Source organism: Trachurus trachurus (genome assembly GCF_905171665.1).
Source record: "Trachurus trachurus genome assembly, chromosome: 22".
Taxonomy (NCBI): domain Eukaryota; kingdom Metazoa; phylum Chordata; class Actinopteri; order Carangiformes; family Carangidae; genus Trachurus; species Trachurus trachurus.
This window is the reverse complement of record NC_139907.1, coordinates 28,872,719-28,979,290: the sequence shown is the minus strand read 5'-3', so window position 1 is coordinate 28,979,290 and position 106,572 is coordinate 28,872,719. Positions and strand designations below refer to the sequence as shown.

The 106,572-nt window shown below is 43.0% G+C and overlaps 1 protein-coding gene across 1 annotated transcript; it reads left to right on the top strand.

The window, feature by feature from the left end:
* Window positions 1-6,676: 6,676 nt before the first annotated feature.
* On the top strand, window positions 6,677-90,219 carry pxdn (peroxidasin; the record flags this gene model as incomplete). Its single annotated transcript, XM_083998670.1, has 23 exons — window positions 6,677-6,861; window positions 30,129-30,200; window positions 34,324-34,395; window positions 39,582-39,653; window positions 43,122-43,193; window positions 45,341-45,412; window positions 47,261-47,430; window positions 50,783-50,900; window positions 52,200-52,369; window positions 53,350-53,622; window positions 56,265-56,540; window positions 59,557-59,669; window positions 60,998-61,154; window positions 63,403-63,511; window positions 66,277-66,434; window positions 72,514-73,520; window positions 75,314-75,810; window positions 77,208-77,342; window positions 79,175-79,383; window positions 84,442-84,553; window positions 85,129-85,261; window positions 86,848-86,961; window positions 89,294-90,219. 23 exons carry the CDS (start codon window positions 6,677-6,679, stop codon window positions 89,435-89,437), a joined length of 4,440 nt encoding a protein of 1,479 aa, XP_083854796.1. The 3' UTR covers window positions 89,438-90,219.
* Window positions 90,220-106,572: the final 16,353 nt, after the last annotated feature.

The following is a 106,572-nucleotide window of genomic DNA, read 5'->3' as shown; positions in this document are numbered from 1 at the left end:
TGAAAAAACTACAAGCAAGGAGAGAGCTAGATGGTTTTCTCCTCACTGGGTGATTTTGGACTTGATGATTTTAAATGTTTTCTTCTTCTTCCTCTCCTTCTTCTTCTTTTTCTTCTTCTTCTTTTTCTACTTCTTCTTCTCCTTCTTCTTACATGTAGATTGTTCAAGAGCAAGTACTGGTTTGCCAATTGCTTTATTTTCTGACAATGCTTGAGAAACCTTTGTGTTTTGTTTTGATGAAAAAAGATACGTAGCTGTAGGTGGGGGCATTTCTAATTGGTGCGCTAAATGAATCCGGAGAGGAAACTGACCTGATGTATGTATGAATGTATGTATGAACAGTTATATTGTAAACATCATTACACGGAAACCCGATGGTGGAAATCCCATTATCTAGGAGAACCAGTTAATTCCTAGAGGAACACATCTGTGCGGTGCATGCATGTTCACATGCTCATCCTTAATCTCAAATAGAAATGATGTGTAAAGACAATGACCTAGACCACATTCTAGCCTTTCTAGTATCAAATCTGCTCAATCTCGAGACCTGTGTTCCTAGGATCAAGAAACGTCTCAGCAATATAAGAATTAAATCATTTGTTTATAGTAGGTACAGGATGCAATCTGCAAAGAAAAAAAAAGGTTGGGTATATGCAATTTCTTGTTTATAAGCATAGTGGGGTAACATGAATCTTTTTAATATAGCCTATGTAAAATATTGATTTTTATACAAATCTTTTAATACAAAAGTGTTTTTAAAAAAGAGGAGGGAACCTGGACATTGAGATTTAGAAGGGAAAGTATATGAGTTCCACTTTTTTTCTGTACAATTTTGCACAGGGACACCTTCGTTTCCATGTTTTGATGTTCTTACAGGAACTAAAAGCAGTACTTGGACACCTAAAAGGAGGGTTTCAGAGGGTTTTGTAAAGAGTATTTATAGAGTATGACAGCGGGACTTACAGGGTCACTGTCCCCACTTATGTGCCAGTAGACTATTTGCACTTGTCCTTGAAGATATTATCCTTACGTACGGCGGCGTGCAATTTTCCAGGTGACCTCTTTGGCACACGATTGGAGTAACCAACTGCTTGGAGCCACTGTAGGCGTGGATGTAGTACCACTGAGAGAGGAAGAACAGGGACTTGAAATCAGAGAAGAGGATGATTATAACCATAGCAGTTATACTGTAGGCTATTATCAAGTGTAAAAACATTAACAATGTTCTTTCATTTTTGCTATGTTTTAGGAAGATGAAGTTATCCCCCAGCAGCACTTTATATCTAATCACTGTACAAAGGATTAAATAGTCAATCAATTCAAGGTTTTAAAAAAAGCAGAAGAAAACGAAGGTCTGGTGGAATGAGACCTTTGAGGGGTGATACAATCCAGCGTGACACCCATATGCCTGACTGTATGCACCCCTCCATTCTGTTGTTCTAGTTGTTAGCGATCATGTTCAGAATTTGCCTTTTTGAGAGCTAATGCAAAAGGTGCTTGTTGTTCACCTTATTAAATCTCATCTATTGTACTTTACTGTCCTCTTTCAGGACTCTACTACCCATCATCCATGACTGCATACGCCTTTTTCCACAGCATCGTGTCTGCAGCTTTTTGCCAATATAGTAATGCTTCAGTAGAGTAATAGCTAGTTCCAGTTTTTGAATTAATTCTCATTATCAGTAAAAATGGAAAAGGGGTCTTAAAGCACAAACTGGCTGCTCATCTGATGTTGGTACATAAATAACAAATCTGAAAAGAGTTATCTGTGACTATCTATAGGGAACACAAAAAGGTTGTCAAGTATTTAGAATGCTGACTTTTCATATAAATTATTGTGAATTCATCAGAGTTTATTATTTTATTTGAGCCGATTCATTTTGAGATTGATTTCAGTGACCATTAACAAAGACAGGATTTTGTATAAACTATTGTGCTCTCTGTGGAACTGAAGTTTGATTTATTTTTGTACTACACAGCATGGATTTGTTGACATTTTAATTTTGCTATAAATGTGTGAGATCACAAGTTGCTGTGATATTTAATTTATAAATTGTGAACTTTGTACAATTTTTGTCATGCTGGATGTTGACACATCTTACTCTGAATAAAGAAAAAAATGTGTTGCCAGAGGCCTGTAAAATGCTTTATTTTGTGTTCTTGCACATTGACGTCTCTACCAGCAGGTGTCAGCAAACGCCAAGCTGCACGCTCCACAAGGATTCCTCAGGTGCACCACATGCAGAGCAACTGCCACAGATGATTCATGGCAGTAACTCCGTGATGAACAGGAAAATCTTCCAAAATGAAATAAAGTTAAAAACAATCATTGATCTGCAGGCTATTTATCCTCAAATGATCCTTTTACAGACACAAGAGAAAACCTAAATTTTATTTTAGAAAATGCATTGAAGAAGGCTACCACAGTGTGACCAACTCTTTAATTAATATCCCAATCCCAGTTATAGGAGGCTATAAGACCCTTTCTGTATAAATCTCTCTTGTCACACCAGTGAATGTCTCATTTTGAAACAGGCAAGTAAGTGGATGGGTAAAAACAGTTCATCCAGAAATCTACATTTTGGTTTTTTGTAGGTACAAAGTGATGAGCTACTTTCTTAGCTCTCACCTGAGTCATCACACTGAACTAATAATAATAGAAGAGTAGAAATAACAAACACCTTGATAAATAAAAGATACTTTGTTAAGTAAGTTGATGACCAGAAGATGGTTTTGAAATAAAGAAATGTCCTGCAGATCAAGGCGGTGGGGTCACCGACAGCTCCATTAACCAGGATAGAGTGATGTGGATTTAGTATAACAGATTCTTTAGACCATATGGAGAGTTATAACAGCCTATGAGAACATTTCAGCAATGTATGGGACTGATTAGTTGAACTTACAGAGGGTAGATGTTGATATGTAGTTCACGCAGGCCTACAGTCAGTCCTTGTTGTGTGATTGGTGTGCTGCACACACCTGCCACTGATCAAATCCTAATTAGCCCAGAACTCATGGATGAGCCTTCTTTACTCTGATCATGGAGAGAACGATGAGTGAATTTAATATTTCAGTTTGAACATGAAGAGCTGGCAGAGAATAGTACAGATGCTTTGCTTCACAACTGAAATGTGACCTTGTTGAGCTGATGTTAGCTGGAGCATTTACTCCTCTGAACACATCAGCTGCTTTGATGCAGTTCTCACATCAGAAATGTATTCTCACAACTCTTAAAGGAGACATATTCTGCCCCTTTTCCACAAATTCATAATTAATTAATAATAGTTCCCAGGTGTCTTAAAGACATGTCTGTGACATTCTTTGGTCAAATATCTCAAGGATCAAACATCACAGCTCTTTTTATCCTCAGAACGGCTGGTTTCAGTGTCTGTCCCTTTAAATGCAAATCAGTCACTGCTTGCCCCACCACACTCCTTCTTTACTAGGTAGGGGTGGGATTATGCAAATTAGAGAACTAGTTACATCATTGGAAGACATCTGAGGGAACAGCTCATAAAACCACATGGATTTAAACCTAGGGAGCCAGAAAATTACAGATTTTTTTGTCAATTCTCGCATTTTGGGGTCGGGAAGGCAAACACCCAGATATATGTTACTTAACGAGCCTTCAAAAAGTGATATTTCCATAATATGTCCCCTTTAATGCAGTCCTCAGAACAGGCATTCCTCTGCATATTTATAAAAAACCTCAGGATTTGTTTCATTGTGTTGATTCACTTGGATGTAGGCTATGTTATATGTACTTTATACATTTCTAGTGTTCTTTACTTCTATTTGAGGAGAAACTCTTGACTAATTACAGTAAGGTACTGACCAGCACTGTGAGGATCACTGCAGGAAACAGTCAAAAGTTTTTTTTTTAATATAATTTTTTATCTTCATCTAAAATTGCTTGTTTCCTGGAGTGATCCTCACAGTGCTGGTCAGTGTACCTTCAGTCTTTCTTGATATTTAGTACTTGATATGAAGTTGTGTTTACTATCTGTGTGATTGCTGTGAATGGGAGTAGGCTTGCAGCCACTTCCTACAGACCCAACTTGCCTGAGACAAATGCCCATGCAAGTACAGTAGAACAATGTGTGGGAGTCTTCTTCACACATGTGCATCTGTCAAAATAGATGTGCAAAGTATTGTTTCTCTTTGTATTCCATACTGACAGTGCAGTAGAATCTCCTGAGGCCTTCACACCACAGAAAACCCCAGGAAGATTAGTTGTCACCAAGACATCAACTAATGGAAATCCAGATTAAACAATAAACACTAATATAGTGTTGAAACAGAATAGTTGTTTTTATTCTGATCATTGTACTCTACTGTATACCTACAGTATGCAATTACCTTTTTGTAAGTCAGTCAGGTTTTTACCAAAATATCAAAACATTTTGTGTCTGAAATAATTTAATTTGCTGGGAACAATGAGTAACAATAAGTTAGACCCATGTGAACAGGGTTTTTGAGGCTTTTGCTCAGGTGATTTGGTGTTATGAGGAATGAATTAGATGTTCTCGGAGCCCTGGAATAGCGAGGGCTCTGGCTGCTCTGAGAACTGCATTAAAAGTTGTGAGAATCACATTTCTGATGTGTCAATTGCATCAAAGTGATTGAGAAACACTGTGAGTGCTTTTGGGACAAAATGAGAAGACATTATATAGGCAGGCCTTGCAGCAGCCACCAGGGGCCACCAGGGGCCTTCCACAAATATGAGCTTTCTTTACATTCCTTTGTTCATTTCTGACATATTTCTCTATTTAAAGAAACCCTCCCGAAAGGTCTTTTTCAAGGCTACAGCATCAGCGTCTCAGAACAAGTACAGGCAAAAGTCATATTATTATTAATGGCTCTATTTCATTTAGGTATGCCTTACAGGTATGAGTTTGATGGATGAATACTTTAGATGCCGTTTCCTTTCTTGGAGAGGAGGTGGGAGCAGTGGAGGGATTCAGATCTCATGGATTCCAGCAGATTGAACTGGACTGGAAATGCAACACAGACGCTGTCTGCAGGAAGACACAGAGCTTCTTTTGCAGGCTTAGGTCTTCTAATGTGTGCAGAAAGATGTTGCATTTAACCAATCCATTGTGGGCAGTGCAGTATTTTTTGCTGCAGTGCTTGGGCTAACTGTGTCAGACAGAGCTAAAGCAAACTGATCAGACAGGAGCTGGTTGGAGCTGTTGAACATCACATCTGAGGGAGCTGGGACAAAAAGAACACTGCAGGAAGTTATTCCATCAGGCTGTAAAATGATTGTCCACTGTCAGGCTCCTCTGACTGAATAGCCTTCGAGGACAGACCCCTCACCTTGACCTATCCATGTGGCTGCAGGAATGTTCTGCAAATGTGCATGCATGCAGTCAAATCTTGTGGAATCTTCCCTGTACTAGATTAGACAGGTTTATCTGTTTCATATGATATGGCATGCAAAGGTTTGGGCGCTCCTGCTAAAAAAAAAAATCAAAAGTTTTCTACAAATTTAGAGTGAAAATGGAAACAATGCAGCACCCTGCAGAAGAATGAGAAACAGGAGACTTGAGCAAATCTGCAAAAATTCAAAATCTTACCAAGAATATTTGTCTTATTTCTAGTCAAAATGTCATTTCTAGTCAAAATAAATCTAATTATACTTAAAATAAGACTCATCACATTAAAAAAGTAGCTTGTTTTTAGACACTTTTTACTTTTTTCAAGCAAATTTTCCACTTTAAATAAGTAGAAAAATCTGACAGTGGAGCAAGTTTTTCTTTCTTATTACAAGCATAAAAAACTTGCTTTCACTGGCAGATTTTTCTACTTATTTTAATTGAAAATTAGTTTGAAACAAGTGAAAACTGTCTAAAAACAAGTTAATTTTGTAGGTGATGAGTCTTATTTTAAGTGGAAAGAGATTAGTTTTGACTAAAATTGAGACATTTTGACAAGAAATAAGACAAATATTCTTGGAAAGATTTTGAGTTTTTGCAGTGTAAAAGATGAAAATAAAAATATTTATATCAAAATGCAGGCTAAAGGGAATGTGTCATCTGTAACTTTATGCCTTATGGAGATCATTTCATCTTCCACTTGCTGAACATCTTGGTTTCAGTGTATAGCTGCACCACCACACCCTCTGACTCAAAGAACCATTGACTTTTAGGCTAGCCTACTAAAAATGTGCTTGTTGTCAACTAGCGCAATAAATCGGCAACACATTGGGACACACATTGAGATCCCAATAAGAGATTTTTTTTGGAGGGGGGGCGCTATACTGTAACAGAACTAGGAATGTTCTACTTTACCTCAGCTCACTAATAGGTGAAAGCCGAATATCGTGACAACAAATTGTGTCTGTAGTGTTAGTAGCCTATGTATGAGGCATTCAGGTGACGTCACCGAGGTCAATACTGAAGAAGTGAGAGCATTCCTGCTGGACTTCCCCTGTGTATGTAGGACTGTAACACTGGCCCACTTCTCTCTCTCTCTTTGTCGGTGGGGCTTGCTCTCTCTCTCTCTCCCTCTCCCTCTCTCTCTCTCTCTCTCTCTCTCTCTCTCTCTCTCTCTCTCTCTCTCTCTCTCTCTCTCTCTCTCTCCCTCCCTCTCTCTCTGTGTGAGTGTGTGAGTGTGTGTGAGGGGCAGCTGGCGGTCTGTGCTGTGCTGTGCTCGGCTCGGCTCTCTGCTAGCAATGGCGCTGCGGGCTGGCCAGCTCTTTTCTCCGTGTCTCGTCGCGGTGGCTTTGTTATCGCTCTGCAGCGGACCACAGTTTGGACTTTGCTGCCCGAGTCGCTGTCTATGTTTCCGAACCACCGTGAGATGCATGCACCTAAACCTGGAGACCGTACCAGCAGTTTCTCCTCAGACCACCATCCTGTAAGTAGTTTCTGAACCCCCCTACCCCCTCCTCCTCCTCCTCCTCCCTCTGTAACTTTTTGACGGGACAGAACCTGAAGGCACCGCGGACTGTCTGGAACGAATACTTAGTGCAGTGTGGCTTTTCCAGCTGTAATGGTTCACATTATGTGCGTTCATTAGTGGCATTGATTTAAAAAAAAAAAAAAAAAAAAACCCAGTGAACTCAGTGGAACTTTTATTTTGAAAGTTTAAAGAGGTGTTTGTGGGAATCATTAAAACCCCAGTGATAGGGTTCTCCAGAGTTATTCCAGTGTCTGGGGGAGTTGTGACACCTGCCGGTGGGTTCAGCTGTTGGCTGCAGAGGTTAATGAAAAAGGGGTTTTAGGGTCACACAGCTGGTGGAGTCAGCCAAGCGATGTGTCGGTACAGTGGTGTTAACATCTCCCTCTCTCTGCAGTCACACTCCAGTCAGATCTTGTTGGACCCACAGCCTCTCCTCCTCCACCTGGTCACTTATCATGTTTGGAGGAAATGTGCAGTCACTTGATTTCCAGGGAAAGATTTCTCTTGTGCAGGCTTGACCAAAGTGGACTATATGGATCTTCTTTAGAGCAGAGCAAGTTTCTTAAACTTCCCTATCACGCAGCTTGGAGAGGTTTTTTTGTTTGTTGCACAGGTTAAACTCCATGTTTGACTTTCCTTCAGACATGAAAGGGAGGAAATAGCCTAGTTGTTTTATTTGACAAGCACTTGTGGATGTGTGGTGGTTGTCAGGTCAGTCAGTCACACAGCCGAGCCAGCAGCTTCCTCTAAGACACAATCAGAGAACACAAAGCTCCAGATCTGTCCATTCCCCCTCCCTCCTCCCACCTCTTTGTCTAGAATTGTCCACTGCCATCTTGTTGTGCATTTCAGTCCATAATGCATGTGTCTATAAATAGCTTCATTCAGGCTGTAAGCAGGGGTACCACTCAGAATTAGCCTAGTCCTTCTCCATCGTGGGTCAGCAGCACCCGGCCTGGAAGGGCCCCCACGGTGCAGATCCCCTCAGAGGAGACACAGCCGTGAAGACGTTGTTTAGGCTGTGTGTTGGATGAGTCTAAATCTGATCAGAGCGGCTGAACATGCTGTGGTTTTCCCAAAGAAATTCATGCTGGTGAGCTTTGAAGTCTCAGCCACTTGTCGCTTCTCCCCCTCCTTCTTCATCTGCTCATGTCAGGACATGAACACACAGTGTACTACTGGCCTTCCCTCATTCTTCTCTATAAAACACCCCACTTCATTAGAAATATGTCTTGTTGTGACACAGATGTTGTTCAAAGTTCAGAATCTGATTGTTCTCTCTAAGGATTGCTTGAGTGGTTATTGGGAAGTGATCTTGTGATAACTGGGGTCTTTAGGGTCTGAGTGATATTTTCAGGATTATGTAACAGTATTTTTTTTGTATAGACACTTGACCTGGAGCTATGTGCTGCATAGGTCTAGGAGCTGCATTCCTCCCTCCACCTGGTAGCAGGCTGTTGGAGGAATTTAAAACAATATCATAAGAGTGATATGATCCAGCATCTAAGCCCATAGTGTGCAGGTAGCTGCATCGTGCAAAGGGAAAGCATTAGTTCCCTATCTATTCAATACATTATGCTTTTTAGTATATATTTTTTTTACAGATGTGCTCTTGTTGGAATGCATTTTCCTCTTTATCACCTCAGTCCTTACAGTAAAGGTCCCATATTATATAAAGTGGGATCTCTATGTCTTTGATTATAAAGCAGGTGAAGGTTCTGTATGTGAACGTATCAGACCATCAGTCCACAGAGAAATACACACAGCATGTATTCAGAAACAATAAGGATGAGCAGTCTGGAATTGTGTAACTTAGTGAAGTCACAACAACATGCCCAAGCCCCGCCCACCTGGACCCACCATCCAATCTGTCAGGATTAGGTTTCTCTGAGTGTTTTATCTGAAATCGGCCAATCAGAGGAGAGGCTCAGTATAAAATAAGTGAACCTGATCTTCATTGTGACTGTTGAATTAAGCAACAAGAGCATTTTTACAGACACGAGTGGTGTATTTTGTTAAAAAAATATACAAATGGAATATTATGTCCATCCATAGGTATTCTTATGAGTAGGAAATGCCGTCCAGATATTAAAGATGAGAAGCTGACAGTTGTTTTTGAGCAGTTTTCAAACGGTGAATATTATTGTCTTGAATTTCTTGAAACTCAAAACATCTCTTTCTGTTTCCTCTGGGCCACTGTAGAGGAGAATAAAAAGTTTTGGCGTAGACCTACTACTGCACATGGGCTCCATGCCAAGATCTTTTCTACATGACATTTGGACCAAGAAACATGGATGTTTTTTTTTTCTTTCTTTCTTTCTTTTTTTTTTTTTTTTGCTCTTCTGGCCTACATTTGTTTTTCAGCTGTTTTCTCGGAGGACTTTCTGTTAGAGGCATGACAGTAAATTACGTTTCCTCTGTAATGACTCCGCCGCATCTCTTCTCGGGGATTTGCCGGAGTTTGAGGAATGATTGCTTTTACATCACCGCTGTTTTGCCAACATCAAATATAAACTGTTTGTTTTACTGGTATTACCTTAGCAGCTCAAGAGAAAGACTCAACATGACAAGTATTACTTCTTTGTATGAATCAAAGCTTGTCAGTGGAGTGGAGGAGTTTCAGTAGCCCTCTCCTTCATATTTGAACATCTTGGCTTTTTGTGTATTGTTATTGAGAAGTAAATGTAGCACTACACATGTAGCAGACTAATACTCTGGTTCAGGCTGGACTAATGGTTGGATTCAGGCATTGTGGTGCTACATTCAGACTCCTCTGTCTGCTTTCTGCTGCATTGTGCTGAATGAGGCTCTCTGACACGGGATCATCCCTATGTTCCCCACTTTGTATGGGACAGGGGAACATAGAACCCTTTTTTAGAAAAACAATTAGCCTACACTTCTCACTCAAAGTCACAACTCAACTTCTCACTCAAAAATGGGCAAAAATATGCCAAGTCACTCACAACTCCACTTCCAGGTATGCCTACAAAAATTGCATGTTCCCCAGGTCCTTTTGGGGAAAAGCGGGGAACATGCAATTTTTGAGTGAGAAGTTGAGTTGTGACTTTGAGTGAGAAGTGTAGGCTAATTGTCCCATTGGTTGGGTTTAGGCAATGAAGAAAGGAGTTGGTTAAAGCAGAAGTAAGCGATCCGGTCGTTTTGGCTAACTTAGTTAGTTAGCAGCCCCCGCCCTCGTCGTGGATCTATTGGTCCTCGTCCCTACGTCACCACATTCACGCGCATCCCTTGGCTGCACACACAGCCCATCATGCCGTTCTCTCTCCTCATTGGATAAAACTTGTAGGATACAAGGAAGTATACAAGAAGTTTTCTCCTCGGCTCAGAGCAGAGCAGAATGACTGACAGACCCATGTTTCGGACCAAACACTCTATGTAAGTGATTGCTGTCGGAAGATATAACTATTTAAGACTTATATTAAAGCAGAAGTAAGTGATATATTTGTGTTAATATAAGTCTTAAATAGTTATATCTTCCGACAGCAATCACTTACATAGAGTGTTTGGACCGAAACACGGGTCTGTCAGTCACTCTGCTCTGCTCTGAGCCGAGGAGAAAACTTTTATCGTATCCTACAGTTTTTATCCAATGAGGAGAGAGAACGGCATGCAGGGCTGTGTGTGCAGCCAAGGGATGCGCCTGAATGTGGTGACGTAGGGACGAGGACTGTTATGGTGCGTTCAAGGAAACTCGTAACTCGTGTTTTTCTGACCTGTGAAGTCATACCAGTTCTATCTGGTACGAGTTCACGGGTTGGAAGTTACGAGTGGCCGTTATAGTGACTTTCACAGGTAAAACAGGTTGGAAAAACACGAGTGGGTTGCCTGGAACGCTACAAAATCGTAAGTTGTGACTTGAAGCTGTAATTTACGGTTTCAAAAGCCTGCCTGGAACGCAGCATTAGCCAAAACGACCGGATCGCTTACTTCTGCTTTAACACAAATATTCCGCTTACTTCTGCTTTAAGTTTAGTAAAAAGACCAGGTAGAGGCTAGACAGGCCAGATAGAGAGAGAGAGTCCAGATAAGTAGAGAGAGTCCATCGACCAGCAACAGTGGGGAACATAGGACCTTTTTTCAGGAAAAAGGGTCCTATGTTCCCCAGTATGTATTGCGACCGGGGAACATAGGACCCTTTTTTGTAAAAACGGGGAACATAGGACCCATTTTCAAAAAGAGGGTTCTATATTCCCCTATAGGGGAACATAGAACCCGGGGAACATAGGTACGCTCCCGTGACACACATGTGGTTAGTCAGTGTGGGTCGGGCTGTCAGATGTGTGTTTGGTCACCAGCAGATTGGAGGAGAACGAGTGTCCAGATGATGAGTGGAATCCAGTGTTGGTGGGTGCAGGGCAGCTGGTGACTCCTTCCAGTGGGGGTTTGTGCCACAGTGTCACCAGGCTGTGGATGTGTTTGCACAGGATGGTTGTGGTTTTATAGGGAAGAGACACATCTCCTATACAACCATCTCTTTCTTTGTCTAAATGTCTTAATGTGTTTTACCGCTCGTCCTGGTCACCAACCCCCCGAAACAGTGGCTTGATTCGACTGAGTGACACTGCTGGTGAGTCAGAGGGAGAAAGTGGAGTTCCATTGTGTGGAATTTGCTGCAGTCAGGCTTTGTGAGGCACTCAGTCTCTGCAGCATTATGGAATGCAAAGCCAGAAATCCCCAAAGCTTTGCTCATTTGCACAGGGAGATTGGGCCCAAGATAGTTGTTGAAAGGAGCTCTGCTGGCCCCTTCCTGTGCCCATCCACTGCAGGACAGCTGCTGAATTTGGGGGTAACACTGTTTCAGATTCCTCCTAAATCACCTCCTGATCTTGAATAAAAAGGAAGAAACTAGACCTTAGTTTCAGCAGTTTTTATTTTTGACAATATTTAGTAAAGGATGGATAGGCTACATAATATGGTCCACAGAAATAAAAAGCAAAACAAGCAAACAAACAGAACAAAACAAATAAACAAATAAAAACAACAACAAGCTCAGATCCATAGGGTTGCAGTAAAAATGTGCGATACGAGCAGTCCAGAAAATCCCTGCAGCATGATATTAGAGACACCGTTTCAGCAGTTGTTAATAAACTGTGATTTCATTTTAAAGGAGACATATTCTGCCCCCATTCCACAAATTCAAATAGTTCCCAGGTGTCTTAAAGACATGTCTGTGACATGCTTTGGTCAAAATCCCCCAAGGATCAAACATCACAGCTCTTTTCATCCTCTCTAAACAGCCCTGTTCACAACGGCTGCTTTCAGTGTCTGTCCCTTTAAATGCTAATGACCACTGCTTGCCCCGCCCCTTCTACTGCTACCAGGTAGGGGTGGGATTATGCAAGTTAGAAAACTAGTGACATCACTGGAGGCAATTGAGGGAAGAGCTCATAAAACCACATGGATTTCAACCTAGAGAGCCTGAACATTACTGATTATTTTCTCAGTTCTCACATTTTGGGGACAGGAAGACAAACACCTCAATATATGTTAAAGAGCCTTCAAAAAGTGATATTTCCTTAAAATGTCCCCTTTAAAGTGTACTGCTCTGCACATATGTTGTAGATATTCTCCTCTTTTTGTCGTACGTGCCAATGCACCTGCCGGTATATAGTCAATATGTGTTATATTTATATTTCTGTGTGTAAATATATGTAGACCTTGGGATCCACAGGACATGGTTGTCCTGTCTCTCCAGCTCCAAAGTAACAGTGCTTTTATGGATCTGGTCCTTAGACCTCCTACATTTTTGTTATTTTGTGGGAAAAACTAATAATAATGGTGCAACAACAGAGGAGCAAAGAGCTCTCCTGGTGTTAGGGACAGACCTTCACTGGATGTGTCCACAGGTCACAGTGATTCTGTGTGTGTGTGTGTGTGTGTGTGTGTGTGTGTTGCCATAACCTGGTCCTAACCAGTCTCTTGCACTTTCATTTGTGCAAAGAAACTGGCCACTCTCCATTAAGAAAAGTTTATTTCCTGCTATGCGTTGAATTAAAACTGTCGGTCTGCCTTTAACTAATTGCTATTGTTTGGTTGTAATGAGCTGGAACCAGCTGGAACTGAATGAAGCTGCTGAACTGGCTCATCAGTAAAACCTGCTAAACAATGCTCTCGCTCTGGCTTTAATTCTTGGATGTTCGGCAGCGTCGCCACAAGGGCACGGATGGCTTCTCAAACATCAATCTCTGCCTTTAAACTTAGCGCATGACCTCAACATCATTGTCCTCAGCCCCTCACTCTGTTCGCTGATTGGCCGGTAGATCTTTCTGCAGGAGAAAAGCCGCGAAAGCATTTCAATCCTAGGTGGAGTACTGAAGAGAAATGAAGATGGAGCGGAAGTACGAAGGTGGGCGGAGAGCTGCTAATGTGCGTTAGTTGGAGAATGAAATTAGAAAAAAAGGTGCATCCCTGGGACATATGGATAGTGACCACAGTTACTGAAAACCCACCATAAGAAGTGTGGTGATGTGTTATAATGATGCAATAGCCCGTGGAGAGCTCTGCTGCAACGTGTAATGTACATTATGAAGCCAAATGCAAGTGAATGACAGAATAATGAACTCAGTCAACTTCTGTGAAAGGACAAACCATCACTGCTGCTACAGATGGTCTCTGTAGTTCTTTATCAGCATAAATGTTAATGGACTCAACATCTCCAGCTGAACATACAGTGTTTCTGAGCAGACATGGATGAGCCACAGCTGAGTGGGAAGTCAGTGGTGTATCAAACTCAGTAGCCAAAAATGTTACTCAAGTAAGAGTATAGTTACTTTAGAATAATATTACTCAAGTAAAAGTAAAAAGTAGCCATCCAAATATTTACTTGAGTGAGAGTAAGAAAGTACTTGGTGAATAGGCCTGTAACGATACACCAAAACCACGATTCGATTCCTATCTCGATTTCTGACCCACGGTTCGATACACGATTCAATTCAATTCAAATTTTTTAAGGTTAAAAAAAGAAGAGATTTTGGTAGCAAAATAGACGACCAAGCACTGGACTCGACGGAGCGTTGGAATGGGTGTGTCACGGTTCTGCCATTTCATTGGTGACACAGGTTTGTGTCTTAGAGTGTTGTGGTTTTGGTTTCGACACGTGTATCATTACAGGCCCCCAAAAACTACTGAAGTACTGAGTAACTGCTGAGTAACCTCTGATGTATTCATTTTATTGATCAGCGCATGAATGTAATCAAATACACAAAAATAGAAAATAGGCAAGGCAAGGCAATTTTATTTGTATAGCCTGTTTTTTTACAAACAGTTTGTCTCAAAGGGCTTTACATGGCATCGTAACAACATCCTCTGTCCTTAGACCCTCACATCCACTGAGGAAAAACTCCATGGAAAACCCTTTTAACAGGGAAAAATCAGAGAAAACTCAGGGTGAGAGACAGAGGAGGGATCCCTCACCCAGGACAGACAGACGTGCAATAGATGCTGTTACAGACAAGACAGTTTACAGTTTATGACACAAATAGCAATGAACAAATTCAGATATTGCCAAATAATAAGACTTAAAGCAGAAGTAAGCGATCCGGTGGTTTTGGCTAACTTCTTGTCAGCCGATGGAGTTAGCAGTCCCCAACATCGATAATTCACCAACTTTCTAGGAGTTCCAGGGGGGGTCCGGCTGGCAACGGGTTTCCATATAATAGCGGCTGATAGAGCTCACTTTTGAATAATCCAAAACACACACTATGAAACATCCAGATACCTCCATACTGCTCGTCTGTACATCCAATGGTTTACAACGACGAACAAACATCTCGCACATTGAATGTTTCATAGTGTGTGTTTGGACAATTCAAAAGTGAACTCTATCCACCGCCATTATATGGAAATCTGTTGCCAGCCAGACCCCCACTGGAACTCCTAAAGCGTTTTGATAACTCTGAAAGTTCTCCAAACCCTTCCTTGGCATGACGGTGAGTAGAAAATTGGTGAATTATTGATTTTGGGTGAAGTATCCCTTTAAAACTACTCTTACAAGTACAGTTTATCCAAAAGGTTACTCAAGCAAATGTAACAGAGTTACTGTAGCGTGTTACTACCCACCTCTGATCAAACCAGAGGAAAAGAAATCCATTGATGGTTCCCATAGTTGTGTATGTGCTCAACCTCTTCAGGTCGTCTTGCTCTGCTCACAGTGACTCATGCTCTGATGACCTTAAGCTGTATTTATCTGTATTCCACATCCTGCAGGCTCTGAGAGTTTGGTCAGACTTGTTGTGTACCAACACAAAGCCCTGACAACACACACACACACACACACACACACACACACACATAGCCTTGTCATTCTCTTTACTGGATGTATTTTGCTAGAGAAGCTACCACAGCCATGTTTGGAGATCCTGGTTCACTGCTGCTCTCAACCAAGTGAGGAGCCAGCCATGTTCTTGTTTAACTAAGAATGACTCACACACGCCTGAGAGTCCTTGGCAAGCCCGGTTGGGCATGTGTCAAAAAGCCAAATGACTTCCCCGACTGGGGAGGGAGAGAATGAGAGAGGAGAGGTCCACACATGGCATTCAGATGCTGGTGGAAATGGGCAGCAGCCAGGTTCGCTCGTCATCGTGGCTCAGACAAGAATTCACAGACACCTCTGCTGAAATTTTCCTCGCAGCTGTTTGTCCCCATTTTGTTTGCCATGTGAACGCACACAAGTATTCAAAACTTAACAAATGGGAAATGCCACATTTGCAGAGAAGCACGTCAGCCACAGAGCCAGACATTTTCAGTCAGTAATTCGCTGAACAGTAAGTCAGTTTATACATCAGGACAACAGTTTGACAGGTTGGCTACAGACTGTTGCATCACAACAGTTAGCACCTGCAACCGTCTGCCAGCAGTGCACCAAGTCACCAACCTGTCTTTGTCTGTAAAACCAAACCAGCACAAATTAAATGTGTCATGTTTATTGGACGACCTTCTGTTTTTGATATTGGTACTAGATATATTGGACTGTGAGGTGGTTTGCTCTCTGGTATCACCTAAAATCTGATGCAGTCTGACTAAAAACTATACATATAAGGGGAATTATGCAGGATTTTTAGCTTTCTAAACTACATTTTTACCTTAAAGGGATAGTTCAGCTTTTTTTGAAGTGGGGTTGTATGAGCTACAAATGCCCATTAACTCATTGAGTGCCGCGCTCCTTTCCAAAGTTTTAGTCAAGTGTACCGGCAATTTAGACCATTTTTGACTTTTTATGTAGAGCCATAGTGTATTCTATATTATTGCCACCAACACATACTGTAGCTCAATTGAAAGGTGAAACTTTATGCTTCAAATGGCCACAAACCGTTTGTTTCTACGTGCCTCTGTTCCTGAGAAAAGTCAAGCTAAACATGGCTGGGTTTCACCAAAAAAAAAATGAAGACCGGGCGGGACTGTCGGCTGAGAGCTTCCTGTTTCTGCTCCGAGCTGCTGGAGCAGCAGCGTGGGTGAGAGCAGAGCAGCTGCTGCATCTGCATGCAGAACTCCGTTTGCAGAAGCCCAGTTATGATAAAAACTTCCAGATCATGAGCTGTCATGAGACTTTGATCGTCATCTATTTCAGTTCTCCTCGTCGTAGAGTCCCCAAATTTACATATAATGTGTATTAAAGTGTCTATTTTCATCATTTTAAAAAAAAAGCAAAAAACGTAAAATCTTGTTTTTGGCACTCAACGCATGGGAACGAAAAACGAGAAATTACGTGGTTGGCACTCAATGAGTTAAGTACACTAGATGCAGTAGAAAGGTCTCTGCCCCCCCCCCCCCCCCCCCCCCCCCCCCCCCCCCCCCCCCCCACTGAGAAACACCGGCGCATCGCACTACACCGAAGCAGTACACTGTTGTCGATGGAGGACAATTATTCTGTATTTTCACCACCTACGAGAAATCTAAATAATACACCAGTTCAACAGTACGATATACAGTAGAAAAAAAAGTAAAACTCACTCAGTATTCCTCAGTACTCCTCCACACAGGCAGGCTCCATGACGTGCTGTATCACGTGATACAGAGTGATAGAGCATGACCAGCTGATGCGTTGTAAATGTTTTCTTTAGATCGTCCTCTTGAACTGATGTATTATTTTGAGACGGGACTTCTTGTAGGCGGTGAAAATACTCTAATTAATTGTCCTCCGTTGACAACAGTGTACTGCCTGTGTCTCGGTGCAGCGCGATGCACCGGTGTTTCTCAGTGGGGGGGAGCAGAGACCTCAAAAAAGCTGAACTATCCCTTTAAAAGGAAATTAATGAGAACAACAGTTCTGTTGTTGAACTACTTGAAGGATGCAGTAATGGCTACATGACTTCCTGTTTGTGTTGAGCCCTATTTACCATTTCAACACTGTTCTTTACTTCATGTAGCTGCTGCTCTGATCAGGTTGAGAAGTTGTTGAAACACAGTGGAGCTTCCATACAAGAAAGTCTGATGTGAAACAGTTTTTTAGTGAACTTATGTCCATGGTTCTGTTTTTTTCTTCTATCGTGGTATCAAATGAGTATTGAGAATCATGGAATGTCACTGGTATTGGTATCGACTACTGAATGATACCAATATATTATTGGCTGGAGAGGTAGGGAGCAGGTCACCCACCTATTGTGTCTTTAACTCACTGAGAGGAAGCTCGCTCACTGATTCTCAAGCTGCAGTGGCTGCTGGGTAAACCAAATGTAACACAAAAGGTCTCATTTTCCCTCCGTGCAGTTTATTATTAAGGCCTTTCTTTGCTGAGTATTTTTTCCTGTTCCCTCAGCCCAGGCGCTGTGCCTAAGTCTTCTAAAGTTTGGGAAAACCCTGTTAAAATCTGTACAAAGCGCTGACTAATAACAGCTCTCATTTAGAATTACCAGTGGTATCTTGGCCTCTAACACTGTGTATTGATTAAATCCTGTTGTACAAAGTCAAAATTATTTGTAAATGAAGTCAGTGGACATATAAAGGACCTTAGTGAATAGCTCTCCAAGTGGAATAATTGAAACTGGATGTTAGAACAGAACGCCGTCTTAAGTCAAGTCCCACTGTTGTGATTGACATGTGGTTGTGTCATTGTGTATGACACAACCACGTGCCAAACCTCCGAGGTGTCTAGCTGTCGGGGGCCCATGGTTGTATGACAGCCTACTTAAGCATCGATCTGACAGCGTTGCTAAGGTTACCGCACAATGTTGCTAATCATGGCTTGAAACAAAAATTAACAGAGTTAAAAAAGGAGTGAACACACAAAGAGCTCCCTGGATGCTTTTGGCAGGTGAAGCCTTACATTGAAACAAGGTCTATGATTTCCCAGCATGCTCTGATTGATCGGCATTTTATCATGAATAGCCGTTTTCTTGTAAAAAGAAAATAGGGATGCACGAACATTATAGCTTTGCTTGTGACCTAAAATTTATTTTTTCACTACTGATGTATTCACAACAAAAACAAGAACAACATTTATTATTGTTTCAAATTAGTTCAGAGGGCAAATGGACTGAAAATGAGCAAGGCAATGTTGGCTGATTATTATTGGCTCTAGTAATCGGCAAAAAAAGTCATCATCAGATTTATGTGTATCAGACTTATGTGTATTTTGGCCGATAATTATTGGCCAATATCGGGACGATAATTACCGATTGTGCATCCCTAAAAAAAAAAGTAATCTATATCAGCATCAATACTAGTCTTTGATCAAATCAAATCAATCCCCTGTGGTTAATTCTGAAGCAGAAAGAAGCGCTGCACTCCACCAAAGTGTGTGAAACTGATGCAAAACCATAGACTGTAAAAAGAATGGACGTAGCATCCGTGACGTCACCCATTGGTTTTGGGGAGTCTGTTTTGTGCCGCTACTACGGGGGTTTGAGCTGCGCCATGTTGGATTCTACTTGCCATATTTGGAGCGGTGCGGCCGTTGGCCGGCCGAGGGCCCGCCCACTGGCCTCGTAGCAGCGGTCTCCGGACCTGTCACTCAACGGTTCTGCGCCCTAATTGGCCAGAACTTTAAACCTAATAATAGTAAAACGGTAGAGTTTAAAAAAAATTCACCCCCCTCAGAGTGTGTGCGGGGGTAGAAACTATCGGTTGAGACCAAAAAAATAAAATGTACCAGGCTGTAAATATGTTTTTTTAAAGCAGAAGTAAGTGGTCCGGTCGTTTTCGCTAATGCTGCGTTCCAGGCAGGCTTTTGAAATCTTAAATTACAGCTTCAAGTCACAACTTACGACTTTGTAGCGTTCCAGGCAACCCACTCGTGTTTTTCCGACCTGTTTTACCGGTGAAAGTCACTATAACGGCCACTCGTAACTTCCGACCGGTGAACTCGTACCAGATCGAACTGGTACGACTCCACGGTCGGAAAAATATGAGTTTCCTTGAACACACCATAACAGTCCTCGTCCCTACGTCGCCACATTCACGGCGTCCCTTGGCTGCACACACAGCCCTGCATGCCGTTCTCTCTCCTCATTGGATAAAAACTGTAGGATACGATAAATGTTTTCTCCTTGGCTCAGAGCAGAGCAGAGTGACTGACAGACCCGTGTTTCAGACCAAACACTCTATGTAAGTGATTGCTGTCGGAAGATATAACTATTTAAGACTTATATTAACACAAATATATCACTTACTTCTGCTTTAAGCTGTAAAATCGGCTATTTTAACATGGGGCTCAATTGGAGTTGCTCCCTTCTGGAGCCAGCCCCCAGCGACAGCCGAGGGGATTGCAGTTTTTTGAACGCGGAAGTGAGCTTCACTTCTCAGACCGACAACTGCCCCGTTGTGCAAAACGCGGTGGGTGTGTCCGTCGATAGTGGATCTGACGTTGGAACCAACCACACATCAAGAGAAGTGAAAGCCACCATCTTATTTACATGTTGTTCAAGTGGACCATGTGCATTTGTTTACAATAAAGGCGGTGATAAATCAATCCATGGAGCGGTGGATAACGTTATTTATCACATACGATGTTGCAGTGTGTATGTAGTCTTACATGTCATAAACAAGAGATTACGGGTTAGCCTACAGGGCGTTTGTGTGGCGGTGCCGCAGAGACCTGAGCTGGGACACCGGGTCAGAGGCTCTGATGCGCTAGGTGGAAGGCAGAGAGCCTCCATTCTCCCTGGAACTAGTTACAAGTCATTATTTAACCAGCACTAGGACTCTGAAGCTGTTTAATTAAGGTAAAAATGTAGCATAGTAAAAATCCTGCAAAGTTCCTCTTTAAAGGGGATATATAATTGAAATATCACTTTTTGAAGACTCTTTAAAGCTTGAGTCTGGAGGTTTTTGCTCAAAAATAAACGCTAGACTTACACAAATGAAATCCGTCTTAATCATCTACTATGGGCTTCTAGTCCTGTGTGGTGGTGGCTGTGTCTGCAGCCCCCTCTCCACCTGCCTGGATTTTGGTCTAAGTGCAGCAGAGTAGGAGTGCTGCTAGCCCAGCTAGCTGTCCCGGATGCTAGCAGGTGTTAGCAGTGGCGGATAGCATCTGCCACTGCTAACACCTGCTAGCTTCCTAGCGGTAGCGGTTATCCTCCACGGGATCATCCCTATGTTCCCCAGGTCCTATGTTCCCCACTTTGTACCCTTTTGGGGAAAAACGGGGAACATAGGACCGTTTTCTAAAATAGGGTCCGACCCTTTTGGGCGCATGACGTCTGTCCGACTACCCATTTCTCCGACCATACATTTCTTTATTTTTGCGTCCATTAGTCCGACCTCCCACTTCTCCGACTTAAGTAGCCCTAACCCTTAACCTTACCCTAAACCTAACCTTAAAGTCCCTGAAAAGTGACACTGGATTCGTTTTCTGAGTTAATCACATCCCAGACATATGTCCTATTAACCACCCTGCCAATTTTGGATGCTAGAAAAATTCGTTTAGTAGGTGAAATTAGGTTTTAAAATCATGACTAAATGAGGCAGTTCTCGCAGCTCTGGATGTCTGCTGCAGGCACATAAGCCCCGCCCACTTGCTGAGCTTCGTCAAGTTTCAACTGTCAATCAAATGGCCTACTGCTAACTGTCACATCGTACCCGAGCAGCTACGGGCTTGAGCTATACGCTTGAGCCTGAGTCTGAGTCCAGCTCTTATCTGAATGTCTCGGATACACACTGAGCAGTGTGAGCAGTGAGGGAAATATGCTGGGGGCACACGAATCTCCGCTACCCTGATAGCGTTAGCTCGGCGGCTAATAGCCCGGCGCTAACGTGTTAGCTCGACTAGCCCGGCGCTAACCATTAGCTCGGCGGCTAGCCCCGTTCGTCCCGTTCACCCCGAGCCTCCATGGTCCCGAGCCACTGCAGCATCGGACCCACGGCTCACCGCCACAGCAACAGGAGCCTTGAAGGCTACACCGCAACAACAATGAGGGCCGCCACCGTCAGCACAGGACGACGGGCCTAGCGCTAGCCGCCGAGCTAATGCTATCAGGGCAAGCAGAGATTCATCTGCTGACGGCGGCGGCCCTCAGTTTTGTTGCCGGTGTAGCCGTTGCTGTGGAGGTGAGCTGTGGGACGGACGCTGCAGAGGCAGTCGGACTGACGTATGCTCCCCGACCCTTTTTGGGAAAAACGGGGAACATCCACTGCTAGCACCCTTTTCCCAGCTCACCACAATGACCCTTCGACTCGTTACAGCATACACTGGAGGCTCCCGTTGTTGGTGACAGTCAGGTTTTGGCCCACGGACTGTATTTCCTTTTCTTCACAATCCTGACAACTGCTGCTGCTGTCAGGGGCAGGAGGCTGCACAGTTGAGCCTGAGAGGAGGGGCCCAGTTTGAATGTTTTGTTTACAAACTGCAACCAACAAACCTTCAGACTCTACCTTTAACATATTTGATATTTGGGTGATTGCCATCTGGCCCCCAAAATGTGAGAATTGACAAAAAAAATCTGTAATTTTCAGGCTCCCTCGGTTGAAATCAACGTGGTTTTATGAGCTGTTCCCTCAGTTGTCATCCACTGATGTCATTACATGTAGCTTTCGACTTTTTGACATGGGGCATAATATGTCTCCTTCCAATCAGTCGTACACATGCTGTCCGACATCTACTGCACACGCTGCTGCTGCTGCTGTTTGTACAGAACACAGCATAATACAGCATAACCATTGACCAGGCTGTTGTTGGGCGCCGTACTGGAGCACACGCAACTCGGGTGTGACATCATTCCCAGCGCTGACATTTGGCATCTGAGGTAAATGGGACATAGTGTAGCTCCTGTGTGTGTGTGTGTGTGTGTGTGTGTGTGTGTAGGGGGAGTTCCTCTGTCCCTAAATCACCTCTGTGCACTCACTGGACCTGCAGCTTCATCTCAGACACACTGTGCCCAAAACACTGCAGCAGATATAGTCTGCATTGTCTGGTCTAAATAGGTCATCCTAATTATCTTGTGAGACTTGTAAGGCTTGGGCTCGGGTTATGCCAGAAACCAGCAGTACCAACCAAGTAGATATAAAGTACCAAAACGTTCTCTAGGTGTAAATCAGAAACATTGGATCCGTACCTGTTGACTGGGTCCACATGAACACAGCGTGCTCCGATGCAGGCCTGCCATCCTTGTGTGGGCAAATGACAAATGCCTTCGTTTTCCAAAAAAAAAAGAAATGAAATGATCCTTTGTTCCACTCTCACTGTATTAGTCTTATTGTTGTCAAGTTCCCATGGCTCCTTCATTACTGAGCCGGGGAGGCTGTTCACTTCCAGGCTTTCTGCTCAGCCCCAGAATAGTCTGTCAGCTCCTGCGGGTCTGTTAGACTCACTGTTTTATAGCTCCAACTGGCCAGGTGCCATCACACACACACACAGAAAGATTAACAGGAGTTAACAGACTCATTTAATAACTCGTGTAATAAATATAATCAAATGCTCTCCCATTTGCACTCATTTTTAGTTATAACTACATGAAGTGTTTGCTGAAGAATGTCTTGTTTACTAAATGTTCTCCTCTTGCTTCTTCCTGTATTTTCCCCCTGGGGAATGACTCATTCTTGTCCCCTGCGCTTCTCGTGTACAATAAACTCACAAAATCACAAAGCAGCTTCACAGACTGTCTCTCTCCTCTGATACAATGTAGCCATCACTTCCTGTTTCACTGAAATGAAATGCAGATTCTTGCTTTCATTCTTTACAGTAGAACAGTGGCTGTCAATCATGCCAATCAGTGTCAGCTTTTAATGCTCGGAGCGGGGGATGACGTGTGGTCAGAGGGAGACACATGGCTGTCTCCGGGTTACGATGGACTGGTGATGATGTCATTAGCTCCCGTCGACACCCCGCTGCCACAGACGGCACCCTCATCTGCTCGGCTTACTTAACCTCCTCTGCAAACAAAGTCATCTCAGCTGTGTCAATGAGACACACACACACACACACACACACAACCAAAACAGTTAACAAACTCATTTGAGAGAGCACATCCTGTATGGGCTCTGGACCAGATTGATGGTTCGACTCCCGACTGGGGCGATCAGTTTCTGCGTACGTCTATTCCCTCAGGCTCTCTCCTTGTTTTCTGTCAAATCTCTGCTGTCCTATCCAGTAAAGGGAAAAATGTCTGAAAAAAAATTAAACTTCACTTAATCAATATTGCAAATGATTATTTATTTTCATATCGTAGGGGAGCGCCGGGTCGATTGATACACGGGACGATTGATACACAGCGATTTCCTCGAAAACCACACAAGCTTGAGCCGTCAGATTTTGTCACTACGTTCAGCACTCAACACCGACCAATCCTGGGAAAGCTCGTGAAATGACGTCACGCCATTCAAAAGTTATTAGCGCAAACCGTTTTTTGACTACGGAAAGTAAAATGTTATGTGCGGTAGTTTTTTTGTGATCAAAGGTTGTATTGTGTGTTTCATGCAATAATAATAATTCGTACATAAACAGGTCCTAATGTATGCAATGTCATAGTTTTGAAGTTTAGAGGCAAAACAGGTTGAAGTGTCAGTAGTTGCAGGGACGATTGATACAGCTGTTTCAACTGTCCCTCACGCCACCGTGCGTAGTATAATTGTGGTCACATTGCGCGATCAATATCTGTATAAATCACCGAATTAATAGCCTATTCTGCAATGAACAACAACCGATTTGAATGAACAACATGTATTTTTAATAAACACCACATATTTTTAATGAACAAAACGTGTTTATGACATGAATCAACAGATATTCAGCAAAGTGAGGGGAAAATACAGAGGGAAAAATGACAATATGTTTAACTGTGTATCCATAAACATGACTTAGGACAGGGAAATAAGTAAATGAAATGAAAATGCAGTTGTCCAACAACTCGTACAAAAGAAGAAAGGCGAGTTTAATCGAAATGCGAATCTTGACAATTACGCATGGGACAAAAATATTTGTTTGACCTATTTATATTGTGAGAAATTATGTGAAATTTTGGCAATGATGAGTACACTAGTATGTTGTCCGATATGCTGCATAAAAACGAGAGTAAGGTCAGTAGTTTCTGTTTAAAACATGCTGTTTCAACCGTCCCTCCTCTGTGTCTCAAACGACCCGCATAGGTGGGGCGTTTGAGACAAATGTCAACTTACGTTCAAAGTTATAAAATACACATGTGAGTTGTTGATCACATGATAAAAATGTTTGTGTACATAACGTCATCTTTGAAAAAGACCTTTAACTGAAAAGTGTATCAATCGACCCGGTGCTCCTCTATCTTTTAATTGGTTTTTAATGTTATTGTCGTGTGTGATGATATAAGAGGAGGCAAAATACATGAACCATCAACACTTCCATAGGAGGCTCAGGAGGTAGACGGTCAGTGGTTCGATTCCGGGCTCCTCCAGTCTGCAGGTCAACGTGTCCTTGGGCAAGACACCGAACCCACACTTTCCCCTGATGTAGCCAGATTTCTGACTAAGATGACGCAGCATCATGGTATCCAAGGTGACCCCTTATAGTATGTTCTTGAAATGACAAGAAAGGAAAACAAGGCCATGGACTCATACTTGCAGTTGATGGATGAACATCGACAGTGACCGCAAAGACATGATTGTGAAAATACACTCTAATGAGGGAACAAGATACAGAACCAACCAAGTCATCAGCCCAGACATGTCTATCCACCCCCTTTACTCCAACACTGCCCCATGCATTGAGGACCACCGACCGAGTGACTTTCAGACAGTTCCAGTTGTCCTCTCACAGTCTGCATGTACAAGTATCAAGGTGGAGCCCTACACCTATGTGTGTCACTGTAATATGGGCGTACAAAATGAGGAACATTTGCTCTTGTGCCGTCACACAGAGCAGAGGACATCTGTGCAAAATTCGGACATGACTTCACAGAGCTCCAACAACTCCAAAACATGTGCTATAAAATAATAATGGAACGTTATGAGACAGAGTTGTTTTCGAGGCAAATGCGTAGCTGGAACTACATTCCAGAAGTAATTCCGAGTCTTTGCGGCATGTGTTGTATAGTTACACAATTATAAGTTATTATCTCACAGCGTGGTGATGTGCAGGTCACAACTTCTCCACAAGAGCGTTTTGGAGTTGTTGGATTGTGTATTTGATGGGGGAAACGTGGAAATACCATACCTCCTGTAGCGTTAGCTGAGCAGCTTGCGTCTCTGCCCCGCCGATCGAAAAACAGCTTGCGCTGACAATTAAAGGTAACGAACCTACTGCTATGACTATAGGGATTATAGCAATGGTCAAATTTGCCAGAATTTGACATATCCCTTTAACTAACTTACTAACTACCATCGGCGTGTGAATGGTTAGACACTATGTACAAGATGCTACAAAAAGCGCAGTTTGAATGTGTGCTGTGAATGTGTTCAACATGTAGAAAAACTGTATGCACAAGTCCATTACCATATGAGGTATGTGTGTGTGTGTGATGTGGTCGTTTCTGGCTGCATTGATATTTGGTTCAAATTTGAATCTGCATCCACCTGTTGGCTGTGTGGGTGAGGGGGTGTCCCGCCCCTAAACACTTCTTATTGGTTGAAAAGTACACGCTGCTTTCTGTTGACAAGCAAATTATCAGAGAGAGGAGAATATGAGAGGAAAAAACACTCAAAGATGTGACAAACGGCAACCAGGAAATGCCAGGAATCTCAGAATAGTGCCGCAAGTTTGTTTAAGTCCCTCGATAATTTGATTGGTTTGGATTCTGAACCAATAGACTATACTCGCAACAAAATCGTCACGCTGCATATCAGGACGCCTTCGCGCGAGTTTTCGATGGCGCTTCGCTTGCTCGTTGTATGTCAGGACAAGGTGGGATCCTGCTGGAGCCACTTGAAGCTTTGAAACACAATCCTCAGCAGGAATCAGTACCACTGCCCTCACACACAGGTGCTGCCTGAACCAGCACGTAGCCCTGCTCCCCTGCTCCTCCCAGTTTGCCTTCATCCTCCAGAGCTGGAGGCAGCATGCAGCAGGCAGCAGGCAGCAGCAGGCGGAGGAGCCGTGCTGCAGGCTGCAGCATGTCTGGACAGTGTGCTCTGCAGCGTGGGTCTGCTGCCTGGAGAGACATGTTTTCCAGCCTCTTCACCCAGCAGTGATCCCTGTGAAGACAGTGCACTTTCTTAGTCTTCCAAATACAACAATCACATCGATGCTCAGCTCTGTTGTTTATACTTCCTAATTTCTGAGGTATTGTTGTTGGGTCCACGCTAACAGTTAATTCCAAACTGTGAATAGCAGTCCGGTGTTCCAGTCTTTTAGCTCGGGCTCCTCCCATTCACCGTCTTTGATTAAATTATTCACCCTCATGCTTTGCACTGGTTTTGAAGAGGGCTATGCAAATACAGATTTACTTACCCATTTGACTTGATGAAGTTTCTCAAATATTTAGGAGGTGCCAGAAACAACAGTATCACCACAGCTGAAGGATGTCGCTCACAAAGCACATGACTTTCAGAAACACTCTCTGAGTGGATTCTTGCACGAGCTCTCCTCAGCCTATACAAAAGGAAGTCAGCATATGAAAAGGCTGGACTCTGATTGGATCCATATGTAAAGGCTTTTGCTGAGTGAATGACCCATAAACATTTCACTGGCTATGAAATCAATGTATTTTTTTTTATATATATATTTGGCTAACATTTCACAGAGAATCTTAGGAAAGTATAGCTTTATGGTTCTTTGCCTGGTGTGACAAGATGATTGCTAAGTTAATAGTTTAACAGAGAGAGAGAGAGAGAGAGAGAGAGAACACAACGGCCGCTCTGCTTTTCCCTCAAGAAAAAACAACAACAACTGATCTCTAAATTCTCATCACTTTGGTGCGTAATCAGTGAGGTCTGTTAAAGGGGACATGTTATGGAAATATCACTTTTTGAGGCCTCTTTAAGATATATTTGGTTGTTTGCCTTCTGGCCCCTAAAATGTGAGAATGTGAGCTGATCGCTCTGTTGTCTGCCAATGATGAACTAGTTTTCGAATTTGCATACCACCCCTACCTGGTACCAGTAGAAGGGGCGGGGCAAGCAGTGGTTCATTTGCATTTAAAGGGACAGATGCTGAAAGCAGCCGTTCTGAACAGGGCTGTTTAGAGAGAATGAAAAGAGCTGTGATGTTTGATCCTTGGGGGATTTTGACCAAAGAAGGGTTAACCCAATCTCACAGTGTTTGCTTTGTAAGGTAATGGCTAAGAAGAATGCTGGTGGACCGTCCAGGCTGTTGCTGTAGGAGTCTGTCTGGAGGAGGTGCTGTCAGTCATCTCTTCTCTTCTTTAGTTGCTATGGATCAAATAACTCATAAAGACAATCATTTGTTAGAGGGTGTGTAAGTACTTACAGAACTTGTTGTACTAAAATACACTAATCAAACTGCTCAGCTGATGGTCGGATGACTGAGAGCTGAAGTTCCACAAACATAACATCACTGTTCAGATGAGATGCTCTGATTTCAGATTACACATCGCGGCCGGTGACGCACAAGGTTAATTGCAGCCTTAGAGTCTTGAGCTTGTCACTTTCTGCCTCTTTCGGGGCTTTGCTAAAACCAAAGAGTGATTAGCGTCTCTCAGTTTATATAATCGTCACACAGGAGACGCACTGCGACCTGCTGAGTCCTGCAACTTAGCCCTGTGGTTGTTATCTCTGAGGCAAACGTTATATAAATCTGCTCTCATGATTAAAGCTCCACAAAGACATTCTTGTGAAGTGACTAATGTGTCCAATCATCCTTCAGGTTTTTGTTGTTGTTGTTGTTGGCTTTGTTGTGGCCTGTTTGCTTCATATTAAAGGTCCCATGCTTCACAATCCTCAGATCTTTTATTAGAATATTTGATATCCTTAAAAAGAGATATTTGTGGTTTCAAGAACAAGAAAACATTTCAGTGTAGTGTTACATTCCCTCTCTGGGGCTTAACTCTGGAGCTCAAGTAACAACTTGTCAGTCAGCCAATCAGAAGAGAGGAGGCTGAGCTTCTCATTTGAATGATCTATTAAAGGTATATTGTGTAAGAATTCCTCCCATATAGCGGTGCGGTTGTAGATCACAAGCAACTCAGTCGTATTTTTCATGCTGCATTCACGTGAAATCGGTTAGATGGCAGACGGACAACAGCCGCTGCACGTAACGGCATAAACAAGCCTCTATATAAACAAGTGGCCAGTCAGCACGAGGCAAAACAATACACGCGACAATATGTTGTCATGGCAATGTGGTATTGTTTACCTGACCCACGTTTTACCGGCTTTCTCTGGACTTCTGTGACTAAAATGACATCTGGTTTGTTACCGACGGCCGTCTGCCCGACTGCAGGTGAATGCAGCATCAGTGTAACACTCCATTCCTCCTCACTGCGTTACCGCGGTGACTTTTCACAGACGCCACCTCGACCTGAGCCGACAGCTCCGGTGTCTCCGCTGAGTTTCCGTGGTTTCCTACCGTCACGCTGCCACTGAACGTAAAAACATGGAGACACCACATGGCAGCAGCACCGAGCTTACCCGCTCCATGGAGATATGAATGATATGAACGGCTCATTCAGAGCTGAAAGGAACACTTCACTTTGTTGATGGGGGGGATTACTGATTAATGAAAAACAGACTCTTGAACGTAATAATCGATTTTCATGAATAGATAACAGGAGAAGTTACACAATGTCCCTTTAAGACTATAGTAGAATTCAGTGGGTTCTGGTGATGCTTTTCTGCGACATCATGAAGTCACAGAAGTCCTGTCAGCTGGTTTTAAAGGGGACATATTATGGAAACATCACTTTTTGAAGATTAACATAACATTAAAGGGGAATTCCGTTTTTTTGACACCTGGACCTTATTTACAGGTATAATTATGCTCATATACTCACACAGACACTTGTAGTGCAGCTTGGAGGCCTTCGGACGTTATTTAGATCCAACCGATCATGACCGCAGGGCACGGGGGCCACGGCAATGCAGCCTCTACATAGGACATTATCTGCCGCGAAACTCGCTCATTTCACCTACATTTTGTCATGAATGGCCAGTGTGATCATCATGTCAGCTCAGCCACCTTGTTGTTGTCACCTGGGGATGACGTCATAGACATGCGCCGCAAAAACTCAGCTGTTTTACTTTGTTTTGGTCGGCTATCGGCATAATTACACCTAAAAATAAGGTCCAGGTGTCAAAAAACGTAATTCCCCTTTAACATGTATTTGGGTGTTTGTCTTGCTTTCTGGGGTTAGGGTTAGGGCTGTACCCCTGGGTGTCTTCCAATGATGTAACTAGTTTTCAAATTTGCATAACCCCACCCCTACCTGGTACCAGTAGAAGGGGCGGGGCAAGCAGTGGTTCATTTGCATTTAAAGGGACAGGCACTGAAAGCAGCCGTTCTGAACAGGGCTGTTTAGAGAGGATGAAAAGAGCTGTGATGTTTGATCCTTGGGGGATTTTGACCAAAGCATGTCACAGACATGTCTTTAAGACACCTGGGAACTATTTTAATTTGTGGAAAAGGGGCATCACATGTCTCCTTTAAGGCTCAGTTTCTGAATCCAGGCTGTGTGCATTTCTCTGTGGACTGAGGCTGTGATACTTACACAGTATTAATGTAAAAGCTAGAGCTGCTGTACGATCAAAAAAAGACATGGATATCGGCCTTTACATAATATGAGACCATTAAGAAATCCTCCAAGTAGAACTAATGACCCTATCCATAACTTTTCTCTGTGGTTTTCTGAGTTACATAATCTCTTGAATCTGACCCTACTGTATTTTCTTCTTCTCCTCCTCTGCAGAGACCTGAGGTTCAACAAAATCAAGGACATACAGCCGGGTTCCTTCAGACGATTAAAGAACCTCAACACACTGTAAGTTTCCTTAATGCGCAATTGTGAACTTGTGTTGACGTACACTATAACGTTGTTTTCCGCTTGCACAACGTTCAGGTAAAAGCTGCTGGCAGAGTAATGACATTTCAGTGCCTCTAGAAGAGCCCTATTGAAAATTAATCAAGCCCATTTCCTTGAAACAGCGCTCTGCAGAGTGATTGTCACTTCCTCACTAGGTCCTGTTTGCATTACACACACTCACGCACGCACGCGCACACACACATACAGGCAAATTCTTGCTCTGTTCTGCTGTGGTTTCACACATGTAGGTCAGCTCGTAATCTGTGAGGAATTTATTTTTCCACTTCCACCCACAGGGCTATTTATCATATGTCCAGCCTGTTAGATGGTACATTGCTAAGCTAATAAAGCCAAAATGTTCCAAGTTTAGTATTTTTTCATGGTCAGTACATTAGTCTAGCAGCCGTCTTGAAAATGTTGGAGGAATGCGTGTTTCTCGAGACGGTCACAGTTTACACCGCTCTGCTGAGCACTGGAATAAATCAAACATACCTCACCTTATTCACATTCTTGCAAACACTAATTGGATCATTTCTCTTTCTCCTTTCATACTGCAGTGTGTAGTGTAGATCCGTTAATATGCATGAGAGTATATGCAGGGCCAGGACGAGGTGGCTTGGATTGGATTCAGTTTGAAAATGAAGAGAGGTGCTTTAAGGTGGGAGAGAAGCCGTGCTCTTCCTATCAGCCAGGCAGCCAGCCATTTGGACTGAGCAGAGCTCTGTATCCGGAACAGGAACAGCCCTCCGTGATCTCAGGCTGCTGCTCCACAGACTGATCAGTCCCAAAGTCTGCGTCCAGTGTGACTGTTAAAGGACAATTCTGGGCAAATTCAACTCTGTGGTGTATTTTCCTATAACATTTTAGGTCTAAAAGAAGGAATCTGAAGATTTTCAGTTTAATTGCTCCTGTTTTGCGGTAGTTGTGTTTGTCCCCGCATCGCCACAGCAGCGATGAATGGGAGCGGATGCAAGTTCCGCTGCTTAGGCTGTTTACATCCCTCAAAGCCACAGACAGCGTCAGCTGGCGACTCAAACATGCACCCAGAAGTTTATTTACTTCAAGCAAGCCGACATGTTTGTAAAACTCGATCTAATTCAAAGTCTCCCAGAGTCTCGCGCGAGACCCAAGTTGACGCTTGGTGTGTTCAGGTGCAGTTGGAGCTACCGTTTGTGTCATAAACACAGAAATATCAACTCTTGACTTGCTTCAAGTAAACATTTTTTTCCCACCGTCAGCGTCAGGTGGCGACTCAAACATGCGCAGAGAAGTTTTTTTTACTTGAAGCAAGTCAAGAGTTGATATTTCTGTGTTTATGACACAAACGGTAGCTCCAACTGCACCTGAACACACCGAGCGTCAACTTGGGTCTCGCGCGAGACTCTGGGAGACTTTGAATTAGATCTAGTTTTACAAACATGTCGGCTTGCTTGAAGTAAATAAACTTCTGGGTGCATGTTTGAGTCGCCATCTGACGCTGTCTGTGGAAAAACATTACAGCTCTGAGGGATGTAAACAGCCTAAGCAGCAGAACTTGCATCCGCTCCCATTCATTGCTGCCGTGGCAATGCGGGGACAGACACAACTACCACAAAACAGGAGCAATTAAACTGAAAACCTTCAGATTCCTTCTTTTAGACCTAAAATGTTAGGAAAATACAGCCCAAGTTGAATTTGCCCGGAATTGTCCTTTAACAGACAGAGATACGTCTGTAGTTGAAGGGGAGTGGCTTTTGTGCTGACACAATGATCTGACAAAGTGCTGCACTGACTACATTGTTTTGATAGAAAGAAATCTTTATAATAGGGATTGTCCAATATGTTTTTTTCAGGGACGATACTGATTACTAGTAATCAAGGAAACCAATAACCAGTATTTAGAACTGATATTCTTTGCAGTAAAAATGTTGGTGTCATCTGGGATTAGACTGAATGTGTGACAATGTGAAAATCTTTGATAAAAGACCTGAAATTATTGTAGAGTAACACAAACTCCAACACAAATCTTGGCTGTGGGCGGGAAAGTGTTACACAGCCAAGAGTGGTGACTTCATTGTATTAGAGCCAAAGGAGCTTGTTTGAAAATACATTTGTTTTAATCAGTGATAAAAACACATGGGTTGGGTTCACATCAAGGTGAAGGCGAAGGTGTCGCCCTCGTGGAGCGACCCAGTGTAATCCCAATGTGAGCGACGCAGCTTTCCGCGATATTGTCGCGTGTCTCTGCGCAGCATCGCTCCAGCTTTTTCTCATGGCTCATTCACGTGAAAGAAAACACCTGTCATCATAATAAACCAATCAGCATCCAGCTCAGAGCTGCATCACCACCTACCAGACTTCAGTGTGGTACATTGGGTCACTGGCGTTGTCTTTTCCGCGTCGTAACATGTGAAGACTCTGATCATGCATGAGATTAGTGCACGAAGAGCAGTACGACAGAGACAGCAGTTTGATTGATACATCACGATCCAATCATCTTGAACGTTGCATTCAAGGTGACTGGATGCTGGTCCCACAGGAGTATGACTTTTTTCATTTTTGTGAAAAAGCATTTAATAAATTGGTTGCAATTGGAGTGTGAAGATTTGTAAAAAAAAAAAAAAAAAATGCTCCAGAATAGAATCTCCAACCCTACCTTTAATAATAATAATAATAATAATGGTTTACATTTATATTGCACTTTTTTGTTGATACCCTATACAGAAACCATTATTCATTTACACCAGACATGGCATACTGTGCTTAGAATGAGCCGGATGTAAGCCACCTTACAAAACCAACTAAGACACACTAATATCTGAAGATGGCTGTGAAGGAAAAGGCTTCAGTCGTTCAGCTCTGGGTCACATGACTCAGCAGTGGAGGGAGGTATATCTCATCTGCATTGATGTAAACACACCCAGATGAAGCCATGTTCATCCCATTTCCTGCTGTAACATCGATCACATCACAAAGACACTTCTACAGACCTACAACAGTGCTGTTACAGCAGAAACACAATGGCTAGCCTATACAGTGCACTTATCAAAACATCATCTCATACTTCATAAGCAATATCAACCCAGGGGTGAGACGTGACAGATCTTTTTTTGTTTTTTTTGTTTGCAGTGCACATATAAAAAACGTGCAGGTGAGGTGGGAAACCTGAGGAGGGCTCATGCACTGACCCCACCCTGACTTTGGAATTTAATTAGTTAAAGGTACATTGTGTAAGAATTACTCCCATCTAGCGGTGCGGTTGTAGATCGCAAGCAACTCAGTCGTATTTTTCATGCTGCATTCACGTGAAATCGGTTAGATGGCAGACGGACGACAGCCGCTGCACGTAACAGCTTAAACAAGCCTCTATGTCAACAAGTGGTCCGTCAGCACGAGGCAAAACAATACATGTGACAATATGTTGTCATGGCGATGTGGTATTGTTTACCTCACCCACTTTTTACCGTCTTTCTCTGGACTTCTGTGACTAAAATGACATCTGGTTCGTTACAGACGGCCGTTTTTCCGACTGCACCTGAATGCAGCACTCACGTGAAATTCAGAGCTTACCGGAACACTTCAGTTTGTTGATGGGGGTAATTATTGATGAATGAAAAACAGACTTTTGAACCAAATAATTGATTTTCGTGAATAGATAACAGGAGAACTTACACAATGTACCTTTAAAGAAAATAGAATAATGAACATTATTCACAGAAAATGAGGGGGACAATAATAAATAGATGAGATAATTAAAATAATGGAAAAGAAGAAGAGACAGGATGAAAAATCCATTTCTCCAGTCTGTACAATGGCCAGCAGCTCACTGTCCACTGCTTCTCTGTGTGTGTGTGTGTGTGTGTGTGTGTGTGTGTGTGTGTGTGTGTGTGTGTGTGTGTGTGTGTGTGTGTGTGTGTGTGTGTGTGTGTGTGTGTGTGTGTGTGTGTGTGTGTGTGTGTGTGTGTGTGTGTGTGTGTGCTCTGTGTCCTCAGTGCAAAACAGAGGTAAACAGTTGGCTTTAAGTAGCAGGTTCACCCTCGCTTCAAAAATGAATAAAAGTGTTACTGTTACTGCAGAATCAAATGTTTTCTGTTCTTCACAGCCTCCTCAACAACAACCATATACGAAGGATCCCCAGGGGGGCATTTGAAGACCTGGAAAACCTCAAATATCTGTGAGTGTATTTCTGTTCTTTGAGTTTTAGCAGGGACATGGTCAGTGTTTTATTTAGTCAGCATGAAGCATGATGAAACATGCCTCAAAAATAAATCATGACTGTATGAGACTGTAATATGTGGTGGTGGGGGGGGGAGTCAGCTGATTTAGCCGGTGATCTATCAGGGCAGTTTAATGAGAAGTCTCCCTTTTGTCTGATCCTGTCTGGGAGTCCTGGCCTGCAGGCAGAGCTGAGGACAGAGGGAGGAGGTTTCTGCAGCGTTGCTGTTTAACTCACTTTGTTAGTCACTTACATTATCATCCCACCGGCCTCCGCTGTGGTGACAGCACTGTCTGTGCTCACACTGAGTTATGGTCTATGGTTTCTTGGATGTCAGAGGACCGACTCACCAGGACTGCACCTCTAACCCCATGCTTCAGACTCTGCTTTTAAAAAGTGCCTTCATCATCTGGGATGTGAATAATTTTACCATCTGAGTCACGGAGCCCCCTGCACATCGTGGTGTCCGTCCTGCCAGACTGCTGTCAGCGCAGTCAGCTGGACGTCCTATCAAAGTGTCCAGCTGCTGTCCAGCATCACACTGGGCCTTCCACTACATTCAGCCTGGCCATGTGAAGACAAAGCCTGGTTTGTTTAGTTAGTTTATTTGCCCCGTGTGTTCTGAGGATGAAAAAAGAAAAGTGCTCTGAGTCGACACATGAAGCCCAAGTCAGCTCATCTGCTTTTAGAGGACGGCTCCACTACAGGACAGTAGAGGACAGTCCAGTGCTCTAACACTGGGATATAAAACATATAGCTGGTATAATACAGCCGTATTTATCAAGCTTCTTAGAGCACCATTTTAATTTTAAGTGCTGAGAATTTGCAGAATTTAGTCCTACTCGAAAACTTAAAGGGATAGTTCACCCAAAATTGAAATTACAAACACAAACTGGACAAACTGATTAATCCAGGTGTGTCTGACCATTGTGACTACTCAGACACACCTGGATTAATCAGTTTGTCCAATAATGTAAGACAGGAAACAAAGGAGCATCATTAAGTTCAGGAAGTAGTGGAGCTGTGCAAAGAGCCCATTAGGAAGATTAGGAAACATTTATTTTTGATTCATTCAAAAATTTAGTATGATAATTGTCAAAATACCGATGAATATACATAACATAACACTCCCATTGGCCATTTAACTATTCACCGAGATATTTCTAAGATATTTCTGTAAGGATTCCATTCAGCGATTGGTCATTCCGATGGTCTTGGAAGTCTAAAATTCTGTTTTCCGTTCCGTTTGTTAGGAGTGAGAATGGAGGCTCTCTGCCTTCCACCTGCCGTCTTACAGCTGAAAACCAACCTTGTAACATCAGTGTAGTTACTCGGTCGCCGCCCCGGTGTCTCAGCTCTCGTCTCTGCACACCGCAACACAAACGCGCTCCGTGAACCGCAATCTTTTGTTTATTGGAAGACTACACAAATACACACGTCGTAACATCATATTTGTTGTATAACGTTATCCACCGCTCCATGGATTGATTTCTCACTGGCTTCGTTGTAAACAGATGCACATGGCCAGGAGGAGGGTTAGTAAAACAGAGGAAAAGCGACTGGACTTACATACACGTAGTTCCTCTATAAGATTCAGTCCTACACTTCACTAACGCTGACGCTTGATAACTGTGCAGCTTAGAGCAAATTATTTTTTTTTACTTTTTACATAAGTCAGCTCTTAGCAATGTTGTTAGGAGTAGTTCTAAGAAGCTTGATAAATACGGACCCTGGTCTCTGATTGGCCAGAGCTAGGTATCATTGTCACAGTGACATGCAGCTTTTCTTCAGGTTAAATAGGGGGGAGAAGACAGGGCATGCCCCCCCCCCCCCCCCCCCCCCCCTCCCCAACACACACACACACACACACACACACACACACACACACACTCTTTATGTTGTAATTACTCACAGCTATTCAGTAAGTCTAATGACAGACCCCCTCTCACTTTAAAGCAGGCCTGATCTAAAGCTTGCACCACCGCCCCAACCTTTGTGATTAGGTATAGGTGTCTCCATCCCCTCCCCTCCACCTCCCCCCCCCCCCCCCCCCCCCCCCCCCCCCTTCCACTACAGTAGATTGTATCTCCCTCCTCACCGCTCCCCACTCCCTGTCGTCTTTCATGTCCTCCAAAGCTAACGGCCGGGCGGCTGTCTACACAGCGGCCCCTCTCTCCCACGGCCACCTCCATAAACAAGTCAACCAGAGGTCAATACGCCTCTTTGTGGGAACCCTGCACTGTTAGTCTTTTTCCTTCTCCAGTGTTTCAGTTGCACGACACCCATCTGTACTTGTCTGTCAGGGTGTTTATTACAGGAAAGGTCTTTATTGGGGGGGTCTGCCCCTGCATCAAATTCTATTAATGTAGATTTCCTGTGGTCACAAAGTTGAAGACAGTTAGTGATTTTTGAATGAGCACTCTCAACAAGACTGTGTTAAGTGCACACTGTCTCCTTCTGGATGAGTAATACCGCTATCTAGGGACATGTGGTCAAGTCAGGCCTCTTGAGATTTGAAACCACAACTTCCAAATCCTGTTTTTCCCATGTAAACCTCACACGCGAAGCTTGCGTGCACACACACACACACATACACACACACACACCCACACACCAGAGGCTGCAGTCAGCTGTCTTTCACATTCATTCACAAAGTCGTCAGGCTCATGCAGGGGAGTTGTTGCAATAATCCTGGTTACTGTAGTGTTATTAAAGTAAACAGATTACACCCAATGATCCAAGTTTTCATCACCGTCATTAATCTGCATGGAAATGTAATAATAAAAGTCTTTTTCTAGGAGCATGTGGGAAGGCAGCAGCATTTTTCTTGTAGCTCACTACATCTTCATTGAATCCTTATAGTACATACAGTATATGACATACATACATTCAGTTTTTTTTCTATGGTAAGACGCCTGGAAGTATTGACATAGGTAGGCATGCAGTGACAAAAAGAGGGTTTATTTTTCCAAACATTAACTTAGCGGCGTTGAGATCTGTATCTCCCATCATGCCTCATCATGAGTGCAGTGGAGGAGGTGGGAGATGAAAAGGCAGACAGCTGGAGGCCTGGGATCACATTTCTACAACAGGAACGGCGGAGTTAAGACATGCTCGTCTGTCAGTGAGCTCAGACACTGTGTTGATCCAATGCAAGTGGAACAGAACACTTCCATTAGGTTGAAAAGTGGAAGTCACTGCAAAAAGTGGAGACATAGAGAAAAGATTTAACACAAAGAGTTTATTGTTTGTTCACTTCTAATAACTCATTTTAATTGAACTGTGTGATTATTAGATACTTTCACACCCTGAGGAAGAAATGAAGAAAGCTGTTCTTCCTAAGGAAGTGAAAGTATCTAATCTTTGATTCTCTGATGTATTAGTAGTCTGTTTTTTCTTAATGTTTTGTTTTAAATTGTGTTGATTTTATTCATGAGTGATGTTTTCCACAGTTTTCCTATGATTGAACGATCTGTGAAGTGCTGCATCACACACTGGAGTCTTTTTGGGACCACAGTCCATGTCGAATTTTTATTTAGTCAAGCACATCTGTAGCTGAGGAGAGAATGCACTGTGAAAATTTATTGTAGATGTGGCAATAACAATATTGTTGCCAGGGCTCAACATTAAGCTCACTACAAGGAAGTTTAATTGTGCAGTGGGACTGATGCTCTGTTCTAAATGTTTGCTAGCGTAAATAAAGTTAGCCTCCTCTGTCTATGCGTAGCTACATACCTGCAGTCAACATACTGTGCAGGTCAGACAGAAACATTCAACGCATCATTTGTTAACCAAACAGTCAGTGGTGTTTGATTAGATCCTCTGTCTCTGTCTCTCTCATAATAACCAGGCAGAAATTCAGATGATCCTGTGTGTAATGGTGCGTTCCAGTTGTACTCGGAAGTCAGAATTTCCGACCTCCAAGTCGGAATTTTAATCAACCTCCAACTCGGAAAGTCGAACAAATCCCATCAGCAGTGGTGAACACTCTGATGTTTTACTGTTTATTTTATTCATCTCATAATTGTCTCACATTAAAGGAGACATATTCTGCCCCTTTTCCACAAATTATTCTAATAAAAATTCTATTATTTGTCATGCACCAAAGATGTTTGATTTTCCCTGATATATGAGAATTGAGTCTTCGGGGCTGCTTAAGTCTCACTAGGATCCAGCCAAGAGATAGTGAAGAAAAATCAGTGGTTTGGCCATGAGCTTTTAGTGCTTTGTTAGATCTCCAGCCAAATTGCAAAAAAAACAGAGAGAAACCTGCAGCAGAGTCACTGCATAGATAAATGATCCCTTAGGCCTTGAACATTTTATTGTGTCTTCAAATTAAAGGAGACATATTCTGCCCCTTTTCCACAAATTAAAATAGTTCCCAGGTGTCTTAAAGACATGTCTGTGACATGCTTTGGTCAAAATCCCTCAAGGATCAAACATCACAGCTCTTTTCATCCTCTCTAAACAGCCCTGTTCAGAACGGCTGCTTTCAGTGCCTGTCCCTTTAAATGCAAATGAACTACTGCTTGCCCCGCCCCTTCTACTGGTACCACGTTATGCAAATTCGAAAACTAGTTACATCATTGCCAGACAACCAAGGGAACAGTTCATAAAACCACATGGATTTCAACCTATAGGGAGTCTGCACATTAAAGATTTTTTTGTCTATTCTCACATTTAGAAAGAGAAAGAGCCTTCGAAAAGTGATATTTCCATAATATGTCCCCTTTAAAGTCAGCCATGTGCACAGCACTGTTCAGTTCTTATCCCTGGACATTCTTCTACACTATGTGTAAAAACAACACAGTATTGCGAACAATGGCCAGCAGAGGCTAATGGCTCGTTACATGTTTTTCTTGTAAGTTTGAAAGGCTTTTTTTTTTAAATGTTATAAATTGTTAGCTTTGAACTATCTATAAATCTACAAATACGAAATCGTCCTGTTTTCATTTTGTTTTATTAATCGTCCATTTTCCCGACTTCTGTGTTAGTTTTTCAACTGGAAAACTGTTCTGAGCTGAGTAAAATGAGTTTAGCTCTGGCTTCTGAGTTCCGACTTCCAATGTAAATGGTACGCACCATATGAGTGTGTGTGTGTGTGTGTGTGTGTTACTAATGTTACCGATTATCTCTCCTTCCAGCTATTTGTACAAGAATGAAATCCAATCAATTGACAGACAAGCATTTAAGGGGCTTGTCTCTCTTGAGCAACTGTAAGTGACCAACTTCCTCGTCCACCTTCTCCCTCTGCTCGCCCTGCTGCCCCCCCCCCCCCCCCCCCCCCCCACTGTCTCTCTGTCTGTAAACCCCACCCCCACCCCACTTACTGAAAGTAAACAGCTCATGAAGCCTGCTAAGGTCTGCATGGTTTGCCGCGATTTATAAACTAAGTCATGTGATGTGATGTGATCATGTGATCTGCATAGCACAGATGTCCCAGATGTGGGCATCATTTGTTAAGAATCCAGTGGTAGCAGACTGTGAAGGCTTTACACAGGCATCATGACGGCTCCTGTTCAGTTAGTTCACACTGCAGTGACACTGTCCTCCCCCATGTGCAGCCCCCTTCCCTCCCGCCACCATGCATGACGTGTGTGCACCCATTTACCTGTACCCTTTTTTATTTTGCATGAGTCGCATGTGTCGTGGTCAGAGCGACAGATATGCGACAAAGCTTGAAAAGCATGACACATCGCCCCCCGCCCCCCCTCCCCTCCCCCCCTCCCTGTGCTGCCACTGTTGTGCTGGAGTCAGAGCTTGTGCTTCAGAGCGAAGCGCGGCTTGTTTCTCTGTCCTGTCGCTGCAGGACCTTTGCTCTTCTGCTCCAGTTTGTTGTGATCCCTGTTCCTTTGTGACCAACCGTCAGTGTTACCATGTGTGTGATAAAATTCAACTGCCTCCTGAAGCTTCTGTTTTGTGCTGCTTTTTCCCAAAAAAAAAGAAGAACTACTCTTTTGTATCTTGACTAGGGTTGCAAAAGTCTGTGATTTTCAAAGTTGAAAACCTTTCATGGGAATTACTGGGAATAAACAGGACATTTACAAAAGTGAAAGTGCCCATTAATCAACCTTGCACACTGCTATTCCTCAATCATATTCACACAGCACAGCACAGCCACGCCCCCTACGTGCACTGTGCATTCCTCCATCACATGCACAGATGAGTTGTAGAACCCTGGAGTATTGAGGCCAAAGCACAAAACTATTGAAGCCACATTTGAGCTGGCAGACTATCTAGTTCCGATGGGGTAAATATATTTGATCTATGGTGTAAATGTTTGATTTACAAATTTAGAAAATGTATTCAAGCTGTACTGAGCTGGGAGGTTAGCTGCTAAACGTGAGCTCCTTTCATTCAACATTTTGAATAGGCCTTTTTTGGGGGTGGGGGGGTCATTTTACTTTTTGATTGGGTGGGGGAGGGGTGGAATGAGTAATATTTTGCTCAATGAAAGTGTGAGTTTTTAATTGTTTTATTGTCTGCTTATGACAATACAAAATGTTTATTTTTATGTTAAGATATCGTACAGTGTGTTAAAATTACGCCCAATTTCCAGTTAATTCCCAATAATTCCCATTAGTTAGTTAGAATTCTCCATCTTAACTTTCTATGGAAAGTTTTGCAACCTTAAAGGGATAGTTCACCCAAAATTGAAATTTCACTCATTATCCACTCACCCTCATGTGGACTAAGGGCTGGGAGAAGTTTCAGAGTCCTCCGTGGCTTCTCTGAGTTACAGGGGGTCTCGGCGTAGCAGTGCATGTCCATATAACGGTTGCAAATGGATACCAACTGTCTTCGTAACAAAAAGACACACCAAAAAACATCCAAATACCTCCATGCTGCTCGTATGTAATGTCCGTCTTGTATTGAAGCCCCAAAATTAAATAAGCCTATATTTCAAGCTTGTTTGTAGCGGAAGCTCCTCTTCCTGGTTCGTCAAATTTGGACGAACCAGGGTCTGTTCTCTTCCCAGTTCGTCCAAATTTGACGAACCGGGAAGAGGAGCTTCGAGAAGCTTCCACTACAAAACAAGCTTGAAATATAGACTTATTTAATTTTTTCGGGACAATTTCGCATTTCGGGGCTTCAATACAAGACGGACATTACATACGAGCAGCATGGAGGTATTTGGATGTTTATTGGTGTGTCTTTTTGTTACGAAGACAGTTGCTATCCATTTGCAACCGTTATATGGACATGCACTGCTACGCCGAGACCCCCTGTAACTCAGAGAAGCCACTCTGGACTCTGAAACTTCTCCAAGCCCTTAGTCCACATGAGGATGATAAATTTCAATTTTGGGTGAACTATCCCTTTAATCTTGATACACTGGAATGTTTTACACAGTAGCACATTGTGTCTTGATGATGGTATACGTCTGTATTTGTTGTTTTCCTGATAGTCATCATCAAACAGAAGTATGTGCATCAGACAGTAGGTTCTTATCTGTAACAACTGTCCAGCTCAGCCACAGTGCTGCAGCAGCCTGTGACTTGTACCTCACTCTGACCGCATTAACACAGAACAAATGGCTAATTCATTGAGTAAAAGCAATTCCAACAGCAGGCTCTGTGCCTGGCAGCTGTTTTGAATTTTGCCTCAATAATGAAGGGTTTCAACTGTGGGTGACAGGTTGTGAGTTCTCCTGAACATAGGCTACAGCCTGGGCAACGCACATCAACGCCTGATTCACAGGCTTCTTGTGGGGAATTAATAAGTGCAAACACCTATATCACCCATAACCAGTCAACTGTTGATTTCATCAGCAGGTCATTGGGTTTATCAGTGATCATAAGAGCATCACACAGAAAGAGGAATCATCTTTAGTAGTCTAATAATCTTGCAACAGCTAGGCTGGATCCTGCAGAGTTTGACAGTGTGATGACATAACTGGTGTGGGATGCTCATATACTCTAGAGGAGGGGATTAAGTGGCCTCTAACATGAGTTTAGCTCTGGCTTCATTAAGCTTTTTTTTTGTCTGGACTGTGTGGTGTTTTTCTGCTCTGGCCTCCCTTCAACACATACTAAGGCAACACCCAAAGACATAATGTTGGACGTTCAGCACTGCTGGTAAAAACACAGTTGGGATGAAACTTGAATGATTTTTTTTTTTCTTATGTGGAGGAATGTTGCATTTTATTTTACAGTCTGTGCTGCTTCAGTGTGTCTGTGTCTGTCTGTGTCTGCGTCGCTGCTCCAGCTGAGCTTTCCCTGCCTAAACCAGCAGATACCCAACTGAACCCTTACAGTTACTGTACCACACACATCAGTTGGATTTCATTTCCCTAACATTTGATTTGAAAGCATATGGTTTGATGTATGTTTTCTCAGCTTAAAGCCTTTGGGATGTTGTGTTTTGCACTCAATGAAATAATGGTTGTACTTGCTTCTCGCCTGGGGCGCTCTCATTTCAAAGCCATAGATGTGTCCTCTGTCTTCTGTCTGAGATGAATGCCTGATGTGCATCTCCTCCAGTCTGTTTGCATTCATCCAGAGCTTCATACCAGCTTTTGTGAATGTGTTATTTCAGTAAGCTGAAGGACCAGGAATGGACAGTCAGATGGACACTCCAGTGGTGTCATGGTCCCACCTCTTAGTGTTACATAGTGCATGTAGTCAGACAGGAAGCCTGAATCCAGTTTTACTCTGCCTCCTCTACACTTTGTTCTTCTCCAGGTACCTGCACTTCAACAACATTGAGTCTTTGGAGCCAGAATCATTCACCCACCTACCCAAGCTGGAAAGACTGTGAGTTTATCCTCAGTAAACTGGCATCTCTTATTTATTTTATTTTTTTGTAGTTTTTAATCAAGATCAACCTTGTAGGTGATTTAACATTCATGCTGACAAGTCGGAGGCAGCAGGCCCACCGTGGCAGGCTGTTGTTGGGTTTGTGTAGTACTCAAAGGTTATTTATGAGGTGAAACAGGCATCACTCTGTAACACCACGGTAAGTTAGCTTTGCTGTGGGCCAACAACTCAGAGCTGATAGAGCGTCTCTCTGACAGACGGCGTCATGTCAGCTCTGACCGTGCAGCCAGTTCAACTTTTATCCACATCATGAGAATAATTTAAGATCATCAGGTTAATAGTTTTTAATGGATTCATCCAGTATTTTAAAGGAACTAAATTTAAGGTTGCAAAATTCTGGGAAAGTTGGTAACTTTCCATGGGAATTAATGGGAATATATGGGAATAAACTGCAGAAATTTCCAAAATTGAGTGCATCCCTTGGCTGCACACACAGAGAGGACCGCCCCTTTATGCCGTTCTCTCTCCTCATTGGATAAAGGTTGTAGGATACAAGGAAAGTTTTCTCCTCGGTTTACAGCAGAGCAGAGTGACTGACAGACCCGTGTTTCAGACCAAACACTCTATAGAAGTGATTGCTGTCGGAAGATACAACTATTTAAGACTTATATTAACACAAACATTCACCTTACTTCTGCTTTAACAGGGAACTTAAATATAGTTGGGAATAATATACTGTAGCGTAATCTAGGCTAAAATAACCAGATTGAATGCAAGCACGCTCTATGTCACTCAGCTTTTGTTGTTCAATAAAATAAATGTTTTTTTTAAGTTCTATTATATTTGCATGGATGTCTGCTGATGACAAAACAACATGTTTATATTTATGTCTGGTTATGAGACAGCTTGTTTAAATTACCCCCAATTTCAAAATAATTCCCAAAAATTCCCAATAAATCCCATAAATTCCGACAACTCCCATGGAAAGTTTCCAATTTGGTATGTTTTCAAAATTCCTCAGATTAATTTCTCATGCAAAGTTTGTAGAAATTCACCATTCCGGCACCTGTGAAACCCGGATCAATGGCAAAAAAAGTTGATGGTCACATAGCTTGGTGTAGTTCACCTCCCATTAACTCTTTCTGTACATGTGCTTTGTGAAACTTGTATGTTGTCTTAACGCGTTGATGTAGGTCTGTGAAACTAGGTCTATGAAATAGTTCCCATAATGTGTCCCAGTTAACACGTCTTTATCCTTTGTCAATAAATAATCAATCACATGTGTATGTCTAGTGATTTAAAGCTGTGGTTCTCCTGCAGACTGATAGCCATGATGTTTCCGATCCACACATGGCCTGTGAGAGCTCTGCATATGAAGTTAACTGTCAACATGCAGATGTGATGTAGTCAGTGCTGCTAAAACTCTCCACCAGATGTCAAAGGGTCCTGTTAAATTCCCCTTTCATTGTCCCCGTTTATGGGCCAGTTGCTGCCCAGTATATCCATACTTCCCAGTCTCTGGAGAAGCTGAGGAGGTGGAGGGACACCTGCAAAAAAAAAAAAAGAGAGAGAGAAGGGGGGGCAACAGGGAATGAAGAAATTCCCAGGTGCAACTGAGTGGCTTGTTGTGGGAATGTTTCCATGGTCACAGCCAAAGCAGTCATTTTGGCAATGTTTCCAGAAGGCATAGAGCATAGCATAGAGCTTCCTACAGGCTGGGATAGAAGATCAACAACTGCATCAGAATGATCCTGATTTATAGTTATCTATCTCTCTCAGTAGTTTCAGGGGAATGTTTTGGGTGGAACCTTACATAAAAAGAAACGTTTGTGATGTTTTTCCTTTTAGCCAAGAAATACAAGTCTCAGGGGTTGAGTCACCATAGCATGTCTGGGAAGATGATCATATTTCTGGTCCCATTTGGAGAATGGAATATGATATTAACAAAGGGAACATACAATATTTGTACAAAGATATCCGTTAGTATTTTGGGAAACTCATTTTGAAAACGTCATTTCTTTCTATTAAAAGTTGCCATTTTTATATATAAAGGAGCCGGAGCTTTGTGTTGCATCAGTGTAGCTGGCTGCACAGATATGACACAGATGAGTCTATGATAAATAGTTTTTCTCTCTTTTCCTCAGGTTTTTGCACAACAACAGAATTACACAACTTGTCCCGGGAACCTTCTCTCATCTTCAGGCCATGAAGCGATTGTAAGTGGAAAAGCCTTCAATCAACCTCTGGAACAGCTGTGTGAGAATGCATGTCTGCATCAATTTCTGTAGTTTACCCCCATGACACCCAGTCTCAAGGGGGGGCTTTTGTGTTGGTTTAATGCCATGGAACCACACTGCACTGTTCTCACGCTTCCTTGGCCGCAACACGGTTTTCTAACACAAGGCTCACAGTCCTCCTAGCAGGCGGCTCTCGTCGAGTCAGCTGCAGCGGAGATTGGAAGGGACTGAGCAGGGTGGGGATAAGCAAAGAAAATTCTATTATTTGTCATGCACCAAAGATGTTTGATTTTCCCTGATATATGAGAATTGAGTCTTCGGGGCTGCTTAAGTCTCACTAGGATCCAGCCAAGAGATAGTGAAGAACAATCAGCGGTTTGGCCATGAGCTTTTAGTGCTTTGTTAGATCTCCAGCCAAATTGCAAAAAAAAAAAACGTAGAGAAACCTGCAGCAGAGTCACTGCATAGATAAATGATCCCTTAGGCCTTGAACATTTTATTGTGTCTTCAAATTAAAGGAGACATATTCTGCCCCTTTTCCACAAATTAAAATAGTTCCCAGGTGTCTTAACCCTCCCGTTGTCCTCCTGGGTCAAAGAAGGAAGGACGAAGGGAAAGAAGTAAGGAAGGAAGGACAAAAGGAAAGATGGGAGGAAAGAAAGAAGGGGGAAAGGAAGGAAAGATAGAAGGAGGGAGGGAACAGATTGGGTCAAAAAGGAAGGAAGGAAGGGGGAAAGGATTGTGGAAAGAAGGAAGGGAAAAAGGAAGGAAAGAAGATGGAGGGAGGAAACAGATTCGTTCAAGAAAGGAAGAAGAAGGAAGGAAGGGAGGGATTGTGGAAAGAAGGAAGGGAAAAGGGAAGGAAAGAAAGATGGAGGGAGGGAACAGATCAGGTCAATTGGATCAAAAGAGGAAGGAAGAAGAAGTAAGGATGAAGGAGGGGAACAGATTGGGTCAATTTGACCCAGAAGGACAACAGGTGTCTTAAAGACTTTGGTCAAAATCCCCCAAGGATCAAACATCACAGCTCTTTTCATCCTCTCTAAACAGCCCTGTTCACAACGGCTGCTTTCAGTGTCTGTCCCTTTAAATGCTAATGAACCACTGCTTGCCCCGCCCCTTCTACTGCTACCAGGTAGGGGTGGGATTATGCAAATTAGAAAACTAGTTACATCATTGGAAGACAACTGAGGGAACAGCTCATAAAACCACATGGATTTCAACCTAGGGAACCTGAACATTACTGGGGTTTTTGACAATTCTCAAATTTTGGGGACAGGAAGGCAAGACAAACACCTAAAAGAGACTTCAAAAAGTGATATTTCCATAATATGTCCCCTTTAAAATCGGTTCCTAACACGCTTTCCTCTCAACTAGCTTGTCACAAACAGCTTCAGAAAACGCCCCCTCCAGTGTAAATCACTGCCAGTTAAATTTTCTGAACGGCATGTCATGGATAATGGACACATTGTGGTAGAATGGAGAGCTGAATCAGTTACCAGAAGATGAAGCCAGGCAGGACATAGTTTCCCACGGCAGGAAGAGAGTATCTTCCAGTCGGGTCCTGCTGAGCCCCACTGTTTGGACTGAGCCGGGGCCCGTCAGGCCATGCCAGACCAATTTTGGTTCATAAACTGCCAGAGTGGATTTGCTTAACACTGCTGCACACACACACACACAGACACAACTACAACTCATGCTGTTACATGTGATATACTGTAGGCTTTATGTACGGCCTCCATGCCCATTCTGCATCTGATCTGTGTGTGTGTGTGTGTGTGTGTGTGTGTGTGTGTGTGTGTGTGTGTGTGTACATGTGGTGCTCAGGCGACTGGATTCCAATGCATTAAACTGTGACTGTGAGCTGCTGTGGCTGGCTGACCTGCTGAAGCAGTACGCCGAGTCGGGGAACGCTCAGGCTGCTGCTACCTGCGACTACCCCAGCCGGCTGCAGGGCAGGTCGGTGGCAACGCTCACTGCCGAGGAACTCAACTGTGGTAAGGAGAAAAGAACATAACAAGTCTTCCCACTGAACATGTTGTTTCTGGAATATAATGGGATGTTTTGTTGGAACATTCAAAACAGGGACAGTGATGTATTAAGATTAATGGGGGGGGAGGGTTTTTCATAACTGGATCAGTTCTGATTTATACTCTGCAATATTAAAATACTTGATTGTTTTTGAGAGCTGTTGCACTGTGTTGCCAACTGTAGAGGAGACCGGGTTAAAGGAATAGTTCACTCAAAATTGAAATTTCACTCATTATCTACTCCCCCTCATGTGGACTAAGGGCTGGGAGAAGTTTCAGAGTCCTCCGTGCCTTCTCTGAGTTACAGGGGGTCTCGGCGTAGCAGTGCATGTCCATATAACGGTTGCAAATGGATACCAACTGTCTTCATAACAAAAAGACACACCAAAAAACATCCAAATACCTCCATGCTGCTCGTATGTAATGTCCGTCTTGTATAGAAGCCCCGAAATGTGAAATTGTTCCGAAAAAAATTAAATAAGTCTATATTTCAAGCTTGTTTGTAGCGGAAGCTCCTCTTCCTGGTCCGTCCAAATCTCGCGAGATTTGCGCCGGCGTCAGTGCGATTACTGCAAATCGTGCAAGGTATTTGGATGTTTTTTGGTGTGTCTTTTTGTTACGAAGACAGTTGGTATCCATTTGCAACCGTTATATGGACATGTACTGCTACGCCGAGACCCCCTGTAACTCAGAGAAGGCCACGTGAGGGTGAGTAGATAATGAGTGCAATTTCAATTTTGAGTGAACTATTCCTTTAACAGCGAGTAAAACCTCACTGAAGTGGAGCTGAATGTAAACCAGGCAGGGACATATGAAGTCATGTACACAACTCCATGGTCTGTGCAGAAGAAAAGCCCTGTGTGTCCGGCCTGCAGACAGCAGGTTCGCTTAGTCAGCCCTGCCTCATGTGTACACTCATACACCCAGACACAAACACACACACACACACACACACACACACAGGTGTATCCTCCTTTTGTGTCTGCGCTCTGCAGGCACCAGCTGTTTGGGTCTTCACACATCACCAGCTGTGTCTCTGCTCTGGGTGAAATATGAGTCAGGAGCCCCTGAGTTTGGCCTCTGGTCTCTGCAGCATCAGATCACCAGTGTGTGTGTGTGTGTGTGTGTAGCCTTTGTGCATTTGGATACTGTTAGCTGGTATTAAGACTTGATGTAATATTTGCTCTTACATCATGATTCAGTAATATTACTTCTTGTTTTACAATAGAAATATTCAGGATATGAGAGGAAGAAGCCCATGCAGTGAAGAGAGTGAAGGGTAATTTTGCTGTCTTAGGAAAAATAGCTGTGGTCACAAGTGGTTTGAGATGTTTCAGTGAAATGGATCCGTTCCTTCTGCCATGAAAACTTGTCACAGCTAAAATCCACTCTGACCAATATTGATTTAAATGGACCGCAGGCTCTATGTATATAAACAAGGCGAGCACAAACACTTTATTGTCATGATTTTAACATTTTCCGAGCACTGGATGTTTTATATTCAAAACATTCTGCTGGGAAGCATTAACACTATTTACTTATTATTTTGCCATGTTCACCAAATACCTACAGTGTGTTGATTCTTTTCAACACTGTGAGCAGAGGAAGAAAAAAAAAAAGTTCCCAACTTCAGCGTGAGTTTGCTTGGTTCATATCCAGTCAGGTTCTATAACAGGCGGTTAGTTTCTATAGCGATAAATCCAACTGTCTTAACTCTGTGTTTCATTCAGCTGCCACTGAATGCTGCAGTCTGGCAGCGCGCTCCAACTCCACCACATTTAAATCTCTGCAGCTAATTTGACGGCCTCAACGTGCCCACTCTTGCTCAACACCCCCCCCCCCCCCCCCCCCACCACCACCACCACCATTACCCTCTTTCACCCCATGTGTCTGCAGAGCAAGCTAGCAGGAGAAGAATGCCTGCTTAGAAACCCCCCGCCTTCTTATTTTCAGTGTGCAACATGTGGCACAGTTGTGAAAACAGCTGCCCTCTTTAAAGGGATAGTTCACCCAAAATTGAAATGTCACTCATTATCTACTCACCCTCATGTCAACTAAGAGCTGTGAGAATTTTCAGAGTCCTCCATGCCTTCTCTGAGTTACGGGGGGGGGGGGGTCCGCGCAGCAGTATTTGTCCATATAATGGTTGTCAATGGATACCAACTTTCTTCGTCCAAAAAGACACACCAAAAAACATCCAAATACCTCCATGCTGCTCGTCTGTAATGTCCCTCTTGTATTGAAGCCGATTTGCACTGACACAGGAAGAGCAGTGAACTGAGACACTGGGAGCTTCCGCTACAAACAAGCTAAAATACCAGAGGGACATTACAGACGAGCAGTATGGAGGTATTTGGATGTTTTTTGGTGTGTCTTTTTGGACGAAGAAAGTTGGTATCCATTCACAACCATTATATGGACAAATACTGCTGCACGGACCCCCCCGTAACTCAGAGAAGGAACGGAGGACTCTGAAAATTCTCACAGCTTTTAGTTGACATGAGGGTGAGTAGATAATGAGTGAAATTTGAATTTTGGGTGAACTATCCTTTTAACGTGACGTGAGGTGCCACCTCCCTTACCACTTGTGATGATCCTCCTCATCGGGTCTTGATGGGTTACCACAAACAGGATCTCCAAGCCACTGCAATTACCCAGAGCCGGTGTTAATGTGGAGTCATTTGGTGGAGAGGTGGGGGTGGGGGTGGGGTGGGCTCAGTCTGACTTACTGTAGTTTGTTATGGGTTTAGCTCTGGTTTACCTATGGATTCCTCTCTGTGTTCCAACTGTGCTTCTAAACTGTGCCTACCTTATGTACACTGTGGGGGAGGGGCTGCTTGGTGCAGCTACAGTGGCAAGAAAACGTATGTGAATCCTTTGGAATGTCTTAGTTTTCTGCATTAACTGGCCATTTAATGTGATCCGATCTACATCTAAGTCATAAGTATAAACAAACACAATGTGCTTAACCTAATACCACCAGTATAATATTTCATGTCTTTATTGAACATACAGTATATCCATTAAACATTCGCAGTGCAGGTGGAAAAAGGATTTAATAAGTGGTTGAAGCTCCTCTGGCAGCAACAACCTCAACCAAATGTTTCCTGGAGCTGCAGATCACAACTGATCAACACTCAGGATGAATTCTGGACACTGGTCCTGACAGAACCAGCCATGCCATACACAACATACTTCAGGCCTGCAATGGAAAGCAAAGCAATTCATGCAGAAAACTAGGAAATTCCAAAGGGTTCACATACTTTATCTTGCAACTGTATATGAAACATGTATTTACCCCTTTGACCTCCGTCTCCAGAGGTACCCAGGATCACCTCAGAGCCCCAGGATGTGGACGTTACATCAGGGAACACTGTCTACTTCACCTGCAGAGCTGAAGGCAACCCCAAACCACAGATCATCTGGCTCAGGAACAAGTGAGACACTTTCTGTCGTGGCCTTATCAAAACACAAAGCATCTACCCTCTGCCTCTATTCGACACTCAGTCAAAACAATAACAAAAGACACCATTGGGCGATGTGATGAAAGATCTTTCAAGGGAGATGTTGTCTTCACTACCATGACTGTAAGGAATCCAGTTTGGATTCCTTCAGTGTCGGTGGTTGGGGGGGGTTCACCACAGGGATCCTCCTCTCCCGAACAAACACACCAGGCCATTAAAACCAGTAAATTATAAAAGCAGTTTCTATTTTAAAAGTCAGAGATATACTGATGCTGGGATCTAAGATGCTTTGAAACCACCAGGGTGTGAAAAGTGAATATTAAAAATGTGGTTTAAAACCAGATTAGATTCCACTTCTAGGGATTAATAAAGTATTTTCTATTTCTATTTCTACTTTGACAACCACAACCACCCAAACCCAAAAATATATATCATGCACATTTCACAGCCTTCATTATCAGTGTAATATGGAATTGACCTCTGGCTAAGCCCCGCCCCCTCCACTCACTGGGACAAACAGTCAACATCCGGTGACAGTTGCTATGGCAGCTGTCACTAGGAGACATTTCACAGGAGGCAACTGATGATTTTTGGAGACAGAAAGATTAAATATTATCTCCAAGTCACCAAAACTTCACTTAGCTTTACTGCTATGGCTGTCGGTTGCCGCGAAACGCCGATAGCGACGGGCTAATTTCTGTTAGCCTGTCTATGGAGTTTTACATTATACGTTAGCATTAAGCTAGCGGACTTTATGCTTAGTTGTGATACTGGCTAACATGTAAACATCTCTGACAATATGTTGCCTCAAATACGTTGTTGACTTCACTTAGAACAGATGTAGACATCCTTGTTAAGTTTATCCACGTTTAGTTGGTGTTGTGGTCTACTGCATAACTTTATCCAGAGCAGACACTTCTCTCGGTTGAGATGTGGCTTGGGAAAAGGTAAAAAAAAATCCACCCCGTGGCCCAGCCTCTGGGGATACCTAGTGTCAGAGTTGCATGTACCCCATGCACACCGTGACCATTTTAAACTTAAAATGTCAAGAAAAAACATATAAAAACGAATGAAAACTGACTAACTGCAATGCATTTCAATGGACGTGGAAGCAGAGAATGTCCGAGTGTATGGGCTAGCTATGCGCACTGTGATTGGCTCATCGCGATTGGGGGCGTGGCTCAGCCATAGGTCAATTAGAAAAGTAGAGCATGTGAGTAGATGGATGTGTTGGTTGATGTCTCATCATCGTGGTGTGTGTCCTTCCTGCAGCAACGCTCTGAACATGCGCGATGACAGTCGTCTGAACCTCCTGGAGGATGGAACGCTGATGATCCAGGACACCAGGGAGACGGACCAGGGAGTCTACCAGTGCATGGCCAAAAACGTGGCCGGGGAGGTCAAGACCTCACAGGTCACGCTGCGATATTTTGGAGCTCCTTGTAAGTGGCTGCTTTAACCTCAACCTCTTAACTGCCGACGAGGGAATTAGGTAATATTTCATGGAGACGAGTCAGGAACAGCTTTGTCCAGCAAGTGATCTAAATGACAGATGAAAGCCTCAGTCAGGGTTGCTAGGCTCCTGGTCCTGGACCATCATGTTCATGTTTATGTTTAGCAGGAAGTAGGAAGACAAAACAGATTCATATTCATGCTATAACATGATTTATTTCTGTTTGTTTGGGTCAGAGAGGATATTTCCAGGTGGATTAAAGCTTTGTGAGTAATAGTAGTTAAAGTCTGGTGCTTCAGTATGAGACGACGGAGGGACAGAGGTCACCTTCAAAGCCCAGCAGGTCAAATAGCTGGGATGTCCCACTGAGCCGTCAGCAAAGCTCCCCGGCTTTCATGTCCGAGTTTCCCTTCACACACACAACAAGTACATTCTGTCCTCTCCGTCTCTGTTGCTTTGTCCTCCACGCTCACACATCAATCAGTCCCAGTGTCGATGGTTATCACTGTGAGAGATTAGCAGGGCCGTCTCCAGATGACCAGAAGGTCACGGCCGGGGTGACGGACGACCCCGCCGACAGCCCCTTGTTAAGGAACACTTTCTGAGCAGATGTTGTGCGTTTCCTGTTTCTCTTGTGATTGTAAACGCCTGGCCCCCTCGCTGTGTACATATTTCCTCCCGAGTCCACTGTAATCACTGACCAAATACGGAGCGGACGCAGCCACACTCCGTCACACATGAAGGGAGTTACTTAAGCGGCAGTCAAAGCGGCGTTGACCGACGGAGAGACACGGCGGTGATCTTTGTGCATGAGCTGATCTCTGTCGTGTTCTCCCAACAGCTTTCTTTCTGTTCCTGTCAAGTTATTCAGGTCATCACTGTTACCTAATGACCGCCAAATGAAAAATGGAATTACTTCTCATCTAATTAACCCGACCTAACCCCCGTTCCCATGTCCCGCTCCTCCAGCGCGGCCCAGTTTTGTGATCCAGCCCCAGAACACGGAGGTCCTGGTGGGAGAGAGCGTCACGCTGGAGTGCAGCGCCACCGGCCAGCCGCAGCCCCGGGTCTCCTGGACCAAGGGCGACCGGACGCCCCTGCCCAACGACGCCCGGATCAACACCACCCCCTCTGGAGGCCTGTTCATCCAGAACGTGGCCCAGGCTGATGGGGGGCAGTACACCTGCTTCGCCTCCAACAACGTTGACACCATACACGCCACAGCCTTTATCATTGTGCAAGGTAGGGATCAATCAATCAATCAATCAATCAATCAATCAATCAACCAATCAATCAACCAATCAATCAATCAATCAATCAATCAATCAATCAATCAATCAATCAATCAATCAATCAATCAATCAATCAATCAATCAATCAATCAATCAATCAGTTGATATTATGTAAATTATTGATTAATATAACAATGCATTTCAACTAATAGACAGATCCGCTCACGCTATGAATGAATGAATTTATTTATTTATTTATTTTGAACATAAAAAAATAAAATTTAAAAACAAAAAACAGAATACAAACAAAAAGAAGTGTCCGAAATGGAGCAGGTAGAAGTAAAACTTATATGACCCTACCCATTTCTTACTTATCTATTAATAAATAAACAACTTCATAAATCAATTTACAACCAAATATAAACATACAAACAACTATCCCCAATTTATTTAAAACCCAAATTAATTATATACACATTAATCAAATTATTTACAATCCTAAATATGAATTATATAATTATTAATTAAATAATAATTATTATAATAATTGATAATTTAACAAACAAAATCATCCCTTGACACAACTCCTCCTCAACCATATAACTCCACACTAGACACTAAACACTATAATGCTCAATCAGCAAAATGAAAGGTCTGGTCCAGCAGGGTGGCCCACATCTGGACAGATTCCAGCTGTTGCACTCCACTATTTACTGACAGCCGGAAGACTGCGTGTGCAGCAGAATTAGTCCAGATGTGGAAGAAGGATCTGATGTGATGTTGTGTATATGGGCCAGACTTGTGTGACGGAACCAGGCGTCGACTTGGTCATAAGAAAACAAGCGTGTGGCTCAGTGGGCTGGATTTATTGTCATCAGACATCACAGGATGTTATACAACGTTAATTCAGTCACAACAACATGAATGTGAATCACCTCTGGCTCTGGGTCAGGACAGCACTCACATTTATCTGATCCACTCAACACTAAATTCATTTTCCTCTCATTACTGATAAGGGAGTTCATTCCACAGTTTGCAGATATCAGATCTCAAATTCCAAAGATGTTTGAATCTGTCTCTAAACACGATGTTTAGATCTCTCATACCAGTTCAGCTCAAGTCAAATACAAGTACATTCTCTATTATTTTATCTCTTTTTTCCAATTCATGGTTCACATGTTCATTCACATAACAATTCACCACTAAATCACACAGCAATACACCCACAACTCCACAAACAATACAGATAAGGATGATTGGTCCTCCCTCAACAATACCAAAGATGAAATTTATAAAATACAAAATTGAGAACTAAACTCCCTAGAACAGGAATTCTGGGGTGCACCTTAGTGATACTTAAAAAACACAGATACAGAAGGGTTGAAAAGTGGAAAAAAGGGGGAAATGGACATAAGACATAGCATTAGACACACAGTGGTTGAACCGGTGTGACATACCTAATCCATCTTTTCAAAAACAGACCCCGCTCTAGTCTTATGGCAGAAGTCATTCTTTCCATCTTAAAAATGTCATAAACGATGTCAAACCACTGTAGGTTTTTCTAGTTTTAGCCACTTCCTTGTTACGGCTTTTCCTCTTAAAATCTGAAATTAGTATTTGTCATTAGAGGAGACATGTTCTGATGGTGGAACTCCTAAACATAATGATACAAACTGAAAAGGAGTGTCTGTCTAGAATACCTTTTGTAAAATTTTATAGACCTCCTGCCAGAAAGGGAACAGTATTGAATTTGACCAGAATATGTGAAAATGATTTGCCTCGAGGCCTCAACACTGTCTCCAACTTACAGATGAATTGGTATAGTGTCTTTTTGAGCTGGAGTGATGAAAAATCTAATAAGGTTTTTACAGCAAAACTCTTCATAGTGTTGAATTTGGAGTTTTCCGTTGTATCTCACATAAATGTTCCCAATCTTCTTCATTTAGGACTAGATTTCCTTCCCTCTCCCATTTCTGTTTTACATGCAGTGAGCTACCTACCCTAGAGTCTTGGGATGGTTTTTTGGCCTGGGCCTGAAGCAAATGCATCCATAAATACTTTTAATAAAATGTCATCCCATCGCTCTTGTTTGATCTCTTTCCTAATTTGCTCAAAATAGTGAGGAACCTGTAGAAATCTATAGAAGTCATCATTATTTAGTAGGGCTGGGACGATATGCTTTTCTCCCGATTCGATTTTTTGGATGGCGATTCAATTTAAATTGCGATTCTACGATATTGCCGATTCTCTCGATTTTTAATCTGCATTTTTAACATTTATCTGCACACGAATACTGTAGGAGCCTAGAAATGAACATACTCCATTATAAAGTGAACCTAAACCCTTTTCAAAACCTGTACTCTCTGTATGTAAAAAAGGCGAACGAATGCACATTGCACAATATTTAAAAAATATATATATATTTTTTTTTTTTCAAAAAAAAAAAATCGATTTAAAAATCGTCAAAAAAGATATCGCAATATTTATGTGAATCGATTTTTTCTCCTACCCCTATTATTTAGACCAAATTGTCTCTTTAGGTTTTGAAAATTGTTCATTGACCCTTTACACAAAGACTTTTCCATCCCTTACATCTTGCATCCTCTCTATTATTTTCTATTCTCTGTAACATGATTTTGCTTCTGGCTGCAGCGATCCCGCAGTTCACCGTCACACCGCAGGACCAGTCGGTCCTGGAGGGTCACACCGTGGACTTCCCGTGCGAGGCGAGCGGTTACCCACAGCCGGTGATGGCCTGGACGAGGGGGGGCAGCCCGTTGCCCCTGGACCGCCGCCACGCGGTCCTGTCCACCGGAACACTGCGCATCACCCGGGTGGCGGCCCACGACGAGGGCCAGTACGAGTGCCAGGCGGTCAGCCCCGTGGGGACGGTGCACACGGCCGTCCAGCTCAGCATCCAGCAGAGAGGTGAGGGGGGGTGGGGGGGGGCTTTCACACAGACAGACAGAATGTAGCAGAGAGAGTCCCAGGCTGCAGGACATAATGCTGTGTTACACCAGGCCGCCTCAGCATACAGCTGCACAGCAAAAACTCAAATATCTTACCAAGAATATTTGTCAGATTTCTAGTCAAAACAAATCTCATTCTACTTAAAATAAGACTCATCACTCATTTTACTTCTTTCAAGCATATTTTCCCTTGAAATAAGTAGAAAAATCTGATAGTGGAGCAAGTCTTTCTTTTCTCATTACAAGCACAAAAAGCTTGCTTTCACTGGCAGATTTTTCTACTTATTTCAAGTAAGAAGTTGTTTGAAACAAGTGAAAATTATCTAAAACAAGTAGATTTTTAGGCGTTGATTCTTATTTTAAGTGGAAAGAGATTAGTAAGAAAGAAGACAAAATATTCTTGGAAAGATTTAGAGTTTTGCAGTGTGGGGACCTGGCCGCCGTACACAGGCTGTCATTGTGTCTGCCTCTTCAAACACTGTGTGTTTGTGGAGGAGGAGGAGGGGGAGGAGGAGGAGGAGGAGGAGGAGGAGGAGGAGGAGGAGGAGGAGGAGGAGGAGGAGGAGGAGGAGGAGGAGGAGGAGGAGGGGAGGGGGGGGGTGCTAGGTGGTAAAATGTTAAGAGGAGGGGAGTGGTGCAGACCCCGTCATTCACAGCTAATTTGTCGTTTACACATGCAAGTCAGCTATTACTGCTCAAATGCATGTAAACACTGAAAGACAGATAGGTCTGAGAGAAGGATGGGTGTGTGTGTGTGTGTGTGTTCAATTGAGTGGACAAGTTTTGCAACTGCACATGTGTGTGTGCTTTGTGTGTGTGTGTGCTGTGTGTGTGTGTGTGTGTGTGTGTGTGTGTGTGTGTGTGTGTGTGTGTGTGTGTGTGTGTGTGTGTGTGTGTGTGTGTGTGTGTGTGTGTGTGTGTTATCAAATATTTTCCTGTGTATTTCATTTTGTGAGTGCATGTGTTTGCATGTTGATAGGTATGTAGAGGTTGGTGTGTTGCGCTGTTGTGTGGTTATGTGTGAAATTACAGGCTTGGTTTAGCACAGGAAAGCATGGCAGTCTGTAATCCTAAAATGACACCATGTTTTTCCATGTAGTAATGGCTGTTAACATGGCTCAAAGTACACGTTGCATAATGGCCCCACACTGTTAAAGCCCTGTACAAGCCCCCACCGTGCTGCAGGGTGGGACGGGGCGGCTGCCATATGCTAAAGAGAGCAGACAAAGCATTGCAGAAAGTGAAAGTAGAGATTAGCAGGATGTGGTTTTTATTGGATGTGAATCATGTCACCGTTTGACCAGAACTGTAACGTTATCAACCATTTTACATCCATGTGATTTATCCTGAATGCCTGCAGCTGTACTGTACAGCCACTACAGTCAGCCCTGTGTTTTACAAAGTTCAGCTTTGATTTAAAGGCAGTTAATTAGTGTCAGACGACTATGAAACTGCCTCCCACTCAGCTCTGTGTTCTCAAACTCATGGGGTTTTCCCATGGCCAGGTGGCTCACTGCTGCCTGCTGCATGGGAACCATGTAGGCAACTAAACATGGTGAGCAGGGGGCAAACAGCCCACCCCCACCCCCACCCCCACACACTCCTGAGAAACACCTCGGCTGCAGAGTGGTTCAATCATGACGCTCAGACACAAAGATAGAACACAGGGTATGTGTGTGAGAGAGCCTCAGTGTGTGTGTGTGTGTGTGTGTGTGTGTGTGTGGGAGGTGAGGGCAGAGGATAAGACACATGTACATGTGCTCATGTGATTATTTACTTTCAGTCCCACAGGTGTGTGTATATACAGTATGTATGTGTGTGTGTGTGTGTGTGTGTATGGTTAGCAGAGTTCAGCCAAGCAGACAGACACGTGACTTTTTATCTAGATGAAGATTCAGATAAAGTTGATTCGTCCTATATACACTGTCCTGTATACATACTGTCAGACGGTGCAGAGTGCATCTCTTTTGGCTCATGACCCCATTTTAACATCACATTCTGGTGCATTTTATTTGAACTCGATTTATATTAAAGAAAGTGAAAGTATAGAATACAGTTATAATATAATTATGATTTTAAAAAGAATAATAATTAGTTAAAAAAATGTTTATTGTTATTATTATTTTTTTTTTTTGAATTTAAGGTGACCCAGCATGGGGTCCCAACCCAAAGGTTGAAAAACACTGACCTAGACTGTAGATTGCACATGCCTCAAATTGAACATTTGAAAAGAAGTTAAGAATCATAATGAATTTAATAGTTTAAAAGAGATTGTAACTGCAGACCCAGCTGCATCTTCAAGTCAAATACAATAAATTAAAATGAAATGAAATGACCAAACCAGTAAAAAAAAAAAGGTTAAAATTGGTTAAAACCTAAGTCAAAACATGGACATTGACAGTTGTACATACATACATACATTCATAAAGATGACACACGTGTATCTCGTTCTTTGTGTCTGTCTGTCTGTCTGTCTGTGTGCTGGTTGACCAGTTCAGTCCCTCTACACAAATAGAAAACATCTGGTTTCACGTGTTAAACATCTGTGAGGTGCAGTTGATCAAAAAGAAAATGGTTGACACAGCTAGAGAAAACATACTGAGGGTAAAAACTGAAAACCATTGTGAATATCGACAGAAATTTGCTCCACAATTAGTTTTTCTCAGCATTATTTCCCTTTGAACTACAGAATGCCCTCACCTCCTTCAAAGCCCTCGCTGACTTGAAGTTGTTAAATGTTTTGCGGCGCTGTAATAAAGGAAAGAAAAATAGCGAGTGCAGTGTAACACAAACACTGGGAGTGTGTGTATGTTCCATGAGTACATGTAGGACAGTAAAACACTATGATGAGTCAAGAGTTTGAATGTCTGCTGTGATTGATTGCAAAAGTCATTTTTACATGTACACTACTTGAAACACTGGTGCATAATCATTAACATATGCGCATGTGTGTGTGTATGTTTTAACTCATTCAGTAACGCCTGTTTTCACAAATGCTCCAAGGGACGTGACGGTTGAGTCTGGCCAGGACGTCCAGATTCCCTGCAGCGCTCAGGGCCAGCCGCAGCCTGTCCTCACCTGGAACAAGGTTAGACTCCACCAGCTCCTATTGGCTGAGAGAGGCGCCGTCACCGCGCCACCACACAGGCCCCGGGGTTAGACACAGAGCTGCTCAAGTGGTTGACAGAGAAGAGGAAATCACTGCAGTGATGGGAATAACGGCTTTATAAAATAACGGCGTTACTTTTTTCAATAACGAGTTATCAAAAAAAGTTACTGTTTCCCCCGTTATAACGCCGTTACCGTTACTGACAATAAAATGTGCCGTTACTTGGCTCAGGAAACAAAATAACACACCCGTTTAAGTGTACGTTATATACACATTCTTCTTCCAACTAAAGGAAAAAAGACATTTATCTGGAACTAACAAAATCAGTATTCTTAAAGGGATAGTTCACCCAAAATTGAAATTGCACTCATTATCTCCTCACCCTCATGTGGAGGGCTGGGAGAAGTTTCAGAGTCCTCCGTGGCTTCTCTGAGTTACAGGGGGTCTCGGTGTAGCAGTGCATGTCCATATAACGGTTGCAAATGGATAGCAACTGTCTTCATAACAAAAAGACACACCAAAAAACATCCAAATACCTCCATACTGCTCGTATGTAATGTCCTTCTTGTATTGAAGCCCCGAAATGCGAAATTGTCCCGAAAAAAATTTAATAAGTCTATATTTCAAGCTCGTTTGTAGCGGAAGCTTCTCGAAGCTCCTCTTCCTGGTTCGTCAAATTTGGACGAACTGGGAAGAGGACGGACCCTGGTTCGTCCAAATTTTTCGGGGCTTCAATACAAGACGGACATTAGGTTAGGTTAGGTGCCTTTCTGAAGAGCGTGGTATTTTATTATAATGATTATTTATTCATCTATTTTTTTTCTTCTGTTTTTTTTTTCTTCAATTGTCAGAGATGGAAAGCATGTACAGACTTGCTACTTGCTACGCTTGATTACTAATGTTATCTAATGTTTGTGCTCCACCATGTAGTGGTTGTGACTTAAATTTTAAAAAAATGAAGTGAAGGTAATAGTCACTGGGTTGGGTGGGCGAGTCCAAGTAATTTGACATATTTGAGCATTTTCTTTTCTTTTAAGTAATGCTGTAGTTACTTTTCCTGGTAATTAGTTACTTTTATAATGTAGTAATTCAGTTACTTACTCAGTTACCTTTTGGGGAAAGTTACTTGTAAGTGTTTATTTACTAGTCATTGTAGTATATCGAGGTAAATAGTGCTTCTGCAGTAACTGAGTGGTTAAAATGCTCCAGCTCTTTGCGGTCTGATCAGCCTGTCAGTTGACCCACTCCTTTAGTCCATAGGGTCCTGACCTTTCCCCTCTGCCTCCCCCTCCACCCTGCCCCCCCAGGATGGAGTGCAGGTGACAGAAAGTGGCAAGTTCCACATCAGCCCTGAGGGTTACCTGGAGGTGAAGGACGTGGGCACGGCCGACGGTGGACGCTACGAATGCGTCGCTCGCAACCCCATCGGCTACCAGGTGGCCAGCATGGTGCTCACCGTCACAGGTAAGAAACAGCTGATCGCCACTACATGACCTGACGGACCCGGTGTTCACTGCTGGTTCCTTTTCTGGCTGACGTAGCTTAAAGGTTCATATTTACTAATACACACGTCTCCAGAGAGTTATTAAAGATAGTTATTAAAGAAAACCATCTTAGTGTAGTTTTGTCTCTCTTGGCCTTTCAGCCAATCAGAGGATAGACTCAGACTGTTTTGGGAACGGTCAAATAGAAATTAAGATGGTATCAGGTAAACACAGGCTGTTTATTTTAAAACATTTTCCTAAATGAAACAATTAGGTCCTGAACTATTATCTTTGTCTCGATTAATCTACTGTATCAACTCTTGTTTTGATTAGGCTGTTAATGAAAGGATTACATTTTCAACTAATTAGTTTAGTTTAATAAGTTTATTTGTATCAGGGACAACGTACAAAATAACATTAGTCTCAAAATGAGCAGAGATGCCTTGTACCGGATTTAGCTTACTAGCTACTTTCCATCCATAGTCCCTGGGCAGGTGAATAATCTGGCGATTATTTTTTGTTTCGTCTTTTTATAATAATTTACGAACAAATAATCACTTTTCTTCTTTAAATTCTTCATTTATTTATTCATATTTTCAATCCTACCATGAAGTTTTGCACTCAAAGATTCAAGTATTGAAAAGCAGCAACTTGTTACAAACAGTTCATCTTGACTCTCACCACTCCAGTGACCAGCCCAAGTAAAGAATTCAACTAACAAGAATAAATAACCCCTAAATGAGAGAAAAAAAAAGAAAAGAAATCAAATGTGGAAGACATTAACTCACATGAGTGCAAGTGAATACAAACAGAACTTGATTAAATAAACACAATCTCACTTCTCTATCTCTCTTCCTTCAGTTCTTATCTCCCTCACTTTCACTTTCCAGGCTTGACCAGGTGCCGCCATTGTTCCCCTTCACTCTGTTTATGATTTTTTTCCCCCTCTGTTTATTATATAATCGGGAATATCGGGGGGGGCCTGAACAAGAAATATCCTATGATTCTTCAGAATAAATATTTAGCAGCCACCAAGAAGAGAAGAGAAGGGGAAAGAGGAAATGAGGCAGAGCGGTGCGAGGTGTGAGCCGTGTGAAACATAACAGGAAAGAGACATTAAGTATGTTCAGTATATCATTGTCACCTTAGAGGAAAGCGTTCTGCTGATCCTCCCTGTCCAAGTCAGTCAGTAATTTAGTCACACTCTGCTGCAACGCTATTAGATTCCTATCAGCTCCTCCCTGTGTGAGTTGGTGTTTCCTGCAGAGATTTCTCAGGTCAGACCACAGCACTCTGCTGGTGAACCATAAACTGTATCACTGTGCTCAGTTGTTGTTGGACCCTCTCAGTCCTCACGTCACAATCTCACTGTTTTCAATGGCACACTAAGATAACGGAGCGCGCCAGAAATGTGTTCACTCCACCTCCAGGAGGGAAGCTGGAGTCACTTACAGCATGCAGCTGGAGAGAAGGAGCACTAGCTGGCCCAGCTTCTTCCTGACAAACCATTACTTTACCAGAACAATGGTTCTCAAAGTGGGGTGCGGGGACCCCCAGGGGTCCTTGAGAGGGTTCAAGGGGGTCCCCCCAGGGGTCCTTGAGAGGCTTCAAGGGGGTCCCCAACTTTTTCTTGAAATTTTGAAACTTTTTTTCTAGAATTTAACTTTTTTTTTTTTTTGAGAATTTTTTTTTTTTTTTTGAAAATTTGAAACTTTTTCTAGATTTCTTTTTAAACTTTTTTCTAGAGTTGTTTTTTTTTTTTTTTAGAAATCTTACCACTTCTTTCCAGAAATGTCTCTACAATATTTCCAAAAATGTATGCCATTGGCCCTAATTTGAATGTACATTGACTAAAAACTTAATGTAGTCTCAGAACAAATATTTGTGTATTTCTGGTGTTTGCTTCAAAATTTTGTCCAATGGGGATTCGTGGTCTAATTTGTGTCAATTTAGGGGTCCTTGATGTAAAAAGGTTTGGGAATGACTACCTTAGAGCACTGAGAACCTCATGTATGTGAAAAACAGAATATAATGACACTGGGTTGTGCAAATGGCATAGACGCCTTTATATAAATATTTGTGTAGCACTTAATTGGCATTTGATTGAAAAATGACTAAACCACACCCATGACTATTTTTTTTATTGCACCAGCAGAGAAACAGCTGACCCAAACATGTTGAAGTTGAAGGCTCTGTGTCTGTGTGTGTCTGTCTCTGTGTGACCACAGTTCCTGCCGTCAGCAGAGAGGGAGACACCTTTGTGAGCACCTCCATAGAGCAGGCCATCCGTAACGTGGACAGCGCTATCGAGTCCACCAGGAGACGTCTCTTTGATGGGTAAGATGTGAGAAACTCACACAACAAACACACATACAGTACAGTACACACACGTGCACACAAAATACAGTGCAACAAACAGTGTGACACAGCGATTTGTTTGCCTTCTTTGGAGCTGAAATACATGCACATACACAATTAATACAGAGTATTGTAATAAATCAACATATGAATAGAGACACAGTGACCCTCACGTCTTCACCAAGAGTATTTTCAGTGACTGAATCAGCATTTCACAGCACATGTCCACATTAGCCCATATCAGCATATAGTATTACAGAGATTCTGCTTTATGGTCTGTTATAGGGGTGTAACGGTTCGGTACGTACCTCAGTTCAGGGGTCACGGTTCGGTACGGTTTCGGTACAGCAGACACTAACTGAATGTAAAACTAAAATCTGTCTTGTGTTATAAAAGTAAAAAAAAAAAAAAGAATATAAAATAAAACGAGTGCATTAGGAGTGTTATAATACCATTCATTAATTCTAGAGGAAAAACACTTGCACTTGAGAACTAACTATTATAAAAAAAACAAGAAACTAACATCAGTGTTGGTCACAGTTAATTTACATGCCAGTTGCTTTGGTGATGTTTCTGGTGTCTGTGTTCATGTCAGGAGGCTTAAAAGCAGCGGGATAAGTTGTTGCACACAACTTGTCTTTCTCCTCGCACCAGTGATTGACATATCACGGTGATGCCGTCTCATATGTGTTAACGTGTTTGATGCGTTTCTAGCGACACAGGGCGCATCCGTAAAATAGCGCCGACGGAGAGCCACACGGTGACATAAATGAGGCAGCAGCTCCTCTAACTTCACTCTCTCATCACTTCTCTTCTTCGTCTGTTATGACGGTTGTGGCAGCTTCGAGGCTCATTACCACCACCTAGGTTGGAGTGAGGACTGGACTTTTAAAAAAAATTTTTTTATATTCACTCAGACGTATTCGTCGTGTGACTGTGTGCACCGAACCGTGACCCCCGTACCGTGACGGCACGGGACGAATACATATACCGTTACACCCCTAGTCTGTTATTATATAAATTGGTAGTTTCTGTGTGAGAACATGTGGAGGCTGATGTTTACACATTAGGCTTGTATTTACTGGCACTAAGTCTACATCTTAATGTAGCTCCAGTCTGCATCTGCATTATGTCCTCACTCCTTTTACATTTAGACCCATTGAAATATTCTTTATAGCCTCAGTAAATGACTCAGTGCAGATCTCCATGCTCATGGGGCCTACGTTAGAATACTAATAGCTTGTCATCTTGGTGAATGACTTGCATGTTCTAAGTTTGAGTCAGAGCCCTCGGGGAAAGAGTGTGGCCATTTAAATTGAAGGCTAAAGTTGCTGCAAGTCTCAGAGATTATGGTCTGTACCCTGCGGCTTCAGTGGACGAGGGTTTCAATGGTTTTAAGTCAGACTGCTTCAATCAGAGCACTGACACAGGCTGCTGCATCAACGGCCATTTATGGCTGTTACAATGAAGGTCACTGCCAGGTCACTGGAAATTTCACTCATTATCTACTCCCCCTCATGTGGACTAAGGGCTGGGAGAAGTTTCAGAGTCCTCCGTGGCTTCTCTGAGTTACAGGGGGTCTCGGCGTAGCAGTGCATGTCCATATAACGGTTGCAAATGGATACCAACTGTCTTCGTAACAAAAAGACACACCAAAAAACATCCAAATACCTCCATGCTGCTCGTATGTAATGTCCGTCTTGTATTGAAGCCCCGACATGAGAAATTGTCCCGAAAAAAATTAAATAAGTCTATATTTCAAGCTTGTTTGTAGCGGAAGCTCCTCTTTCCAGTTCGTCCAGATTTGACGAACTGGAAAGAGGAGCTTCCGCTTCCTTTCACTCACTCACTCACTCACTCACTCACTCACTCACTCACTCACTCACTCACTCACTCACTCACTCACTCACTCACTCACTCACTCACTCACTCACTCACTCACTCACATGTATGCTGTGTGATATGGACTAAAAAAAAATCCACAAAAAAAAAAAGCCCAGACCTTTTTTTTTATTAACACATTAAGATGTCAAACAACGTGTTCGTGTTTAAATAGTAACTTACGAAGATGATGTCATACTGCACATGTAAGCTATTACATGTGCAGTATGACATCATCTAAATGTGCAAAGTAAGACCATTTTAAAAATGTTGTTTTTTTTACCTTGGATATACCACCTGTGGATCTGGCATGTGTGGTAATAGAAGGCCACACCCCCCGGTACAAGTCTGCACGTCTAGAGCTGAGCATGTGTTTAAAGAATGACCTGAGGTGATAGTAAAGCAGTGCAGTGGTCCTCAGAGGAGAGTGCAAGCAGTGAACAACACAGAGACATGCGCACAGACTCAGCGGTAGGCTCATGATGGAGGAGATCCAACTCATGAGTGAAATGATTAAGATGTTTGTGCATGTTTTTGGGCTTCTCCTCGTTTGAACTCTCTGACCCACTGTGGCTGAAGCAAAAACTTTTTTTCTGGAAAACATCAGGGAAAGCTCGGCCTGCTTGTGCAGCCCTCAAGGAAAACAAAACGAACATTTGTGGTTTGAACATGAAAAGTTTTTTTTTTTTCTAATTTGTCTTTCTCTCACCACTCTTTACCACCATACATTTCCTACCAATGCACTTCTTCTCCTTTGTTTTTTCTCCACATAACACCGTATTCATTGTCCCTCCCCCCTTCATCACTCTTCCCTCCTCTCCCACCTCCCTAACACTCCATCTCCCTATCCCTCATCCCTCCAGTCAGCCTCGTACCCCAGGAGAGTTGCTAGCTCTTTTCCGGTATCCGCGTGACCCCTACACGGTGGAGCAGGCTCGTGCTGGAGAGATCTTCGAGCAGACCCTGCTGCTCATCCAGAACCACGTCAACCAGGGGCTCACGGTGGACACCAACGGCACCGGTGAGGTTGATAAACTGCTGCGCTGCCTCCACAATGAGGTTGTAGAACCTTTACTGCAGGGGTGCAGATCCGATGTCAGGATTGGGGGGGGACACAAAAGTGATTTTTATTTTGTTTGCCCGTATGCAGCTCATAACATGCGACCATAAATAACAACTTGGTAGAGGCTCGCCATATCATTCATAAAGTACTGCACAGGGAATTATATATTGTGCTTACCTTTCTTGTTTATTTGTCCTAAACAGCCAACAGCGCATATCACTGCTGTTATATTAGTAAATTATAATTTTAAGGGTCTCAGACATATAATATCTGCTCACGTTCTTATCTTTCGCCTCCATCCGACCCTCCCAGATCCCCAGTTCTTCTCCCCATCTCCCTTTTCTCCCAGTGTATGGGACTACTTTATACATGATGAATTGATATGGATGAAAATCAAAATATGAAGCCTTAAGATTGAGGGGGTCGTTTTTTTTTAAAGCCTGCTGATATCATCAGCGTCTGAGTAAGAAACTACCTGTTCATTTGCATCGTAGTGGAGGAGACCAGAGATGGAACGTGGAGTCAGAAATATATTTGTCAAACATTATGTTCCACCATTTCAATCATTTATTTTTAGATGTGAATCTAAAATGTGAAGAATGTGAGGTCTGAAAATACATTTGTTCAATTTTGAATAATTTGGGGTATTTTTATTGGGGGGAACAATTCATGTTTTTCAGAAGGTCCCCCCGGATCTGCACCCATGCTTCACTGTGACATCACATCTCTGTCTGTGCAAAAAAACCTAAACATGTAATGGCTGCACACAACCTGTTGTACCTTTATTCCACCTTTCTCTATGAAAGGTGCTAACAAGAAATATGATGTATTGTTGCTGTGCCTTTTAAAGGGGTAGTTCAACATTTTGGCAAATTCACCCATTGCATAATCCCTGTAGTCATAGCGGTAGGTTCGTTATCTTTAATTATCGGTGCATGTTGTTTTGAAATCAGTGGCGCAGAGACGTGAGCTGCTCAGCGAACACAATGGAGGTGAATGGTACAGGTCCCCTGTCCCTCAAAACTAATCAAATACACAATCCAACAACTGCAAAACACTCTGGTGGACAAGTTGTGACCTGCACATTCACCACGCTATGAAATAATAACGTATACCGTAAAATTCGGAATAAATCGCACTGGTATATAAGCCGCAATCTATTTTTGAGGACCTCAAACTGGGAAAACAAGGTTTTCTATTGCTATTTGGTAATAAAAGCATTATACAGGTTCCACATGTTTCTGTGCTGCGGTGTAGCTCTTTCTTGTTATTTTATATTTAAAAAGAAAAGAGATCGCGGGGTAATTATACACCGAATTTTACGGTAATTATGTAACATTACGACACATGAAGAAAATACTCGGAACTACTTGGGCTTTTGAAATCACTCCGCCCAGCAGCCATGTCTGGAATGTAGTTCCAGCTACGCATTTACCTCGAAAACAACTAAATCTTGTAATGTTACATTATTATTTCATAACATGGTGAATGTGCAGGTCACAACGACTTGATAATTCAAGTCCCTTACACTGAGTGTGTGTGAAATTAGGTCATTTTTCTAAGCCAAAATAATATGTTTTAACTTTGTGACTAGACCTGCTTCCTGTGTTGCCTCACTTACCGTGAGGAAGAGTATCGTATCACAGGCTCTGTAGCTGACAAAAGCCAAGTGGTGCAGCGTTCTGTCAGGGCGTGAACAGCCTCAGCGGGCCCCTGGGAGTCTGCTCACTGGTTTACTGGTGTTGCACGCTCGCAACACTCCCAACAGTAGTGGAGACTTTGGCATAATATTATGGATTACGCTGTATTCAAAGGATGGGGAAGGAAGTATGACACCATCAGTGATTTCAGCATGTTTTCTGATGAGCATTCCCACAGTATAAGACAACATATGAAGTGATCGGTGCAATAGCCTATGTACTGCACACGAAAACCTGAGATGAACTTCTATGTATATTGGTGTAAAGAGAAAGAAGTCTATGACCCATACAAGTAATATCTGAACAACATACAAACCAGTGCACGCCCCCACACTCTTAGATCTAGATGCATATCGATGCTGTGCATGTTTTATTGGTGTTGACAAATGACCAAATTCTTGCAGAGTGAAACACAACATGCCTCTAAAGTGTCATTGTGAGCTCAGTATGAGGCTCTCCCCTCCTGATTCCTAAGCAAAGTCTCATGCAGCCAGTAATTCAATTCTGAACCACTCTATGAATTACCATGTTATTGTGAGCAACACTTGGCTGTGTGTGAGCCCTCCATCTGTATGCCATTTTCTCTTAAGCATGACCCGAGGCAGAGAGGACATAATCATAGAACAGTTGACAAGGAGCCCATAAACAGTTTTATTAGGCCCGTGTCACTCCACACAACACTGAGCTCCACTGTACTCTCACAGTCCAGCGCACGACACATTCTGGGATTGCTCCGCGCTGATGTGCAGATTTTCTCCGTTATGCATGAGGCTGGGAGAGCAAGGGTTAATTTGGATGTTTATACACACACGCATCTGTCTTTGTTTGCATTCTCATACACATGGAAAAATACCCTGTGGTCCAAGAAAGAGAAGCATGAAAACACTGGTTGTAATGGAGGGTTAGATTTAACAGCTAAAGGTCAAATGTGCACGGTCTGTAATTATACATGATGTCTCATATGTGGCGCTTTGGAAAGTTCTACTTAGATCTATGTATTCTGCCCAGCCTATGGATTTATAAAGGAGTAAAAAGGTGTAAGGAGGAGCTGCAGGTGAGAGATAAAGGTGGAAAATAGTGTTGTCGGAATAGGAGGAGGGGTGAAAATAGAGAGCTCTGTGAAATAGGAACAAAGAGAGACAGTGTTTTCATTACTTATGCCAACAACCAAATGTTCATTGTTGCACTGGCCCCAAACCAAGTTAACAGAGATTTCTGCCCGTCAGCAGAAACAAATGAGCTGTTTTTATTGTAGCTCTACCTCATCTGGGAGGGCAACGCCACAGTTTCCCCCTTCTCCTCTGAACTCTCACAGACACACACACACACACACACACACACACACACACACACACACACACACACACACACACACACACACACACAGTTGTGCACGCATGTGTGTGAGGAAGGGTGGAGAGAAACTCCCACCTATCCCCCTCAATGAGGTCGGCAGCACACACTTAACACTTGTTCTCATGCATGACCACATCTGATCTATCACACACACACACACACACACACTGATATACTGCATGTTGATGTTTTCACATTTCACAAAGCAAGTCAGGGCAGGTTAGTGAACCCGACAGGAGGTTCTTTCCAGTCTGAGAGCAGGAGACTGTGTCTGCTATAAAACGTAGTTTACACATTTAAATCACGTTCACAGCCTCTATACTGCTTTGTAGAAAAACCTGCTATCCTAATGTTCTTTATTTCAAATATTTACTTTTTAAAAATGTATTTTTTATTAGTGGTGAGGACACACAATTAAATAATACAGGGGTGTATCATGGGTGATTAACAAACAACAGCACAGTAGAAACAAGTTTCCAAATAGGCGAACAGAGAGAAGACAAGAGCAAAACAACAGAGAAAAAAAGAAGGGTAACACTTTATAATAATTACACACTATTAAGCATTGATAAATACATAAAGCATGACTACTAATGAATACAATTAGCATGTAGTTTATAAATACAGTTAGTGCTTATCAATGATGAGTAAAACATTTTTAACTGTGTTTATAAACTACATACTAATGAGTATGTGTTATAAATGATGAATTAATTATTTAATGCTTAAAGGGATAGTTCAACATTTTGGCAAATTGGCCCATTGCCATAATCCCATTGTTACCTTTATTTGTTAGTGCAAGCTATTTTTAGAACGGCGGAGCAGAACCGTGAGCTGCTCAGAGCTACGCTATACAGAGGCTGATGGGATTTCTTGGTTTCCCTCATCAAACTCATCAAATACACAATCCAACAACTCCAAAACGCTCTGGTGGACAAGTTGTGACCTGCACATTCACCACGCTATGAGATAATAACACAACGTTACCAGACAGAGTTGTTTTCGAGGGAAATACAGAGACTGCTTGATGAAAAACTGTCCCTAAAGGCAACGCGCATCAGCAGTTTTGCATGAATTTACTTGATGAGTTTGATGAGGGAAACCAAGAAATCCCATGAGCCTCCGTAGCGTAGCTCTGAGCAGCTCACGGCTCTGCTCCGCCGTTCTAAAAACATCTTACACTGACAATTAAAGGTAACAAACCTACTGCTATGACTATAGGGATTATGGCAATGGGCCAATTTGCCAAAATCTTGAACTATCCCTTTAACTAATTACTTATTATAAACTACTTATTATAAAGTGTTACCAAAAAATACAAAAAAAAAAAATTTTGTGTGTGTGTTTGCGCGTGTGTGAATTCTTGTGTGAGATATTTGGACCAGGGGAGAGTTCAGTAGTCAGAGAGTAGCAGAGACGATGAGAGAGAGAAAAAAGCAAAATATATAAGTAGGTAGTAGTAGCCTACTGTATAGCAGCCACTTCAAATATTTACAAATGAAATAAGGATTGGTTTCAGAAACCTGCTGCATGTGTCAAAGTCAAATTCAAAGTGTCTATGGGCCGGATTTACTAAAGGTGTATTAAAACGTGTGCAAACGTGATTGCACGCGCAAACACACGTGGAACCTGATCTACTAACCGGACGAACCAAGGATTGCGTCTCTTAAATGGGCAAAATAGCACCTGCGATCCATTTAGAGTGTTTGCCTTGATGAATATGTAAATATGGGCGTTTCTGCCAGAACGTGCAAAATACTGGGAGGAGTAGATGCAAATCGATTTATTGAGCGCACGCAATGTGATTTACCAAACCAGGAAGAGACTGCGGTGGCTGTTTTTGCGTCTTTATTTACCACGTCTGAAAACCATGTACTAACTGATACAACTTGGCCAAAACTTATGCGTTTATTGGTTTGATACCTGTCAGAGCCCAGTGATCTGGTCTGCATTTCCTCACGTCTGGGTAATTCTGTAACAGCCTAACCTGGCTGCTCCGTCTCTCAGTCCCGGTCCCGGACTGAGACACGTCACCGCTGCCTTCACCCGTCTTTGATCCCTCTGGTCAGTGGTTAGAGCGTTTAGATCCGTGTGTCCCACCTGAGCTCTCTATTAATCCACTGGATCATCACACACACACACAAACACACACACACACACACACACACACACACACACACACACACACACACACACACACACACACACACACACACACACACATATTCTAGGTGTGTGATTGTCGCTGCAGCTGCTCCCTGTTCGTCACTATATGACGAGTTGGGCCCTGTAGCGATTTGTGTTTATTAATCTAAACAGAGTGTGAGAGAGATGAACACATATGCTGTCATTGTATGCATCGGATCAAATGTCATTCTGTCCCTTCGTCCATCCAGCTCTCTGTCCACTCTCTCTATGGCGGAAACGATTACCACGCGCAAAACCCTCATTTACATATTGTGGTTTGCAAGTGTTTTCATTTAGCGGGTTACTCTTAGTAGATCACCTGTTTTGCGTTCACTAACCAAACATGCAATATTTTAGCGGGTGCAAACAATTTAGCGCCCGCTATCTGGGACCTTAGTAAATCCGGCCCAAAGTGTCTTTATTTGTCCCAAACAGGGAAAATTGGTTTGCAGCCAGGAAGATCCACACATTCAAACACATACACAAATAGACAACACCAAATAACATGTAACATATCATTGGCAGATTAAAAGTACCTACTGCAGAGATAAAATATGATTAAAAGGTGCCAGTAATGTACAAACAAATAAATAATAAACACTAAACAGCATGGGGCCTAAAGTGCAAATGCAATGGGCAGGTAACAACAGCCGTGAACAGTCTGTATACAGTACATACAATTTATGATCTGCTGTTTAGCAACTGAATGGCCGTGTGGACAAAGGAAACCTTAAATCTCTTGTGAGCCTGAGCCTGAGCCCTCTCAGCGTGCTGACTGTGTGTTTCCTCCGCAGCGTTCCGCTACAACGACCTGGTGTCGCCACACTTCCTGGACGTGATCGCCAACCTGTCGGGCTGCACGGCCCACCGCCGTTTCAACAACTGCTCCGACATCTGCTTCCACCAGAAGTACCGCAGCCACGACGGCACCTGCAACAACCTGCAGCACCCCATGTGGGGCGCCTCGCTCACCGCCTTCGAGCGCCTGCTGAAGCCCGTCTACGACAACGGCTTCAACCTGCCGCGCGGCGCCACCGACCGGCTGCACAACGCCTTCAGGCTGCCGCTGCCCCGCCTGGTGTCCACCGGCATGATCGGGACGGAGACCATCACCCCCGACGACCGCTACACTCACATGCTGATGCAGTGGGGTCAGTTCCTGGACCACGACCTGGACTCCACGGTGGCCGCCCTCAGCCAGTCCCGGTTCTCCGACGGCCAGCTGTGCACTCAGGTCTGCACCAACGACCCGCCCTGCTTCCCCATCCACTTCCCCCCCAACGACCCCCGCCAGCTGCGCAGCGGCGCCCGCTGCATGTTCTTCGTGCGGTCCAGCCCGGTGTGCGGCAGCGGGATGACGTCGCTGCTCATGAACAGCGTCTACCCCAGAGAGCAGATCAACCAGCTCACCTCTTACATCGACGCCTCCAACGTCTACGGCAACTCGCGCCACGAGTCGGAGGAGATCCGCGACCTGGCGAGCCAGAGGGGTCTGCTGCGCCAGGGGATCATCCAGCGCACGGGGAAGCCGCTGCTGCCCTTCGCCACCGGACCGCCCACCGAGTGCATGAGGGACGAGAACGAGAGTCCCATCCCGTGCTTCTTAGCGGGGGACCACCGAGCCAACGAGCAGCTGGGTTTGACCGCCATGCACACGGTTTGGTTCAGGGAACACAACCGCGTCGCCACGGAGCTGCTGAGGCTCAACCCCCACTGGGACGGAGACACCATCTACCACGAGGCCAGGAAGATCGTGGGGGCTCAGATGCAGCACATCACCTACAGCCAGTGGCTGCCAAAGGTAACACAGTACACTCAGCTCACGAGACGATACACCATATTGGGTTCACGAGAACGAGGCGATATTTTATCACTTAAAGGGATAGTTCACCCTAGAATGATATTTCGCTCATTATCTACTCACCCTCATGTTGACTAAGGGCTGGAAGAAGTTTCGGAGCCCACCGTCCCTTCTCTGAGTTACAGGGGGTCTTAGCGTAGCAGTGCATTTCAATGCCACGGTAGCAAAGGGACACCAGAGCTCTTCGTAAAAAAACACACACAAAAAAACATCCAAATACCTCCATGATGCTCGTATGTAATGTCCGTCTTGTGCTGAAGCCCCAAATTGCGGAATTGTCCCGAAAAAAATTAAATAAGTCCACATTCCAAGCATGTTTGTAGCATTAGCTCCCAGTGTTGTTGTCCGGTCTTCCGCTGCCAGCGGGCATGCGCAATGTTCGCACTGAGACTCGAGTCGGTCTCAGTGCTCTCATGTGCTCTTGCGCATGCGCGCTCTGGTGTCCCTTTGCTACCGTGGCATTGAAATGCACTGCTACGCCAAGACCCCCTGTAACTCAGAGAAGGGACGGTGGGCTCCGAAACTTCTTCCAGCCCTTAGTCAACATGAGGGTGAGTAGATAATGAGCGAAATATCATTCTAGGGTGAACTATCCCTTTAAGAAAACTACAATGACTAAATAATATGACTGGACAAACAGACTGAATTCTTTAACTGAATCACAAAACAATGCAGGTGCATTTTGAAATGTTTTATAATTTTGCATATATGACCTAAACATGAGCTTTTAACTGTTGAACTTCTTTCCACAAATGTTTCTTTTCATTTATAAGTTTATTTGTAATGGTACTACTGGGCATATTCATGAACATACAAAAAATAATAATTTGTTGTAAATATGCCAGATTTAGCTCAAGAGCTAATTTCCATCTGCGGTCCCTTGGTCCACAAATAAAATGACAGTTAGACAAAGACAAAACAAATAGATAAAAGATGAGAGATGAGCATAATACAAATACAATACATCACACAAGATCACACAAGAATGGCGAGATATTAAAGTGCATTTATTCGACAATAAATGTTGTAAAGTGCTATTTGAGATTCACCGAAGTGCATCATCAGGCAGTATCCGTCATAAAGTGCTATTTTTAAAGTGCATGAAGTGAAGTGCCTACTATTGTTAATAAAAGAGAGAAAAAATACATAAAACTACCCTTAATGTTAACAGAGCTGGTTTTTACTGAACCATGTCTTTAGCTGTTTCTTAAATGTGACATAGTTGAAACTAAAATAAAAAAAATAAAAAAGTTAAAATAAAATAAATCAAATTAAATATTTCTTTTTTTAGAGTGCAAACAATACGTGCAAAACCATAATCCAAGTACTACTCTGTCAATACAGAGTGCAAAAAAGTGCAAAGAGAAAAGTTTCTCACATGAAACACTTGAAACCTGCTCTCTGTCTGGCTGGATTTTCCCTTTAGGCTGCCGTACAAACATGGCAGCACATAAAGACTAATTATAAAGCTATGAAAACCAAATAAATATTTATTATATATTGATTATACACGTATACAAATATATTCATGGTAGTATATTCAGATTTTGCCAATAAACCTTGGCAGTTATTACACACTGGACCTTTAAATGAGAAATATCGTCAAATTTAACCTTGTGTCTCACCCCTATCTGTTACACTACTACTTTTCTGTCTTCAGTCTGTGTTTCTGTGTTTCTTGCTGAAGTCAGTAATGAGATAAAGATCATTCCATCCCTTTCCCCGTCTCCTAGATCCTGGGTGAGGTGGGCGTGAAGATGATGGGCACGTACGCAGGTTACAACCCCAACATAAACGCCGGCATCCTCAGCGCCTTCGCCACGGCCGCGTTCCGCTTCGGCCACACCCTCATCAACCCCATCCTCTACAGGCTGGACGAGGACTTCCAGCCCATCCCTCAGGGACACATCTCCCTGCACCGGGCCTTCTTCTCCCCGTTCCGCATCGTGAACGAGGGAGGCATCGACCCGCTGCTGCGCGGCCTCTTCGGCGTGGCCGGTAAGATGCGCGTGTCCACGCAGCTGCTCAACACGGAGCTGACGGAGAGGCTGTTCTCCATGGCCCACGCCGTGGCTCTGGACCTGGCCGCCATGAACATCCAGAGGGGACGGGATCACGGGATCCCGCCGTACAACGACTACAGGACCTTCTGCAACCTGACCTCAGCCCAGACCTTCGAGGAACTGAGGAATGAGATCAAGAACCCGAGTGTCAGAGAGAAGCTGCAGAGGTAATCACACTCTCAGTGTTGGGATTCACACTTTTAGAGGTTTGCAGAACTTGGCTTGAGACCAGGGTGTAACAGCTGGAAGCAGATGACTGAGGGCTACAATCACATCTACTCCAGGGAACCTATGCTATGTAATAAGTGTCTACACAGTCAGTACGTTTACATTACACTTGAAAAAACCGAGCTATTGCCTTAATCCGACTATAACTGGACAACTGAAGTGCAGGTAAACACCTTAGTCCGACTGAAATCGGAGTTGGAGAACTCCGATTAAGACACCCAGATAATGCGATTGGAATTCGATTTTCTCCGTCATGTATACACCTTAAGGTGCAGCCACACTATAACCGACCAAATCGCGGAGCATCGCGTCGCTGCCATTGAGAATACATTGGGTCGCGTCGTCAGGCATCCCAGCATGCTTTACGCGGCGACGCTGACTCCCGACGGCGCCACCTAATGTATTATCAATGAGAGCGACACGACGCTCCGCGATTTGGTCGGTTATAGAGAGCCTAAGCGGAAGCAGGAAGTAACGGTCACCATGGGGACCTCAACTCTGAAAAACTATCCATGCAAGTGAACGGGACTGAAAGTTTTATTTCGTGATCCGATTGAATTGTGCCATGAGAAAAAAATTTACCGTGTCAGTTGGTGACGTATTTTTTGTGGGACAACAGATCTGTAGTCCTAGAGCGGTCGTCACACAAAATACATTCTTCTGTTGCTGCTTTACGATAAACTGCTTGTTTTTCTGGATGAAACGTGATGTTTTAAACAGGTAGAGGTCATATTTTTTTCTCATGGCACAATTCAATCGGATCACGAAATAAAACTTTCAGTCCCGTTCACTTGCATGGATAGTTTTACAGAGTTGAGGTCCCATGGCGACGTTACTTCCTGCTTCCGCTTGGGCTCTCTATACTATAGTGTGGCTGCACCTTTAGTCGGAGTATAACTGGACAATGCATGTGCGCATGCTCCACAACAGTAGAGACGGGGCCAAGTGGAGCAGAGAAGCCGCCCGAACCCGGCAAAGTAAAGAAAAAAACCCAATGTCAGCGCCGATTCAATGCATTTCACACAGCGCCACCAGCAAGACTGTTTTATTAAAAAAAAAAAAAAAAGAGAGAGAGATAGAGAGGGAGGAAAAAAGGAAGCCTGTATCCTATTCTCAGCGTGAATCCGGCCCAGACTGGTGCGTCTGGTCGGGAACTGCAATTGAGAATTTATTATTAAGCTCACTAAGTTGTTTATATTCAGTTTTTTAGACAGGAGGCGTATTAACCCGCTGAAACCGACTTGACGCCAAACTCGAATTTTGAGCATAGCTCGATTAAGCTCTGCATGTAAACGTACTGAGTGTGTTGTCCCTGACTGGTGTGTGTGTGTGGCAGGCTGTACGGCACTCCTCTCAACATAGACCTGTTCCCCGCCCTGATGGCTGAGGACCTGGTCCCCGGCAGCAGACTGGGCCCCACCCTCATGTGTCTGCTGGCCGCTCAGTTCAAACGGCTGAGGGACGGTGACAGGTACAGTAACAGTAACAATGCACTCACCTCAACACTCACCAATACACCAATACTCACTATATAGTGCACCATATAGTAACTAGATAGATAGATAGATAGATAGATAGATAGATAGATAGATAGATAGATAGATAGATAGATAGATAGATAGATAGATAGATAGATAGATAGATAATGTAATGTTCACTATATAATATGGTGCACCCATTGTTTCCCACAATTCACAGCAAAATGTAGTGGACATCCGATGGTCACTAACCAAAGCAAGATATCATATCATGCATTGCGGGCATGGATCGAGGTTATGATCGCGGTCAGCATTGATCTGCAACGTTTTAATTATGCAATGTAATAATGAGTGAAATTTGAATTTTGGGTGAGCTATCCCTTTAATTACTTTATCTACTCACCTTCATGTCGACTAAGGGCTGGGAGAAGTTTCAGAGTCCTCCGTGGCTTCTCGGAGTTACGGGGGGGTCCGCGCAGCAGTATTTGTCCAATGGTTGTGAATGGTGCTCACTTTTCTTCGTCCAAAAAGACACACCAAAAAACATCCAAATACCTCCATGCTGCTCGTATGTAATGTCCCTCTTGTATTGAAGCCCCGAAATGCGAAATTGTCCTGAAAAAAATTAAATAAGTCTATATTTCAAGCTTGTTTGTAGCGGAAGCTTCTCTTCCCGGTTCCCGGAACCAGGGTCTGTCCTCTTCCCAGTTCATCCAAATTGGACGAACCGGGAAGAGGAGCTTTGAGAAGCTTCCACTACAAAACAAGCTTGAAATATAGACTTATTTAATTTTTTCCGGGACAATTTCGCATTTCGGGGCTTCAATACAAGACGGACATTACATACGAGCAGCATGGAGGTATTTTGATGTTTTTTGGTGTGTCTTTTTGTTATGAAGACAGTTGGTATCCATTTGCAACCGTTATATGGACATGCACTGCTACGCCGAGACCCCCTGTAACTCAGAGAAGCCACGGAGGACTCTGAAACTTCTCCCAGCCCTTAGTCCACATGAGGGGGAGTAGATAATGAGTGACATTTCAATTTTGGGTGAACTATCCCTTTAATTCAACGCTGTAAAGAGTCGGCTTGGTGTTTGAGTTTTCCTTCATGTTCCATTAAGCAGACTGGATGGAGCGCTGTCATGTGACCACCCAGCCAGTAGTGTGCATTAGTAGGGAGAGAATTAAAGGGAGGAAAGTGAAATAACCAACACAGGCAGGATTACATCGGTTAGAGGCTCTAAATGTCGGTTTTGATTAAATAAATATTCAAGTAATTACCCAGCCCCAGTCTGACCCCAATAAATACTAAGCCCAATGTGGGATCATGATTAAAGGCTTTTTTGCAGTATTTCTTTTTAGTATTATTTTCTGTTACTCTTCATTTTAATCCGTGCATGCCAGCAGCAGCTGGGGCCGGAGGCGTTAGGTTCTTTGGTTGTCGGCCTGTTCCAATGCTGTGAATGTGATATCTCAGTCTTCAGATTTAGCACAAACATCCACTTGGTGTGGAGGAATCTGTCAGAGGTCACGGTGACCTCATAAAACATTCACAAGTTACGACAAAATTGGACTCAAATATTAAAAAGGATAAAAAGAGGTGATGATATCACAACGTTGTGTAAAACACTTGTGGTCATTATTCTGGTCTTATACTGAATCTCAGGAAGGAGAGACTGTAAATAACTTCTAGTTGGTGAAGGCAGTAATTCTAATAACACATCTCAGTAGTATAGAAGACCTGATGGTACTAACCCTCTGACACATCATAGAAGACTAATCTACTAATCCTGTTTGATCCTGTCTCTACCTCTGTCCTCAGATTCTGGTATGAGAACCCGGGTGTGTTCACCCCGGCCCAGCTCACCCAGCTCAAACAGGCCTCTCTGACCCGAGTGCTGTGCGACAACGGGGACAACATCACGCGCATCCAGCAGGACGTGTTCCGCGTGGCCGAGCTGCCCCACGGCTACGGCAGCTGTGACGACGTCCCAAAGATCGACCTGCGCATGTGGCAGGACTGCTGTGAAGGTGAGAGGAGCTGGAGTCATTTTGATTCTTTATGGTTTTTACTCTCAGAATCACAAAATATTCAGATCTCTTCTTTTTGGACACTTTTGTGTTGTAGATTTTAATTTTAAATGAATCTTACTCATCGATCTGTATTCAATAAGCCATAATAACAAAGTGAAAAGATCCATTTATTGGATTATTACCAGTCTAATACAAAACCAGTACTTCATGGGAGTGAAATGTTGCGATATTTCCTTTCTGTATCAATATTCAAAATCACTGTATAGATTTTTTATGAACAATTTACATGCAAACATTTATTTATTTATTTATTTGTTTATTTCGGGCATGTCAATTAAATCATCATCATCACACTTCATCTTAGTTCAAATAATACAATACACATGGCCGAAAGGGAAAGCGGGAGAAGCTAAAGCTTATCTAGTCCCGCCCCCATTACCCACAGAATAATTATCTTCATCATAATCTTTTCTTTTTCTTTTTACATTTTGACATAACATGTTGGCGGCAGGTAGTATACAGAGCTGAAGTCTAGCTCTAGACAGTACATACAGATTACGTGTGTGTCTGCACAAATGTGTCCATATTTGTCCGTCATGAGTGAACAACAGTCTCATCTTGTAGCCTGACATGTCATAAAGTCACAGAGTGGTCCAATCGACAGAGAGCAAAATTCCAGTGTACTGATTATTTGTTGGGATGGTGTGAGAGACCTTTTATGCCATTTTTCTTCTATTCATCCAGATCCTCTGCGGCTTTTGCCGCGCTTAACTTCGCCATATCCTCCCGAGTTGTGGCAAGGTCAGCTTGCATCTTTGCCACGTACTCGCGAACTGCGGCTCTTACTTCACAGCAGTACTTCATTTTTGTGTTGCATTTAAAACTCGGCATTCAGCCATCGAATCCTCCGCTCCAACAGAACTTTCAGAGAGTACAGGTCTGTGGCTCATCACAGGCTCAAGCGTTACAGCAGAAGTAAGCGATCCGGTCGTTTTGGCTAACTTCGTTAGTTAGCAGCCCCTATCTATTGGTCCTCGTCCCTACGTCACCACATTCACGCACATCCCTTGGCTGCACACACAGCCCTTCATGCCGTTCTCTCTCCTCATTGGATAAAGGTTGTAGGATACAAGGAAAGTTTTCTCCTGGGCTTACAGCAGAGCAGAGTGACTGACAGACCCGTGTTTCAGACCAAACACTCTATATAAGTGATTGCTGTCGGAAGATAGAACTATTTAACACTTATATTAACACAAATATTCCGCTTACTTCTGCTTTAACTAACTTGCAATTTTTTCCCCAAAAAAGAAAAAAATCACGACATGTCGTCTTGTTATAGTTTCGCAATATATCGTATATTTGCCCCTGTATCGTATTGCCAAGTTCTTGGGAATACACTAACACTTTACTTTGAAAAAACTGTGCAAGTTTACACACGCTGGCTGCAGATGTCAATCACAACGGCAGTAAAAAGATCTGCAGGCTGCACGTCCTCCACGCTGAGGGTGAGCCATGTATTGTGAAACCACCACAACCCCTCGCTGTCCCGTCTCTCATCATCTCCGCTCCGCTCTTCAAAGCTCTGCTCTTGTTTCCATGATGAAAGAACACATAGTTGAGCGGCGCAGGAAGCTGTGGAGACGTCTCGGGGCTCAAGTCGTACAGTATCCTCACCTTTTGTTTCCCCGTTGATAACATCTCCCCTGGAGGCAGCTCGGCTTCACAGTAACCACTGGTTACATGCCCCCCTCCCCCCCTGAAAGGGACAGGGTTATTCTCTGACCACAGCACCACTGTCTCCTGGATCTCACTCAGTGTAAACGCTGCGTGACTCCTCAGAGAAGAGCTGAGTGGAGGAATAACGTTTTTTTTTTTTTTTTTTTTATCAAGCTTGAGCTCGTAATGAGGAAGAGAAACGTTCAGCATCTGTCAGAGGGTGAATTTAATAAATACAGTTTGAAGTCAAATGCCATAAAATGTCATGATGGCCCCTCTGCTCTGCTGGATCAGCACTTCAGTCAGACAGCAGACCTCCTCCTCCTCCTCCTCCTCCTCCTCCTCCTCCTCCTCCTCCTGTGAACTCTGCAGATATACCCAAGGCTTGTGCTTTTTTACTGACTGCCCCGGCTAATTGCAGGGGTAAAAGATGGTATTTGGAGTTAAGTCCTGGATGTTTAAACATTCCACCCGTGGGTGCAGCTGACAAAGCGAATAGGAGGTGAATGAAGAGGCACCCCCTGCTGTTATAATAAACCAGCATGAGGGTTTAGATGGATGGTTGGCTCTGGAGCGTTGATTCAGAGATATGATCAGATGTGACATGAACAAGTGGCTCAGATTACAGGGACAATGTTTTTAGATGAACTCTTTGGAACTGTGATCCACGCGGTGAAGAAGGCTGAGCGCCGTCATGGTGAAATAAGCTCACCGTGACGATGGTGAGGTGGAAGTATGAAAGATGTAATCAGTGCTCTTTTGGAGTTTCAAGGACACAATGTGGCCGTTAACATCCCACTGTCAAACACACTGTGTGGCAGGTAGCAGACCATACACTATCCATGAGTCAGAAGGTTGGTGGTTCCATTCCCAAATGGTGTGTAAGTGTATCTGTATGGTAGAGAAGTACATTATCTTTCATTTGATTCATTGATTTCCTGTCACTCTCATACTATCTGTCACAGTAAAAGCATAAAAGCCCCAATACATAAAAAAGAAGTAGCAAAATGATGATTGTTAATAATGGTGATAATGCAGTAACAATAAAACAAATAGATGAAATGAAAATGTATCTACAATTGAAATGTGTGATGCAAGTGCACATGTATAGTTGATGCATATTGAGCCACTAAAGAAGCCAAGCAAAAAGATCCATGGTTGTGTTTGTGTTTCAACGATACAATCTATGAGATCAAAACCTTTATTTGTCAGCTAATGTGCCAAGTTCATTTTAGGTATCATTTCAAATATATTAAACTATATTTTCTAATGGACAAAGCCACAAAGTGCCACATTTGTGATGAATGAACTGTGTGATGCAGCTTGAGCTTGAGGAAAATCCTAATGCATTATCCTTGGAGGCTGAATAGACAGGGATTTAAAAAAACATTTTAATAAGCACCACATGGTGCCTCTTAATTATTCTCCTTTCATCCCCGAGTCTGAGCCCAGCGCTCGACCTTCTTGTACAAATGTACAAGAGAAGAGCAAAGCTAATAAACAGAGAATATCCTGCCAGAGAGAAGACGGAGGAGGAGGAGGAGGAGGAGGAGGAGGAGGAGGAGGAGGAGGAGGAGGAGGAGGAGGAGGAGGAGGAGGAGGAGGAGGAGGAGGAGGAGGAGGAGGAGGAGGAGTTACTGTAGTTGTTTCTGTCTGTCTGTCTGTCTGTCTGTCTGTCTGTCTGTCTGTCTGTCTGTCTGTCTGTCTGTCTGTCTGTCTGTCGAGCTGCAGCAACATTCACAGTTGTGTTTGGCTCAATCAACAGTGAGGACACTGCTGAAAGCTTGCTGTGTGTGTGTGTGTGTGTGTGTATGTGCAGCGCGGCGGGGTATCAGAGTGCATCTGTGAGCTAATGCATATCCATCAACATGAGATAAGTCTTGTTGTTTTTATTTAGACTGTCTCTTCCAGGCAGCAGCCTGGTGAGTCAGAGGTGCTGTGAGGAGGCTGATAAAGATGTAGAGCTGCTGACTGCACAGCTGGATCCGTCTGTCTGTGTGTCTGTGTGTCTGTGGCTCTGCAGCTTTATCATCTGCTGTTTGTTGGTGCTCGGTTCAGTACCTCCAGATGTGCACCGGGGCACGAGCTGGTCCTCAGCTTCTGACCAGGGCCACAGCAGTCTGAATTGAATTTAGCAGCTGATTTGGTCATGGCACTCAGCTGACCATGGGCATTAGTGATTACCGTCACTGATGCCATGACCAAATCAGCTTTCAAATGAAATTCTAGGAAATTTTTGACAGGATCACTCTGCTCAGTGAGGGCAAAGAGGCAGTTTGTTACCCAGAAACAAAAGATATTCTGTCTGGATTTCTCTGTGAGTGTCATAGTAAGAGGACATAAAAACCAGATCACAGCTCTGTCTTTGTCTCAAACTGACGCATTTGGTTTGTGTTAGTAAAATGAGATTTTAGCAGCAGCAGATCAGCAGCTTGGAGGTCCATGAATAGTCTCCAGGGACTTCAGCTCATTCAATTATTCCATTGTCTTACAGCAATAAAAGAGCAGCCACACTGTGGTTGAGTGTAAATATGACTCAACAAGATCATTTGTTAAAGTGATAGTTCAACATTTTGGCTAATTCACCTATTGCCATAATCCCAATAGTCTTAACAGTAGGTTCATTACCTTTAATAGTGTGCAAGCTGTGTTTAGATCGGTGGGGCAGAGACGTGAGCTCTGCACGGCGCATGGTATTTCCACCTTTCCCTCATCAAACTCATCAAATACACAATCCAACAACTCCAAAACGCTCTGGTGGACAAGTTGTGACCTGCTCATTCACCACGCTATGAGATATTAATGGAACGTTATGAGACAGAGTTGTTTTTGAGGTAAATGCGTAGCCGGAACTACATTTCAGACACGGCTGTTCGGCATAGCACAAGTAGTTCCGAGTATTTGGTTCATGTGCCGAAATACCATGCACCTCCATTGCGTTAGCTGAGCAGCTCACGTCTCTGCCCCACTGATCTAAAAACAGCTTGCATCGACAATTAAAGGTAATGAACCTACTGCTGAGAATATAGGGATTATGGCAATATGAGAATTTGCCAAAAATGTTGAAGTATCCCTTTAAAAGCTGTTCTACAACAGTTTTGAACTACATCTTCATTTGCACTGACCCTACAGTGTTACCTGTTGTGTTTACCTTTTACCTACGTTCTGCGTCTTGTCTTTTGCACTCCTCACTCTTGATATTTGATCAGATTGAGTAAAATAACAGAAGTTGATTCTGAATGTTGTGAAGTTAAATCAGCAGCAGCTCTTTGGTTTGTTCCTCTGTTAGTGACCTATGGCGTGCTTAGTTGTGTTGTGTTGTGTTTGACCACTCCCCAGACTGCAGAACCAAGGGTCAGTTCAACGCCCTGTCCTACCACTTCAGGGGACGCCGGTCAGCCGAGCACAGCTACAGAGGGGACGAACCGGCCAACAGCATCCAGGAGACCAGGTAACATCTGGACCTGATGTGGAAATGCAGCCAACAGTTTGATGATGAATCAAACCTTTGCAACACTTGTGTATGGAAATGCAGCTGTTTAAGATTTTAAAAAGTTTCATGCAAGAATTTAGAATGTGAAAAATGTGATGTATTGTGTAGAAGTGTATTATTGACACTAAAGCTGTGTTCACACCGGACCTTTTGTTTTTCGAATGAGTGACGAGTTTACATGTTCAGTGAATGCAAACGAGCGACTGAGCGTTTAATCGCCCAGCTCTGTCGCTCCAGATGAGAAATCCCAACTCTCCGGCCGTCAGTCACTCGTCGCTCAGCGCTGATTGGCTGCCGTAATCCCGGTGGTGCCGGTGTAAACAGAGACACATGGCAGTGGGCATGATGTCATCAAAGCGAAAATGCGAGTCTGTGGCTCTGTGCCAAATTGACAAGCGACTGCAGCTGAGCGACGGAGCGTTTTCTTCAGAGTGATACGAGCGACAAAAATAAAAGGTCTGGTGTGAACGCAGCTTAAGAGTCTCATTATAGAAATCTGACTTCATATTCCCTGTGTATCTGTACATTTGCAGCCCAGTGGAGGAGGTTGTACAACGTCCTGTAAATGTCACTCAGACTCCTAAAAAAAGCACTGAACCCACAGTCACCGACTTCCAGGACTTTGTCTCGGACATGCAGAAGACAATTACAAGTTTACGAAAGCAGGTATGCACCTGTAACCACACACACACACACACACACAGTCAGGAACGGAATAGTAATTGTCATGTTTTTTTTAAATAATACATGTGAGAAGCATCTGATGTGGTCAGATCAGATGTTCTATGACAGGTGTCATGTGCAACACTGGATCAGATCAGATTGCTACGATGATAACATGTTTCTTTGAGGTGGTTTATGCAGGTGTTGTTGTGTATGAGGTATAATCCTGACAGAGTGGAGGTAATTTACCTCTTTACTATTAAAAAGGGGTGAATTGTGTTGAATAGTTGAGTCGCGTCCTGGTCTAAAGCTCAGAGCCATGTGCAGCTGAGCATCCCTCTGCTTCTCCCAGTAAATTTAAAACAGTCCTCTGAGTTTAGACACGTCCTGCCTCTCTCACATGCTGCGTGCACATCTGCTATCTCTGTAAGAGAAACAGTGCTGTAGGCTAACACACAGGCTCAGGCCCAGGCCCATACATTTCTCATTAACATGTCAGCGGTACACTTAATTCCTCTGGATGGGGCCCAGCATCCTGACCCTGCACTCTGGTCAGCTCCAGTCTGTGAGGTGCAGGATGGTTCAAGTATGAAGAGTCCAGTGTTTTTAGAGAATCATGTGTAGTTTATATTATAGATAGCAGATTCCAACAGTATGGATATTCTCATGTACAGTGTTGGGCACGTTACTTTTAAAAAGTAATTGGTTATAGTTACTAGTAGGCCTGTTTGATTAATCTGTTTTAAATCCTAATCGGATTATTAAATTAGGACGATGTTAAAAACGTGTAAATCGTAAAAGCAGAGCACTCCCCGTTGTAAAGTCTGTCTGAAGTCCGTGGCAGTTAAAGATCACAGCACCACAAACTTATTTCAATAAAAAAAATTCCGTATTTGAAATAATTTCTTTGTCTTTTGTCATTTCATAAAAAAATCGTAATTGTAATCGGAAATCGGGTTTTGAGAGAAGAAAATCTGGTTTTTATTTTTGGGCAAAATCGAACAGCCCTAGTTACTAGTTACTTTCCCCAAAAAGTAACTGAGTCACTACATTTTAAAAGTAACTAATTACCAGAAAAAGTAACTATTGTGTTACTTTTTAATAAAAATGCTCAAATATGTCAAATTACTTGGACTCGCCCCCCTAACCTCTAACCATAACTCTAACCTCCTGTTTGTCTGGAACTAACCAACTCACTCAGTATTCCTCCACAGGCAGGCTCCACATCTGCCTGTGGAGGAATACTGAGTGAATTGGTTAGTTCCAGATAAACAGCTTTTTTCCGACTAGTTGATGGACTGGAAAAAAAAAGGGTATATAATGTACACTTTGTGTTTTGTATTATTTTGTGACGGGACTTCTTGAATCAAGTAACAGCGTGTTTTATTGTCAGTAAAGGTTAACCGTGTTAGAACGGGGGAAAAGGTAACTTTTTGATTTCTCCTTACTGAAAAAAATAGTGCCGTTAGTAACGCTGTTGTTTTATAACGCCCTTGTATATGTGTTTGTGTTTGTGTCTGTAGCTGTATTGCTGTAACCAGAAACAAGCGCTCCTCTGACTCCACGTCTGTGTCTTTGTTTGTTTTCAGATTAAAAGACTTGAAGCGCGTCTGAAGAAAACTGACTGCACTGATAGTGAGGGACGTGAGCGTACGGACGGAGAGCGGTGGAAAAAGGACTCCTGCTCCATATGTGAATGCAGAGTGAGTTCCAAACAGATACATGTGTAGGCTACAGTATGCACAACGCTTTACCATGCACGCAGCGCTTCCTCTCCTCTGGTGACGTCAGAGTCTGGGTGTATGGAGGACAGATGAGACGGGTCCATCGGGACCAGGTCTGTGTGAGCCGTCTTGCCCCACTTCCCCTCCGTCTGGCGCTCCTCCTGCAACAGTTTCAGCTCTTCCAGCGGCTCTTGGCAGCGCCCGTCTCCCCACAGTGTGTTTGTGTGCACCGGCCACTTCTCTGCCTTTCATTCTTTATCTTTGACACTTCCTTGATGCCAACTGCTGGCACAGGTGATGGCAGCACTCGTGCCAAACCTGGCTGCCTCACATCCTCCCCCCCGGCCCTCCGTGACACAGTTTATTTTGCTCACCACATCAGATAACACACCTGTCAGTTCCTCTCTTTTTTTTTTTTTCTTTCTCTCTCGCTCCTTTGGCTTCCCCCAAAACTATCTCCTTCCACTTTCCTCGCTTCCCTGTAATTGGAGGATTTTTTTATTTTTTTTATTTTTTTTTGTAATAATTAAATTTGGCAGGCGGAAGCGCAGCGAGAAAGCCTGTCTGGGAAAGAACAGTTTGGTTCAACACATCATGTTGTTGCTGCGGAACAAAGCGCCTCATTGTTCTGCTCAGCCCTGTCGTCCATCACCTTGTCGTGAGCAAAACGTTTCAGTTGCTGCTCCGTGCCCCAACAAAAGCAACGACACACTGTAAACAAAGTAGCTGCTGAACTCAAGAGCACACACACACTGAAATCATTCTGCAACACGTTTTTTTATCTGTGCAGCAGTCATCCCAGACAATAGGCTGTTATACTGCTGCTCCTTCCCCGTGTCTTCGCTGCAGCTGCCCCCGTTTGCCATCTGATATCCATAGATACATCTGTCACATTACCATAGTTGGTCATTTTTTATTTTTTGTAACTGAGAATTACCATCGTTGGTATTACATCTGCTAGGTTACCACTTTCATGTTTTATCTTTATTATTACTTTATTTATTATTATCAATACTATGAATAATCATGCTGCTATGAGCACTTTGCACTTTGTCCACTACACATACAGTTATATACTGTGTGTGTCCACTACACATACAGTATATGACAATCAACATCTTGCTGCTACAAGCACTTTGCACTTTGCCTACCTCAGGGATGCAAACAGCGCGCCGAAAAGCGAAACTCGCTTTTTTCATGACCAATTAGGTGACTTGTGTGAATCATTCAGATCCGAAGAGTTTTTGTTTTTGAGGGGAGGGGGGGAGGGGGGGGTCTCAGCGTCTCAGCTGGGGTCAGTAAAATGTTTTTCTAACAGGCTGACAGTGACAATCACGTGAAACTGAGGCGAACTCATTCATGGTTGTCTCTGATTATACTGATAACCTCCAATGTAGACGCGCGACGTGCGCGCTCGTTACCCAAAGCGGCGCGTATCCGCGTACATCGGTGCGACGGCGACGCCGTTTTTCCCCCCCGTGCATGTCCGTGGAGCTGTGCGCCACGGACATGCACGGTTCCCTACGTTGCTGTGTCAGGCAGGTGTTTCCCACGGAGCTCTGCCCGTTTCAGAGGTGAAGGAGAGACGTCGACTCCGCGATGTAGAATGTGTTCAATTAAAGTGAAACTAACACATTATATAGGCCTATATGTCCATTACACACTGAATGAAACATCCCATGTCTTTATTTATTCAGTTTATTTTAATAGTAATAATTATGACTAACATTCAGTGAAGACCTAAAATTCAGTATCTCCAAAATTGAAATATTGCAAAGGATTTTTTTTTTTAAGCATTTTTAATATAGAAATGTTGGCCTTCTGAAATCTGTCCATCTATATGCACTCAATACTTGGTTGGGGTTGAACTACTGGAAATTGACTTTTCCATGATATTGTAATGTTTGTTAATGGTGAGCACCCCCCCCCCCCCCCCCCCCCCCCCCAGACAATTCCTCTCTTTTTTGGTCCTGACCCGTTTGCATCCTGCTACCTCATACAAGTGTTGTCCATTGTCTAACTGTGTCTGTTTATGCCTCACCTTTGTATAGTAGCTTGTATTCTGTGTATTTTATCACTTTTATGTTATGTGTAGGGACTACAGATGGGAATTAGCTGGGAGCTAAATCTGGTGCAACCATCTTCTCATTTTTTTTCCTTTAAATGATTCATGTAATCGCACATTGTCCCTTAATAAACTAATAAACTAAACTAAACTAAACCTTACAGCGATCATGAACATTTCATCTAATCTAATCTAATAAGGTAACTGACCTTTTGCTCTCCCCACCCTCCCCACCCCCCTCCCCAGGATGCCCAGGTGACCTGCTTTGTGGAGTCTTGTCCACCGGCCAAGTGCAAACGGCCCGTCAAGTTAAAAGGCGCCTGCTGCCCCGTGTGCCTGGACCAGCCAGACGTTGACAAGCGGCAAGGAGCGGACACCCACCACGACTAACCCTCAGGACCCCCCTGATAACACACATTCTAGTGTCTGAGTCACATACACACACAGACATCCAGAGAGGATGAGACTTTCCAAGGTGAGCTAACCCGCGGCCACCGAATAGCCTCGATAGACCCAATAGCCTCAGTTTTTTGTTTTGTTTCACTTTGTATTCTTTTTCTTTGATCAGTGGAGGGGTTGTTATTTTTTATTTTTTTTTCTCTTTTTTTGGCCTCTTGCCCCCCCCTCCAGGACCAGCAGCCTGAGGCTCAGTTTGAAATCCTCTGGCTACGAGCCAGCGATCACTAAATGGATTTATTTCTGAACCGATGGGTGGATGCATGGATGAATGGGTGGATTGTAAACAAGACGGACAAATCTCTCCTCCTGGCTTGGAGTCCACTGAGGCCTCTGAAGTGTAACAAACAGCCACTGTGTTTGCTCTCCTGTGACTAACACTTGTTGACAAAACGCAGGGGCCAGTTGCCGTCGACAAGCGGGAAAGGGAAGTAGATTCAAAGGCGGCAGCCGTTACGATGTATCACAAAATTTTCTCAGGTTAGAGATGCCGAAAACTGGTGCTATTTCCCCCCTTTTTTTATTAATGATTTAATCACTAAATACAAATCTTCAGTATTGTGTTTTGTATACAAAGCAACCTATATACACTCAGTATATGCCTCTTAATGATACGTCACAATTGAGAGGTTTGTTTTATTCAAACTAAAAGACATTATGAATAGAGTTACTTCATCTTTTAATCCACGGTGCTTTTATATCATGTTATGAATATGTATTTTCCTCTTCCCTCTTTTGTATAAAAATGCTTGCATATGAAGATAATGTGAAGCCCTACAAAAATGTTTGTAATGCAAAAGACATGTCTACTGATTACTGCTCCTCTCTCCTTGGACGCCTCTTTAGTAAACGTATGTATCGTCACTGCTGGCCTGTCCTGAACTTGAGTGAGGTGGAGCCGCGCGCTGCTCCCCGTTGCAGGACACTCGATCCAGCTCTCGTTGCACTGTCGTGCTTCTTTCCAAGTGTCATTTTGCTTTCAGAAAGCAGTGAAAGATCCTCCATTTTTACCACTGTAATGTTGTGAACTTTGTCCCAGTATTTTTTTTTTTTTGCTCAGTCTTCTAAAGCCAAATGTATGAAAAAAAAGATTTAGTAACTTCTAATATTACATAAATAGCACATGTTCTATCTATGAAACTATGTATGAATGTTGTAACGAGGTCAGGATTTTAGCCTTTGGTACTGCGAACTCTACCGCAGCAGTATTCTCCTTCTGACCTGCTCATAGTTGTTTTTTGGGTTTTTTTTTATTCATGTTTATTCATCTTTAGTCCACAGACTACAGACAATTGAAGGACTGCTACCATGACTGTTGACTGTTCTTTCTGCCTCCGTGGTCCTGCTCTGTCGGCGCCCGTTTACACAAGGACACGCTTGCATACATTCCTTCTGTCGAGCGTCCACTTTTCTCTCTTCAGGCTTGTGCTCGTGCGTTTTGAGTTTTTTTTTTTTTTTTTTTTTTTGGATGTTTCCACCTGCGAGCCCCGTCTACTCTACTCGAGCCTGTTCCGTGTTTCTTCGGAGCGCTGGGGGGGGGGGGGGGCTGACGTCATTCCAGGCAGAGCATATGTGGTGTGCAGGCTTTCTCTGGCCCTCTGACCTTCATTCCATTGTAATGGAAGCCATATGAGAGGGGGGGGGGGGAAGCAAGGGTGATGTTGGGGGAGGGGCGCCGATGATTGGGATACAATGTCAATCAAAACAATTCTTCGCTGTGTTGCTGTGAGACAGATTCACTCCACTGACTCCCCGTCAGCTGGTCCTCCGCAAAGTACTGTACATAGACCGACACCGCTCACTGTAGCCCATGCACTGGCTCACTTAGTGTAACATAAGTCACGTTTTTGTTTTCCTGTTTTGCTTTGCCTCCTAATTGTGTCGAAGCGGCTGCAGCTGCAGTGTTCCTTTCCATTGTTTTCTTTATGTGGTAACGTCCTGAGCAAGCATCTGTCACTAAACAGAAATAATACTCTCTGGAATGTTCCATTCAGGATTCCAGGTGGATTACGGGGGCTGGCGGTCGCACTGGTAAATTGGTATCATATCACATGTTTGAATATACTGGACAGGTTTGTACATCAGACTGTGTGTTTTACGGTTTATTGTATTTTTCTCTCCACTGCATTCTGACTGTGGTTTCTCTTCCGACAACAACACCCGCAACATCGTGTTCCGGGATGTGCTCGTGTTTTACTGAATTTAGTATTTTGGTGTAATTTCATAAACTCTGTGAATGAGTGAGTGTGTGTGTCTCTTTCTGTCTCAGTAACAGGCTAAATGCATTTTGGCCCCAGGTTCGGTTGCCAAAGCACTGTGAGCTCTCATTGTTACCGCTCTTTATCCATATATCTGTTGTATGAGTTCATTGTTGTTTTCATCATGGTTCACTCCCTTTTCATTTCCCTTTAAACTCCCAAGTGTCAATGGAATGCACTGCTCCGCAAGACTGAACATGCTTTACCTACACTGTCCCTTAACCAGTGGTCAATGTGGATATAGTAGTACCTGTCATGACATTTGTATTGTATTGTACGTTTGCCAAAGAATGGTTTGCACTGTAATGTATGCCTCTCAACAGTAATAATAAATAAGCCACATTTGAATTACAGTCGTACATGTTGGTGCTTGTTGTTTTTCAGCTCTCCGCTCAGCTACACGTTGGATTGCGGTTGTGTTTATCATGAAACAAACATTCTGATTCGATCACATCTGAAATCATAAATCAGCTGTGTTTGTTACTAACATGGGTCCTCTGTTTCTGAAGATTTAAAGACATGTTAGTGGTGTATGAGCTGTTGGGTGGTACAACTAGTCCTCCAGTTAGTCTGTTGTTCGTTCAGTTCATCGCTTCAGTGCAACACTCTGGACTGAAATACCTCAACTGTAGGATGGATTGCCATATGGTTTTCTAGAGAGGCGTTCATGGTCCCCAAAGGATAAATGCTATTTACTTTCTCCATGATCCCCTGACTTTTTTATAGCAAAGGTTTTGCACAGACAGAGGAATCCTGTGACTGTGGTGATCCTCTGACTTTCCCTCTGTCACCACAGTGAGGTCGACATTTGGAGCTTTGAGTGAAAAGTGTTGGATAACCAGTGGGTTGTCATGGAATATGCTACAAACATCCATGCTTCACTCATGATACCAATAACTTTGAGGGACACGTAACCTTCTCTTCACCAGCAGGTTGGAAACTTAAAGGAGACATATTATATCACTTTTCCACAAATTAAAATAGTTCCCAGGTGTCTTAAAGACATGTCTGTGACATGCTTTGGTCAAAATCCCCCAAGGATCAAACATCACAGCTCTTTTCATCCTCTCAAAACAGCCCTGTTCACAACGGCTGCTTTCAGTGTCTGTCCCTTTAAATGCTAATGAACAACTGCTTGCCCCGCCCCCTTCTACTGCTACCAGGTGTGCAAATTTGAAAATGAATTACATCATTGGAAGAGAACTGAGGGAACAGCTTGTAAAACCACATGGATTTCAACCTAGGGAGCCTGAATTTTTTTTTTTTTTTTTGTCAATATGTTAAAGAGCCTTCAAAAATTGATATTTCCATAATATGTCCCCTTTAAAACTTTGACACTGGAGGAGGACCACCACCACTAAATATTCCATGACAATCCATCCTATAAACGTCAGGATAGAGTTGGTGGCACTTGAGGAACGGTTATGGGATCACAAATGTTTAAGAGCCTTCAAAAAGTGATATTTCCATAATATGTCCCCTTTAAATATCTGCCAAACAAGGGATTTTCCCATCAGCCTCAGCTGTGCTGTGATAGCCAAAGTGTGTTTGTATCATTAGAAGCTGTCTTTGACTCTGCTTTACTGTTCTGCAGAATTAGATACATGTATTGAAACTAAATGTGGAAAAGCAGAGGAATTAAGAGGCAGCGGTAGCAAGTAAAGGAGTGTAAATTACACTGATTCCTCTCTGTGCAAGACCTGCAGTGAGTTTGGAACTGAAAATTGTTACACAAGAAGTGCAGCTCGTTTCAGGATTAACTTTATATAGGTTGTGTGCAAACATACAAAAAAGATAGAAAGCAATGAGCTGGCAGAGGTGTCTAATTATTAAGCAGCAGTTATAGTGTGATATACAGTATGTTTGCACTTTAGGCTGTTTTAAATTGAAGACTGCAGTTCCTGTGTCTGTGCTTGCTGCAGCTACAGTCCATATGATGAGATGTATTTTGATAGAGGTGATTTTTCGACGGTTCAGAAGAACACTCCTTATAGCCGCTGAGCCAGGAAGGAGAAAGGCTCTTGTCTGCTGTATTCTCTGTCCACACAGTGTGCCACATGTGAGTCCACTGACGCAAGCATCCGATCAGAGACAGCATCGGTGCTGTTCTGCTTTAGTGCGGTTCGGTGCCAGGTTTTGACTTGTCAGACAACACTCCCTCAAAAGCAAATGTAGACAAACAAAAAGCAGCTGTGAAGTGTCTGGGGAGTAATGTTTGCAATGTGAGTAATATCAGCCATCGGAGAAGCCTGGGAACATTAACCCTGTGATGTTATGCCTGCCTCAGACTGTTATTCTCATGTGCTGTCTGGCACACCAACCCTCAGCCCACTCTCTGTATGTAGATGTGGTGAAATTGTCTGCGCCTTGGAATGTGTCTTGTTCTGATCAATACTTAACAGAGACAAAAACTTGACACGAGTTTTCCCCATTCATCTCTGCTCTCACATATCTCCACCCTTCATCTTCCTACTTTTCTGTCCTCCTTTCCACGTTCCTGCCTCGGTCCGCTATACTTCTCCCCGTAGAGCCGGTGCTGGCAGCCGGGGCCGTGAGTGGACTGAGGCTCTGGAAACAAAACTGGACCAGGAAATGAGGTTTCCAGTGGCTGCACAGATAAAAAGAGCCTTCATCTTCTAGCCAGGCAGGAAAAGACATTATCACTCTGACAACAAGAGACCTACCTTACTCAGAGTAATAGGGCTATTCCTGGGAGATCAAACATGAATACACACTGACACACACACACACACACACACACACACACACACACACACACACACACACACACACACACACACACACACACACATATACGCACTTCCTCTGCGTTGTTTTCCCATATCTGCTGCTGCAGAGTCTCCCTTTCCCTCACCGGCAGCCAAACGTCCAGGCTGACTCTGGAGAGAGACGGACTATCTGATTATGTAAGTACAAAAATGCTGTAGGTGTCTGGAACTAGATGCAGGCAGACACACAAATACCGTTCAGCAAGCCCATCTACAAGCTCACAAAATCTGCTATTCAGCTGAGACTCCTTACAGATCTGAATCTCATCAAATTATACAGCAGTCTACAGGAAAGAGGCAGAGGATTGTGGGTTTTTTGGGGGTTTGGACAGGACGCTAGCCTTGCAGCTGCATAAGCCCCAGCTACTCAGCAAGCCTCTCACTTCCCACTCATCACATACTGGAATTTCATTTAGGCAATTGGCTCTCTGCATTGCACCCCTCACTCGCCAAGGTGGGGAATTCTTTCCCCTCGCTAATGGAACGTCATTCTCATTTCCAGAGCGAGGCGGATGAAAGGGAGAGAAGTGGTGTCCCGCTGAGGGAAAATAGGTTTTGCATCCTGGGACTCAAAGGACCGCAGCAATGGCTTGTCACCCCCAGTGGGTGGGAAATGTCATGAGATGGCTTCCCGCTAGTGTTTTTGGCTCCGACACACAAGCCCACTGAGTTTACAGTGCAGGTGTTTGCACTGGCAGTTCCATTAAAACAGCTTAGAAAGGTGACCTGCTTGGAATCACGAAGGATGTCGTCCACCGGCGTATTAACATCGGCTATTAATATGCTGCTCAAAGTGGATTCAAGTCACGTTATGTCTCTTTGATATATCACAAATTGACAATACCACCCTCAGATTAGACTTCCTTCTTTATACCTCATCATGTGTTTGATGAGAAGCAGCAGTGGAGCTCCAGTGTGAGGTTTATCCTGGCTGTGCTACAAGAGGACCTGAAGAAAGTCAATGGAGTGAATTTGACTCAATTCTCAATAAGTGGCCAGAAAAACTGACTACAAATAAAAGCTCATGTTGCCGTCTGTCTTCTGACTGTGTTTGTTAAAGGGATAGTTCACCCAAAAATTGAAATTTTAGCATTATAGCATATAGCATTAACTACTCACCCTCATGTGGACTAAGGGCTGGGAGAAGTTTCAGAGTCCTCGGTGGCTTCTCTGAGTTACAGGGGGTCTCGGCGTAGCAGTGCAAATTTCAATTTTGAAGATAGATATATGTATCCTCTAGGGAATCCCCTTGCTTAGAACTGTTCACACTAACAGAAATTTTGACCAGGGGTGTGCCCAAATGTTTGCATGCCAGTGAAGACCTAAGAAAAAATATTGAAATAATTTTTGTACTCCTAATAAATGATTTTGTTTATTCATTAGTTGGTTTGTTTTTACCGACTGAAATAATAACATTAATTTCTAAATATTGTTATAAACATGTCTTGGAAAACAATGGGTTAATATACGGAACGCGGAAGTGGACCAATGACAATTTGCCCTCTGATTGATTGGATCAGTGTCACTTCTTGACAGGCAGGGCCTTCAGCGGCGGATACAAAGGCCTCTGTAATTCAAGTGACTGTGGACATGAATTTAATATTAAGAGGTGTCTTAGCCAATCATATGCATATAGGCTAAGTTATTATGGTATAACTTCCTGGCATCTTCCGGGTATTGGAGAATATTTCAGTGAGAGAGACTGAATGGAAAAGAGTAGGTTGCTAGAATCATTGCAACTCAGTTTTCAAGATGACCTTTTCAGGTTCAATTTGAAATTGACAGGTTGACCATCACCATTACCAGGACTAGTGAAGCTAGCAAGAGCTACCAGAGACATTTCAGGCTGTGTAACCAGTAAATTTGCGGTGTTATTTTTAACACTGATGAAACGTGAAAGGAGCGACTCAAAGACTCTGGGATCTGTCGTTACAGGTGTCAGGCAAACGTGTGTGAGGATCATGAATGAAATGGAAATGTGAATATTTGCTTTGCAAGTCCATTTACAGTGTGCGCCCCTACATTTTCTGCTTGCGCTCCTAAAATTTTAAGTAAAGGGGGGCCACTGTGGTCCTAGAGAAAAAAGTTAGTGTGGAGGCCAGACTCCTCCTGGGTTTGTTTACATCTTTTAACCCCATGTCTCTGGCACGGGGGGAGGTCTGGTGATCAGGCTTGGGGAGTAACGGACTACATGTAACGGCGTTACGTAATCATCAGGATACAAAGGGTAACTGTAGTCCGTTACAAGTACAGAAAAAAAAACGTAATCAGATTACCGGTACATTTGATAAAAACGGAGATTACTTGGCTGATTACTTCACATTTTAAAAATCAACCACAGCTAGAGCGGCCGTAGAAGCCACTCGCCGTCTTGCTGTATTTCAGAGGAGAGGCACAGAGCTGCTCTGCCTCTCCTGTCCGTACGGTGTGTGTGTGGCTGAGGCTACGCTGGCTCATTGCGTAACTCTACTAGTGTGAGCGGTACGTAAGTTCACGTTGCTTGAATAATGAAGATATTACTGTCAAGAAAAAGTCCATATTTAAACAGAAGTGGATTGATAAGAACATTATTTTTATATCTGACCTTTTTGATTGTCATGGTGTAATGCTTAGTTATGAACGTTTTCTTCATCTTAAATCCTTCCCTGTTACAAGTAAAGAATTTAATTACGTAACTAAAGCAATCCCTAATGGTCTGTCTCTCCTTATGAGATGCCATTATCAGTATCAAGAAACACTGAGAATAAAACCCCTTCTGATGTTAAATGGACTTGATGTAATGGATTCAAAATGTAACAACAAACATATACGTAATATTTTTTATGAAAAGAGGAAAATTACTCCACGAGGGAAAGCATTTTGGGATAACATCTTTATGGACACTGACTGCAAGAAGGCCTGGACTTTGCCTTATAAGTTTTGTATTTCCAATAAAATAAAAGAGGTTCACATCAAAATTTTACACACTATATATCCAACAAATCTATATTTCTCTAAATTATATTGATTATATTATTGATATTGAAAACAAATGCAGTTTTTGCAGTACGGAACCAGAATCCTTAACTCATTTATTCTTCCACTGTGCTAAATCTATCAACTTTTGGACTCAACTTGAACAATATATAGCTAGTGTGTAAAATTAAGATAAACATTATAATTGACTGTAAAAGTGTGATTATGTTTTTTGTCCATGAAAAAAAGGACATCACCTTTATTATAAACGTATTCATTTTGTATGGCAAATTTCACATACATAAATGTAAACACTCCAAAACTTCACCCAACTTCAGAGGTTTCTTGCATGAGTTCAAAGAGTACATGAAATCCCTTACACTAATTGACACTAAACAAAGCATCACATCCATAGATATTTATGAGAGATTTTTCAAAGAATAAAGAAGTAGAATAAAGCTTACACATTATATTTCCCTTTTTTTCCTTTTTGTTTCTTCCATCATATTATGTTAATTTATATAGCCTATTATATTTTCCATGATTTTATGTTTTCTAACACTGCTTAAAATAACCTTATTTTATTTAAATTGATTTATTATTTATGTTTATTGATACATATTGCATGGAGCACCTGTCTGATGTTTCATGATTTATTGTGTATCATGGATATTGTGTATGCACAACATTGTTCTCTGTACATCCGTTTGTATGTACAATATTTTCAATAAAGCTCATTGAAAAAAAAAAAAAAAAAGTTCACGTTGCTTTCGTGAATTGTAAACAAACAGACGGCACCCTCGGTTTTAGCGTCCAGCAGTTTAGCGGCTAATTCAACAGCAGTGATGGATAACTGTACCGTAGATGATCAACATACAACTTCATGAGCTTCATTTGAGGAATAAACGGCAGCTTTTACCTTGAGACCAACGCCTGAGCTACGGTAGCTAACAGCTAACAGCTAGCAGGTTACAGACTTTCTCTCTCTCCCTCTCTTCTTTACACACACACAGCCCAGGTTGTCTGTCATATCTGTTGTAAACCTTGTAATACTAGCTTGTTGAGTACAGTTAACATTATTGTTGCTTGGTTTGAGAGTTTATCCATTGTGTTTTATTTTGAAATTTAGCGGATGCTCGGTGCGTTTCATTTCCTGTTTCCTCTGCGTGGATTGATGCGTGATGGCTGCGTGACTGAATTTGCATGTTTGGTATTAAAGTAATCCAAAAGTAACTAAATGTAATCCGTTACATTACTTTAATTTTGTGGTACTTAGAGTAAGTTACTAATTACATTTTCTAACAGGTAACTTGTAATTGTACTGGAATACATTTTTAAAGTAACCCTCCCAACCCTGCTGGTGATAAAACTTGATAAGATCACTGAGGTATATTTGGTTGCAGAACACCTGAAGTCGAGACTTTGTTCACTGCTTTAGAGGCACAAGTTGTGGTTGATAACTGTGCTATTGTGATTGTGGTTTTAGGTTGACCTTTTCTCAAATCTGTGTCTCAATTTTTCATTTGAATGTATGTTGGGTATTACAGTGTTCCATGTGACATACTGTAGGGCTCTGGCGATACTTTTTATTGCTTAGTTTGATAGTTTATTGCCACATTTGACAATGATATTTGAGGTATGGCTCAAGTTTTTATGACAAATATGTTTGTTGCTAAATGAAGTCAAACATATTAAGATCTGAGGTATCAAAATCCCGCAAGTGTGGATTTCTGAAGGTTAAACAAAGGAGGGGAAACATGATGATAAATGTAGGCTACTTGAGATGAGCACTCTCATTCTATAAACAAACTGCATGGGTAGACCTGCAGAGTTTAATAATAGTGTATGGGAGAGCATGGCTATACTTGTCCTAATCCTTCTCATAGGTATTGGCAACATCCATCCATGATAACACACATCTTGTATCCGGTATTCTAAATGTTTAATTAGCAGTCAGTTGTAACTGTTCTACAGTAGCCTACGTTTGCTCTATTGATGATTGACTGAAGTTTTGTAAGAGTCACTGACAAGAAAATGTATGTATGTTCTGTGGAGAAGTTCTCATAGACCTGGCAGAAAACTTATCAGCCTCATTTGTTGTAAGTGGCCCCTCAGGAGGTTCCTCTGCAGTTTACACATTCCTTGTGGACACAGAGACACATGAGCACAGTGTGTTAATGTGACTGTTACCTCATCTAATACAGTGTATTGTCCACATCATACTGTTAAGTCTGTTGTGTGTCTTATCTAGTTACAAGAGGTTGCTCAATATCAAATATCTAACTGTTCCAAGCAAAGGAAATGGAACATGAAGCTGTTGTTGACGGGACATAAGACAAATCCCATTGGCTGAATTTTCCATTTATAATCACTTTTCTGTCTGTGGTCAGTTCAAAGTTCAGTGCTTGCCAAAGAGAGAGATGTATACAACTAGAACAATTTTAAAAAGTACTATAATACAGAAAAACCAAGGTCTGAGTTCTTTAACCTTTTGACCTTCAAGCAGAAGTAAGCGATCCGGTGGTTTTGGCTAACTTCTTGTCAGCAGATGGAGTTAGCAGTCCCCGCCCTCGTCCCTACGTCACCACATTCACGCGCATCCCTTGGCTGCACACACAGAGAGGACCGCCCCTTTATGCCGTTCTCTCTCCTCATTGGATAAAGGTTGTAGGATACAAGGAAAGTTTTCTCCTCGGCTTACAGCAGAGCAGAGTGACTGACAGACCCGTGTTTCAGACCAAACACTCTATAGAAGTGATTGCTGTCGGAAGATAGAACTATTTAAGACTTATATTAACACAAACATTCTGCTTACTTCTGCTTTACATGATGGTTTAAATGCTGTTTCATGCCAAAGCGTATGCAATTTGTTCGATAAGAGTATGCTCAATTTTTTTTTCAGTTGGCAAAGGCTATTCAGGGTTTGAGGATAACTATTAGGAGGGTGCTGATAAAGCAGGAAGACAGGAAATGTATGATTAATATGCACACCTGAATATTTTCTTATTTATAGCAAGTCATATCATAAACTCAACTTTGAACAATGTCATCACACATTTTACTCATATCATATCGTATCATGAAAAAGTAAGTATTCAGAACATAAGGTCCTATTAACTGCTAATCAAAGAGACGATACTGAGGGTGCATCAGAGGCTCAGACTGTGTGGTTCTCCACAAACATGTTGAGCCCTCAAAACCTCGTCCATTCAGATATTTAGTTCATATGGCCTCAGAGGGGGCAGTGATGGGTGTGAACATTGGAATTAGGTCAGTAATGTGGTCAGTGTTGTACCTCAGCCTCATGGACAGTTCTTTACCACCACCTAAGACTCAACTTGCTCGGAGGATTCACTACTACCACAATATCTGCTTGCAAGATGTTGTGCATTCATCATTAAACAACACAGCACCTCTAATTCTGTGGTATTCATTTAGGAAAGTTACAGCTTTTTTGACAGAGGACTTTGGCCAGACAGATTACGTCAGTAACACTTTGTGTGTGAGAGTGGATGTATCCACATGAAGGTGTTGCTGCTTTTGGTAGTCGAGCACTTCCGCGGTTGCGTTCCTCACTCCCTCCCTGATGTCATTCTCAGCTTTTGTTGTGTCCAACCTCCGGCATTTCAGTTACACTAATTTGATTTACGGCTGTAACTCAGCACCAAATAGAGTGCTACATCTGACCCCTCTCTCCCTGGGGGGGGACTCTCTCCTCCGTATGAAAATACCAAACTCCTTTCCAGGGTCTCTTAGCTGTAATTACCAAAACAGAATATATCCTGTCACTGAAATATAGACATAACAGGTTAACAGGTCAGAGGAGGTAAGTTATCTTCACTGACATCCAGCGTAGATATAATGAGGTTGAATTATGTGTGTGTCTGTGTGTGTGTGAGAGTTAGGAAGAACATACAGAACCTAATAAGTAATTGTTCTTGACAGGAAGCCAGGCCAATCTCATGTGAGGACTGGCTAAGCGCCTCGCTGGCAGATGACTGGCTGGATGACTGTGCGTGACCGACTGACTGATAGGCTCTCTGGTTGATTTGCCTGCATTCCTCTTTAGACACCAGCGGGGTACAGTCTGACCCAGCGTGATAATCCCCTCACTGGCAGGACCCCTAATCAGCTCTTCTCTTGACCTGAAACGGGCTAGCTAATGGGGGGTGGGGGGGCTAACCTGACACAGTGGTGGAATGTAGGTCTACAAGCCCACAGGCACATTCACACCCACTGTGATGCCAGAAAGAACTATCTGTCCACAAAAGCTCTCTATCCTCCTAAATGTAAGATATTTTGGAGGACGTGATAAAATAACTTGGCTGGGCGTTTATTCCCAGAGGTTAGGGGAAAATTTGTAGATTGAGGTGTAAGGAAAGTGCTTTAAATGACGAAAACCACCCAGAGAGACTGGGATGCTTTGGTTACACAGATATATGAAAACAAATACACAAAGGTTTTTTATCAGGGGGAATTCCATTGATATGACATACCTCTGAGGGAGGACGAGCCAGCGCTCCAGCTCCAAGCCAAACTCTGTCAGCAGTATAGGATTGATTGCAGGCACTGAACAAAGGGAAAGTCCATTCTGTTGTGATATTCACGATACAAAATTAAATATATCACAACTGCTATATGCTTCCGTTTTATACCAGGTGGCAGCTGGCTGGGCTGGATCCAACTCCACGTAATGCTGTGGATGCTCTAATGTGGCTCAGGACACCGTTGTGTTACAGTAACACAGCTAAAACAATGTTGTTGTGTGACCCAGGTGTGGTGATGGGATATTAAAGGGATAGTTCAACATTTTGGCAAATTGGCCCATTGCCTTAATCACTATAGTCTTAGGAGTAGGTTTGTTCCCTTTAATTGTCGGTGCAAGCTATTTTTAGAACAGTGGAGCAGAGCCGTGAGCTGCTCAGAGCTACGCTACGGAGGCTCATTATGGGATTTCTTGGTTTCCCTCATCAAATACACAATCCAACAACTCCAAAATGCTCTGGTGGACAAGTTGTGACCTGCACATTCACCACGCTATGAGATAATAACGGAACGTTATGAGACAGAGTTGTTTTAGAGGTAAATTCATGCAAAATCGCTGATGCGCGTTGCGTTAGTTTTTCAGCAAGCAGACTCTGTATTTACCTCGAAAACGGCTCAATTTCGTAACGTTCCATTATTATCTCATAGTGTGGTGAATGTGCAGGTCACAACTTGTCCACGAAAGCATTTTGGAGTTTTTGGATTGTGTATTTGATGAGTTTGATGAGGGAAACCAAGAAATTCCGCGAGCCTCCGTAGCGTAGCTCTGAGCAGCTCGCCACTCTGCTCAGCCGTTCTAAAAATAGCTTGCACCGACAATTAAAGGTAACGAACCTACTGCTATGACTATAGGGATTATGGCAATGGGCCAATTTACCAAAATGTTGAACTATCCCTTTAAATGTATTCACATATGGATGGATGGATGGATGGATGGATGGATGGATGGATGGATGGATGGATGGATGGATGGATGGATGGATGGATGGATGGATGGATGGATGGATGGATGGATAGATAGATAGATAGATAGATAGATAGATAGATAGATAGATAGATAGATAGATAGATAGATAGATAGATAGATAGATAGATAGATAGATATGCGTTCAACTTTCTCCCACCACCACGTGTCCTGGTTGTTCCAAACTCCTTAACTAAAAAGGATTGGGGCCACTGTGGTTCAATACAGTCTTCTTCTTTTTCTCCAGAATTCAGCCACAACACAATCCTGTCTGAGCTCAGCCTGTGACTCCTTCCTCCTCGTTGCTCGGTGTTGGCTCTCAACTACTGTACCTTGTCAGCTGTGAAACCTTTAGTCGACATGTATGTGTCCAATTAGCTAATTTTACCACAGGTGCATCCAATCAGTGTGTTGAAACAAATGGGAGGAAAGTGAGCTAAATGTCAAGTCATAGTAAAGGAATCTAAAATAGTTTTAAAGTGTTTTGACTTTGTCATCATGAGCAGTTTGGGTCATTGACAAGTTTTTGTCCGATAAATTTGTGTTTTGTTTTGTTTTTTTCCCCCTGGTTTTCCATATTTTCCTGAAGTTGCATCTTCAGCCCTGTAGCCAGGGTTAGGTAAGGTAGTTTAATTGAAGGAACACAGGCCTACAGGGGGATGAGGACAGAACTGATGAGTACCAGAATAGGCAGGAAAGCAAAGAGTCTGGAAACCCAAACTCTGGTAAAGGCAACAACACAACAGGAACAAAACCAGACAAAGAGACGGAGGTAAATGAGACACAGGTGCAGAACATGACGGCAAAGGGAAGATCAACCATAAACACACAACGGAGGATATTAACCTGCTCCAGATATGATCAGCTCCAAAGATTAATTCAGTGTTATAAATCCTGTATTGTTTTATTACATCCATGTTTCCAAAACAGAATCTTCAAACCTGTACTGAGCTCACTGAGTCCCATGTCACTGAGTTGTCAGTGTGTTGTCAGCTCAGCTGTGTTACACAATGTTGTGTCCATGGACAGGCTCATTAAAACATGAACACACACTGCCAATGATGGTTTAGGCTAGAGTTTATGAACACTTTAGTGGACAGTTAAAGGGGAAGTGACTGTAATAACATTCATCATGAGAGTCTCACATCTGTCCGGTCAAACAGCCGGACAGTCAGACACACTCAGTCCACTACGCCTACAGGTTTCCACTGCATATCTGGAGGGCACAACTTGTTTACAGCGATACAAAACAAGGGAAAATGACCATCAACGACCTGAAACTAATTGCAGTCCGCACCACATATTTGATTCCTCAGCGATAGGCCACCGCTGATGCAAAGCTCCAAGATCCCCATGAGATATTTCTTCACCTCTATATTTCTTACCTTGACTAGTTTCTTTAAACAGTCAGCAGCAGTCCTCCAGCACTGCAGTTAGATAATCCACTGACGTTATCCCCATTTCCATTGCGTTCCTCGCTGTTAGCATGTTTCATCTATTTCCATTGTGTGCAAAATAATTTTTAGCTAGCCTGCTCAGTTTCCTCTTTATTGTTTATATCTCTAACTGTGTCTCTGGAGGACGCATTTGAAGGCCCAGAGTGTCATGACTGTTCCAATATGAAAGGGATAGTTCACCCAATATTCAAATTGCACTCATTATCTACTCACCCTCATGTGGACTAAGGGCTGGGAGAAGTTTCAGAGTCCTCCGTGGCTTCTCTGAGTTACAGGGGGTCTCGGCGTAGCAGTGCATGTCAATATAACGGTAGCAAATGGATACCAACTGTCTTCATAACAAAAAGACACACCAAAACACATCCAAATACCTCCATGCTGCTCAAGACGGAACCTGGACGAACCAGGAAGAGGAGCTTCCGCTACAAACAAGCTTGAAATATAGATTTATTAAATTTTTTTCTGAACAATTTTGCATTTCGGGGCTTCAATACAAGACGGACATTACATACGAGCAGCATGGAGGTATTTGGATGTTTTTTGGTGTGTCTTTTTGTTACGAAGACATGTTGGTATCCATTTGCAACCGTTATATGGACATGAACTGCTACGCCGAGACCCCCTGTAACTCAGAGAAGCCACGGAGGACTCTGAAACTTCTCCCAGCCCTTAGTCGACATGAGGGGTGGAAAGTAACGAGTACATTTACTCAAGTTACTGTAATTAAGTAGCTTTTTTGTGTACTTGTACTTTTTTGAGTAATTTTTAAAATCAGTACTTTTACTTTTACTTGAGTACATATTGTTGGAAGAAATTTACTTAGTTACATTTTAAATAGCTTAAGTTACAAAGTAAAAAATATATAACTCTGTGTGGGTTGTCAAAAGTAGCTACGCTGCTGCCGCCTCTCTCTCTCTCTCTCTCTCTCTGTCCCTTCACAGACGCACACAGCAGCAGCAGGTACACACCTCTTTCCCCCTCACCGCTACGTGAGTTTGTGCATAACAGGGCTCGTCGCTATGTTGTCGTCTTAATATTAGCCATTAGCCGCAGCTAGCGGTTAAAAGCTGACGTTAATGATTAAAGACAACGTTATCAGGCATGTCCATCTACTCGGCTACGTTTATGGTGACCCTGCCAGACACACCGGGGCTGAAGGCCGGACCGGCAGTCCGTTGAGTTAAATGTAGGAGCCCAGTCAGATCCATGGCCATGCTCAAAGGAACAGACAAGCAGCCCACTGCTTCAGAGCAGTTACAGTAAAGAGGCAAGAGAGAGAGAACCTACAGTAACCCCCCCTCCTCCTCCTCCTTGAGAGCAGACAGGAAAGACAGTAAAAAAACAGGTGTGTGTGAGTGAAAGAGGGAGAGAGAGATTTTTCTTTTCTTTTTTTATCCGTATTGAAAATGGTATTGAGTATCGAATATTTTCCTTAATATCGAGATTGAGTTGAAAATGTTAGTATCATGATCATGATCGTGACAACCTTAGTGCCAGTAACTGTAACTGTCCATCTGATTGGCTCTGGACAACTGCAGTGTCAGAAGGTCAGAATCAAGTTGGTGCCACAGGAGCTAAAAGATGATGGAGACCAGTGTATCGATGGAGAAGGGGCAAATTTGGAACACAGAGACATGCACAGAGAATGTTAGGCCAATCTCTGGCCATTATAGCCCCCCCCCCCCCAAAAAAAAAAAAAAAGTAACTAAGTAACTTGTACTCTGAGTAAATTTTAAATGAACTACTTTTTACTTTTACTTGAGTAGATTTTTACACCAGTACTTTTACTTTTACTTGAGTAAAATTTCATCAAGGTAACTGTACTTTTACTTGAGTAGATTTTTTTGGTACTCTTTCCACCCCTGGTTCACATGAGGGGGAGGAGATAATGAGTGAAATTTGAATTTTGGGTGAACTATCCCTTGAAGTCCGCCAAATCGGGCCTTCTCTTGCCTGTTCTTGGAGGATACACTCAGCCTCAGTGACCTAACCTCCCATATCCCAAGATATTAGCCACCTAGCATGCTACAGCTATAGGAACGTTGAGGTGGCTCTGTGCTGTAGCCATGGTAGCCCCACTCTACAGCCAGCCTGGTGACGT